This window comes from Carassius auratus, chromosome 46 (genome assembly GCF_003368295.1).
Source record: "Carassius auratus strain Wakin chromosome 46, ASM336829v1, whole genome shotgun sequence".
NCBI classification, from domain to species: domain Eukaryota; kingdom Metazoa; phylum Chordata; class Actinopteri; order Cypriniformes; family Cyprinidae; genus Carassius; species Carassius auratus.
In genome coordinates, this window is record NC_039288.1 from 15,518,419 (window position 1) to 15,662,597 (window position 144,179).

The following is a 144,179-nucleotide window of genomic DNA, read 5'->3' on the forward strand; positions in this document are numbered from 1 at the left end:
TTAGAACGAATTCTGAATGGTCTTGCTGCACTAAAGCATTGGCTGAAAGGAATAAATTGCCATTTTAAATTATATTAAAATAGAAAAAAACATATTTTAGACTGTAATAATTATTCACAATATTGCTGTTTTATTGTATATTTCATCAAATAAATGCAGCACAAAATATTTAAGTTTTTTAGTTTTTTTATGATTCCAAACTAGTATATTACAAATAAAAAAATTATTATCATGTATTACTAACTTTATTTTCACAGCGGTCTTCTGTGACCTTAAAAAAAGTATTTAATTACAAAAACCCTAATCTATCTAACTGCAATGATAGTAAATGAAGAAACTTGAGTTCATTTATAGACAGTTCCTGGATCACCTCCACTTTGAGCTGAACCTGCAAACCTTTGCAGTGTTGCCTGCTAGTCTTCTTTAACTTTAGGTTTCCCTGCTCTTTGTAGACAGCTGGAGGGAGACACGCAATAGTTCTGTCAGTGCGTTCTGACCAGCCTTTGACAGAAGCTCACATTGTCTCTCTCTGGAAGCACTGAGTTTTTCCGAGTCGTCCTGCCTTGAACATCAGTTCTGCTGAAGTCTTTTGTGTTGACTCAGGCATTTTTTGCTATCAGCCTCAGCAGGAGAATCTGCAGACGCACTCACATTATCCTGTGTATGTTTGAGACTTCCTGGATGCTATCCTTGAGAATCTGTTCTCTTAGAAATATTGATCGTTCAGTTGTTGTTGAGGGAAACTTTCTGACCACTGTCACACTTTTTGATTCTGACTCTGCAGTCCTTTGCTGATTCTCCTCTGAAATCTTCTCACAGGCCGGGCTATAAATACGACATTTTATTTTTGTCTGCACCACTGCAATGCATTTCAGTAAAGATTTTAGCAATGTCCTGTTTTTCAATTTATGCTCAGGCTTATATCACTTTGGGAATTTAAATGCATATCTTGAGGAATTTTTTAAACAATTTAGATGTTACTCATATGAATAAAATTGTAATATTCACTCGAAAAAGTTCCCAAATGTGACAATAATAAGGAATAAAAATGAAAATGTTCAGAAAATGTACCCTCAGGCCATCCAAAATGCAGATGAGTTTGTTTCTTCATCAGAACAGATTTGGAGACATTTACATCATTATATCACTTGCTCAATAATTGATCCTCTGCAGTGAATGGGTGAGAATTAAACAGCTGATAAAATCACAATAATCCGAACAACATCAGTGAAGCAAAAGGCTGTGGGCTTCTATTAAAAAATAAATAAATAAAAAAACAATCATCAAGATTTTGCTTTGTAGCTAAAACACTAGTTGTCTTTCCATAATATTTATTTCTCCATTTTAAAAAATGTGTCATCTGAAAAAGGAGAGAAATATGCACAGATCAAACACCATTTACAAGCAACAATGGTCTAAAACTGTTCTAAACAAATATGTTGGTGGAATTTGGTGTGAGAGAATAACAGGGGAAGGAGCACATTAATATGAATCAATGATTCATATTTTGGCTATGGTTTAAAGTTAAAATTCCTTGATGGATTTGTTTCTTACAAACATGCAGGTTTTTACTTCACAAGACATTAATTAATGGACTGGAGTGGTGTGGAATACTTGTGGAGTATTGTGATGTCTTTATCAACTGTTTGAACTCTCATTCTGATGGCACCAATTCACTGTATGTGATTCATTGTTGAGTAAGTAATGTAATACAAAATTTCTCCAAATACATTCTGAAAAATGTCTCGGGTTACTCGTGTTAGCCCTGTTTTCTGAATAGGGAACGAGATGCTGTGTAGCTATGATGCAGTGGGAACACCCCTTGAGTGTGCCGATTGTCTGAAGCACATATGGAATCACACCAGTTCATTGGCTGATGGCGCGGGGGACACTCCATCATCACTGTGTCATCCACTCTAATACTGGTGAACGCACCATCCACTCCCTGGCAGAATTAGCTTAAATGCCTAGTGGTGAATACAGACCTTGTACCTCATATGCATTACCCAGTGAGAAATCTAATCTCAAAAGGAGGAGGACAGACGGAATGAAGCTTAACCATCTGGGAGCAAATTGACATGGACAAGACTTTGGAGACATAACTGGGTCTTTGCCATAGGAATACCTTAACAAGGTCGGGAGCAAACTCCATGCATGGCTCGCTAACAGAGAGAGCCTGCAAATTTCAAATAACAAACAGAAGCCAACACCAACAGGAGTGATGCCTTAAGGGTCAGAATCCATTAAGGAGCTAACTCCAAAGGCTCAACTCAAATAAACTCCAATAAGAGACCAAACCATGTCTACCTAGGGGGACTTCATCCACATCCCTGCGAGCAGCCATAGCTGCAACATAAAATGTCAAGGTGGTAGCAGCCACTCCAGCCATAAACTTCTGCTACAGAAACTCCATTACTGAACCAGTCGGACAGCTGATTAGGTCCACTGCATGAGCAGAACACCACTAACACCACGAACAGACCCCACAAGCCGGTCTGTATTCGAAGATCACGCCCCAACTAGTTAGGGAGGTGTCCATTGTAATCATTTGGTGATGACAAACAGCGCCCATCTTGACCCTCTGCTGAAGAAAGAGATGGTCCCGCCATGTCAAGAGAATGCAAGAGCAACTACGTGACACTTTGTAGGGAGAGGGGTGGCCATGAGAGATGAGAGTGTGAAGCAGCCCCGGGAGTAGCACAGGAGAGGCCTCTGCCATATGTCCCAGGAGTCTGTGACATGTGCTCACCAAAACATGATGGCCTTGACTGAAATGGGACAAACAAGTTTTGATACCAGAAATCCAGCAGTCGCTGGGGACAAGGCAGAGTTAGAAGACTCGCAAGCCCTCCAAAGCATGAACTGCTTAAGTCAGTGATCCTCAAATCTGGCTCGCGAGATCCACTTTCCTGCGAAGTTTAGCTCTAACCCTAATCAAACACGCATGAGTTTGCTAATCAGTGTCTTCAAGATCATTAGAAAATCACAGGTAGGTGTGTTTAATTAGAGTCGGAGCTAAACTCTGCAGGAAACTGGATCTCTCGAGTCAGATTTGAGGATCACTGGCTTAAGGGAAGCCAACTGAGTCTTGGCGGCACAGAATTTGTCCACCACCAAGCCAACTGCCTCGCCGAATAATCCCTAATGCAAGATGGAGGCTTGAAGGAGAACCTTTTCAAATTTTTTATCCTTTTCAAATTTTCAAGGGGGATTTAGCCAACGGTGGTGCTCGGCAGCCACCAACCCTGCCACTGTATGCCCAACTGCCCGTGTATTGTGGTTAGTTAAAACCAGGTCCGTAGCCTTACGGAGCTCTTTGACCGCTTCTGGAGTCAGCCGACACCCCCCCACACACACCCTCCCCCCCTCCAGCGACCATGTAGGACTTTCCAATGAGAGCAGAAGTGGTCCTTCATGGCTTAGTTGGGAGGAGAGGGTGGGATTTCCATGATGGGGCCAAAGACGACGGCCTCTACTGAAGGAAGGAAATCTGAGGCGTGGATGACGCAATCACCAGTATTAGAGTAGATGACATATTGACATCGGTGATTCCATGCAGGTTTTAGACAGTCGGCACACCCAAGGGGTGTTCCCACTGGATCATAGCTACACAGCATTGAGTGAACCTATGAAAGAGAACTACATTTTGAGTGGCCTAAGGATGAATAAAGTTTTAGCAAGTTTTAATTTTTGGTTGAACTGTTCCTTTAATTCTATTGTGTATGTATCAGTGAGTAAATGGGTGTAGTGTATGATGTGTGTATATGTGTGTGTGTTTATTTTATTTTATTATTTATTTGTTTGCACAAATAAATTGTGCAAATACTTTTATATGTCTTTAATGTATGCATTTAATCTACTTACTTGTTTTCTTCTCTGGTTCTTATTTCCCTTTCCTCTGGCAGGTTCTGTTAAATAACACTGCTGTACATTAGTGATGACACGCCTGGTGTGATTGGTCAATGGGAGAATGAGTACCTGGATAAACACCCAGCAGACACTAAACCTGCACTGCAACTAACCTCCTCCTGATTGAATCTGGTGTTGTAGTTATTGTTGTAAGTGTTTTCCCTTTTGTTTGTAATGGCATGGTGCCATAAATTGGAAATACTCATAATTCTCATTTGTTTTTCTTTAAAACCTTTATTAAGATTGTTGTAAATAGAGGTAAAAAGTGGCCATAGGGAGTCCAATTTGGAGGTTGGGTGCATTTTTATTTTTAGCAACTTAAATTACTCCTTCCTAAATTAATCCTGTTTTTGGCCAAGGAAGGTGTAATTTCCATTTGTGTGTGTTTTTTTCTATTAATTGGGTAAGTTATTTTCTCTCCATAACAGTTAGATGACTTTTCTCCCCATGCTAAAATTGTTGTTGTTTTCTGCTATTTTCATTTATTTCATTGGTTTGTTTGGCTTTGCAAAACCTCACTGTGTACTTGAAGTGCTGGGATGGAAAAAGGAGCTCCAACTGCAACAGTTTTAATACTCCTCTCCAACTGTAAGCTGGAAAGAGAAAAGCTGGTTTCTGTTGAGATGTCACATTGAATTTGATAAAGGCCAGTGAAAAACTTTCCACAGACATGCATTGCTGCTCAAACAGTAAGCTGACAGGAAATGAAGACTAGTTGGACATATTAAGTAAGAACTCTTGACTGATTCACATGCACATACTCATACATATTTATGGGATTATATAATACAAGTAATCAGGACAAATATCACTGATTTATTGAAATATGACAAATCCTGAATCCCTTAATTAAACCATGACAAGGTTGCATCTTTTTTGCAAACAACCACTCCTCTCTAAGGTTAAACCTAATAAATATTTGACTTACTTAAGCTAATTCACTCTTTCCCCAGAGGAATATTAAATTTTTATCTGTGCATCTCAAAAAAATTACAGGTTAGCATTTGTAGGAGAAAATGCTTATGTGTTAGGAACAGAGTTTAAAAGTCAATTTACTGACTTCCTAAAATTACTTGTAATATGTCATAAGGGCCAGCAAAATGCAAAGCTGTGAGAGTTGGCAAAATTAGGAAATTTGGTGGGTCAATGCAGAAGTAATAAGACATGTTTCATGGAGAACAGTAACCATAGCAACAAACATCCAAAGATGATTCTCAGAGCTGAAAATCTAAGTACTCTTAATATATATCATCAGATGATAGCCCTCTATCTCGAATCTGACCTATGCTGACTACACGCATGCCTGAAGTAAATAAATATGTCAATTTATTTTATTTTTTTTCATTTATTCTTACTAATTTAGCCAGGTTTGATATTGAGATGAAACATCATGTGCAGATGAAAGTTGCACATATTCAGAAGTATATTCTTGCTTTACTATTTACACACAAAAGGAATTTTTCTTGGCGACAGGAGATTCCAGTGCAGAAGAAAGTAGAGACATAGTACAAACATACATGATGACAGGACATACATAGGAATTGCACAGTCTCCAGAGATGAAATATAACACTAATAGAAGAAAAACTGAAAATTTTAATAATGTTATATATAATACAGAAGTAGAAATATAGATAATGAATGTACAGATATTTTATTTACAAGTGCAAAGTTTATGTAGTTTATAAATGTACAGTTTACAGATGCTATGTATAAATGTGTCAGTTATAATGGATAGTTTATGATTATGGAAGTTTTAATTGTTCAGGTTGAATATGGCCTGTGAAAAAAAAAAAAAAAAAAAACTGCTTCTGCCTGACTGTTCTGGTGTTCAGTGCTTTGTAGCGCCAAACAGAGGACAACAGTCGAAAGAAAGAGTGGGCTAAGTCTGTGGTGTCCAAAGTGATTTTCTTAGCCCTTTTGCTCACTGTAAAGGTGTAAAATCTTAGAGGTTGGGCAGGGGTGAGACAATCATTTTCTCAGTAGTCCACAGACACAGACAGCCAACTCTTTAACCTCCTGTCTATAAGCATGCTCATCTCCATTGTGTATGAGGCAGATGATGGTAATGTCATCTGCAAATTTCAGGAGCTTGACAGAGGGGTCTTTTGTAGTGCATTCATTCGTATACAGGGAGAAGATCAGTGGGGAAAGCACACATCCCTGAGGGGCGCCAGTGCTGATCGTGAGAGCCCTGGATGTGTTTACCCAGCCTAAGCTTTCTTAGTCTTCTGTTTTATGAAGACCCAGTTCATTTCTTGTACACAGACCTTATGCGCTAGTTGAATGGTAGGAAAAAGAAAGAGGAAAGGGTTTTCAGGGGGGTAGGTGTATGTGAGGTTTGACAGTGGGCTTTTCAAACCGGCAGTTAAACACATTCAAATTGTCGGCCAGTTGTTGGTTATCCACAGACTGCATATATATATATATATATATATATATATATATATATATATATATATATATATATATATATATATATTCATGGGCTTATTTTGAAGGGATAATTCTCCCAGAAATCAGTGTTTTGTCTCTGTTGTGTGTCCGTAAAAAGAAAGTCAGTGAAGTCCAAATGTTTCTTATGTTACACAGAATAAAGAAAGTCTGGGGTCGAACAACATGAGAGTAAACACAGTAGCCTAAATGATGACAGAATTTTCAGTTTTGTTTGAACTATGTCCTTAATGTACAGTCAGGATCATTATCACAAATTAATAATTACTTCTCAAACTTGCTCAAAACTCAAAGAGTGACTGAAAACTCATTTGTCCACCCACTCACTCCATTAACACACACGCAGAAATGTCCTGTTGCAAAAAAAAAAAAAAAACTCTTTTCCCTTTCTCTGTTATTGCTTGTAACATGTTTTTTAGTATTTACTACCCTTAGCCTCGTTTCCAAATCCTTTGTAGTGTGTCTGTCAAGTACACTTAAGTTTAAAATAAATAATGAAGAGAACTGGGAAAATCCAAGGAAAGAGCATTATAGTCAAGTCCGAGATGAAATAGACATTAGTGCTTATGCTTTGAAATGCAGCTCCTCTGCCACAGCCAGATAAGACATCACTATCAAAGATGTTTTGTCACACAAATGGGAATGAAGATATTCGGAAAGCTTGCTGAATTGTGCCAACAGGAACTGTGCTGCATCTAAAGAGTGTATAATAAGTGTCTGAACGAGAGTGTGGATAGTACTACAGTGGTTATTAAACAGCAATCACCAACAGCACCAGCTGCAACCCAATAATTGAGCAGAGTTGAGAAGACGTTCACATTCAAGCCTATTTAAGATGTTTGAATGGATAGATGCAGATGCAGTTTACTCCTACAGCGGTCAAACTGTGGAGCTGAGTACATAGACTTGGCAACAGGTGGTTATAGTGTGTTCAAAAGAGATTTAGCAGTCCATAGCATAACTAGTGGTGCTGCATGCTGCAGTTGTTCCCCACAAACAACTGCAGGGCTCTTTGTGTCAGAAAGCAGATAATGTGTTTCTGATACCACCAGACTGTTCTTGTGGGAGCTGGGTTTGATCCAAGGCAGAGAATAGCCAGGCTGTATAGAAATTGAGAGGTGGGGATTCAGATCCTCTGTAGTTCATGCAGTGCACATTTTAATTGAATTATTCAAACCCACAGGAAGTTGAAATGGAATTTGAATTGGGATAACAGAAAAAATAATTTACTGAATTGAACACCCTGGTCCACAAACCCTAATTTATCAAACCTGATGAAATGAAACTGAATATACAGGTGGCGATTCAAACATCTATATATCTGTCTGTGCATCCATCCATCCATCTACAGTATCTATCTAGTGATGCATATATATGCCTATTTTTTTCTAAGTTTTCAAACAAGGCTGGTAAGCCAGTATTCAAGGTTAAAATTACAGCAATATGAATGTCTGCATTTCAATTTTAATTCAACACTTACATTCTAATTTAAATTGCATTTCTGCAACATGTTTGCTACATGTACATGCTGTAGAATAGAATAGAATAGAATAGAATAGAATAGAATAGAATGCTTATAATGCCACATGACAGTGAGTCTTTGTGTATTTCACAAGATGTCGCCAAAGAATATCGCCACAACATGACAGTCCCTCTGGAAAAAGCCTTGCTCAAGGGCACATTGGTAACCAAACCAGATCAAACCAGCAACCTTCCATTCACCATTTCTGAACACAACACCATAGCACAAGCATTTTTATTTTTTTATTCTATTTTCTTCTGTTAACCATTTAAAGAAAAGGTCAGTTTGTTGGCAAAGCCTGAATGGTGGCAAAGCCTGAATGGGATTTCAGTATGCAGTTTCCTACAGGCACAGTCAACAAGACACACAAGTCACATTTGAAAGACATTTGCTTCACAAGTCCCACTCCCACCTGAGCTCGTTTATAACACAGTATTGATTTGGATATAAATAAACCCTCTCTGGAAGGCATTTACGTAAGCTGACATTTGTGAGGATCAGTGACAATAGATCACAGGTCATGCACAGAGGACATCAAAGCTAATGTAGTCATAGTCACATTCAGTCTTCATGTTTGTCACCTATTCATAATTGAGGGCAGCAAAGGCACATCCGTTCCCTTAAAGCATCTATTTAAAACTTCATAAAGATTTTGCAAATGGCTCCTTAAGAAACTCATTTAGGACTTAATTGAGGGCACAACCGAAATTCAATGCATGGTTCTAATTCAGAGACATTTTTCAAAGCTCAGGCGCGGAGGAAGACTGACGGCGGCTTTATCTGTGCCGTTTAAGTCGCGTGACTGTAGCAGGCATTCCTGTCAAGTCATAAAGGCAGTGCTTAGAATGGTGAGGAATGTGAAAGCTTCCTATAACATTCATTAAGTATTAAGACAAACTATGCAGAATCAATGAGGGCAATTTAAACAGAATGACAGCTGTGAGCCACTGGGAATCCACCTGCACAGTATGTTCTGCCGTACTGTAGATTCCTGTGGGCCCGGACTTCATATACCAGAGGTCACCTGTCCATATCCAAACTTTGGATTGGTTCCAAATGGACTGCAATAATTTCTCACGATTTAATGGAATTATATTTTTAAAAAAATTCTCTCATTTTTTTTCTAAGTCAGAGAGAGAAATAGTTTTTATAATTTACTAGCTGTACTTAGTGTAAATCATTTTAAGTTTTCACCCTAAATGAGATCCTTATTGTTTTTTTGTCAGATGAATACTTATCAATCACCATTTTTAACTAAAAAAATGTATTGAATTACAGCTGATCTTTTGAATATAAATATTAATCAGGAACTTAATCAAAAACTCAAATAAAAAAAACTCAAAGAAAATATTTTTAAATTAGAAATATAAAAATGATAAAAGCTGTAAGTTTTACTAAATCTTTAAATAAAATGAAATAAAAAAGTAAATTGATTCAACAAAAAATTAAAATGAAAACAAGTTGAAAATATTAATAAATAATATAATAGTATATAATTATAACACTAAAATAACACAGTTCTGATTACTAAAGAGCATATCAATTTTAAAAAGATATTTCTCCCTGATGTAGCTTCAGAGTGTTTAGTGGCCTGCAGTGTAGCTACTTAAAAGAGCAGTTTAATCACTTTAAATTACGAATAGCTTGTAGCTTATAAATCTACAAGTTCCCCAGGTCTTTTAATGCCATGAAACAGAAGAAATGTATCAGGGGTTGATTCTTCTGCACTGTCTATACCCCTGGCATATACGGTGGATTTACATACAAATGAATTGGCCTTTTTTTATCACTTTCTGATCTTTTGTGTGACTTTTATTTCCATTTCCGTTTCCAAGCCGAAGCATTTGTCACAGGTCACAGGGGTCTCAGCGCTGTCTGCCCAGAGGCTCCATGTGTCCTTAACTCATTGGCTCATGGTAAAACCCCTGCCCTGTGGCTCAAAGAAACATGGCATGAGACAAGCCCAGACTGCACTGTCTTTTCAAGCCTTCCTGTAATTAAATCTGTCCTGCTAATCACAGCTGACTGTCACCATGACAACACACGGATGAGCCAACTATGGTCAACATGAGTTTAACTGGGGGTCACACTTGTAGAGTTTTGGATTCGGGCAATAAACGTAAGTTGCATTACGTCTGTGAGCTCGGGACATCGGAGGGCAGTGGTAGCTGATTTTACTCACTCGCTGTCTATGAAACCATGCATTAAAACTCATGGTCTCTGTTTTTGTATTGTAGCTAAAACAGCCAAACAGTGGGTGGATGGGGCCCTCGCTTTCAATTGTTTCACTGGGTGACAGAAGTGCAGAGGGTAATTTGAAGCACTCTTTCCCAGGTACAGCATGCAATCAGATGTAGAGATCTGTCACTCATTTCTACATGGAAAGTGCAGTGACTGGTGAAGCTCTCCACACCCACTTCAGAGAACATGACCTTCAACGAGAAAAATTCCATTAAAAAGAACCAGGATGTTTAATTGAATTTTTTTATTTTTTTCATTATAATATCACTCTGATGAAAGTCTCTTAAAAATTAATGCATTATTAAAAACTACTACAGCATTTTGAAGATCCTTCAATTTCATGCCATTTTAATTTAGCTTCCTTGAAGGAATAATTCACCCCTAAAATTTAATTTTCTGAAAATATACTCACCCTCAAGCCATCTAAGATGTACATGAGTTTGTTTCTAAATCAGAAGAGGTCTGGAGAAATATAGCATTACAACACTTGCTCAGAATCCTCTGCACTGAATGGGTCAAAACTGTCCAAGGGAAGAAACTAACTTTGGATGGCCTGGACTAACTTTGGATGGCCTGGATGAAAATATTTTCAGAAAATTGTCATTTTTTCAAGTATTAAAAATAAAAATAAAATAAATAATAATAATGATGATACTTCCAAATCTCAGTTAAATCACAGGAGTTGAAACTGCATTGTTCTTTTATTGTACTGTTTTTATTGATTTACAGTGAAGCTTACCTAGTAAGCAGAGCTGAGGGGAAGCAGTGTGCAGTTGCATTGCAGAAAGCAATCCAGACTTGTTTACATTAAACGTAAACTCCTGAATTTCATCTTAAATACTGGTAATAAGGGACAATTAACAGATTACAGAGGTCTGATAGGGCAGGCTGGTTAAAGCAATGCAGTAAACATGAATGCACTCAAAGGAGAGAGAATTAAGTAGTCTCATGCTGTAGTTCTAAAAAAAAGGAATTGTGAGAAAAAAATAGTTTCTCTGTCTTTGAAAGCCAATGAATAATCCTCATCTCCCTATACTGGGAATGGAATGATTTGCATTAGGCTACTATATGTTAGGTCGAGAATAAGATATCAGAGGGGGATTTCAGATAAGTCTGAGAACTGGTGCTAAGTGAATAGTTTGTGAAGGAACAAAAGGAATGAGGAAACAGCAAGCAGGTTCATTCAGGGATTTCAAAGCTCAGTCAACCCAATGGAGGCCTGCAGATTTGAGCATGGCTGATTTCCCACCTAAAAATAAAATCTTTGTCAAGCTGTGAGACTATGAACACCAAGAAAGGCTCCGATCGTTGAGATATTTCTCAAGAAAATTAAAGTCCATCACAGAAATAAAATATATATCAACTGCAAATTACTGTAGAATATTCTACTGGGGTGCCAACGATGTAACAAAACATCCAAACATTTGAGACTGCAGTGGGCCAAATAACAGTTTAAAAAAAAACAGTTCTTATATATTAAGTATTAAATCTATTAAGCATGAAATATATTATATATCTGTAACATAACGTGTAATTCTGCTTGAGGACATGTGGAAAACAGTGATGTGCAAGTGGGACACAAACATGATACATGGTGCTTAATATTTATGCACAGGGACGTGACTCACATATATATTTCAGGAGTTGCAGGCCTGTTTCTGTTTATTTCTCTCTCTTCCCCTGCATTTTGCAGCACTTGTCATTTCACATGGAGAAGAGAAATGTGAAAGTTAATCCACACTATGTGCTGTCATTAATACGTAGGGAAGAGTTGAATTTGCAAAAAAGTGTCAATTTGCACCAGGTCCTGCTTCACAGAGATATAATAGCCTCAAAAGCCACTGGAAACAGAAGCAATGTATAGAATGGGTAAGGCACTTCTTTGATCAACAAAACAAAACAAATATCCATTCTGCTCAGTCATGACTCATGAGGATGATACGGGCTGTTTAATCTCATGATATCCCTCTCTGACTTTCCCAGCAGACCTTTACATTTTCTATGTTTATAAGCTTATTACCTTAACTTATGTGTTTATACGTTGACTTCAGTCCAGAAAGCCATTCATGCTCTATTCACTGAGCAGTATGAACAACGGTAGCTCTGTGATCTTCTGCACTACCTCAGGGCCACACGCTGCCCTCACAGAGCTTCTGTTCAACAGCCGTCTGCCTGGAATGTGCCTTCTCAGAGGACCAGAGCCCTGCAACATCTGTAGCAGCTTCAGCACTGGAGAACTTGTGTGTCAGAGCATTTAAAACCACTTCTCTGGGGTGCGTAAGGAAAAATAGCTCCAGTGAATCCTGCAGCAAAATATTCCTTTGCCAATAAAATCAAAGACAGTCATTTCCAGGTCATCATCTTGGCTACTATGTTGGTTTCAGCAGCACAGACGTCAATGATAGAAATAGGTATGTATGATCATAACAAAAGGATCTGTTGGCAAGTTAAAGGTGGAAACTGTTTGCCTAAGCTAAATTTTCCCTCAGCTACACTGTAAAAAAAAAATAATTATATATATATATATATATATATATATATATATATATATATATATATATATATATATATATATATATATATATATATATATATATATACATTTTTTTAAATTGAAAATATTTGTAAATATCTGTTTATATATAATATTTGTATTTGAAATATTTGAAATATGAAAAAATGTATCATCCTAATATTAATACTTGTTACAATATTACAATTAAATACAAGATTAAATATAAATTAATAAGATTGTATATACCCATACTATAGCAAACCATGTTCACTTTAATGATACATTTTAAAATAGATTTTTAAATAAACAAAATGTTACATTTTAAAACCCATAATCATATTGATATTTAACAGATTATTTATATAGTTGATATAGATGACACACATATAACAGAGCATAAAATAGACAGGCGTGATGGGACCACAGCCCGCATTTATGATCAGAAAGTCCCACTGGGATCTATTTCTTGGTCTTGAATTATGTTCATAAAGACTATGTGTGGTTAATGCACACACAAGACATGAGTGACTGAGTGAAGAGGAAGCACAAGGAGTCAAGGACGTTTGCCGTCATTGATTATTTCTAATCTACAGGGGCTGATGCCCTACATGTGACCTTAGAACAAAGGCCGAATCAAAAACACAGCAATGGTTTAAAGAGTAGATTTATGCTGAAACTGCTGTTAAACCACAAAACATCCTGCTGAGAAGTTATTTTCAGAGAAGTATGTCATACTTGTCAAACTTCATCAAAAGCATGTCATATATGATATACAGTACAAGTGCATAATGCACATTGTCAGCTGACATTTCAAAAAGAAAACTTTCGATATGTACAATTGTAGCCCCATGCTAAACCTGCAAAACCAGATCCTGTGCAAAATACGCCAAACAATTTTGAAACTACCGGTTTCAAAACATCTTATCTTTTTGAATGCTAAACTCCAGCATCTTTCCCACAATCTTTTATCAAATATAAGAATCAATTAACTTTAAGGGTGAATATAAATGTTACATATTTGTTTCATAATATGGTTCATGACTAAATAGAATATTGAGACCACAAACAAAAATGTATAAAGGTTGCATATTATGAGGAAGTCAGTCACTGTAACACAAACAATACAGTTCCTCTTCTGATATAACAAGGAGAACCTGCTGGAGACTGGGAGAGATGAGGACACTAAAAGCTTCAACGGTGGCTCCTCTTAATTTAGATGATCTGACAACTTTTCATAAAAAGGCAGGTAGAGAGAAACATTTTGGAAGAAATAGCAATTACTGTTAAGTTTTGTGCCTGTTGTCAAATTTCACTTACTGAACCACTATTTTGTTGTGTTTGCAAGTGCCACACAGACAAAGCAGAAATGGTGATGGGGAGTTGTGGGAAATGTTTTGCTGATATAAGCAGTACAGCAGTGTTTTGAGCATTTTTCCCTTGAGAGAGATAACAGAAAGTGAAATGAACAGCCACTTTAGGCACAACACAAACCTGACCATGTGACTTTTCACACTTTTGCAGCTGTCACTGTTGAGAGAACAGAGTATGAAAACTTCAGAGAAGCTTAATATAGTGAATGTATAATGAGAGATTTTGGAACGTGGACGTCTAGGAACATTTTAAGTAACAATTTAACTTATTTGGCTGTTTTTAGGAAAACTATCCTGATGAAAAATTAAATTACATATTTATACATCATTATAGCTATAGGCTAGCTGGATGAAGTAGAGTGTTCAAGCATGCTAACAAAATCAAATTCCATCACTTTGGTGAAACTACTTTCAATATTTACTGCCTCTAAGGTCTTGTTTTGCTGCAGTCAGGCTTATTCTTTCAGATTCAATACTTCCTTCCGTTCATAAATATAAGATGGCACATCTCAGTGGATCCCATCTTCTTCTCAAAATTCTAAATATTTTCAGAATTGTTATATATGGAGAAGAAGTTTACCATGAGTGCACATTTTCAGTAAATTCCTGTCTATAAGTTGTCATACTTTCTCTGTATTTTTATAGTAATAGATTTTCTTTCAAATTAAAAAGGACAACTGTGTATGGTACTGTACTATGACTTCACCAAAATGTGTTAAACACTAATCACTATAACGGTGACAAGTGAAATCAACTGTTCACACTATTACCCCACAATATTTAATATTTTTTTGTTTGTTTGTTTTTTTAATTTCCAGTCCAAACTTTAATTTTTTTTCAAAAGTTACAAACCATGTGTTTATCTCCAATTAACTGTATGAAATATGTACTTATCAAATGCAAATCAAATCTACACACTGGAAGCATGCATGAATAAATAGCTTTTGAAAAGAAATTAGCGAGCTCCTATACTTGTGCTTTATTTTACAAAAGTTCAGTCTCACCCACAAGCATGCAGATCACAAATTAAATGCAACATGCTGATTATTCCTCCTCCTTTATTCATATCTCACTGGGAGCATACTGTTAGGGAAGTGAGTTCAAAATGGCCCCATATAATCTATTCCTCTAAAAAATATTTCTGAGAAGCCTTTTCTGCAGCATTCAGCATGACTCAGTTATTTCACCACAGTCCACTTATACCATCAAAGTTGATCCTCTCAAAGCACGGATGGAAAGAAAAGGTCTGCCTGTAAAGAGCTCATGAGAGCATGCAAACACTTGTGTAGCTCTGCATCGACACCAAAAAGTACTTTCTGTACCACTTTCGGTTGTTGCTAATTCCCAAGCTTAATAAAAAAGTAACATAGTGTTTTCACTCCATTGAAACTGCTCACAGAGTAATTTGCTAATTCAATGGCTGTCCTTTCACAGTACAATATGTAATTGCTGCTGACCCCTTCATCATCGATCTGTGTGAATGTTGATGAAAAATGTCTTGACTACCCTTTGTAAATCTTACGATTTAAGATTATTATAGTTTCCCCAGCCATATGCAATAAAAAAGAAGAATGGTAGCTTGTACTCAGCACTGAAATTGGTGCCTACAACTTTAATGACTCATCCAAATATTGTCAAAACAAAATGACTTCTACTTTGTAGACTCTCAGTAAATCTTTGAGAAATAGTCTTTTGTGCACCAACAGAGCCATTTATTTTCATTACCTTAATCACCAAATCAATACGGTGCCAAATGGCCCTCATTCATCTCAGCTGAAAATAATATATGGTAGTACATGCAAATACAAAAGCATTTCAAAATGCACAACCAGATTAACTGCACATAATGGCAAACTATTTGAAATAGATTTACGAGGAAGGCTAATTAAATATTTTTTTGTTGACAGAACTGAGGAGAGGCATCAGTCTTTTCAAAAAAAAATGTTTTTAATTAATCACAGTACCAAGTTATAATTTGCATTTTTAAAAAGTAGGTAGGCTGCTTAAAGGGGGGGGGGGGTGAAATGCTATTTCATGCATACTGAGTTTTTTACACTGTTAAAGAGTTGGATTCCCATGCTAAACATGGTTTCAGTAAAAAAAAATGTCTGTAGTAACAGAAAGGAAGGTCTCGGGACTTGTTTTAGATTACATATTTTAGTATAGAATGAATATTTAAATAATTAATAACTGCATAATCAATGTTACTTGTGTTCTCAGTCATAAAAAAAAACATACAAGCACAGCTTGTGCAAATGAGAGGAAATATGGGTCAATCATTCAGGATTCATTAGTTCATTGGTGGAATTATTTTTTGTTGATAAATCATTGTGATTGCTCCTCTCTTTTGATTCTGTAGTTTAAATGATCATGAAACATATGTGCAACTTATCTTGGGGTGACAGCAAACCTGTCTATTAAATATGTTCGAAATAAAGAAATATACAAAACATATGTGAAAAATGTAATATGTCAAGGTCATGCTTGACAAAAACTTCTATTTTGACTCCAGGTCATTTTATACATACAGCCATTGTTATATTCCCTTTACAAATATTGCTACATGGGAGCTGTTGCAGTCCTGGAGCTTCAGACTTCTGCAAAAGCAAAGCATACGCTCTCCTCAGAAGTGCATCATAGCCCATCTGCAGGCATGAGGGAACATCTTTATTCAGTGTGTGCTCTGTCTGTAGCCATAGCTGCAGGGCAAAAAACAACAACAAATGGCTTCATCAGAACATTCCACAAAATGAGGTCATTAATACATAAAATGAGACAGTGAAAGGTAGATGGAAGAAAAAGTAATGTATTTAACTTAATTCCAATAAACCCCTGTGATTCAGTCCCTAACCAAATTATGTAAGCTCCATACGTTACCAAGTTATTTCCTCCGTCACTCACCAAAACAGGATTACTAAACAATTCCCACTGGCAGGTTACCGACTTGTCCAAGGTTCTCCAAGTCTGTTGTCTACTAGTCTAGTTGTACAGACACTCAGAGGTCTTCTTTGGATCATTCCCAAATCATGCTGGAGAACATGATTATCAGGTTTTACACAACTTGTCATTAAAGCAAAAATACGAATAGATATTGTGAAATTCTTGCTCTTTTATGCTGCTAATATACTTTGTAAAACATGTTCGTATTAAATGATAAAACGGGGAAAAACAGAAGCAAAATAAAGCATTTCGACTAGTGGTTTCAGACTTTTTGGAGCCCACTGCATGTTACAAACCCAAACATTTCCATCTATATTAAAGAAAAGCAAGCCTTATATGGTGAGCAATATGAAGGGTAAACAGACTGTGGCACCTATGTGACGGCTTTCTGAAAAATATCACTAAATTGGCCTCCCTCATCCAAATTACAACAAAATTTCCTTCCAATTGCTCGTAATCTGGTGGTCAGGCTTCAGTGGCTCTGGTAATTGGGTACATGAGATTTAGGGCAGAGAGAGGCTAAGCAATTCAGAGCCCCAATTCATCTGCTTCTATTCACATTGGTCCAACTGATCTGTACCAGAAAACCACAGCAGTTAAACACCAACTATCTTGGATTGAATCAAGATTAGGCAAAACTAAAAAACCTATAGGTTTGAAAATGTATTAAAAAAACATGCAATTTCTCACCTCAGTTAAAATACTAAACGGCAGAAAGAACAGTCAAAGGATGGGTTCACATGCAATGCATTATTGAATCGCACTATGTCTGAATAGTTTTGTGTGTGTGTGTGTGAATATGCACTACATGCACACATTTTACTGTTGCATTGAGTCTCTTGGCTTTTTCAACATACTGTGCATTAACGCAGCATTTTACATCCAAATTGCATACGTTGAGTAGGTACTTCTTATGGAAAAGTAATTTTTTAGCAGCCATTAAAAAACTATATGTCTCAGCTTTGTCCGAAATTTCCCCCTATATCCATAAATAGGGCACTATTTGAGGGAACAGTCATTTGTACTGGTGTCCAAAACCATAATGGACATTATCAAGTCCACTCATTCAATCCCATAATTTACTGAAACTGATGTAGATTCGACAGCTAGAGAATACCCATAATGCACTGTGAGGGTCATGTTGAATGAATTCCTGTGTCTTACCAGATGGCGCCTGCAGCTGAATTGTCCATCTTTTCCATTCCTTAGCAATAAGAGTTGCGTTTTAAATGCAACGACACTAGCCACACACACCTTCTGAGTTAACTGATGTACAGCTGCTCCATCTTACACCTGTCGGCATATTTCACACACCCACACTTCTTCCTGTCATTTTTCAAAAGAATTGCCTTCTCTCTGAGATTATAGTTCACTGTGGAAGTCAAATGAAAAATGTGGAGCAGTAGGTGGCAAGAAGTTCACAACTGACAATTTGGGATGGTAGATTTTTGAGCAGGGAGGGTGGTTACAGATCTGTTTTAGCCATCACAATTTCAGCCATTTCCCTTTGTCTTCTATCAAAGGACCCTGATGCTATAACCAGTGATTATGCATATCGCACAAAAACACAGCTGAAAGGTATTGAGCGATGGGCTGTTGTTCCTTTATCACTGTCCCTGTAGGGCCTCCCAGAGAGCTGTGAGTCATTTTGATTTGATAATAACAGCCATCGATTCTTTACGGAGTGGGTGTCTTTATTGTGAGTCACACATTTGTGCTTTTGAATGCTTGTGTTTTATCTTTCTTTAAAAAGGATGGCCTTTTCCTGTCACCATTCAAGTTAGCTGTGCTTAGAAATGATCAGGATTGAAAGGCACAGAAAGCAACTTTCTGAAACAGAAGCATCCTGTATAATGCTAATTTATTCCCCTCACTTAATCCGTCATGCAAATGTATCTAATCCAAACTAACCAAGTCCAATTTGGATTTATGTAATGGCAATATTTGTGTTGTTATTCCTTGGAAATGTAAAATAATGTGAACTCCAGGGAGATTTGAATTGGATAGCAGGGTTTCTCTCTCTCTCTCTTCCTCAGTACCTATTTGCTAACACACCGTAAGTCTCTCTTGGGGAAACGAAAGGTAAAACTCTTGGGACCTTGTGTTTGTGATGTTGCCACACAGTATCCATGTGGGTATTTTCTTGGAAGAGATGTGTTTGTGTAAGTGTATTAGCCAAAGGCAGTTTACGTAACTGAAGGAACTTATAGCTGACCACAAAATAAACTGTCCGAACAAACACCTCATCCATCATCTTGAAGGCATTTTCACATACAGTACGAAATCTAGGAATAAAACATTAAATAAACATCTCAACTGAATAAAATAAAAAATAAAATAAACCAAAAATGCCATAATGCCTTAAAATAATTGTTTGAATGGTTAAGATTGATGAAACATCTGCGAGTTGTGTGTTTTGGGAAAAGGAATAAGATTATATTATTTGATTATTTTTATTTATTGTCACACTTTTAAGTGTTCCTGTAGCTCAAATGTTAGCAACACCAATATCATAAGTTTTATTCCAATGAAATACATGAAATAACATCCTATACCCTACGTCCTGTAGGCCATGGGTAATTAATAATAGTTATTATATATTACTTTTATGATTAATAAGTAATGGGATACCAAAGTATATATTCTTAAAAAAAAAAAGTGCTTGCAAAAGAAAATCTATTGCATAGAGATTACAAAGCACTTTCTTGTGTTTTAAACTTCCATTTCAGATTTGAGAGTAGTATTTAACCATTTTACCAGTGGAGAAATTATGAACCTTTATTTAACCGAGATATGTCTATAACCTCATGTTCTGCGTGAACGTTGCCATGGGGAGCAAGAAAAGTCCGGTGACCAGGGAGCCTGCACCCCTGGAGAGATTTGCAGGTGAGATCTTTTCTCCTTTGAGCCAGTCACGAGTCATTCCCAACAAATGTAGACCATTCCTCCTCTGCCTTATACTCTACAGGCACAGTTGGGAAAGAGACATCTGAGTTACTGCAGGCAACTCACTGCCGTAACTCCAGCTGACAGAAGACGAAGAGAGACAGTATGCATCTCATAAGAAAGGGAGAACATGGTTGGATTTATCAGGCACAATGCAGCATTGTAATCGAGATACTACAGCACTAATGTAAACTTCCTTCACATCCACTGTGCGTTTACGTAGCTGAATGCACTTTCAGACACCCTGCGATGCAGATGCTCTCTCATGCACTCTTGTCTCCTTTCTGTCGCTATAGACCCCATCTGTACACAGCTGGGTGTTCAATAGTGTTACAAACACATCCAGCCTTTGACACAGTCACACAAGTCTTGCACCAAACCAGCCTCTTCACCATCTCTGCTCCGGTTTTGTCCTCTAACATTCACAGCCGCTTGCATGTGACTCTGTCAGACCTGGGCGGTGTGTGCAATCCCTTTGTCATGACTTCCATTAGTACACAGTTGCCATGACAACTGGCTCTTATGAAAGCTCTCCACGGTTTCCAAGGATGGATGTTCTATTGGCTCTTTTGAGATTTAAACGAAGCTTTTTGGCAGTGGCACAGACTGACTCACGCGTCAGTGTTGCCCTAGATTAGTTTGAGCAGCAGAACACTTTGTGATTCACACCTGTTGGCTGTTTCAGATGGTCTGTTTTGGCATTATAAGGTCAGGAGAGTTTTAATGCGGAGTGACAAGTACAAAATAAACTAGAACAGGAGTTAAGGCGTTTGTGGCATAATGCGATTACCATACTAAATACTTTTGACTACTTTTATCCTTTGTTTTCTTTAAAAAATCTAATGCACTCATAGCTTTAGTTTTATTAGGTTGTCTAACAAAAGCATTTTTTCCCAATAAAAAGTAATGCATATATTTTTACACAATGCTGTACTATTGAAACATTTACTGACGCCATTAACTTTCATTGTTAATGGAGCCAATATGTCAAGTTCCTCAAAGACAAAGTAACCCAGATTTTTGCTTTTTGAGGTTCAACCTGATATTAATTTTGTGGTAATCAACAATATGGCACAGGTGAGGTTAATTGACTTAAAGGTGAAGTTCACCCAAAACTATAAATTCTGTTATCATTTATTATCCATGATTTTTTTCCAAATATGTATAACTGATTATCTTCCGCAGAACACAAAAGAATACATTTTTCGTATTACGTGTTTCCTTGCTATTTTGTCCATACAATGGAAGTCAATGGTAACCAAAACAGTTTGGTTATAATCAACATATCTTATTGTATTGTACTACAACAGTTGCACAGATAAATATGGTTATTTGGATGTCCATGAAACACTTACTGTGATAGTAATTGTGCCGGAACCCAATCCTTCCAGCATGAAAACCTCTTCCATTCTTTTTTAATAGGTTTAGCTCAAATAAGCAATTAAAATGTTCACAGCGGAGAGCTGACGGTTAATAGGCACTTCACTGCTTGCTCCTTCATTTGTGAAAGTTTATTTCTATTCAGCACTCTTTATTGATGTCTGTTGTTGCTATTGTTTTTTTTTATAACTTTAATCTTTTATCTGTTCTTATGGTTCTTTCATTATTCTGTGATGATGACCAAACACTTAAACTCCCATAGTGAACTTATAAACTTATTACCTTAAAACAATCTCATTTACAAACAGCCTCGAGGATGAAGTGACATTCTCAACAAAAGTGGACAGAAGAGGGGCAAACTGTCAAACCAGGATAAACACATACCCCAATAAATAAACCATCTAATTTCAGGTGAAGCATATTCTGAAAGGTGATTCGTGGACTTGCGGTGTATGATGTTGTTGCTTTAGGAGTTTAGAGGGATATAAATTACCTTTTAAGATGCGCTGCAGGCGACCCTCTCAATGACGATGTTTGATGTTGTATGGATGAAGAGGTGCATGAGTGGAGGCAGGTTCATGTGGAAAGTGGACTTTAAAAAGGGTGAACATTGCTTTGCTCTGCTGAGCACAGCTGCGGCACATCGAGCACAGTCTGCTTGAAGGAGAGCGAGAGGAAAGGGGTGATTTTTCAGCAAATTTGAGGACAAATCTCTTAACGCAGCCCCAGGGCTTTTGTGGGGTTATTCAAAGGTTATGAATAAACAGTCTCCTCTTATTTCAGCTCATTAATTGTGACTAGAAGTCAGGGTTGCTATTATTCAGTTGGGCCAGCTGTCCACAAAGCAGATTATATTGCTGTGATTTTTGCTTGTACATGAGAAGCATGTTCCAGGATGATAAATGTGGAGTGATTTGTGTCAGTTTGAATGTGCAAGTGAATAAAGCTAAACAATCACATTCAGTACTCAACACATTAGAGTCCATCACCTCAATCACTCTGCCATCTCGTCTCCATCTACTGGCTGGCTGTTTTTAGGGCTTCACCCACACCTGTCATTTGAAGACCAAGGCATGTTGTGTTAACTGATTCTGTTTCATAAATAGTAAATGATACTCATGATATGGAGATGGTGAAGATGATCTCATTACAGATGATGCACCAGCTGAGTAACAACAAACTAATTATACTCCCCCAACACACACACACACACACACACACACACCCAATGGCACAACTAGACCGTTTTCTCAGATTTAGGCTTTCAGTATCAGAGGTTGAAAGAGATTTTAATCAAAAAGGCCAACAGTATCAAGAAAGATCAAGAACTTGCATCGAAAAGTCTTTCGCTTAAATCCTGTCCACATGTTCTTATGCTTAATTTCTGGGAAACGTTTTGTGGCGCTTGTGCATCGTTTAAGCACAGAGAACCTTACTTTTGTTTGTCTCTGAGTCCATCTGGTGGTGAGAATAGAGAAATACTTTTATGTAAGCCAAGAAAAAAGTAATAACCATTATAGAATTATTCAACCGTTGTGTGTGTGTGTGTGTGTGTGTGTGTGTGTGTGTGTGTGTGTGTGTGTGTGTATGTGTGTGTGTGTGTGTGTGTGTGTGTGTGTGTGTGTGTGTGTGTGTGTGTGTGTGTGTGTGTGTGTGTGTGTGTGTGTGTGTGTGTCTGCGTGTGTGTGTGTGTGTGTGTGACACACACTCACCATGACCCCCACACCCCGCCCAACTGTAATAATGGTAGTAGATATTTTATTTACAGTGAGAATGGCAAACGAGAAGGAAGTGAGAGGAGAGGAGAGAGGGAGAAGGAAAGAGAGAGTAAGTGAAAGGAGGAAGGATGAGAGAGGAGACAAGCAGAGGAGACAGAAAGTCGGAGAACGGGTGAGGAGAAAGGAATGCAGAGGAAATGAGAGGAGACAGAAAGAGAGAAAAGAGAGGAGGAGCAAGGACCAGAGAGGAAAGGATACAAAGATAAAACAGGGAGGGAAAGTAAGGCAAACAACTACAATCTGTGGAAAGAGAAGAGGATGAAGGGGCCTTTGATGAATATAGGAAGGGAGTGAAGAAAGGAATTACAGTGAGTGTGAACCTCTTATCATGAGCATGGGGTGTGCCGCGATCCACACTGCAAAGACTCATCAGTGGAAAGGTGACTGGCAGTGAACATGCATCAGGGCGGAAGCCCTACCTTACAGAGGAGGTGGAAAGGGTTTGTAAAAAAAAAAAAAAGGTAATCCAGCAAGCAACCAGCCAAGCAAGCCAGCAAGTACCCAGGCAGCAAGCAACCAAAAGGGTAAAAAAGCAGGGCAAGAGAAACAAATCACCTTGCAAATATTTTATGTTACATATGTATATGTTTGTTTAATGCAGTTTAAATGTTATGTGGCTGTATCAGCAGTTGCGTTTTAAAATTAAAATTGATGATAAATTACTATTTTCCTTTGCAGTTTGACCGGCCCATTGTACCTGAAACAGCTGGCCCATTTTACCTGAAAAAGCTCATGCAAAAAAAGTTGGCACAACTGAAGTTTCAAGAACTGTAGTGCCTAAATAATTATATTTTATTACCTAATTTCAACACAAAATTATAAAAAACAGTAAATATTAATCATAAATACACATGGAATAGCCATATATGGTATTGTATTATTGTCCCAATCGATTTACCAAAAAGTGGCCCAATTTAGCTGATATCACCCTACAGTAAAAACAGTAATATGAAATATTATTACAATCTGAAATAACGGTTTGCTGTTTGAATTTACATTAAAAATCTAATTTATTCATGTGATGCAATGCTGAATTTTCAACATTAGTTTTCGCTGTCACATGATCCTTCAGAAATTATGGTAATATGCTGATTTGACGCTAAATTAATAGGCCTACTGTTGCTCGGTTATTATTAATAATGGTTGTTATTAGCCTTTTATTATTGTTGTTGTTAAAACAGTTTTCCTCCTTTGAAAATGTGAGTTCGTGCAGAACTGTGTCTGTTTTGGTTTGTGAACCCGCCCACTGCCAGTTTACCCAATTGTATTTCGGCACCCTAGGTTGCCAGTTGGCGGAAATTACAGCGTATTTTCTTTGATTAACTTTTAGTTAATTGTCAAGTGAGCTCTTCCTGTTGGTGTCGTCAATCTGGCAACCTGCATGTGAAGTCTGAGGAGAAGGGGGCCGGGTGAAAAAAAACCCTTTCCAATATTTTGAATTTGGACCACAATACCTAGTTCAACCACTCGGTGTCAATCTAAACAGCACATTTAAACAAAATTGACCTGAATTATTTGAAGAGTAAGTTAATCAACAAAAGGGGGGGGGGGGTGAAATGCTATTTCATGCATACTGAGTTTTTTACACTGTTTAAGAGTTGGATTCCCATGCTAAACATGGACAAAGTTTCAAAAATTAAGTTGTACGTTTGAAGGAGTATTTTTGTTCCCAAAATACTCCTTCCGGTTTGTCACAAGTTTCGGAAAGTTTTTTTCGGGTATGGCTCTGTGTGACGTTAGATGGAGCGGAATTTCCTTATATGGGTCCTGAGGCACTTCTGCCGGAAGAGCGCGCGCTCTCATATAGCAGAGCACTGAGAGACTGAGCACAGGCATTCATTCACTGATCAGAGCGAGAGCGACGGGAAAAGTCACAAAAGAAGTGTGTTTTTGGTTGCCAGGGCAAGACAACCCTGCACAGATTACCAAAAAAAAAACAGAATTAAGGGACCAGTGGATGGAGTTTATTTTTACAGAGCATCAATGGAGTTGTGCAAGTGTTTTTGTTTGTTCCCTGCATTTCGAAGATGCTTGTTTTACAAACAAGGCCCAGTTTGACGACGGATTTGCGTATCGTTTATTTCTTAAGGATGATGCAATCCCAACGAAAAAGGGTCACGATCGTGTGTTGGAACCGCAGGCGGTGAGTAAAACTGCTTCAAATATCTCTGCCTCCTTGTTAGTGCGTCCCCTCCCATGCCGGAGACCTGGGTTCGAGCCCTGCTCGGAGCGAGTAGTTGCTGCTGCTGCTCTCGTTCAGTTTCAGCCTCGGGATCTGATTCTGGATCATAAATAAATGGCTGAATCTGACTGTAAGCCATGGTTTGTTTTGGATGATGGTTTTTTTCCCTCACGGTAATGTCACAGCTTCCAGACACGCTCAACGCAAAAGCCTACTGGCGCTCGTGATTCTTTAGCTCCGCCCACACGTCACGCCTCCAGGCGCTCGTGTTTTTCCGGGGAAAAATCGGTACAGACTATCTTTCTCTTATGAATATAATAAAACTAAAGACTTTTTAGAGTTATGAAGGATGCAGTACTACTCTATAGGTACTCAAGATTAACAGGATATTGAGTGAAAATGAGCATTTCACCCCCCCCCCCCCCCATCCCCTTTAAACCAACCCTGTGATGGAGAGAAGCAAACTGGTAACTACATTTAGGTTAAAAAAAAATGTTCAAAGTGATTTGTGTATGTTGAAGACTTGCTTCTTGTGTCTGAACAATTACAGACAAATAAAAAAAAAATAAAAAAATAAAAAATAAAAAAAATATCACACTATATAATATGAGGCTATACTATGATGTTAACTCTAAACTGCTAGATGATAAAAGTTTGTTAAAATGGTAGAGTGAATTAATTTGATCTGAAAATCCTGGGATTATTATATAGTCCTTATTATTATATATTTTTATTTTACCATAATTCTACATTAAATGTAATACATTTTAGACCAAACATTTATTTTGTCCCTTGTTTTGAACTTGATCTTGTTCTGAACATTTTAAATAGTCCTTGTTTATGAAAATTGGCCATTTAACTTGTTAGGAAATTGTTTTTCCCTGCAACATTTATAATGGGGTGTTATTAGCCCTGTTCTGTCAGGTTAATTTCAGTTTTTTTTTTTATTCTTCAGTTTGAAATTTATTTTGTTCTAAAGTTTGTTAAATAAAAATTGAAAAATTACTTCTAGGTTGTGAACTGTATCTTTAAATAAAACTTTTAAAGGAGTCACCCATCCATTCTTTTATCAAAACCTCTTTGTTTTATTAGGGTTGCAGGTAGCTGGAGCTTATCCCAGTGTCTTGAGCCACAGGTGGGAGAACTCTCTGGATGGTTGGTCAGTCCATCATATGGCTCACACATAATAATCAATGGCACAGTTTAACTGCATGTGGCTCAACTTACCCCACCCTGGGAGCAAGTTGAGTGTTTTTTTTTTTTTTTTTTTTTTTTTTTGGAAAGCCATATTTTGAAAGCCGTTTATTTTAGAATCAAAATTATTATTCACACTTTCTGAATATGTACATATTTAAGTTGGACCCATTACTGTCACGTGCTTGCTTTAAACACACCATAAGTGTGGCCCAACTAATGCTGGAAATATTATAATTTTGAAGTACAGAAGAATGCTGACATTTAGTGATTAGTTTTCTCTATTCCTTCTGAAGGTCAAAGGTGTGTCTCTTGGCCTAGAGAGGGACAGCTGCGTGGTTCTTATAGATCTCTGGTCACTTCCTCCCCATAAGGATCAGTTCAGATACAGCTGCTCTGAGGCGCCATGTGTCTGGTGTTGGATGACTCATTGAGTATTGGACACAGCAGCTGAACCGGGTCACACACCACCCTGTGGTCTCAAGCAGTTGGTTCATGGTAAATCTTATGTTTGCCCACATGCAGAGAGTCATGCAAGTCAAAAAATAGGTTGAATTAGGTTGAATCCTGTTCCGCTTCCTGAATCTTTCACATAATTGGGTCTCATTTCTGTAACTGAATAAAATCCGGTAGACTCCTCTGCCATGCAAGGTCAGCAAGTGTACACTCAAATCTGCCCCTCCCTTAATTCCAAGATCATGAATATTTCATGTTGTGGTAAGAAAAAAGAAAGACAAAGGGGGGTGTGGCCAATCAAATAACCCAGGGGACAGGCGGTGTGGAGCCCCCTCCTCATCAGCACAGACACACAGATAAGGCAGAACCTGCTGCTCCATCCACCCACACAGACAGACTGATACTTTCTCGTTCAGCTCTCGTGTCCATACACTGCATCGCGGTAAGACTTTCTACACTCCAATATTCTGGATGCTTTTAGAGGTGGCGTTGTATTCTTTCTACTTATTTTCAGAGAGATAGTTTGACATGTCTAGAGATTTGAAGAGAGAAGCAGAGAAATTACTCTGAGAAGCAGGGCACAGAACAAAGACAGAGGCAAGACATTCCCAGTTCCCATAAAGGCAGGATGGCCTACGGTCATCTGACTTGGCAGATTGGAAATTATTTTAAGGAACACATTCCTAAATGTGAGCGCCAGCTAGGCAATTTTTCATAGATAGATTGAATTATTATAGTGTTACACAATTTAAAAAAAAAAAAAAAAAATGGGTGAGACATTGACCCTCACTAAACTCCACTGAAGATGTTTGTTCATTTTTTATCTGTATAAGCTTGAGGAACAAATATGAATTTATTTGCATAAGTAAAATCATACATGTGACCCAGGACCACAAAACCAGTCTGAAGTGTCACATTTTCAAAATTGAGATTTATACATCATCTGAAAGCTGAAAAAAATTACTATTTGTAAATCTGGAATCTGAGGGTGCAAGAAATTTGCCTTTAAAGTTGTCCAAATGAAGTCCTTAGCAATGCATATTATTAATTAAAAATGAAGTTTTGATATATTTACGGTAGGAAATGTACAAAATATCTTCATGGAACATGATCTGTACTTTATGTGACAAGAATTCTTGGCATAAAAGAAAAATCTGTAATTTTGACCCATACAATGTTTTATTGCCTATTGCTAAAAATATACCCCAGCGACTTAAGACTGGTTTTGTGGTTCAGGGTCACATATATTAAACATGTATTTTGTTTGGTCTATAGTGTAGAAACATGTCTGACAAGCCCAACATGACAGAAATCACATCCTTTGACAAAACCAAGCTCAGGAAGACAGAGACCCAAGAAAAAAATCCCTTGCCAACCAAAGAAAGTGAGTATCTGAAACAGTGGCTGAAGATCTCATGGTGATTATGTAATGATCAGTATTTTGTTTTGTTTTTAATATATTGGTAATTTCTCACTTAAAAATGTGTTTAAAATGTAATTCAGGAAATAAATTGCATATGAAATGAAATAAATATTTCAGGGTTTGTGATTTTCTAGATTCATCAGTACCTTCCCATAATTTGATTTGGAAAGTAATATGTTTAAAAAATCCTCTGAAATATAGGCCTACGTAATGTGTTGTTTTATTTTTTTTACAGTGTTTTTTAATGATATGCAACAAGTTATTTCAAGTTATATACATATATATTTTTTATCTTGTTATTTTTTCTATTGCTCTGCAGAATTAAATCAATTAACCTTTTTTCCACTTGAAACACTTCTCAAAGCCTGTCTTCTTGTGATTTTTTTTTTTTTTCTTTCTGCAGCTATTGAACAGGAGAGGCAGGGAGAGTCCACGCCTTGAACACAGTCACACACCAGAAGGGGATGACTGAGATCAACAAGAGAAGGACTTTGGGGGGAATTGAACCAGTAACTGATGTGTTATTTGTTTCATAGTTTTGTTTGTTAGAGAACTAAATAAAAATAAAAGTAAGAAATTTCTACGAATGCATTTTATCCAGTGGTGCCATACGATCATTTAAATGCATTAACGGTATGACGACTGGCAGCATAGTCCTAACCATTTAAGTACTAACAAGATCTAAACAAGTCCTAACACAAGTCCAAACAATCCTAACATTAAGTCGGTGGGCTCGAATCCCATCCTCCTTGGAATCTAGTGTTATGGTTATAATTTACGCAACAAACATTAAAAACACGATGAGAGGTAAGTCACATGCGTTCAGTAGAATTCACTGGTCATTTCTAACGTACTTTCTTAAGTTTGCATCGAGTTGTAGGCTATTTGCAGTGGATGTTCACACAAAAGACATCAGCAACGACGTCTAAGACGTAGGCTATACTTGGTAAACATATAATATAAACACAAATTATTGGTAAGAACGCGTCTACAAAATAAATGAATAGGCCTACTATTTTTACTTTTTTTTAGTAAAATATAGCATTCTGAACTCCTGACACTTCATTTTAGCAAAGCATTTTTAAAAGATTTTACCGCTAGATGGCACTATAGAGCTTCCGTTCGTTGCCATAGACTCTTTTTTTAAACTTTATTTTATTTTATTATTAGACTTCAATAAACACAAAGTACAGTTAGAACTACAATAATACACATGAAAATAAAAAAAACACAAACATAATATAAAGAAACCATACATCCTAACTTTACTTTATTGTGATGCTTCCACATACACAGTAAGCTATACAGAAGCACGAAATGTCGTTTCTTATGGACCAAGGTGCAAAGACACTTAAAAAAAAAAATATGTATATATATATATATATATATATATATATATATATATATATATATATATACACATACATACATACATACATACACACACGTTCATGACAACAGGGATCAGACATAAGAGCACATTAAATAAAATTAGCAATAAACATGACGAGCACAATAAATATAACAAGGCAGAAGTATTAAATGAAGTAGAAATGTGAAATTGTAGCCATGTAAGAAATGTTAGAGTGTAAGATTAAAGTGCTTGTGCACAACTGAGGTGGCTCACAGCAGATATTATGTTAGAATATGTGCATTTGCAAAGAGTGTCTTTAGTGCACATTGGGGGAGTTGAGTGCAGATGAATGAAAACTGACCATTGTGCAGTTGTGCAAGAGTGTCCAGTGCACATGAAAGTGCAAGAGTGTCCAGTGCACATGAAAGTGCAAGAGTGTCCAGTGCACATGAAAGTGCAAGAGTGTCCAGTGCACATGAAAGTGCAAGAGTGTCTAGTGCACATGAAAGTGCAGATGTATGCAAAATGTCCATTGGAGTGTTTTTTTTTTTTTTTTTTTTTTTTTTTTGTAACTGTAGCTTGTCAGTATAACTATAAAACTATGATGCATTTAATATTAAATATTAAAATAATAATTATGCAAGTTTTAATGCCAGGTATGTTATCTTTGTTTTAAGTTTTTAAGTTTAGAATAGGCCTACATGCATTCCCGTAGCACGTGTAGCATATAATCCTACATTATAAATCCATCCATACTTCAAAACGCTTGTCCTCTGTAGGATCGTGATTATATTCATATTAATTATTATAATATAATATAGCTCTATATAATCTCTCCACATGGACAGCTTGCAGGACATCTGGGTCTGTTTATTGGTAATGTTGTTATGCTAGAGTCTAAATGCTGAGTAAAACTGAGGTGGGGGTTCAATTTAAAGTGTTCTTTTGACACACCGATGTATAACAATAGGCTACATGACTGAAGCATGAGTACATTACAGTTTGTTTTAATACCCAAGGCTTTACATTAATAAAAAATAAAGTCACATTTGGAGAGATACATTCAGTTTGTAAACATAAAAAAGGAACATTCAAAACAACACAGTCAGGAATTAACAATCAAACTCAGTATGAGAAAAATGAAGCTGGCACCAGCTGGTGTAAACATTACGTTATGCCGGTTAGACCAAGAAACAACTTCAGGACTGAGTCTGAAGGTTGATGATGAGAAGAATGTGATAAGAGGGTGTTTGTGTACCAAAGAGGCTATTATTACAGTAATGACTAGTGAGTTCATATCACGGTTTCGGCCAAACTGCATTATCAATAACAATAATCTGATTGTGAATCAAAAAAATTTCAAGGGAGATTATAAATATAAATTAATAGACATGACATATTGTCATAATGTTCTGTTGTTTTTCCCGGACATAAATATTTCAACATAACTGCTTGATTGCTTATTAATATTTTTAACCAAAATCATATGATGTGACCAACAAAGACACATGTTAGAGAAACAATCAGCAGACGCTCATGACTGTGTGTCAGGGAAAAGAAGTCTTTCAAAATACCAGATAATTTGAGTCTGGTTAGTGTAGGTCATAAACATTTGTGATTTGTTGGTATCAGCACATTTCTGCGGTCTTGGTACATTTTTATATTAGAATTTTAAATTACTGAAAATATTTTTTTTTTTGTCATGTCATTAATCCGTTTAGAGAAAACAATCATCTAAGTATCATTCTCAGTCACGTTTGTAATGGCACACAGTTAGAATAAGAAACTGTTATCAGAAGGCCTGGCCAGTACTAGTCATCGTTCAGGGACAGAATGGATGTGCAATGTGCATTGCCCTGGCAGCACTTTATTATTTCTCATTATAAGTAAAGTATCTCTCTCTCTTATCATGAGAATGCTTCTTTCTGGATTTAGGGGGCACTTCTTGGTAAGATCTTGGTAAGGTTTGGATATACTGCTTTTATCCAAAACTAGGTTAAATGCAAAATGCTATCCTAACCTCAAACAAACAGACTCCTGATATTACAGTGACGTGAAGGTGTCCAGTAAACTGATCTTGTTCCAGTGAGTTTTAATAAAAGCCTTTCTTCCATGACTACAGTGGTCTGGTTCTCAGGAGCTGCTGTTTTGTACTTTCCACTATGTGATCTCAGACAGGACACACTCTATTGTTGCTGCTTCACTGATCTGATGAGAACACTATGGTAAAGAAGTAATATTTACAATATTCATCCTATGCAGATGGAAAGCATATTTAAAATTAAAGGAATAATCATAAGTTCAATCCAAGTGAAACTCAGACAACAACACTTAAATCTTTGTGGCCTTATCTAAAATTATACTAAAATGGGTTACATAGGCACTTACAACAGAAGTGAATGGAGCCAATTTGTTGCAACAGAACAGCTATAAGTCATAAACAATATGCCTGCTATTTCAAACAGAATGAATGTGAATGAAAGTGGTTTTATAAAATAAGATCAACATTTCTCTCACATTCTGTAAACCTTTGGCTCATTCACTTCAATTCAATCTAATTGTAATCCCATTTTTCTCTCTTTTTCAGTCTTTAAAAAAAATTATGATGATTTGTATTGAATTGAAATAATCGGAATACATTCACTCTACATAAATGTAGAAACAAATGTTAGTCAGAAATTGCTATAGTAAATTTCAAAATTAGAGCAAATAAACTTAACATTAAACAATTTTGAATTAAGAAAAACTAGTAGCAATAACATTAGTTTTATTTAGAAATTAAGCTTTTACAGTGTACACAATTACAGTTATTTTACATTACATTAAGTCATTTAGCAGATGCATTTATAAAAGCTTTTTTTTTTTTTTTAAATAGGAAACAGGCAGATAGTAAATAAATAGAAGTAAAAGTAAAAGTAAAGTTTTAAAAGTAAAAGAAGAGACGAGTCAAATATATACGGTTTTGTTTCAGTTTTATTCCAAAATGTCATATTACATCCAGAGAATGAATAGCAAACAGTACAAAAATCATCATCCCAACTGTTTATTTCTGGCATATATGACTTAAATGCCCTTCATAGGGTCATAGTTCCTTTACAAAAATAAAATAGCTTCATTTGAACCATCCTCAGATGTAGATTGCAAATGTAGATTACAGTTACCTTCAGAATGGTTGTAAATAAAGAGTAAGGAAGGCACTGAATCAAACAGCAGCAGCAGCTGCATTTTCACCATAACATCCACCAAACTCAAAACACTCCTCCCCACAACAGAAACACTTGACCTGAGCATTTCATCATTTAGATAAAGTAAAAAATAAAGCATGGAGGCAATAACGAAGGAATCCACAGCTGGTGTGATCATCCCTCAGAACATGAGCACTGGTAGAACAGTACTAGTCAGTCCATTTTTCACACGAGCTGGAGACATCCATCACATATCCATCACAAACTGGTCGTCATCAACTGTGGAGAAAAAGAATGAGACAGAAGGGTTAGAGGGTTCAAAGTTGTGTCACTGTGAACTCTTCCTAGAAAAAAAATAACTGAAAGCGACACTCCTTTCACATGAAGCACGGTACACCCTGAGGATATTCCCCGATAGGGAAATCAGACTTGCCAAACTCTGAGCAGGTCAGATGCATTTTTGTTTGCTTTTCTCATGAACTGACTTCAGTCACACCAAAATGTGACCATGAGCTTAGAATAAAGGGGGGAAAAAAGAAAATGGACGTGGCAGCCTAGGACAAATTTTCAGTTAACCTTTTTTTTTTTTTTTTTAAATCAGTATAACTTCGAGTTTTTATCTCTCTCTTTCTCTCTCTCTCTCTCTCTCTCTAAAACATTTTTATATAATTTAAATACTTAAAATAACCTAATAATTTATTAAATATTAAAATAAAATGTACACATGCATTTGTGGTGTAAGGAAAATGTTACGTTTTTCAAAACCAAATGAAACCAGCATGAATACAAAGAGTACATTTCTAAAAGCAGATATTTATTTTTTTTATTTATTTTTTATAATGACCACTTATTTGTCATCGACATACCATACATAAACTACAACATGAGACTTTCTCGGTCACATACTGTATTCCAGCAGACGACCGCAATGTGTAAAAAATAATGTGCAATAATAATAAAAAATAAAAGATGGAAATGATGAGGAGTGACTTACCAGTGAGCTCTTTGTTGCCATTCTCCTGCTCTGCTGGTTGCAGTGAGGGTCTGGTGACCCCTGGTATGTCGGGGAGGCAGCAGGGTGGGGTGTGAGCGAGGGGTGAGTTTCGACATTCCAAAAGAAACTTTCGATCATAGATGATCCGTGTTCCTGCAGGGAAAATATCAATATTAGTTTAAGAGGTTCAGCCTATTTAAAAAAAAAAAAAAAAAGTTGGCATAAGTCTATAGCATTTTTTGCTTCAAGTAACTTTTTTCCTGTTGAGCTCTGCTCTAAGAATTCAGAAAAACATGTTGTGTCTCCCAAGTGAAAGTCTTTAATGTAGTTTAGCTCATATTAGAGTAATGGAAACAGCTGAATGAAGAGCCGACTAGGGTGCTTTCTAAATGCATGCAGGCAAAAACACTCAAAAACAAGGTGCCCCAGTATAGATGTCCTGTAGTAACCCAAGTGGCAAGAAAATTAAGCAACATCATCCATTACTGCACAAGGACCAAGTGTGATTGGACTGACTGAGGTCTGACTTAAGAAACAAGTTCTTATATATGACAACATTTTTAATTCAATATGATGTGCTGCATCTCATTTGGTCATTAAAACGAATACATATGGGAGATATTAGTCAAAGCATGATGGGGTTTTATGGATAAATGTGCTGTAACTAAAGGTCGATTGATATAACAGCCACTGGCTTGGTTTCAAAAACTGAAGCAAGTCACATTTATTAATGTGAGCTTTAATAACCACGTGATCAATGTTGACAGTTGTGGCGTAATGCAGTTTGCAGATAGGCGTTTATTACATTTTATTACTTTATTTTGTTTATATTAACGAGTTTAAATTGTAACTTTTTTCAATGTTATATCATGCCTTTATTTAGTTTACCATTTTAAATTAGCTTTATGAAGTTACGTATTTTCTGTTATCTTTGTCCCAGACCCAGTTTGTTTACACACACATATATATATATAAATATAATAACGACACAGTATGATAAACAACTTCGATATTTATTAAACATATAGGTGTACTTGTGTTTAACAGTGCGAAAAAAGTGAAAACTAAAATATTATTTGCGATGCGTTCTGAATTAGTCTTAGCATACATACTGTGAGATGTTGTAGAAATGACACTAGAGTTCATGGCTTTCAGAATGAACATTAATTACAGAATTCTGTGATGCACGTGCGTTTGCTTTCAACCTTTGTTAGCAGACAAATTAAACTACCTATAGTCTAAAGGGTGCTTTAAAATTAATTTCGTGCAGGTCCATTGGGCTAAATGTGAGCATGATTAAAACAAACACACATTCCTTTAAATCCAAATGCAGCTGACGACAGTAAATCACGGAATTGCTTAAAAGGCAACGAGCCGCTTGTAAACATCGCATTGCCTCTGGCGTTATGACCGCGCAATGCAAACTATCAATTACTTACGTCATACAAAAACAAAGTGCGCTCGGGTTCCAACCATGTGGGAAAAACTCGCGCACAAAAACAATTAACTTCACTAGTTCTAAAGTACATCCTGCGGTTAAGAATAAGCACACCGGGTTACCTCCAGGAGTTGTTGAAAACACGGTTCCTCCAGGAGTTTGACTGTAGCTGTCGAGGAGTGGAGACCGGTAGCAGCGGCTTGGAATCGGGCAGGTCGACGAGGCTTCACAGCTGGTTGACATGGTGAACCTGAATCTAAGCTCGAGACTTGAATGAACACGCTAAGATCTTGGCCGATATGTCGTAGAATTGTGTGTCTGTGCGCTGCACAAGTAGTGAATCTCGAGGGAGGAGATTTCTGACGTGCTGCAAACGTGGAAATCTGGCCAATCAGAGGGATGATTCCACTACCGACGCCAGTAACCCCTCACTGCAGAACGCAAGATCAAGGGGGCGTGGTTGGATACACCTCTAAGAGGTGGAGATCGGTGGGTTTAGGGGTGGAGATGGGTGGGTTTAGGCATCATGGGGTAGAGACCGTAGAGACGGGTAGGTTTAGATTTAGATATACGTAAGGTGGGAGGATTCAACCACGCCCCCGTCGCACAACGCTGAGGCCCTCTGCAAGGACCAAGTGTTTACAGCCATTTCATGGAACGTAAACTCTTCGAACAGCAAGAGATTTTCGGAGAAGTTCAGTTGGGTACATGATGTGAACTCTGCCATAAGATATGACAACACCTTACTAAAAGCCCAATCTCAGGATGACCTGTCCTCTCTATATATGCCTCCCATATTTGCAGTAAAATGTGTAATTTCATGCAAGACAATATTAGTGTTGTTCTATATCCCAACAGTCCTTTATGTTATTTTTTTTGTCATACAAGTTGTGCTTCCCATATTCTAAGACATCACTAATTCCTGGTAGGTCACCAGATTTTCAGAAAACAGTCATTTCAAAAAATGTGAAAAGTTATGCCACAGATATTTGTCTTAATATTAAGCACTAGTTCATGTGCTTAAAAGTGACGTGACATTCAGCCAAGTATGGTGACCCATACTCAGAATTTGTGCTCTGCATTTAACCCATCCAAAGTGCACACACACAGAGCAGTGAACACACACACACTGTGAACACACACCCGGAGCAGTGGGCAGCCATTTATGCTGCGGTGCCCGGGGAGCAGTTGGGGGTTCAGTGCCTTGCTCAAGGGCACATAAGTCGTGGTATTGAAGGTGGAGAGAGAACTGCACATGCACTCCCCCCACCCACAATTCCTGCCGGTCCGGGACTCAAACTCACAACCTTTCGATTGGGAGTCCGACTATCTAACCATTAGGCCACGACTTCCCCAAAAATGAACTTTACCTTATAGTTACCCACAAAATGGTCATACTTTTAACAGAACATGGATTGTGAGCTGTCACCTATGTAAAAAAATAAACTGATCAAAATAACACACACCAGATACATTTCCAACTTTTTATTGAATATTAAGGTAAATATTTCACATTAATACAGGCTACATAAAGTAGAGCCACTATACGACATGAAATTTACTCTCATTTTTAACCCTTTTTCAGTATGTAAACAATTATACAGGTATTTACCACTCTAAAAGGTCTGATTTCGTTCTTTAAGCAATCATCTAGGTCTTGGCCAAGTATAAATAGCGCACTGTCCTACTGAGCCCTGCCGACCAAGATCACTTTTATGTTGGGCTTAAATGTCAAAATGGCTATACTACTCAGAATGTATCCTGTTGAACAGGCAATTGATTTGTTCATAGACAGTGGTAAACGCATTAAATCCACACTGGATTCTTTCTTTTTAGTTAGGCACATCAAGGGTGTCCATCTCAAATTTCTGAACTTGTTTAACATTTTTTTGGGGACACATCTAGGTTAATACCACGTCTCAGTAATTAGGTAATTATCTTGTTCTTTTTAACGTGTTTCTTGTTACTGCTCCTAGGCCTCTCGATCAATGTTTAGTTGACATGATTCAGATGCACATTTCCCACATGTGGGGCCCAAGTGCCTGGCCATACCTGCAACAAAGATTCAAAGAGTTAGATGGCAAAAAGGGCTGTAACTTTCAGTCACACTTTCAGGCGGGGTCCACAAAGAGCAATTACCTGCTGTGGGTCTGAATTCTCAGCAGTGTTGGGAACAACCTTTAGGATGGGATTCCAGGCAGGGTCAGATGTGTGAAGACCATTGTATACAGGGCCTCCAGGACCCTCCGCCATCTGTGGGTGAGGAGGGATCATCGTGCCACCGTACATTGACATTGGCAACCCCTACACATTTGGAATAAACCCACAAATTGAAATAATAAAACAACCAAAAAGATATATATATAATTATTTTTTTTTTTTTAGAGTTACTGTACAATACATACCTTTGAAAAATCCATGAAGTTGGTGGGAAGAGCTTGGTGGTAAGTGTTAGAGGGAGCCACAATCCCAGTATCATCTCGTTCCATAGCCTGGTGCTGAGAGAAGGCCGACGGTTCCTGCATCTGGTGGTGCATCACTGGCCCTCCCATCAGGGGCTGAGACCAGCCTGACATCGTCTCTGTGTAAAACAGAGACCGATATTTATTACCTTTTAAACCCAGCACTTCACATTTAGTGCAATTAGTTACATAAAAACAATTATCACTACATAAGCAAATATGTTTAGTAACATGTAGAACAATTTGTTAATGTTGACTACATCTCAGTCACAGACGCACCGGTGGCACTGCCCACTCCAAAAGACCAGATGCCACCCTGTCCAACTGGTGGGGTGTAGCTGGTGGGCAACATGGTGTGGTTGACTGAGCCAGTTTGCCGAATGCGGGCCAGGCGCTCTGTTCCAATTGGAGGGGGCACTTTGCGGTCCTGATGGTTGGAGTTACTAGGTTTTGTCTGGATCAAAGCGGGAGTCACCGTAGATGTGCAAAGAGGTGAGGATGCCCCGGAAGACACGGAAGGTGCTGGAGACTCACCTAAAATCAATGAGAAATGAAGGGACCATCAGAAAGAGCAAATGAGCAATAAAAAATAATGCTGTCCGTGGTACATCTGCATCAGAAATACTTATTCACGTACAAGAGGTGGAGGCACTCCAGGGATGGGGAGAGAAGTGCTGGCGGCTGAAGGAGGGTGTGCCCATAGGAGCAGGACCTGGTAGGTACACAGGGCTGGCAGATATGCTAGTGGTAAAGTTGGGGAGCGCAGTGGACACAGACATAGAGTTGTCCATGGGGTGCATACCTGTGATACAGGGTGAACATTAAAAAATTTACCTTCAGCACAAAACAAAGAAGCAAGGACATCAGCAATAGTACTGGTTATTTAAAGCAGGGGTGTCCAATCCTTGTCTTGAAGGGCCACGTTCCTACACAGTTTAGCTCCAACCCTAATTAAACGCACCTGAACCAGCTAATCAAGGTCTTCAGCCCTAGAAATTTTCAGACAGGTGTGTTGAAGCAGGATGATGCATGAAGGTGGCCCACCAGGAGCAAGACATGACACACTTAAGGTCAAGACTGCACTCACCAATGGGACTGGAGACAATTCGCTGAGAGGAACAGCGATACCCGGGAGCTTTTGAGCCATCGGGAGGAGGTATTACACTTTCAATCTGCCCCATTCCACTTATGTAGGCGTTAGGTGGGCCGCTGTAGGACTGCTCCGGAGGGGTACATGCAGGTAGATGGCAGGCACCCCAAACCTGGTTGTTGCCCACCTGGTTGCTGTCAAAGATGCTGCTGAAGTGATTGAAGATAGCCGCAGGGCCAAAGTTAGGGGGCAATTGCGCTTTTCCACTGTGCAGGTGCATTTGAGAGCCATTTATCATGCCCATAGTGGAGGACATTGGATGAGAGGGAGGGGGCATGCCTGCCGGAGCCAGGCTGGGCTGAGGTGGAGGCTGTTGCTGTTTGAGGAGTTCCTGTGAGGCTCCCGGAGGCACAAACACAGACTGCTGCTCTGGAGTCATGGTGTAGTAGGGTGCCGGAGGCTGCATGCGTGGGGGCACACCGGGTACATTTGGGGTGGAGTAATGAGGTAAGGCGCTGCTGGTATTAGTGACTGTGCTGCTGCAGGTTGGAGGTGGCAGGCGTGTGATGGGGTGAGTTGAGCCTGGCTGTGATGAGGAAGAGGAACTGGGTTCTGTGCTGGAGGGAAAGTGTGACGGAAGTGGCTGCCGGCTCTCGGGCTGTGCAGGCAGCATCGAGGGGCCAGAGGGAGACGAGGTGAAGTGCAAGGAAGCAGAGGGGCTGGGCCCATCAGATGGAGCTACTGCAGCAGGTGTTGCGAGCTCTGTGACGGGCTTCTCTTTAACAGGGGTGCTAAGGCTGGCTGGCTCTGGTTTGTGGGCAGGGGGATGCTGTGGAGGTGGAGCACTGGGTGCAGATGGAGGTGGAGGGGTCGTAGGGGTTGTGGGAGCACAGCTAATGGGAGAGGGAGCAACTTGCGCCGAGGGAGCACTGCTGCCGGTAGAAGCAACAGTAACTCCAGCCCCAGACTTAGGATCTGTCGAGAAGAGCTGCTTCCTGACAGAGGAAGGCGTGGGGTTGTTGGCGGGTACGGTACTGGTGGGAGAAGTGGTGGAGGCAGTGGGAGTCGAGGTGCTGGACATGAAAGCAGTGGGATGCTCAGTGTGGCCCGGAGCAGAGCTGGCGGGACGTGGAACAGAATTACCGCTGTGTTTGGGTGAGCTGTTAGCACTACCAGGGCTCACAGGACGAACAGGGAAAGGACCCCAAGTGTTGGGAGAGGATGAGAAAGTGCCACCAAACTGTGCCATGGGTAATCGAGGGTGGCGGATCTGGTTCATAGTCTGGGCTGCTAGAAGGGCCAGCTGAGGATGAGCATATGCAAGTGGTGGCAAAGAAACGAAGGGGGGCCTGACGCCCGGTGCCATACTCTTGCCCAATTTGCCAGCCTGCTGAGCTGTGAAGTTGGTGGTGGACTGGAAAGACACACTGGAGGAGGGCACTACAGATGGCAGGCCTTTTGAACTGGCCGCAGTAGTGCTTGTGGCCCCAGTGGAGGTTGTGTAGGTGGCGCTGATTCTGGTGTTGGCACCAGGCAGCCGGATGTGGTTACGAGGGATCAGGTCCTCTAGCTCTTTGGCTGGGTCCTGGATCAGCGCGTTGATTAGCTGCACAGCATGCCGTGTTGACTCAGTGCCACCTCTGCAAACCAAGAGATGAAACATATGTAAGAAATTCCAGCAAAGATAGTCAGTCAGTTGCTAGTGTCCTAATAATTATCTGAATGATTTTTACCTGATTGTAATCATTCTCTCTCCATTTTTGTCCTTCTGTTTGTCCACGTCGATGTGGGCACCTGTAACGTCTTGGATGGCCGTAATGTTGCAGCCACCTCTACCCATAATCCGAGACACCACAGAGGCAGGGACAGAGAGCTTCTTGGATCTAAGGGAGAAATGTCAAAACCTAGATTTTTGCCCAAGTGAAACATTGCAACACATTATGCCATTGTCTGCAAGCACCTTTCAATTCTATTGCACGTTTTTAGATTTTTAGTACATCTAGAGAGCTTATCCTTAAGTTTCTAAGATATTCGGATCCTTAGACATGGCTTATGTCCTTGCTTCACTGTAAATGTTTTTTATTCTGTCATTTTTAGATTGCAACATTAACAAAAGTGCCCCTCACCTCCGAACCACCTCTTTCCACCCCTCTTCTCTCTTCTGGCCCCTCTTTGGACTAGTGAAATTCATCTTACTGTTGGGCGAGGTGACTGGCAGTGAAATGGTCTTGAACGAAGGGGGCAGGGAACTGGGGGGCAAGTCACTGTTGATCTCATGAGATCTGTTAATGTGAAAAGAAACATCTTCCTAAAATTCCTTTTGTTGCAAAAATGGAAATGCAGTATCTTGTCAAACCACAAGAAATACTTCTCTTTGCAATTTGCAGTTACTACCTCTAGTGAAATGTAGCATTTTACTACCAAAGTTCAAGAAAACTACTAGGTTAAGATCTGTCAAATGCTGAGATAATGATGTGACATTTGAAGCTATTTGAATTGCACAATGCACTAGCAGCAAGCAGGAGTACATCAACACTTACTTATGGTGTGGTTTGGAGATGGACACCATGACCTTCTCCTCACGAGAGCCCAGCAGTGATGGCCCCTGTCTCTTCTCACTTACGACATGCAGCTGGTTAGAGCATGGAAGGACCAAAGGTGCAGAAGAGGACAACGATGAAGACAGATCAGGGAGCTCCTGACTCTTACTGCCACTGCTGCTCTCACTGTTGCAGTCGGTGCTATCTAGATTTGAGTCACTCGTGCCTCCCGGTGCCCCACCCCCTCGAGGTTCTCCATGGATCTTATTTTTGTCAGCTTTCTGCTGCGCCAACGCCACCTGTGGGTCCTGAAGAATTATTGGTTCGGTAGGTGAATCCTTTGTCTTGTTCTTTTTGCGATTGGTGCTTGGTGTGGTGGCCACACTGGCTCGCTTTTTGCCGAACGTGTTCGTGAAGGTTGTGGAGGTGGCGGAGATGCCGATAGTTGTGGTGGTGGTAGCACTTGGGGGCTCAATGGGAACCTCCACTTCTGAAAGGGGAAAAACAACAACAAAAGGTTAACGATGCATCAAAATCCAGAACAGAAATGGTTTACAAAAACTTTACATTTGTTCACTTGAACTGAAGCCGCTAAAACTATCTGTTATCAACATTACAGAGTGCCAGAATGCCATTTGTTGTTTAAATTGTGACAAAGTCGGACTTTTCTTAGTTAATTTTGTTCCATATCAAAAGTAACAAATCACAAAGCTAACTACAATTATACGATAGGAAATAAGGGTCAGTGAAGTTTTTTTTTTTTTTAGAAAAAAGCAAACTGAAGCTGAAGGTAGGAATTGTCTGTGAAATCTGGGTATAAACAGACAAGGTGTTCCTCACCTTCTGCAGAGTCATCTTTTTGATCCTGCATCTCACAGAAAACCTCTTTCACTTTAGCCTCCTCTTCCTCCAGCTTCCTCTTCTGCTCTTCCTTCTTTTTCTTGCGCTTCTCCTTTCTCTTCTCTCGCTTTGCAGCCAGAGCCTGCTTTTTGCTTTCTTCACGAGACTACGACATAATTTGAGAAGAACTTAGTTCACCATGATACATCATGCTGCATAATGTTGTGACTAATATAAAAATCCTCAGTTAGTTAGCTCAATAATTAGACTAACTGGTCATCTGAAGAAACTAACCTTCTCCAGATCAAGTTCCTTAAGTAGAATGCTGGCGTTCTTGTTCGCCTCAGCCGCCTGCTGATCTTTGGCTTTGACAATGGTCTCCATGCACTGATGACATTTCTTCAGCAGTTCCTGCAGAGATACAATGTAAATGTGAATTCAAGACTTCTGTCAAATCATGCAAATAGTCCTCTATGGGTATATAGGGTTGTGTTTTTTGTCTTTTATACCTTGTCTGCAATAGTTGCAATGTATCTCATGCACTCAATGTCAGATGGGAACTGGTTGACTTCCTTCACCAGGTACTGCACCACTTTTACGTGACCCTAAAAAGGATATATTTCAGGCTGGCATGCTTGACAAAAGATTATCATCCATTATTTTTCTAAAAAAGGGTAGCATTGACAATTACTCATAAGCCAAGATGTTCATCAGTCCTATGGACAGCATGACAAACTGCTCACCTTGCGAAATGCTGCCATGAGGGGGGTTATTTTGCGGTTGTCTGCTGCATCCACATCGGCTCCAGCCTGCACCAACAGCTGCACCACATCAAAGTGGCCACCGTTAGCAGCAAGCCACAAAGGGGTGTTCCCCTTCTTATTTCGCACGTCAATGTGAGCCCCTCTACATTAACAGACCAGAAACAGGAGCATGAGATGCTACATTTTGGATAGAGGACTGAGTGGTACTGTACACTACCAGTGTTACAAAGACATACCTGCTAATGAGAAGCTCACAGAACTTGTAGTGACCCTTGTCTGCAGCAATAGTAAGGGCAGTGTCACGAGAGGAGGGAACTGGAGGGGCATTGACATCCGCCCCTTTATCCAACAGCACACGGCCCACTTCAGCATAACCACCAGACGCAGCCTCCATGAGAGGGGTAAGGCCAGTCTAGGAGAAGTCCCATTAAAATTTAAATTCATATTAAGGTTATAAACCAACATTCTGCAAAAACTTAACGTGCTAGGTTTTCATTTTTTAATTTTGCTTTTGCAATTTTATGGCAAAAGAACAAGAGAAGAGCATTTACAATTTTTAAATGCATTTTTACACACATTACACAAGGACCACACTGCCCAAGTAACAACACGTGGACAGGTGAGCACAGACCTTAGCGCGGTGTTCCACGTTTGCCTTCCGGTCCAGAAGCAAGCTGACAACTTCTGCTCGGCCTTGGAAGCAGGCCAAGGTCAGCGCTGTGTTACGATTGGTCTCGATCTGTGCATTGATGTCCGAGCCCATGTCTAACAACAGCTTCACCGCAGGCACGTGGCCGTTCATGGCTGCCAACATGAGCGGAGAAATGCCCAGCTTACTGCCAGTCCTGAAAGAGAAGGAAGTGTATACTGTTAAAACAAACAGTGTCTTGACATAAGTCTTAAGACAACTGATCAAATCAATGGGAACAGATGTACTGACCTAGAGTTGATCTCAGCTCCAGCATTCAGAAGGATCTTGATGATGTTGACGTAGCCCCCAGACGCCGCCAGGCTGAGCGGGGTGTAGTCAGAAACGTTACGGTGCTCCTTATTAGCCCCACGGAGCAACAACAGCTCCACCACCTGCAAAGATGGAGATAAAGCAATGTACTTCCAAGTCTTTGGTGCATTTTGGATGGTTTAAGAGGCAGAGTTAAAAATGTTAGGGGTACCTCTTGTCTACCACCCGAGCAGGCGAGGGACAGAGGGGTGTCTTTGGTCCTCTCAGACTGAGCTTCAATGTCCCCTCCCTTGTCCAGTAGGATCTCCACCACACCCACATGGCCCGCAGTGGCAGCTAGGATTAAGGGAGTGAACCCTGTGGACAGACACATAGAGCGACACTCAACATCTCTGTAAATGTAGTATACCGATACAACTTCACGGAACAAATTATGGAGTCTCTTACCCTTCTTGTCTCTGTGCTCGATTTTAGCCCCACGTGCAATGAGCACTGAGACGAGCTCTTCATGGCCACCAGCACAGGCCAGAGTCAGTGCCGTGTCATGATTGCTCTCAGTCTGAAGGGAAAATAGATAATTCGCTTGAAAACAAATATGAACAAATCTATGATGTCTGCAAATTTTCCACAGCAGTCATTTTGCTTCATGTGTGTTAAATGCAGAGAATATGGTCTTACATGCGCGTCAATGTCCACTGAGGGGTACAGAGGGAGCATGGAGGATGGGGAGACTGTGTTGATGGGCGTCTGTGCGGAGGGCTGAGGGGAGGGCGAAGTTGTAGTGTTTACCACAGGTACTCTGTTGTTCACAGCTGCAAAGACAAGAGTCAGACCAGTGTTATTTTAGTATAATTTACTATTTTAGTACTTCTACATATTTTGAATCGCTTTTATTTTTATATTTAGTTTTCATTTAGTCATTTTATGTGCAAAAGAGATTTTAGCTAATTTGAAGACCGCCTGAATTGGCTCAATCAGAAGTTTCCTTTCACCTGTACTGCAGAATTTTCCATAAAAAAAAAGAAGTTAAGTGCTCATCTCTAATCATTCTAATCATCAGTTACAAATCTTTATTTGCTATTGCTAGTCGTTGCTAGACAATTGGGGGAGGGATATTCATATTCTAGAGAATTTTGAGTAGGAAAATTTGGTTTGATTGGCCATATTTGTACACATATACCCCCATTTGTGCAGAGAGAAAGACTACAAATTTTACACGTGTAGATATACACAACTTTTGGGAGCAAACTAGCTCAATTTCTTATTATTAGTTGACATCCTGAAAGGAAACAAAGACAGCCACAGTGAGCTCACCCGCCATGATGTCATCAAGCGTATCTGTGAGCGTCTGTGCGGGCGTGGCGACCATGAGTCCGTCGGGTGCCTGTGCGAGAAGCCCTGGCCCCAACCCCGTCAGCTGCTGACCCAGCAGCACCCTCTGCAGGTCCGGACTGCTGCTTCCTGGGTAGTCTGCGTTACTGAAGTCTGTGGACTGCTGCGGGGTGAGAGGCTGGATGGGAACGAAGCTGGTCTGAAGAGGAGGACTCTGGAGGACCAGGTTCTGAGGCGGAGGTGGTGGTGGTAGTTGTGTTGCCTCTCTGTACAGAATGGTGTCCACCTGTGGCAGCTTGGCACAGTCGATATTGTCTTCATCATCCTCCTCCTCATCATCTTCGTCATCCTCGTACTCCTCATTGGTAGGGGTGGGCCTGTGGTCCTCCTCTCTGCGATTAACCTCGCACTCATTGTCAGAGCCCAGCTGTGTGGCCCGCAGGGGCAGGGGGGTGCCGGGCATCTCCACCCCTGCCGCCTGGCCCAGCTCCTCCTTGAGCCCCTTGGTCTCCATGTATTCTTTGGTGAACTGCTGCTGCGTCTTCAGCTGCAACTGCCGCTCCACCTTCTGCAGCTCCTTCAAGATCTTCTTCTTCTTCTGCACCTGCTCCTCCCGACTCTTCTTTAACTCCTCAATTTTGTCTTTGGTGAGTGGCTCACCCTGGATGAGCTCGAGCGAATGCATCTGGGCCTTCTCAATGGCACTGATGCGCTGGCCCAGCTCGTTGAGCTTGCCCTCCGTCTCCTCGACGATGCATTCCAGAGGCTGGTATGGGTGGAAGGGCGGCAGCAGATCGGCGTCTAGGCCACCTGAGACAACGGAGTTGTTTTGAAGAGAACTCAGCCTCTGCTTGGACGCACCTAAGAGAAAAACCAAACAAATGCTCAAACCCAAGAACCCCACAATTCATGCACGGGTGCAACTCATCAACAGTGTCTAGTCATTCTAATCAACTGAATGTGTTTCTCTGCTGCCCAAGGCATTTCAATACTCAAAGGTATTACAAGATGGTTTAAAGTGGGAAAGCAAATACATTTAAAATTACATTTTCAAGTGCAGCTGGATTATAATTGTACTTCTAATTATATTTTAGGATGTAGCTTATTCTTGCAAGCATTATAGATAGTTTGCTTCTAGTGCAGAACCTTGTTTATCTTAATTTGATGATGTACACTCACCTTTATTAGGATTATTAGGAACATCATACTAATACTGTGTTTGACCCCCTTTCTACTTTCAGAACTGCCTTAATTCTATTCTTTAGAAATGTTGGCCCATATTGATAGGATAGCATCTTGCAGTTGATGGAGATTTGTGGGATGCACATCCAGGGTACAAAGCTCCTGTTCCACCACATCCCAAAGATGCTCTATTGCGTTGAGATCTGGTGACTGTGGGGGCCATTTTAGTACAGTGACCTCATTGTCATGTTCAAGAAACCAATTTGAAATGATTTGAGCTTTGTGACATGGTGCATTATCCTGCTGGAAGTAGCAATCAGAGAATGGGGACATGGTGGTCATAAAGGGATGGACATGGTCAGAAACAATGCTCAGGTAGGCGGTGGCATTTAAACAATGCCCAATTGGCACTTAGGGGCCTACGTGTGCCAAGAAAACATACCCCACACCATTACACCACCAGCCTGCACAGTGGTAACAAGGCATGATGGATCCATGTTCTCATTCTGTTTACGCCAAATTCTGACTCTACCATCTGAATGTCTCAACAGAAATCGAGACTCATCAGACCAGGCAACATTTTTCCAGTCTTCAACTGACCAATTTTGGTGAGCTCGTACAAATTGTAGCCTCTTTTTCCTATTTGTAGTGGAGATGAGTGGTAGCCGATGGGGTCTTCTGCTGTTGTAGCCCATCCACCTCAAGGTTGTGCGTGTTGTGGCTTCACAAATGCTTTGCTGAATACCTCGTTTTTAGTGAGTGGTAATCACAGTCAAAGTTGCTCTTCTATCAGCTCGAATCAGTCGGCCCATTCTCCTCTGACCTCAACAAGGCATTTTCGCCCACAGGACAGCCGCATACTGGATGTTTTTCCCTTTTCACACCATTCTTTGTAAAGCCTAGAAATGGTTGTGCGTGAAAATCCTAGTAACTGTGCAGATTGTGAAATACTCAGACCGGCCCGTCTGGCACCAATCAACCTAAACACGCTCAAAATTGCTTCAATCACCTTTCTTTCCCATTCTGACATTCAGTTTGGAGTACAGGAGATTGTCTTGACCAGGACCACACCCCTAAATGCATTGAAGCATCTGCCATGTTATCGGTTGATTAGATAATTGCATTAATGAGAAATTAAACAGATGTTCCTAATAATCCTTTAGGTGAGTGTATATTGAGCAGTGGTTGATGTTAAATACCTTTATAAGATAAATATCTGAAGAAAAATGCACTGTTGGTCAGCGCCACCTAGAGTGCAGGCGTGAATTAGGCAATAACAATTGTTTGGCATTTGGTGCGAAAGCACCGGTCTTCTGCGATTCGGATCGCACTCAGTGTGGAAAGGCCTTAAGTGAACTCTTCATTTGTGAACTGATAGCAGAGAATTGATGATCCAACATCAGTTCATAAATGCCCTGTTCACACTGTCAGTCCAAATCTGATCAGTTTATCAAAGCGGTCAGACTAAAACAGACTTCCATAATTGAATAAAATATTAAACCACATATGAATATAGCTTGAAACAGATTTCTAAACATTTTTTTTGCCATTCAACCTTGCTAAATATGATTGGATTTCCATGGGATACGTACACAAATCATATTTGGACTGACAATCTAAACAAGGATATAGTTATCTTAAGCAACACATCTAGCGGATTTGAATACCTTTACTAGACAAACAAACCTTTGCTTGTAACGGGAGGGGGCGTGGGGATGGTGGAGGGCACTCTGTCTGGTTCCTGGGGGGGCACCACCATAGCCAGGGCTTGGAACGGAACTCGAGGGGCCTGTATGTCAAACAAAATTAACAACCTATTAACTAAAAGTGCAAACTATTATATTAAACATTCATGTTGCATACATTTTCAGGGTATATGCAGGAATCTTGAAGTTAATTTTAATACCTTTTCAAGACTTTTTCCAAGACCTTCTCAATATTTTTTAATATCTCACCGCCACTTGAAGCTGTGACCATTTACATCAGTGATACTTTTAACTTAACAGTTTTAGTTTGTGATAAAGACTATAGACCACTCTGATACAAAAAAATCAAATAGGCTCACTGGGATAATAAATCAAAGCAAAGTTTATTCAAAAAAACAAAACTTTGCTCCGCCCTCAACAACAATCATGCTGACAATCATGCTGACATGTGCCTCAGTTCTTCTGATTTTGTTCCCAGCAGCTTCTCAGTTTGAACCAATTCATTCCGTTTTTCTTTACTACGTCTTCTGAGGATGTTGGACTTCGTGATCAGTTGTGCCATTAATGCACTGGGAACGCCAGAGCGTACTTTGAGGTTTTGAACTTCCGCCCGCCTGCCTGCTCCGGTGCTCTCAGACGCAATTTACGAACGTCTGTTTATTGGTGCGTTCAAGTCATCTCGTTTAGATCGTATTTCTGAGTTGAATGCACATGAATGCCACCACAATATCGTAAATACCAGTGGGGAGCTCTGGATTTTCTTTAAGCCCCGATTTGTACGAGTTGGGGGCGTTTCAGTGATTAACATGGCGGAATATAGCTGTGATATTGTCAGGCTTTTCTATTTACAGCGCAGTAAGTTAATCGACGACGCATAATACGATGACATTATAATATAGCAATGCAACTTGTAACAAAGTTGGCAGCGGCTTCATAAATTAATTTAAAACATTAAAAAACGAAGTATGCCTAATGCACATTTCTTTGTTCTTAATTTTCTAGAACAAGAGTTTAAGAACATTGCTGTATTTTTGTGTTTTTAATTAAGAGAAAGTACTCTTAATTAAGCACGACTTCCCACCTGGTGCGTACGAACTTCCCAGGAGGACTTGAACACACCATATGTACCTGTTCGTTTTTTTTTATAAAAATGACTAAATTCACACACTTTTACGATGTTTTTGGGACTCAAACTGTTGGACAGCTATTTCAGGAAAAATACTTTCAAAATTGAAGACTTTATAAAGCCGTGATAAGACTTAATACTTTTTAAGGGTCTTAATTTTCCCAAAATTTATTTATCACCTTTTAATACTTTTCAAGACCCCACGGATACCCTGATTTTGATCTTTCAAACCATTTGGTAAAAGAGGGTAATTTGTAGTGACTTTTAGATTGTGTACGTATCCGCTCACCTGAGAAGTGTCATGAGAGGGGGGTGTGAGCTGGGACAGGTCAGGGGCAGGGACTGACAGAATGTTGTTTGGGTAGTCTAGCAAGTAGGACACCACATTAGTGTGACCACCTTTAGCAGCTTCAATCAGCATCGTGGACCCATCCTGTGAGCAGAAGAGAAACTCTTATTAACAGAGGACCGACCAGAGCCTGTATGACCACATAACACCCATTAGCATCTGTAGAGTGTAATTCTCAGGGAGGCTGAAATACTCACCTTCAGTCTGTGGGTGGGGTCAGCACCATGGGCCAACAGCAGCTCTACCACAGCCAGGTGGCCTCCGGCACAAGCCAGAGAAACCACTGTGTGATCGTTGTTGGCCGTTGCTCTATTCACATTAGCACCTGCACACACAAATGAGAAAATGTATTTCAAAAATCAATGCAAAATAACAACAAAAATGGGGAAAATCTCCTTTAAGGTTGTCCAAATGAAGTTCTTAGCAATGGATATTACTAATAAAAAATTAAGGTTTTATATATTTATGGTAGGAAATTTAAAAAAATATCCTCAGAGCATGATCTTTACTCAATATCCTAATGATTTCTGGCATAAAAGAAAAATCGGTAATTTTGACTCATACAATGTTTTTAGGCTATTGCTACAAATGTACCCCAGCAACTTAAGACCGGTTTTGTGGTCCAGGGTCACATATACTACATTTTAAAACCTTGGGGTCAGTAAGTACTTAACACTTTTATTCAACAAGCACACATTAAATTGATCAAGAAAGATTCTACGAAAGATTTAGATTTTCAAATAAATGCTGTTCTTTTGAATTTATAAAATGGATCAATCTTTCCACAAAAATATTAAGCAGCACAACTATTTTCAACACAGACAAGACATTTTGAGTACCACTGTGCTGATAGCAAAGACCCAATTAACAGGTGACAAAGTTATTGTTGACAATTTTCATTAACATTTATTGTCAGTTTCATTGTTTGTTGCAGCTGAAGTTTTGAACATGGCAACTTGCCTTTGCTGATAAGAAACTGCACAGTGCACAGGTGTCCTGCTCTGGCCGCTTTCATCAGTGGAGTCCTGCCCCCTTCTGATTCATGTTCCTGACCAACAAAGACACCAGTAAGCTCCAAAAAGGCTTTAATTGCATTAAACACAAAATAAATAAAAATGAAATAAAAGTAAATTGGGATATCCACAAACCAGGTCAGCCCCTGTTTGCAGCAGCACATCGGCCACATCTGTGTGTCCGTTCTCACAGGCGTATGTCAGAGCAGTGTCACCAGTGGCAGTTGTGGCATGGACATTAGCCCCTGAACAGACACAGAGTAGTGTGTGAACACCGTGTCATAGAAAGGAGTGGTTTCAAAAATAACATCTGACAAGTCTTCACCTGCAGCCAACAAGTATTTGACCAGCTCCAGATGCCCCTCTTGTGCAGCTTCCATGAGCGGGGTCGAGCAACCCAACTCAATGTCCGCCCCAGCTTTGATGAGGAAATCAGCCACCTCTAGGAAGCCTCCGCAACACGCCAGAGTCAACGCCGTCTCCTGCGTCTCCTCTGTCTGAGCGTTAATATTTGCACCTAAACCAGCAAAAAAATAAAAAAACAATCATATGAACAATAAATTAACAAAGAAAACTCTGCAGAAATACAAAGCTTGCGGTGATAAAACTTAGACAGGGCTCCAAACTGCGACTAAATGGGAACATTTTGCAACCATTTTTTCTGCCGGTGCGACTAATTTTTCTGAGCGGTCGCAATGGCGTGAACACCGCGTTGCCCAATTCATAAGCTCTGCCATTTATGTTGCATTTGTGAAACATCAAATGGCAAATGAAACTAAACTTAAAAATACATCATGCCACAATTACAACCAGAAGGCAGCAACAGAGGAGCACTTACTGGATTATTAGACTTTCATTTCTACTTTTCTACTACATCATAAGTGGGAATGGATAACCTCTTCGTTTTGGCACAAAACAGCAAAATTGGAAATTATTTTGGTAAGATTTCTCAAAACAAATTGCATCATGGCTTTCGCGGCTGCTCGATTGCATTTGGCTGTATGATACAATTTGAACTACCTCTGGAAGTGGCTAAAATTGGCTTAAATATTTTTTATACCCCATCCACGTGTATTAAACATTGGCTGCTTGTAATCGGATCAGTAAAAATGCACCTTAACCCCAGCTTTAAACAGGCTCTATGGGTGAAGTCTATAAAAAAAATTGAGGTGACCCCAGTACCTTGTGCCAAAAGCAGTGCTACCATCTCTTCATGGCCCTCACGAGCTGCCTCCATCAGTGGAGTGTAGCCCTCATCGTTCACCTCCTCCAGGTTGGCCCCTCTCTCGATCAGAAGCGCTGCAAGCTCCACATGGCCCCCACAGGCAGCCAGCGTCAGAGGCGACTCAAATGAGTCAGCAGGCATGTTTACCTGCGCACCGCTATCCAATAGCAGTCGTGCCACCTCCACATGCCCATCCTACACAAAACAACCATGAGAAAAAAAATCTAAAACAACCTGCACACACATCAGAAGAAGAACCTACAGACGTGTGTACATAGAAGACAGTGTTACCATGCAGGCCTCCATGAGTGCAGTGTGCATCTCATCGGTCTTGTGCTCCTGGTCAGCTCCTGCTTCTAAGAGAAACCGGACCATGTCCAAGTGCCCTAAAGATCAGACAGGATAGAGTTAATATCACCCCAAAATGTACCAAACTGATTGATTTTATAATATACAGTTTGGCATATAGTTTCTACGACCACGTTTAGATGCACATCATAGTCAAATTAAGGTCTATATTTTGGTTAGGTCTGTGTTAGTCTCAGCCTCAGATATAATGTCCACAGATCGCTGGCTGAATGTCTAATGAATATGGCACACAAAATTGGAAACACTTCAGGAGTTTCGAACTCGGATTGGTTAAAATATACAGGATTTCTGGGAGACATTTGTTTGTCGCGTTCTTTAACATTCCTCCTGGAAACAAAGATGCTGTGATGCCAAAACCCCTCATGGAAGAAGAAAGCTATCATATGTTTACTGTGACAATAAGCACTTATCAGGATCAACTGATTTTCAAAAGTTTGTGAAATATTTAAAGTTAAAATTAAAACTTATATATGCAATTGAACTAAGGTATTTCTGAATTATGTTTGAAATCTCATGTTATTTTATTTAAATTAGTTTATGATATCTTGATATTTTATATAGAAATAATCTATTCAAAATAAATTACATTTACTTCCTTTTAATTTTGTAGGATACTCTTAATAATAGTTTTATTGAATAAATTTGTTTCCTGGTATCCGGTATTATCGTGTGTAAAAATGAACTTCCACCTCCACATAAGAGGTGGAAAAATGCAGATAACTATACATTATATAAGGCTATTTTTATTCGTTACAACACTGATATATGAAATGTTGTAGTCAAGAAAGCTTCATTCATAATGCTCCTTTAAACTGTCCAAGTGCTGCAGCTTTGTTCCAACAATATCATGTTATTAACTAGAGCCCGACTGATATATCGTTTTGCCGATATATTATCGGCCGATATGAGCCCGCGCCGATATATCGTTATCTGTGAATTTGCTGCCGATATAAACTGTTTTTTTTTTTTTTTTACATAACACATACTACAGATAAAATGCTTGAAATGGTGTAATTATTTGGTTTGTCCAGCAGAGCGTGCTCCATTGTTTGCTATTGGTGATCTGGATGAAACAATATAAAACTTAAGTCTATGGAAAACCACTGAATCTTTGAACGGCCATATCTCCATAACAGCGTGGCGAATTCGCACCCAATTCGCGAGATTCCTTCAGCTCTAGGAACCCTCTCGAACGCATATCAAGTGTACATCTAGAGGCTCTCTTTCAAATGCGTCGATGTTCCCCAGGGTTTGGGTGTTACGGTAGTTAATTTTGCAGCCCGGCACCGACCGATCCAGCGATCCCGGGGGGCTACCGATGCACAGAGGGTGGCAGATGAGGGGGCTCCTTGAGCTGAAGGGATCGCCTGAATTTGGTGGAGATCCATCTGTGCATTCGCAATATAGTGACACCAGTCAACACTTTCCCTTCAGTACGGAGGTTTCTTGTTTAGGCAGCAATCAACCATCTTATTCGACTGTAAGTGCCCTGAAAATTGGACATCACATGAAATTCCTCCATGATTGTGAATTTATTTTGTATTTATTTACTGTGGTAGATGAGAGCGGGGCACAAAGAAACACTTTTTGACTTTCTCAGTGTGTGTAAATCCACATACATGTATATATATGCAACTTCAGTTTCTGCCAGGAGGATGCATTTTAAGAGCGGGAATGATAGATGTTTCTTCTGTAACGGCTGTAAAGCAGCGCTGAGCTCACAAACGCTACTTTATCAGGCATTACATGCAATATCAAATTAAAATGACACAGAAAATTTTCTAAATACAGTCGGTTACCTTCTGAAATACAGTGATATAAAAACACCCGCACATATGCAGTGATCTGATGAAGTCAAAACCTTTTGGAATTAAACAATACCATATTCTGATTATTTTGTCTATGATACAATGGGACGCACCTTTATAGCATGCAAGTGTGAGTGCGCTCTCCTTAAACTCATTGGAGTGTGTGTTGATTCCAGCACCGTACTCCAGAAGCACACGAGCGACCTCCACGTGGCCTGCACTGGCAGCCTCCATCAGCGGAGTGTGACCATTCTCGTTGTGATCTTCAATGTTAGCACCCTCCTTCAACAACACCTTTACTACATCCAGGAAGCCTCCTGCACACGCATATGTCAAGGCTGTGTTACCTGCAAGAAAGGGAAAGACAATGGATTAGCAAGTTGTGTTTGCAAGCACAAGGTTTGGCTTGCACTAGGGTGAAAATGTACTTTACTCTTTTTGGTCCATTTAAGTCCACTTTCATTGCATATTGTTGTATGTATGCATGTATATATATATATATATATATATAAATAAAAGCTGTCATACCCGTTGATGACTGTGCGTTAACATCGGCTCCATGCACTAGGAGCAGTTTGACGATGTCGACGTAACCACCGCTTGCAGCAGCCATAAGTGGCGTGATGTCTCCTTTGATCCCTCTGTCCTCCACGTTAGCATGCATGGCCAGCAAGACCTACATCCAGTCAAATCATATCAACAGATGTTTTTTCCTAAACAACCACAGCGCATGCTTATACTAAAACACAAAATTAAAGGTAAAGCATGTAATTTCTTCACCACTAGCTGCATCATAAGCAACTGCAATCAAAAATGGGGGAATTGGTAAGGAATAAGGATACTTCAGATACTGATAAAGCTTCAGGAAAAGATCCTTAAATTTTAACAAACAAGTATTTATATTTTTTATACACTGCAAATACATGTATTAGTATACATAAATATATTAAAAATATATAGAAAAAAACCTTACATTTGAGGTATCAATGTATCAATATTAAGGATACTAGCCTTAATAAACTAGTCAAGGATTTTTATGGATAGCATTTTTAACAATATACAGTTTCAAAGCAACTTTACAAAATAATGTTAATATAATTATATATTATATTATAATACAATTATATTTTTTATTTTTAATAGTATTAATGCTTGTAAATATTTGAATATTTCGCTATAGTCACATTTAGCAGATTAGAGCTAGGTGATAATAGCATATTTTGCAAAGGTACAAGCAATTTATTTTTTTTATTTATACATGTGTGAGTTGTTTTGCTCTTCAGCTTTAGGATTGGAAGTGTGTTTGAGTTGTACAGTACCTGTGCGAGCTCATAGTATCCAGCTGAGCAGGCCAGACACAGCAGGCTCTCACCCTCCTCTGTGTGTTCGTTGACGCTGCGCCCCTCATCTAGCAGCTTCCGCACTGCATTCACATCGCCGTCCGAGCAGGCCTCAGCCAGACTGCGGCTAAAAATAACCAGACTACTACAATTACTGCGACTGTGCAGGCGAAGCTAAGCTAACTACACTAACTGAAGGCTCATGCTGGAGCAATACGACTACCACAGCTGCTCGCTTTAAATTACAAAGGTTCCAAAACATCAAATGTGCTTTAAACATTCAGACAAACTGTTATCATTAAAACACATTAAACAGTGCTTAGCGTTTAGCCTTAATTAAGTAATTCTTGCTAGTTAAACATGAATGTTGCATCATAATGTGTGGACAGAGGAGGAGAAATCGTGTATGTGAGAAAAGATGCCTACTTGTCGGCCTGGCTGGCGTTGAGCGTGTTTTCGGCCCTCATGCGTGTGAGGGCGGCAGCAGCCTCATCCAGCGCGCAACTCACCGACGACGTCAAGCGGCGTAACACCTCTGGATCTGCAAAGGCTTTGCCATCGGCAGTGGAGAGTTTACCAATGCCTGTAGCATCCAGCCCCACACCAGCACCACACACCATTCAGCAAGAACAAACGCATCCATGGTTAGTACAGGCCCAACACACTCACACACAGGAATTACAAAGGCTAGTTAGCTATTTCACACCATGCAGTTTTAGTAATGTTATAACTTTAAATTTCAAAGCTCCTACAGAGTTTCAGAATGGCATAACACTATAAATGCTCAAAGATATGATGCTGATGGTAACCAATGAAAAAAAAAAAAAAAAAACATCTGGTTATCAAATGACTCGATTGCTACTAGAGGTTGACCGATATTGTATTTTTTTGTCATTATTCCATCAAGGTGGGTGATAGTTTTTCAAACATATATACACCGAATGTTATTCCTTAGTCTTTCTATAGCCCTGTATGCTACTGATGGCTTAGAGCCAACAGGAGTCCAAAATACATGAAATCCCAGGAGCAAACAAAACAATCCTAAAAATAACAACAACATGATACAGATGTGCACACATCATGATTTTCTAACTATAAGTAGCCTGGATTTTTAAATTTCCAATGAAATTAGACTTGGGGGGCTTAAGTAGGCTCACATGTGCCTGTAAGAGCAGGAAAGATTGCATTAAAGTGTCTCTATGTGTAAGAGAGCTGTGAGAAAACAAGAGACTAGTCCGTTTATATAAACTAGGGCAGGGTAATGGCAACTTCCTTATTTGGAGTCAGTAATTTATTTTTTTATTAATTTTTCTTTTAAAATACATAGCTAATTGAATAAATATCAGAAGACATTTATCACTCAGAATTTTAGGGAGTAAATGTGTGTCTAAATCTTACTCTGGGTGACTAAATGTCTATTGTATGTCTGTTACTTGCCAGTATGTGTGTGAGAGGCTAACGATATGTTTAGCATAGATATATTTTCACTTGCTGAACACTAAGCACTTTAAAGTTTCACTTTACATCAAGCGTTCTGTGCTTTTTTTCAATTCATCTCAATGCATACACAGTATACCTGTATTTGACGTACTGTAAACTCTAGTGAAGGCACATGACACTTCTGCGAGTGCTGTTTCTCACACATGCAAAGAGAGAGCGAGAGTCTTAAATACCATGCTGAACTGACGTACCACATTTTTCTACAGAGTGCCTGGTGTTTCAGCTGGATAAAAATTAGGGATGCACGATAATATCGGCACAACATCGGTATCGGCCGATAAAAGCTTAAAATGACCATCATCGGTATCGGCCGATATGAATATTTCTGCCGATGAGCCAAACCGATATTCTCCAAGTTAAATAATTGACCTGTTTTTCAGATGTGAATGTCTGTCTACATTTGTAAAATAATACATTTATGGTAGAATCAGTACAGAAGAGATACATGGATTTATCTTCAGTAAAATTAAAGTTTAAATATATCAGGCGAAAAATGTGTGTATATATCGATATCGGTATCTGCCAAAATTATTTTGAAAATATCGGCATATCGAATATCGGCCAAAATCCAATATCGTGCATCCCTAATAAAAATGCTTTGGTGGACAGACGGCCTTAATGCAAAATCGAATAATGTAATCTCATTGGCTGATGTTAATCTATTACCATCCCTGTTTTGATTTCAGCAAATCAGTTTGAGGGAACACAGACAACGTGATTAATATTCATAAATCCAGCTGCCCTTCAATCCTTCGTTTGTTGTGCATTATTATTGTAGTAGTAAAATTTGTAGTATTATCTTTTAATAATAATTTTTTTCTTCCAGAAACCCTGATTGGCCAACAATATCTTAAGTATAACAACCAGTACTGAGTTCAGTTAAAATGACATATGCATTCATACATGGTAACCATTTTTTTTAGTTCTAATCACTAAAGTTCTATCATAATGAAAATTATTAAATGGTGCTTACAGGGTATCTGCAGGATTTTTAAAATCAAATTTAAGACTTAAGACCTTTTTAGACCTTTCTTGAAGCGAATTCATTCTATGCCAGCAAATTCATGCTGGCATAGAATGAATTTGCATTTGGCACAGAAATATAACTGTTTAAAAGGTAAAAGCAAAATAGAAAGCAGCACAGCTCTATCTAGTGTTTAATGAAATCATATCCTTTCAAAGTTTAATCGTCACACTAAGCCATATCTTAATTCTTGTCTCACTGTCCCCAAATTCAAGACCTCCTGAAATCATAATTAAGAATTTCTTGTAGGGGTGCAATTAAATCGCACGCAACTGTCATGCGCATCTCATTAGTAAAGCCAGTCCCACAATTAGTAGTAAACCACAATCACCTGATTTCAGATAGAGTAACATTCACTACACAGAGGCCTAGTTTACTGACAAGCTAGGCAATATCGAATGCGATTCATCTGCGATTATGAACGTGATATGCCAGTCAGTGAACTATGGCTCTGTTTAATGAATGCTGCTCAGTCTGAAAGCAAGTGATGAAGATTTACTACTAATCATGGGACCGGCTTTACTGTCGAGATGGAGTGCACAGATTAATTGCACAGCCCTACGTTCTTGTACAATTTGAAAATTTTTCAAACTAAAAAATTTACTAGCCAATGCAATTATACCGCCAAGGTGTGAACCACAGGGTTGCTTGTAATAAAGGTTTAAATGCAAAAGACGGCAGTAGAGCTGACTTTCTGTCAATGGTAAACTTTAATTTAGAATTTTTGTGATAACGTAAGTAAACTAGTTTAAATGTTTTTCTTTAACTTGATATATAAATCCAGAAGCAAATACAATAGTAAAAAGCATTTAATAATTGATGAAAGATCAGACTTGGGCTGTGTAACCTATTGTGCAACAATTTCATGATTGTAAAAACAAAAATACAGTGCATGAATCAAACATTTAGGCGAGATAAATATTTTTAAGGAACGTAAAAAAATGCCCCCCTCCACCCTTCAAATGAAAAAAATAAAAATAAAAATATAGAGAACCGGCTTTACTGACGAGATGCGCATAATGATCGGCCGATCGTGATCGGAGCACCCCATCAGCCTCTAATCTCTAATCTCCCTCAGACATGGGCCGTTTGTGTCTTTAAAATTATGTGCCATGCACCATTCCCAAACCTCAAATTTGATTAGCAGGTTGTGTTTTCATTTCCACCTCGGATTTTCATGAAAACTGCAGTCCCTCAATCTTAAAGCAAATGACCTCTAGGCAACTGTACAGTGGCAATATTCAGATTTCAAGTGATAATTAAATACCTGCTAACCTCAACCAGGAAGAGCAGCATTTGCTTTCCTATGAAAGCCTGGGATGACGCAAAACAGATAATGCTCATGATAGCAGGTAAACCACGTGCCATGGAGGTGTTCAATCACAATAGTGTGGTGCAGGTGGAATGAAAACACGTCAAAGCTATGTAAACAGTAGGTAAATTATGAACAGCATAATGAACGCGTATCAAGTGCAAGAAAAACAATACAACAGCATACAGACACAAACGACCAAACAAAGACATTCACAAGCTCTGCATAGATGGAGAAAGCAATAGAGATGCTCATAGACACAGATGAAGACACACATACAGACTGTACACAAGTGTACTAAAGGCCAGTGCTGAGTCATGAGTGAAGCTGCTGCTGCTGTATGGAAATCCATTGTTGCCACTAATCTCCCCTTTGGTTCCTCTGTGAGATAACCATCCGCTCATGGGGCAGGGCTGGCCTAACATGCTGGGCCTCACCCAAACCAACTCATCCCGAGCAAGCACACTCAACAGCATGGTAGGTTAACAGAACATGGCAAAACTTGGTGCCAAGTACCATCAACCAGCAGTTTCCCAGTTTATAAAACAAATTATGAAATGCTCTGCACACTGTTACACTGACCCTTAGACCTCCCAAGACCATTTATGCAGCATTAACACGCAAGCACTCATATGCTACGAAAGCTCACTCTGGGCCATAAGGACTAGAAATGCTACTAGAAAAGCATGTAAAAATAAACCAGTATTAAGGATTTGCAGGGAAATATTAAACACTAACTCTCCATATACAGATATTTCTGTGTGTGAACTCAAACTGCCTCTGTTATGCTAATCAGTAGTAGATCTATATATACTGTAATCGTAAACTCTTTAGCCGAGAGACCCAGATACAGCACTTTGTTTCTGTTCATAATAAATGTCATGTGTAAGAGAAACAGATTAACAATTCACTCCATAGTAGGGATGTCAAATTTCGATTATTTCCATGATCGATCGTCGTTTAAATTAACGATCAATTAATCGATTAATCGTTAACCATAATACTGCAAGTCTATTGCAGGCACACAGTCAGCTGTATGACAGGATGTGCAAAAGCCACACACACACACAAAACGCTTTCTCACTTGAATTAAAGAGGTTTTAGTCTGAATAAAATGCTAGTAGCAGGATTATAAAATGAATAGATGCGATTATGATCATTTGATAAAATGAAGAGAGCGCGCCATACTTTTGAGGTCATTTTACTTTGTTGACAGTTTCCAATCCCGCACAGAGAACGCTGAACGCGCATCTTTAAATGGTTTTGTGGTGCTCGTTGTTGTATTTTAAAGCACAATTGCAATGTTTTCAACTGACATTATTGTATAAAATTATCCGAAATGTGGAGCGCGTGTGACTGCGCTGCACATTACGTGAACTACATCGGCGCTGCTGCACCAAAACACAGTTGCTCACATTAATTTGATCCTGCTGGATTCTGTCCTAGAAAATGTCAGATTTTTAAAAATCCGGCATACAGCGCATTAGATCGTGACAGTGCATGCGTGCAGACGAGGATGAGGATGAGCGAGCGTGGCTTTGGCTAGATTTATTTGGAGGTTATTGCTCATGTCTCATTCGGCACAAATCGAAATATTCCATATTCGCAATGTATTTGAATGTTAAACTATTATTTATAATGTAAACTAGGCTTGTACTTAACACGCATTCGCATATAGACGGAAAAGATGATCCTCTTCATATGAGCAAAAACGTCCTTGGCATAACAGCAGAGTGGACCGGTATACTACGGTCTATTTAAACTGACCAGTGTAACCTTTTAATGTTTAGTTGACATTTTATTTTGATAACGAACAGACTGCGATGTAAGTTTGAATCGCTAGAATATACGTGTGCAGCAGGCTCCGGGGCGATCGAAACAGCTGAGACATTAAAAAAAATATATATATTTTCCGCAAAAGTGTTTACTTTCATTTGTGCACACTCACAATAAAAACAGAAGATTGATGCTCTTGTAAAATAAAGCAAACAAACAGAATGCGTTGTCATCCTTTTTTTTTTTTTTTGTGAATTTATGGAGCGCCCACACTTCTGTTTTAAATCCGTTAATCTTAATTAGCCTATTTAAGTCGGATATATTTCGCATAGCCTATTTAAAAAAAAAAAATAATTGTTATTTTTATGTTGGGCCTATTACTTAGTAGGCTATAAATTTTCCTTAAAGCATCCCATTTTGTCCCAGGGCTTAGAACCTGTGCCATAGTCAGGTCCATGCAGAAACTTGTGAACGATGCTCGGCGTCACCGTTTAGTGACATCAGTGAATGCTCCAGGAATGTGTCGGTCACAGCGCCTATTAAACGCTGTTTTGAATCCAGCAATTATTTATTTAGAAATGATAAGATCTGATTATGACAAGTGTGATATAAAAGCTTTGTTTATTAGAGGAATAATAGGTTAACTGGAAAATGTTAGATCGTGACCATGCTTTTGGACCCCATAGTCTTCATTTACGCGGCTTTGTTCTGGTTTGCCGGTTGGTCACGAATTTCCACAAATTCAGTATATTTAGGCATCGTTTCTTTTCCTAAATCTTCATAGTCTAACCCTCTAATTTCCCAGGTTTATTTTATTATCTTTCGCTTTTAGTAACTGTTTTCGCATCTCTTACTGTGGTAAACATGGGAAGGGAAATTAAAGATTTCATGAATTAAGAATTCGTTCGATTTATTAATTTGTTCCCTTATTTCACTTAAATCATGGGTTATTTAGGGAACAAAATTAATGAAACATGGACAATTGCCACATTAATAATTCGTAGGAATGAATTAACAAGTTGTAGGAATGAATAGACTACCTGTCCTGTCACTGTGTCCCGCAGCCCTGCAAAGCGCACGATATAAAACAGTTATGTGATGAAATGATTAGTAACTTCATTTCTATTGCATTTAATGTTGAAGAACTTTTATGTTGTTTCTATTTTAATGTACTTTAAAGTTTAAATCACATTAAAAGCTTAATTTGTACATTGTGAATGAATGATAATGCTTTTATATATCGTCACCGTCACTCACAGCCGCTCGCACGTGTTGAGTGCGCATGAGCCGCACGCAGCCCAACATTGAATCGGTTAACCGACCATCGATAGCCTTAATCGATTGCATCTCTTATCGACAATTAATCGATCATCGATTAATCGTTGACATCCCTACTCCATAGTTTTGAAAAATAACTGCAAAATGAAATGCTTGAGGTATTTTATCCATATAAACACAAAACAAAATTGTTTAAAGTGCCCCTATTATGTTATTTCCAATATTGCCTTTCATGCAGTATGTAATGTAGCTGCATGTGAATATAAACGATTTGCTAAGTTGTAAAGCCGAAAGTGCACAATAACTAAAAGTTACATCCTCCCAAAATAAAGAATTGACAGTACAGCCAAAACGAGTCGGTAGTACTTTGAATACCACTTCAGTGACGGCTACATGTCATGGGTAACACGTTTGAATAATTCCTACTTCTGTTCTACATTTGCTGGCCACTATCATCTTGACCCGCCCTCAAACACGTCATTTTACTGATGACTGCTTCTCTAATCTCAGGGAGTTCAACGTGGGATTCACTAAAGACTTGCTCTTGAAAATAAATGGCTCAGTACCTTATTAATTTGGACCAGCTGGCACATTTTAAAATTAATATTTGAAAATCGTATATAAGTAAAAGTTATTTTAAATGTGATCATTTCACAATGTTTCTGTTTCTTAAATAAATACATGCAGCCGTGATCATTATTTTTTTTTTAAACACAGAATTCTGACCAACCCAAACATTTGTACAATAGTGTATAAAACATTACAATACTAAATAATAAGGTTCTATACGCACTCATTAATTAAATTTGTCTCCTGATTATTTTTATTGATTCTCATCTGTTAGTTGGTGCAGCCCTAATGATTGATGAATATTTACCCTTCTGTGGGGATTTTGTGGCAACAAATTCCAACAAAAAGCTATTCGTAGGATCTCTGTAACAGTTTGTTCTAAAGTCTAAAACCAAAAGCGTGACTCATGCTCAGCACTGCGGAGACAGTGAGTAAATGCAAACAGAAGTTGTGCACACATGCATGCAAAGACACAGGATAAATTATTAGGCTTAATGCGATCACATCAGGGTCAGTTGGAAGTTGTACCTGCTGCTTCTAGTAATGCCTCGAGCCGGGCCTGTGTTTCGGGGTCTACTGTTCTGAGGTCGGCTCCGTCTGCTGCGCTGGATAGGAGCAGCTCTGAAGCCGTCTTTAGTACGGGGTTATCCAGATCCTCCTGGTCTAGTATAAACGATTCCACCTGCATTGAAAGAGACACTGTCAGCAACTGTGCTTTTGTTTTTTGTCAAACAAGGAAGTGGTCTTGCACACTTTTCCATATATTAAACTGAACATAAATGCAACTTCAATTAGTCAGAAAACAGAATCTGGGTAATACTTGTGTCTATTAGACTATGGCCCGAGTCTGACTTGTGAAAATGAATATGGTTTGCTCCAGGAAACACGGCGATGCCACAGTGTGATCATACCATACATCACAAGTGCTGAAATTATATAAGAGCCTCACAATGATCCTGCAATGACCAGAAGATACAAAGTACAGTCATATCCTTACTGAAACGAAGCAACTCTTTTTGGTGAAACTTTTCAAAACTTCCAATTGAATGAACATCACATGCATTTAAATCTGATTAATTGGTATAATCAACATCTGTTGTGAAAAGACTCCAAATGAAGGCTCAAAGTAAACAACAAAGCACTAAATAGATATGACAAAGTCAACGTATTCTATATCATTGGTGCAATATATACGGTAGGCTAAAGATGTTTCAAGGTTCTCAATCTGTCTAAGTTAGACATGTCGTTGTACTACATTTGTGGCATTATTAATTGGTGGTTTATGTAAACAAGTGCCACAAAAACGTCTTGAGCTGCATTTTGTATGATCGACGGGTCAAGTTAAAAGTAGTTCAGCTTTGAATCGCATGTCTCAAGAACCCCAATGTTGCATTTTAACCTTCTGCACTGTCCAGCTGTCTTTGAAAGGAAGAATGTGTCCTGTGTAAACAGCTCTGCTTTCTGTACATGTGGTTTAATGAGGCTCGTCACTGGTAGTAAAAGCTGAGGCTGGACTGTCTGCAGTGCTCACAAAAAAACATGCTGAAGCATACTTCAGTTTTGACATGAAGGCTTAAGGCCGGGGACACACCAAGCCGACGGTCGAGAGAGAGAGAGAGACAGAGAGAGAGAGAGAGACAGAGAGAGAGCGCGCGCGCGAGAGAGAGACTGAGACGGAGAGAGAGCGAGCCGTCTTCAAACAACACGAGCGCTGTCTTGCTCTCTCTCCCTCGTGCATATTAATCAATTGACAGGATGGTGTCGATGTTTAAATCATTTCAAATGAGAATGTAAGCGTGCTCACCCCATTTTTGTTTGTAAGAAAAAATATTGCAATATATATAGCAGAAAAATAAAATATCATTATGTCATTTTTTCCCAATAACCTAGTGAGAGCTCTGATTGGATGTTCAGTTTAGCGAACGAGTCTTTGCCCTAGAAATTAAAGCAAGATTGCAGTTTTTTTTGTTAGGGGTGTAAGAAAATATCTATACACGTATCGCAATATTTTGTTTGGCAATATTGTATCGATTCTCATAACCAGAACGGAGATATAAAAAAAATATATAAAAATGTATCGCAACATATCGTATCACAACCCCTATATCGTGATACGTTTTGTATTGCCAGATTCTTGGCAATACACAGCCCTAGTTTTTGGAGAGGTGGAGTTTAAGTGGACTAAATGATTGGAGAAGATCTTCACCAGAAGATTAAGACCTTGTACATTGATGTACCTTGATATGTTTGCATTTGCATTTAAATAAAAAACATTTTTTTCCCATAAAAAAAAAACAAACAAACAAAAACAATTTAGATTAAATAACCAACATAAGCAGTTACAAAAAAATCTAAACCAAGTGATCACTTACTGCTTTTTATTAAATGAGCATATTATTGGCCTATATGTAACTGAAGTAGAAATATATATATGTATGTATATATACATACACACACACACAAACATATATTATCAGATAAATGTTGGGCTTTCTATTCATCAAAGAATCCTGAAAAAAATATATTGACGTGTTTTAAATTATGATAGTGATAAAATATAAAGAAGTTTCTTTAAAAAAACAAACATTACTGTTCAAAAACATTTGGACTGGTAGTGCATATTAAAAATGTTTAATAATTCATTCAAATTTATTAAACACATTTAAATAGACTACAGCAATAATATTTTGTCACAAATTATTTTGTTTAGTTCAGTGATCTCTATTTGAGACTAGAAACAATTGTGATTCTCAATTTATACAGAATTGTGCAGCTGTATATTACATTTAATTACATATTAATATTATCCACTTCAATAGTAGAGCTGCTTTGTCATAGTGTCTCTCTCAGTAAATGGGACATTTTACTGACACTAGTAAAATCCATAAATTGAATGTTTCAAAAAAGGTTTGACTTTTTCCTGTGGGGAAGCATCCCAGCCAGAAAACTACAACAGTTTACAAAACTGTTTTTTTAAGAGTAAAATTTTATTGTTGAAATGTCTGTTACATGAGCCAGTAGAACAATAACAACAGCAGCACATAGTGTATTCCCTTAAAGAAAAGATAATCAGCACAAATGAGGGTGCTAGTTGCTAAATTCATGTCAGCCATTAGGCCCACCCCATGGCAAATGCACCTGGGAGAAAGTGCTGTGTGCTATTTAGGCCCTGAGCCTTTAAGGAATTACAGTAAGCATTAAGATGAGCTGATCAGCGGGTTTCCCCCTCATCTCTCTGTGCCCTTGACCTCCACACACCTTCCTTCACACACAAGGCAGGGCATCCCACACTGTAGGCTACTGGGAGGAACTGGGCTGCTTGTTAGCATAGGCAAGAGCACAGTAGCCACGTTTCCACTGTCGGGCCAAAAGCGGGCGGGCATACTAGTGCATGCCAGGGCCATTCGCGTTTCCACGGTCACTTCCGGGCTTGATCATGCCTCATCGGTGCTTCCTCGGGGCAAATGGCCCGTTTTTTTTGGCCGGATGAAAACCTTGGACCAAAGCGGGCCAGCGGGGGCTAGAGGAGCGGTTATGAACAAAGGCGGCGTTTCCTTACGTCTGGAGAGCGTCAGTGCCATGGATCATTTCAGAAAGCTAACATCTATAACACCAGCATTAAAAACTAATTTTCAGTCAGCAGCGAGTGTTTGAAATAACTTGATCCAATGTGGATTATAATCACCATACAAGGCAGAAATATTTATAAGTGTTGTAAAAAACTGTGCATGCTATGAATTAACGTTACCATAGTAAACATGGTAAATGTGACCGCTTGAACGTGACCGCAGACATCAGCCTCTTATTCTCGATCACAATTATGTATTTAGTAACATTTTATCTGTCCTAAGTCTCGTCTCGAGAGTTTAGCTCTGCGTAGCATATTAACAGTATGAAGTGACGGGAACACTTTTTGTAAGTGAAAACAATTAAAAAAAAAAAATTCAACTTCGATGTGTATTTAGCTTTGATTTGGAATAAAACAGCACATCCTTGTGGCACGGAGAATGCAGAAGAGCATACAAAGCACGGTGATATGGAGTGACACAGAGGCCAAAGGAACTATTGAATAAAGTTATTTGTTTTCTTCACTTGCAAAAAGTGTTTCCGTCATTTCATATAACCTGGATTGCACGTCTGGTGGCAGATGGAGTACTCTGACGATGACTTTTCATACCTTTTATGGTCCTTGACACTGTTATTTAATTTACTTGGCAGTCTATGGGATAGTCTCAAGCCTCCAGGTTTTCATCCAAAATATCTTAAATTGTGTTCCGAAGATGAACTGAGCTTTTACGGGTTTGGAACAACATGGGGGTAAGTGGTTAATGGCAAAATTGTCATTTTAAGGTGGAATATCCCTTTAAGCCATTAGAATATTTTCTGAAAGTACAGGTATACTGAAAAGACAAAAGGATTCCCAAACTTAGGGTGCTTTCACACTAGCACTTTTGGTGTGCACCAGGCTTGTTTGACGCCAGAGTTCAGTATGTTTCGATAATGGGAACACTGTCTTCTGAACTTGGGGGGTGAACTGTACACTTAAAAGGGGTGGTCTGGGGTATGGTTGGAAATTGATTGGCCAAACGTGTTAGAAAACACCCTCACCCGCCATGATTTAAAATGCTATGTAACATACTGTAAACATCGTGTCAACTTATATCGCAAGTAACAGTGATAAATGTACGGCCGCTGAAGTGCAGGAACTTATAGCAAATGTAGCACTGCCAGTTGTCATTGGAGATTCTTAAGTCTTCCTATCCATTCTTTCGATTGCTTTATGTATACGTCTACATTCTATGTCCATTACTGTGAAACCCGCGAGACACAAAAACACAGCTCCGATCACAGCATCCTCTATCCTCCTGTTGTTAACATTGTTCTTCTTAGTTAACGTTGTTGAACATCATGCACAAATGACATCGTTGTCGACCGGCGTACATCATGTCCTAATTAACTAGCTGTGAATGCAACCCTTTAAATGATACTAGGAAATAGTTCACGCAAAATATTTAGTACTTTACATTTAGTTCTGGAACTGTAATGTAATGGAATGTGAATAAAGTCCAGTGGGGGGAGAAAAAAAAAAAAAAATCTAACTCTGGTTCAGACCAGGCAATCGAACCAAGTGTGAAAACACCCTTAAAATCAATAACTGTTCCACTTGTGATTACTAGATTAATACACATTAATGTCTCCATGTTCTGCTTTTGAAGAAATATTGCAGTATTGTAATACAGCACACATTCTATCAGTTACAGTTCTGGCTCCTCAGTCTCAATATACTGCACAATGCAATAGGGCTGTCACTTTTAGTTTCGAAAATCGATTGCACAATCGATCGGACCAACCAAAAAAAGTTTCGAAAATGAAAATAGGGAATCAATTTTAACCAAATATGTATACCATTAATTTCTAAAAGAATTAAACAATTAAAAAATATAGATGTAACAAAACTCACAAACAAGCAGAAAAAGAAAATAAAGAATTCTAGACCCTTTAATAAAGAAACTAACCCTTTAATGGTTCAAAAGAACTAGAGATGTTCCGATACCCTTTTTCTCTTCCCGATACCGATTCCGATACCTGGGCTCAGGGTATCGGCCGATACCGAGTACTGATCCGATACCTGGGTGTATATCTGTATATACAGCTGTATATACTACTAGCCCTGTGTAAATTGCTAGAATTTTTTTATGGTGTGCTTCAGACAGATCCCTCAATAAAACATGAACAAATACATGGTGAACTACTGTATTTATTACAGTATTTTTATTATCTAACATGAATTTGACAGTATTATTTATTTTCTTATGCAAAAAAGAACTTCAAATGCAGCCAAAAATCTAACACCGCAAACTAAAAAAGGTATTTAAGTTTTACAATATAACTGTATAAAAAAATTGCAACAAATAAGTCTAGGAATATAAAAAAAGATCTATTAATCAGATAATCTCTAACAAGTAAAAAACAAGTAAAAAACAAGCAACCATCTAGGCATAATTATTATTATTATAGAGATGTATTATTATTACTGTAGGCTACAACAGTAGCTTTATATATTGTCAATTTACTCATGTAAACCAAACATTTATTTTAATGGGCTGCCATGAAGATCTTTGAGTGTCTGTGTTTATGATATGACAGTATTCTCAAATGAAACGGTAAATTCTCATGAAGTGACGGTTTATGCGTTCGTGTCCTCATGACACACAGCAGAGACTACAAAACAGCGAGCTCTCGCGCATCTGTGCCAGTCACCCACAGAGATGTAGATTTTGCGGGAGTAATATTTAAATAGTATTTTGCAGTTTAATATTCACAGACACTAGTATATATTCGGCTACTGTCTGGAGCCCTGCGTTTTGACTTACACGGAAGCGAATGAACGCAGTTGCCGGTACTGAATATACTCGAGAGTCTGTAACTACCGGTACTACAGAGACATACTGCTAACCACTGATCTATAATATAGTAGCGGCTTCACTGTCTTTTGGCAGTTTAGAATGTGATGAGTGATCCAGTCATATATAGATAAGGGCTGCTAACGCGTTTTCATTTCTTCTTCGCTGCTCTAAACAGGGGTTGCTTGTGGCAACACAGCACAACTTCCTGTGTTTTCAATGCATTTTGAGCAGCGAAGAAGAACCGTGCAGCAGTTAGGCAAAGCTTGCGGTCATAACTAGGTCTTTTTTAAGAAAATGGTATCGGATCGGTATATGGGTTCATGTACTCGCCGATGCCGATGCCAGAATTTGTTGTGGTATCGGAGATATTTCCGATACTAGTATCGGAATCGGAACAACTCTAAAAAGAACAGCATTTTGCAATATAAATCCATTATAAAACAATATAAAAGCCTTTACTGTCATATTTACTGTTATATAAATTTAAAAAAATACCAACCATCACACTATTTGTTTTATGTGCTGAAATGACTACTGTATGAAAATTGTATTTGTCTTCATTGAGATCTGTGCAGAGCTCATATCATGCTACATCAAGGGTGTTTAGCGTCCACCCTTAAACACACCCGAGACAGCTAATCAAGGTCTTTAGACCCACTAGAAACTTCTAGGCAAGTGTGTTGGAGCTGGGTGGAGCAAACATCTGCAGGATGTTGACCCCCCAGGAGAAGGATTGGACACTCCTGTAAAGGCCCGTTCACACCAAGCACGATAACTATAAAGATACAGTTCTAAAAATCGTTCTCAATATTAAAGAATAGCGGAGGCCACACCACAACTATAACGATAAAGGCACAGAGAAACTATATCGTTGGAATCACTTTCAGAAAGATTTTTTTTTCTGATGAACGATAAAAACATTGCCAACCAATCAGAATCAATCATGCTGTAATGAGCGCGGGAATTTAAAGCAGCAGACGCGCGTCCGCTTAGAATACACAGATGCTGGTGTGGACGCTAATATCGTTATCTTTATAGTTATCTATAGTTATCGTTCTTGGTGTGAACGGGCCTTAATACATGAACTTAGGCCATCCCTTATATAAGGGTAGATAAAGTTCATTGCACTAATACTAATTATTTAAATACTTATATAATGAGGGAGATTTACAATAAATAACCATATTATAAATTTTTTCTACATCTTGGTACAAACTGTTGAAGTTCTAAACTTCAAACACACACCCACACAGCAGGAGGTTCTTGCACACAGGGGAACTGAACTGAATGTTTCTCGTTCATTAATTAGATAAAAAAAAATGACCGTAAATGTTTAATATTTTCTTAAAGTATTGAAATTTTAATTATGTTCTTTTGAACTTTGTATTAAAATAACTGCGAAGAAAGTGCACATAATAGTTTCTTAATATTAAGCAGCACAATTATTTTCAACATTGATTAGAAACATTTATTAAAAACCGACCCAGCATATCTGAATGATTTCTGAAAGATCATGTGACACTGGAGAAAATTCAGCTTTGGTGTCACTGGAAATTACATTTCCATTTAAATTACATTTAAGTTATTAAAATAGAAAACGTACATACAAAGCCACAAAATTACTTTTTTGCAATTCTGGTGCCTGACTTGAAGACTTTTTTCAAAAACAAAAAACCACACCTTTTGCCAAAACCTTTGAAAGGTAGTGTACGTTTTTGGTATGTCATCCCCAAAATACATGCATTTACATAAGACTTAAAGCAAGAAACCGATTAATGTTGAGATTAATGTTATATACATTTACTTCATATACAAAGCCAATAGAAAACAAAATGTGCAGTAATCATCATGACAAAAGCTCTGATGCCTATTCTGCATACTTTAGAATAATATTCCAGCCACATTGGCGGAAGAATGAATGCATTTCTGAAGCATTTGTGGAAAAGAACGAAAAAAAAACTGTTCTTAATTTCAAGCCTTATTCGGTATCCATCTATACAATTTATAAGACCATGGTTCTTGCCAAAACCTAGGAAGCCGCCACAAGAAACCCAGCAAAGCACATGATTCTGGTAGTTATAATTATGTCAAGGGATTACTCTTTCTGCATACTGAAGTCTCAAGTTCGAGAAACTGGGAGGGGTCAACAAAAAAATCAGAAGAGATAAAAACTAAGGGCTGCCAAAGGAAGCTGACCCAAAAAGCAGGGTGAGAAAGGCGCGAGGACGGGTGTGGTCAAGCTGAGAACATCTGCAGTAAGAGTAATTAAAAGCATACAGGAGCATTTGAATGTGCAGGGCTCTGGCGTGGCTGGAACTGTTGTGCTCTGGTCTCAGACTCTGTCTCAGGGAGGGAGTGTGTGAGTGAGTGAGAGTGAGCTAGAGAGAAAGAGACGAGAGACTACATCCAAACAAGTGACTTTCATTACCTCATCTCTGTGAGCACTACACTTCCAGCAAGAGACAAGATGTGAGGGAGAAGGGACAATTTCTTTATTACATACAACATGTCTGGAGGCTGCAGACAGGTTTAGGGTTGGTAACCCTAAACTTTCATGAAAACAATAGGGTGAATTGGTGAAATCAACAACACTGGCTAAAATCCCTATGTCCTTAAAAAGCCAAGTGCTTTTATGGAACATTTCCAGATGGAAAAACAAAAATAATAGCGCTCTATACAGTTCAACATACAGTGTTTACAGTCCAAAACAGCAACTCGCCAACAACAGATCTGCGATTACACAGCTCATGTAGTGCACAACATATTTGCTTGTGATTTTAGGTGACATGTAGGGGTGAGAAAGCTAAAGGATAACTTTAAGTATGGACATGTTATTCAGAAAAACATACGTTTTCTCAGAAAAAAGGTGTGTAACAAATTTGGATCCGTGCAGCTCTTAAAGTGACAGCAGGTTGTTTTATTTTACATTTGATTATTAATTTCTGTAGGCTGTACCAAACTACATGAACCTTTTAATATAAACTGCAATAAATACAAAACTAGAGCCAAACTAAAACGTAAATGAGACATTAATAATAAATAACTAAATCATACTGCTTGAGACTTGAGGGGAAAAAAAACACAGTTGGTTTCATTTGTATCTTTTTATTCTATTGTATTTGTTTATTTTCAATTATTTTGAGGACTTTTTGTTTGAAATTCTGCTGGTCTGACATGAGTTCCAGAATTTGAGTTGAATTACTGAAATAAATGAACTTTTCCTTGACATTCTAATTTATTGAGAAGCACCTGTATATAGGACATATAGAGGCTTCCAAGAAGCCAACAAATCTTTTTGAAAGAATCACATTCACAAGGAGTGCTTAAAGAGTGCAACTACTGAAAAATGTCCCAGGTTTTCTTCAGAACCATGCATATAGATTTCAATAGAGGACTATACTAGAAGAACGAGTCAGGATGTCACAATTTTAAGTAACACACAAATAAGCTACAAGACTGAAACCTGGCTATTCAAATTTATGACTACAAAAAAAAAACTGCAGAATTCCATGTAGGACTAAAACAAGCAAAAAGAATGTCAAGAATTTAAATGTGACTAAAAATGCATTCAGCTGCTCTGTAATCTCATGGTCCAGCATTCAGGTCAGATTAAGTATCATAATTCAGCTATAGTCTTGTTTGAATGACTAAACTTGTTTTTCCAGGGCTCGCAAAATTACTAGCCTGATGTCCTGGGGCTAGAGCTGGAAAATAATTCAATATAAATATGTATCGCAGTATTTTTTAAATAATGGTGACATGATTTATAAAACACATTTTCGATATTTCAGTACATTACCAGTGTTTCCCCATACATTTATTTATTTGTGACGTTTGACTTCGTTGAATGTATGAGCACTGTACATTCCAAAATCATAATACGGCAAAGGTGTTTTATATTAATGTATCTCTGAAGGGTCTCCACTCGTACCTGATAAAGAAGCATTTGTGAGTGGAGCTGCTTTGATTACAGCCATTACTAGAGAAGCCGCTAGTTCTACCACACTCACAGAGCCTTCTGCTGGCAGACAAGCAGTTTGCATTTTCAATCATAAGCCTGTCTCCAAAAACATGTATTTGTGATTGCACTTTTTTTGTGCAGCAACACAGAGCACTTTTAATACACTTTATACTGGCTAAAGCACATCTGTTTCAATCTATAAGAATAATCAGCCTACACTATCAGTCAAATGTTTTTGAACAGTAAAGTTTTGTTTTTTGTTGTCTCTTCTGCTCACCAAGCCTGAATTTATTTGATCCAAAGTACAGTAAAAACAGTAAAATTTTGAAATGTTTACTATAACACAATTGCTGTCTATTTGAACATATTTGAAAATGTAATTTATTCCTGTGATCAAAGCTGAATTTTCAGCATCATTACTAGTAGTGTTGTCACCAAATTTTGTTATACCAAAATTATTGTTTTGATACCGATACAAAGTCAAGAATTGCGATTTCGATACTTTTTCGATAACTTTCCTGAAAGGGAAAAATACACTTTCAAATTGTATTGCTGTGCTTTGTTTTAAATCCAGGACAACATTCTTATCATATAACACACTAATAAATGAACATATGAATGGCATACATGTTAAACATTTGAACAAAATATGAAATATCAAAATGTTAAAAACAAAAATTAGAGCAATGACAATGTAAAAAAAGAATAAATTTAGAAGGATTATCTCAGTAATCATAAGAAACAAAAGAGTAATAAATTTATCTTGATTCTGAACTTTGAATAAAAATATGAACAGCGATTATATTAAACAATGTTCTGAACTCAGAAGAATAAATATTGAAATATAAATAATATAAGTAATGGCATTCAAGGTAAAAAAAAAAAAAAAAAGGCAAATAAAATTTATCAGCAATATCACAGATATTGTCAGTTGTGCAACCTTTCCTTTCAGAGGAGAAAACTCAGCCAGTGAGCTTTATTGAGCGTCATCTTTTTCTACCAGTCGTTGACCGGTGGCCAAAGTATTACTTGTGCTCGCACATACAGTCTAGTGATGCACGGGTTTTTTGTCCAGCCCGAGGGTCCCGCTTTTATTAAATTATTTAGCCCGCCCTGCAAATAAAGTAACATTTCTTTACCCGCCCCACGCATCGGGGACATAACAGAAGATACGTTGCTACTTAGACCTTCGCCAAGCATGTAAATCTCGATCAGCAATCAGCAGATACAAAGTGCAGTTATAGGTACTGTGCACATATGCTTGTTTTAATATTAAGCAAACAGAACATAACTCCACGTTTAATCCCCAATTAATGTAAATATATTATAATATGAACTGTCTGACCAAACAATTAAAATGTTAATTATGCAAGAAAACCTCGTGCTTTGTTCAACCTGACAACTTAAGACTATTTAGTTAATGTGAATATGCACACATTTTAGTAAAGCCAAATCAGTTTTTGCCACATGTTTATTAGACAACCTGTGCATCACTAATGCAGCGATCTCGCTGTAGTGTTTGTCACATGACAGCTGCAGCTTCTCTGCTGCGTGCGTGAAGAGAAAAAAAACCGACGTCCATAGGGAGGCTCTGGAAGCATGCATTGCACACACCAACATGAAATACGTATCTTACAAATCTGGAACGCGGTCATTCTTTGAAGTATCAATTCTAATAATAATTTAGGAATTGTGACGTTTTTAATTTCCGAGAGTCGCGATACTTTTGAAGTACCGGTGCACCGTGCAACAGTAATTACTAGAGTTGTTCCGATTCCGATACTAGTATCGAAAATATCACCAATACCACAACAAATTCTGGCATAGGCAAGTACATGAACCCATATACCGATCCGATACCATTTTCTTAAACAAGACCTAGTTATGACCGCTAGCTTTGCCTAACTGCTGCATGGTTCTAAAGAAGAAATGAAAACGCGTTAGCAGTATGTCCGCTGTTTAAATATTACTCCTGCAAATTCTACATCTCTGTGGGTGACGGGCACAGATGCATGGGAGCTCGCTGTTTTGTAGTCTCTGCCGTGTCACTATATGAGGACACGAAAGCATAAACCGTCACTTCATGAGAATTAACGGTTTCATTTGAGAAAAACTGTCATTCATAAACACAGACACTTAAAGATCATCTTGGCATGATCTTCGTAGCCTACAGTAGATTTAGATATGTCTCTATGTCGTAATAATAATATGTCTCTATTAATAATAATGTCAAATTCATGTCAGATTATAAAAATACTGTAATAAATACAGTAGTTCACCATGTATTTGTTTATGTTTTATTAAGGGATCTGTCTGAAGCACACCATAAAATAATTTAGCAATTTAGCAATCATTACTCCAGTCTTCACTGTTACATGAAACAGAAATCATTCTAATATACCAATTTTCTGATTATAAATAATTAAAACAGTTGAGTAAATTTTTTTTTCAGGATTCCTTGATGAATGGAAAAATCCAAAGATCAGCATTTATCTGAAATAAAGAGCTTTGGTAACGTGATACACTATTCCATTCAAAAGCTGTCACTATGAATCTTTTTTTTTTAAGATTATAGAAATGAATACTGTTATTTAGCAAAAAACTGTTATTTAGCATGGATGCTTTAAATTGATCAAAGGTGACAAGTAGGGCTGCACGTTCTCAAGTTTTTCATTAACCGTTAACCGAGGCCCTTAGCGGTTAATACTCGGTTAACCATAGAGTGCCATAGTAACCATAACCATAGTAATTTCCGGACATTGGCCGAAAAAAAAAATAAAATGAATGTCCGACAAAATTTAATCTCTCCGGTCAAATTGTCCTATTAAAACTGCCTAATAATGCCGCCCATTAACACAATCTGAATTTGAGAATAAGCCTAAAATGTATAAGGCAAAAGGTAACAAGCAGACTCTGCGGTCGCCTCGCTAAGGCTATGACTATGACTATGTTTGACACGTACAATATTTGAAAAGCGATAATTATTTATTTATTTATTTAAATTACATTTATATCTGAATTTATGTCAACCTATAGACTTTCAAATATCAAAATGTCATGAATTAATATGTATTTTTGTACAAAATGACATATAAACATATTTTCCTATTATACTTTGCCTGGAAACGCTTCCAACAAGGCGTCGGTTCTATTTCTAGCATGCACGCGTCGAGCCGCGCCTGAGCCGCGCGTCTCACGCAGGCAGTCGGCAAGCTCTAACCTGTTAACATGGGAACCGAATTAAAAACAGACACGCTACGCAGCTGAGATGCTTTCGCCACGCATCCAGTGTGTCCTGACCGGCCTAATGATGCCCGGGTGTTGGCTGTTGAGATTACAACAACGAGGTTGTACTTGAAGTATATCTAAGCACTGTTTTGCAATACTTGCATTTTGCCCCGTCACTCGTATTAGCCCGCTTCATATTAGAAAAATGACTTCTTCTTGTGGACATTACAAATGTCTGGGAGCGCTCTGGCGGTCTCTGGTGGTGCAAAAATGTATTACAACTAAATTCAATGCACGCCATTGACGTCACTTAACCGAGCAAAATGTTTCACTCGGTTACACAATTTTTAACGGTTAATCGGTTAACCGGTTAACCATGGACACCCCTAGTGACAAGTCATTTATAATGTTACAAAAGATTTCTATTTCAGATAAATGTTCTTCTGAAATGTCTATTCATCAAAGAAACCTGAAAAAAAAAATTCTACTTGTTTTCAACAATTGTTTTTTGAGCAGCAAAACAATATTAGAATGATTTCTGAAGGATCATGTGACTGAAGTTAAAGATATTAATATTAATTAGGTGAGTCCGAGAAGATTATTTGACAGTGATTTCACATGAAGGCTAAATACAAATAAAAGGTGAACATTATTTTGTGCCATTTTCTTTTCCTAAAATATTATATGGTTTTATATTTACTATTATAGGTGTCGGACTTGGCAAGTTCATTTTTCATTAGTTTGGATGAACAGACATCTGTTGTTTGCATTTTTGGAAGTTTTACGAGGCTTTTTAAAATAGTGTTCATATCTATATCTGAATAATATTGTATCAACCTAAATTAAGAAATATATTGTGATCGTGAATTTTGGCCATATCGTCCAGCCCTACACGGGGCTATTTCGTTTTCCAGTTGGGCTACCAAAATGCATCACCTCCCTGCCCGATGGGCTACCTTAAATAGTGAAATAACATTTTAAAATTATACAATCCTTTTTGGATAATTCAAATGCAGTGGTTGCCTCTGATTTTAAATGGAGAACAGGCAAAGATGTTGCATATATGAAAAGATTTATTTTAGTTGTATAGTTTAATTTGGGATTTGTTTTAAAATTTCAAGTTAGTTTTAACATTTTCATTTCACAAATGAATATGAAGATTTTGGCTGAGAAATAATTAGGACACATTTTCATATTACATATTTCATTTTGTAAAAAAATTAATATAAACTAAGAAATTCGTATTGTGTAATATGTATTGTGAATTGTATCGCATCGTAAGTTTAGTGAAATGTTACATTACTATACAATACTAGTTTTTGCCAATCATGCCGATTTTTCCACAGTACAGGTCAGCAGATCTTTTTTTTTTTTTTTTTTATTCGGGCTAGTTTAAATTAATTTTAAGCAACCAAAACCTGAAGAATGTCTGCCCGAAAGGCTACCAGGGCTTTTGATATATTGCAAACCGTTTTCACAAATTATTACATTTCGTAAAATATTTAATATAATTTCAGTTCATAGGGCAGACTCATGACACGTGGTGATCTAACAGGAAGTAGAAGCAGAATGCTGGAATTCATGGGAATGCGGGTCCTACCTGAGTATGTCATCAGCTCTGTCTACCTCCACAGACTTTAATACCCTCCCCCTAAATTCCAAACAAATACCAACAACACTGGGGGTGGGGGGCACCCATTACAAGTTATAAAAAGGCAACAGACACACCCCTGTATTCCACCCGGGTGGGATGGGGGGGGGGGGGGTGACATGCAACTCTGAAATGCAACAGTGTATATAGCTCCTTTCACACTGCACATAGATCCCAGAAAATTGCCACAGTGCATTCTGTGTGAATGCAAACACGTCACGGTATTGATTCTGGGATTGATCCTGGGTTGGGGACCTAGTAACATTACCGGGTTCAGTCCTAGAACGAGAACTGTGTGAACAAAAGCAAGAACCAATTCCATAAAGGGTGTGTTGTAGTGATAACGCACGCTATTGTGAGACTGTTTTACTGGGTGTTTTGAAGGCAAATCAACATTTGCGACAAAATAATGTGCAAACTGTAATAAGCAGAGATCAGCTAGTAGAAAAAAAACCTCCAGAACACTTCTGTATAAATCTAAACAATATGAGCAAAACTTCATATCTTGGTATTTTTTGGCTGATTTGCAGTATACAGATGGCTATATCTCTGTATTTTCTATTTGGATTAACCGAAAAAGGTTAATGTAAGCATGTAGTAGGGGTGGGCGATATATACCGGTATGAAAGTGACTACCAGTATTATGCTGTTCCATGATATGGATGTTGCGTTATATATTATTATTATTTAGTGGATGGCATTATACATTCCTGAATTCAAATTTTTCATTTATATAGCTTCGTTCAATTTGGTACGCTTTGCGAATTTTAACACAGATGACGATATTATCCTGTGTACAACGCAGTGCTACACATGCATCAGTAATCAAACACACAGAGCATTGTAACACATCAAACTAAGAGCGCAAATCACCTACTCCAGTGGTTCCCAAACTGAGGGATCGTGTACAGTCAGCAAATTATTTTGCAAAAGAAACCTCTGCAGGGTGATAGTGACTACACTGCATAACTGACCCACATATGCAGCCACTTGCCTGATTAGTAAATAATTGAACGCGAAATATTAATTTGACATTTTAATTGACCTCAACATGACTTGCAGTACCTGCTTGAGTGCGCCTTTATCAGTTGTGTTTGTATCAAAAACAGACGACTAGACTGAAAAATCAGAGTTATATTGGGTTAAATAACTCTGACACAAAGGACTATTTAAAATATTGAAAAAATAGTTTGTTCAAAGATATCAAGCAGCACAACTGTTTCCAACATTGATAATCACAAATGTTTCTTAAGCAGCATTTTAGAATGATTTCTGAAGGATCATGTGACACTGAAGACTGGAGTAATGATGCTGAAAATTCAGCTTTGATCAAACTTAAATATTTTAACTTACAATATTTAATTTAATTCATAAAGGCCTGCCTCATGTTACATGGTTTGTACTTTTCAGATCTACATCCAATACCTCACTTTTTTTCTAGTTATAGAAGGTTAAAATATTTCGCCTGTAAAATATATATATATATATATTTTTTATTTTTTTTAGGGGTGACCCCAAATAGTCGATGATTCGATTCGAGCAGCCCGATTCGACTACCAATCTCACAGTCGAATATTTGTGGGCTGTTATGATTATGCCATTCTGTCTATATGGGGAAGCTGAAATGTCTAATTTCAGATAGTGGTTTCCTATAATAATTTTAATATGCAGCCTATTATGATAAAGCCGTGAATAAGAATCTGAAAAGAAAGAAGCTTCAAATAAATATTTTAAAGTGCGTGAAGAAATCCAACCACCCCTACAGATTTGCGTTTCACTTTCCATAATCCTTGACCGACAGAGCAGCATCTTGGCGGCAGGGATTTAAAACTTTAACAAGACTCAAACTGACACAGGCAGAGACTGGATTTTTTCGAACAGGTAGGGTACAAGGGATTTCAAAACGTTACCATTAACAGATGTGTGAACAGGACAAAAATCCCGCTAAATATGTTCTGGCAATCATATCATTTTTATGGTGTTTACATAGGTCCGCTGCTTTACAGTTAGCTTTTCTATACAGTATATAGTAAATATGTGCTAGATGGACATCTTTGACCATTGCGCGTCACAGCTTTTTGCAGCGCTTGTCCATTCATCAGGGCTGCGACTCTGCAATTGGATACTATATTATGTGCGTCTCGTGTTTATAAGAGCAATACATTCTGACTGGCTAGTAATGTTAGTTTGGTTGAGAGTGAAAGCTGCTCCTCTCATACCATTGGTAGGCGAACTCCTGGACTCGAAAGTGATTTTCAACAAGATTTATTTTATAAATAAAAAGCAATATGAATAAAAAGCACAGACTAATTGAGTAAAAAGGATATTTTGATTACCCCATTAGACTTTACAGTTAGTGCTATCATACAAATACACTAACTTGTAGGTTTAAAAATCTACATGTGTCACATTTATTGGCCAACTACAAATATTGCAGCAAAATTTAGATTTTAGTCAATTATTGCAATCCTATTTTATTGAGCTCTGTCTGTTTGGCGCACATGTACATGGCGATGTTCGTTCTAAACGAAGTCTGTGGAGTTTAGTGAAGAATCGCAAAGCAAAAGCTAATGCACTTTTGACAGAAAAACAAATTTTCCATGGGTTTTTTAACGTACAGATGGAAAATTTACCTGTGAAAAGTTATCCATTAAGTAAAACAGCATGTGTCGGTCAGCCTCACATGCAGCCTTTCTGTCAGAGCGAGCATAAGCCATTTTGAACAAACTAAACTCTATTAAAGAAAAGACACTTTCAGTGCTGTTTCAAAGACCTCGAAACGATCCCAACCGAGGAATAATGGTCTTGTCTAACGAATTGATTGGTCATATTCTGGAAAAATGTATGTACTTTTTAACCACAAATACTTCTCTTGCGATCTCATGCATTACGTAGCCACGCTGGAAAGGTCATGTGTGATGAACGCAGAAGATCTGATTTTTACAAGTTTTGCAAAGCGAAAAGTGTCAAACACCTTTACAAAAAAAGGTAAAACCGTGATGTCAGATGATTTTAAGTGAGAAATTGAAATGGAGGTTTCACTCTAAGCTACCTTTATGAACCGGAGTACACAGATGAAGAGCTAACCGAGTGTGACGTTTACAACATGATTGCATAATGCGTCAAGTCGCTCATGCACAGAGCAAGTGTAGGATGAGCATTTGTGGTTAAAAAGAATATACATTTTTAGAAAATTACTAATTGTTTCACTAGATAAGACCCTTATTCGTTGTTTGGGATAGTGTAGAGTCATCTGAAGCTGCAATTTGGAAGTTCAAACATTTGAGCACCATAGAAGTCCATTATATGGAAAAAATCCTGGAGTGTTTTACTCATAAAAATGTATTTCTTTGTAATTTAAGAAAGCATGACATAAACATCTTGGATGACATGGGGGGTGAGTAAATTATTGGGAAATAAGTGACCTAATCCTTTAAACATAAGATCAAAATATCTTTTTTTTTTTTAAGATTAAAAAAACAAGCTTATGCATAGATAAAGTGTTCATAATGCGTTTAAAAAGGGGAAGTCAATTCGTTTTTTGCATGCCACAGAGCAACCTAAAAAAAAAAAGCTAGTATTTGGTTTTGCTAGGAAATCGAAACGGTCATTAAGAATAATTTTAATCCCACCTAAAATATTGTAAATAACAACCTTTTTTATATGCAAAAAGAACTAGATTGTGATGTTATCATGAAATAAAATTACTCATATGGTGATTGCTTTTGGTCATATCACCCACCCATGTATGCATGTATGTATTAATTTTTCAGCATGCAACAATCAATGGGAAAACGCCTGTCATGTGACAACAAAAGTTAATCTTGTTTGACCATCACCAAATATTGGATAAAATGGAAGTAAACCCTTGATTCTGCAAATTGCTGAAGTTTAAAAAAAATATAATAATAAAATTAAAAAAAAGGTTCTAAGTGGGATTAAGAATTAAACATCTACAGGACCCAACAGGTGCATCTGCATGTATGACAAACCCGCATGACAAGTCTCCCCGGATCCCAGCCCCACACTTCATAATCATAATGGCAAATAAATGTTCCACTGACACAGAGGAAGAAAAATCTAAACTTTAAAGCTTGTCGTTTTAACATTTGCGTCACATGAAATTTCAGAAGCTGTAGTGGAGATGCATTTACTGAAGCACGAGTAATAGATTAATGTGAACGTTGTAACATTTTGCACCAACACACAAATCTGACACAGATGTCAGATCCCAAGTTTACCAACACAGTGCAAAGGCCTGACAGGGTACCGTCACGCAGATAAGCTTTGCTCAAAAGCTAATAATTAGTTACGAACCCAGATCCACTTAGCTTCTCGGCTAACTTACAATTCTAACTTAGATCCTTCAAAAGGACTGTCACTGAGACGCGACAAGTGTTACACTTTTAAAGGTGTAAACTGAAGTGCCAAATAACTAAACGCGTTGAAATGATTTCGTGATGGCTAACTAGCAGAGGACAGCGTTGCCCCCTGATGTTCTCTTTAGGCCCAAATCGCAGCCTTCGTCTCTGAGCCCGTGCTAAGCTAAGCTAACTCGCCAGAATTTGAGCTATTTAGAAACGCAAACTGGCAACGTGGGTCAGGAGAAACTTACTTATGGCTGCAAACGGCGCTCCGAACAAGAGTGTTGTTGTGTAAATGTTGCCAAGAATGGGACGTGATAAATCGGCCTCTTTTAGATAAGGTGTTAAATTGCACGGTTTTGGTGGGTTGGGAATGAAGCCTATTAAAGCTAGCGTTAGAGTTAGCATGTCAGCTAGCGCGCACACACACTTTGCTGCTGGCGGACTCGCTCTCACCTCAGACACCTCATCCTCGTCGCTGCCGGATCCGGGGCCTGACGACAGCACCGCGGCCGCTGTGAGCTTGAAATCAAGTCTGTCTGTTGTGGGCCCGCCAGCCTCGCCGAACAAGCGGACTTTCTTGCCACCGACGCCGATCCCGAGGCCCCCGAGTCCGGCTCCTGGTGTAGCTCCAACCCCCATCCCTAACGCAGGGGAACGCGGAGTCACCGAGTCAATCTCGTCCTCGAAGCCGTCCGTCAGCATTGCCGTCCCGGCTACTGCATCCTGCATACTTTACGAAATGATACGTCTGTTTGTGAAGGTAATGTTGTCTCTTCACTTCCTCTGGGGTTATGCTGTTATAAAATAATTACGTTTTACTTCAGAAAAATCCTAAAACTCTCCTGAAGCGAGAAGAGAATCTCTTTCCCCCAAGCCATTAACTTTCTAACAACCTACCCTCACTTCGGTCCATTTGTGTATTGCCCCGCCCCTTTTCAAAATATGCAACGGCCATTGGGCATGAGAGTTAAGTAATGGAACCCGATTGGCTGCAACACACGCTACTCGAGCGAAAACACGCGAAGTCAAGGTTGGTTTACAAGAGGGCTTTAAGATTTGACGTCAGGAAACATCGTTCAGTAAAGACGATTGGACGCGGGCACGCTCGTCACTAACACCCGCCCACTCGATACGCCTATTTTGACGTTTTCGAGAAAGTAGAGGTTAATTTGTTTTCAGAATCATATTTAGGAGGTTTTGTGAATTTTCGAGGTGTCGTGTTTACTGTAATGCAATGGAAGATGCATCATAATAGTCGGTCGCCACCTGTCGAATTATTTTAGGAATATAATATCCAATGTTGACAGTTAAAAGTCTGTCATCTCTGCATCTGATATTAGGCAACTCTTATTATTTATCATGTTAGAACAACTGTGTCAATAACAGTTTAGAGGAGGGCGCGACCGACCTGGGTGAAGCAATACCCGGATTTCTGTGAACGATTGAGTTATGGGGCTTGTAGTTTATTTTGATGAGTATCTGATATTGTGTAAACATTATAACATATACCGTTAAGAGTAATAATATATTGTATCTAGTGGCAATATTGTACTTTTTTCTGGAAATTAGTTTATTTTGCATAGGGATACTTTTGTCATATTCATCTGCATAAATATATTTACCTTTTTATTTTGGTATAGAAGCTGAGTGAGTTACTTTCATATAAAATGTATGACTTTATGCTATTGTGATTGGGAGTCTATTGAAATCATGAAATGTTAAATTATTTTAAATAACAGTTTTCGTTTCTTTTTACATGTTAATGTTTTTTTGTTAGGTGATATTTTTACAAGTTGCATGCTTAGTTCACTTTCTTATCATATTATTGCTTATTTTCACGGCAAATATTGGTTTTATATGTGAATTTATAATGTCATTAGTTTGAAATTTTGTTCAGACTCTTCACTTGTAACTAAAATATGAATATATACATACTACCTTAGATTGGTATATACCAAGATTATGGTATTAATGTAAATTCATGCATTTCACCTACAGTGGCATTCTTATTTTTTCACTGTTTCTAAATGTCATGCAGACATATCATTACAGCTCATTTAACATGTACAAACATTGTAAAAAAAAATAATATTAATATTTAAGGTTAAAATGGGGTGGGGTCTGAACATAGAAAAAATTAACCTGAAAACTGGTCTTAAATGGGTTGACCATAAAAGCTGAATATTATGAAAGGGAAAGTGACGTGTGGTCAAGTATGGTGTCCCATACTCAGAATATGTACTCTGCATTTAACCCATCCAAGTGCACACACAGCAGTGAGTGATAAACAAACACACACACACACACCATGCACACCCCAGAGCAGTAGGCAGCCATTTTTGCTGCATCGCCCAGTTGAGGTATTGAAGGTTGAAAATAGCACTGGTTATTCACTCCCCCTGTCCCAAGTACCAAGATTGTGACCTTTGGGTTATAAGTCCGTTTTGCTGACCATGCCACAGCTGCCTGAATTCTACTTCGTTTTACGAAAGCTTAAGCATAGAAAGAGCCATCAGGTTCTCACTAGTGAGTGAGTGAGTCAGAGTTCTGACAGCTTGTATTACAGGAGCAAGAGTTTGGGCAACTAATCATAAGGCAAAGTGGAGAGAATTGGCTTAAGCTTAAGAAATTAATGGTTATGAAACCATTTTATTTTTCACTCTATTCAGGCTGTACATCTTTCAGTACATATTCTTCCCACACATTTGACCAATTAATATACAGGTACATGACATTTCCAGTTGCTTGTAATTACAAGGCAAAGATTCTATTTTAAAACATAATTTTAGAGGCTGCACTCAAAAAGAGTCATTTCTATCAGACAAAATCTTTAAGATGAGAGAATAACAAGAGGTATTTTTAGATTTAAAAATGTGATTCATTTACATGTCTTTTTAGCAAACGTTGACATTCCCAGCTTTACTTTGGCTGCGAGAACCCTCTAACATTAACTGTCAAATTTTCACTCACAGAATAATCTCCAGACATTCAGTACATAAATATTTATCTCATGTATGTTACTGTATATGTTATTTGTTCATCACATAAAAGTTAAAAAAAATATGTTTTATTACACAAAGAAATACATATGTACAACAAGGTAAATATAAAATCAGCTTAAAAAATAAAACCACAAATTCACCCACAGGCATAAATCCCCATAGTACTACTGATAAAGCACCAGTTTACATGATTGACAAAAATTCATGTATATTTGTAGGCTACAGGGTGCTCATAAACTCCTTCACCTGAAAGCAAACAAAAAAAGTAACTTATTTAAGATGTAAAATCATGTCCAAACATGGCAGTTCTAAAACACTATTATTAGAGGCAGTATTCCTAATTATCCCATCTGTCCACAGACCCATAGAGTATACATACTGTACCTTATCAAGAATATCTTCTTGCTTAATTCTGTCATTTTTAAAATCCTCATTAACATCCAAGACCAGTATTGGAAGGTCTTTAAGATAGTTAAAATCCAACCTGTATAAGACGAGATACCCATTTAGATACTCAAACAATGAAAAACAGCTCAAATACAAGTTTCAGCACATAATAAGGGGATCACTAACTTTGTGGTTCGGTTGTACAGCCAACACTCATGCTTATAATGAAGCTTCTCCAGGTAGTCCAAGGGAATCCCTTGTTCCTCCTCTCGTCCTCTAGACTGAAGACGCTGCATACACCTCTGCAGATCATGCGTTTAATCAATACATCATAAAATTCTCACATTTACATCACTTTTTTGTTATTACAGGTGATTCGTGCACCATGTAAGGAGCTGTGTGGTACCTCGGGATCAGCACGAAGATAGATAATGGCATCAAGCTCAATCTGGGACTCAAACTGAGTGAGGAGCCATGAATGCCAGTCTTGATAGATGGCCCACTCAGTCTCATTCAGATCTCCAGACTCAAAGAGGTTAGAGGCAAACACATATCTGTAGAATTAAAAACGTAAGACTTTTTCTCCCTCTTTTTTTCAGTTTAACACTATTTTTAAACTCTTTTCCAAATTCCACACAATCTGTTAAATGTATGTACCGATCGCTGTAGACCGAGCGCTCGAAGAACTGGACTGGTTGCTCTGCCTGCTGAAGTTTGGCAGAAGGAGGCTGAAGCTGTGCACGGACGCGACTCAGGCAGGCGTAGGTCTGGAAAGTGTAAGACCAGCGACTGGGCTTGTCATATAACATCTGCAGCAGGTTGCCTCCACTCTTCTGGGATGTGCTGAGCTCCTATATGGATAGAAGGGTATAGGTTATTTAAAAAAATACAAAATAAAAATTCACTCACGTTAATATTTAAGACTGAGATTAAAGACACTTCCTTGATAAAATATCTTGTATACAGACATACTGTACCTCATACTCGTTCTCTGTGGTTTGTACATTGCACCACTTCCCAATGGGCTCTGGTATGACCTCCCACTCCTCAGACGCCCGCTCCAACAACCGCACAAAAGTAGACTTCCCAGCCGCTGTTGCATAAATACACGTTTTAAAATACAATACATAAACACAGCCAATCCGAATTTGCTTTGCGCATCTTTGCCAAAGATAAAATGAACAGTGCTCTCTTCCACCCTCAATAGCAAGGCACCAAACCCCGAACTGCTCCCTGGGTGCCACAGCAATAAGGATGTGTGTTCACTACTGTGTGTGCACTTGGATGGGTTAAATGCATACACTGGTTAAATGCAGAGCAAAAATTCAGAGTAATTTACTTTATGTCTGTCTGTTTATATCTGGTATTAATTGCCAGAAGCATGCTTACACCGAATGTTGTGGCAGTTCTTATTAAATGTAGCAGATGTTTATTTTTATTATTACTATTTTTGTTATTATTTTAAATTATATTACGTTTGTCATAAAACTTTTTGTCATTTACTTGTCAATCGTTCCATAATTTTTTATAAATGTTTCAGGACGTTTAAAAATACTTTTTACAATTCTATTACTAAACATGTGGCAAGAAGCCTAACTATTTAAACACAATTCAGTCTATTAAGGAGAATAAACGATGGCTGTCAAGGCTCGCTCTACAAAATAGATTTAGCATTTGGCGCCAACCACACTAACGTTACTGTATTGAACAACACAAGAATGCTCTCAGATTCATAAATTAAGGTGTTAACACTTACGTAATGTACTAATTGCGTTTTATTTTATGTAACGTATATTATTTTGTTGATTAAACCTAAATTCATTAAACTTACCAATGTTTCCCTCTATTGAGATCTTCAATGCCCTTTTTTCGAAACTGAGGTCAACGTCCGGGCTTGAACAAAATCTCTTCGGAGGAGTAGCCATTATTGTTTAAAATAAATTAACAAGCAACTGTATTATAGATATTTTTAAGTCTCCAAGACCAGCTTAATGCTTCCGCGCGCGCCTAAACAATTTGAGCTTCTTGAAATTCGCGGCAAGTCTTCACATGGTCAGCGACGCGGGGGAGGGGCTCTGAGAAATTCACCGTGTGATTGGCCACGTCCACAAAAGCCTCTGTTTCATTGGTTGGCGTTTACAGCGTGTTAAGTTTTATAGGTTTGCCTGTTTTCAGTGTTTTGAGCCGTTTCCTGTACTTTAAATTGTAAACATGACGCATGACAACGTTCATAAACCTTTCAGACCTTTAAATTATGCAAATCTCCCCAGATTGAAATGGTAAGTGATCGAAGATGTGGACGGAAAGATCAAAATTGCAGATAGACGATAACACAGTAAATGTACTGTAGTTATCATTTTTATAATGTGCTGCCTGTTATATAAATCAATGTGGCCAGTATGTTAGTCTGGCTGACCAGCAGATGGCAGCAGGTGACTACGGAATCACGAATGTCAAGAAAATCTGTTTTCCGCACATTTTGTCAACTTCATCTAAGCTGGGGAACAATAGTCCGTCAAAGACGAGGAAGAAGGGAAGAAATGAGAGAAGGACGAAAAAGAGAAGGGCAAGAAGAGAAAGAAAAAAATGAAGAAAAGAAAGAGTGAAATTTGACGTTCAAAGACCTTAGTTCAAATTCCTTAGCATGCGCGCAATTATATATTTTCCGGTTTCTTCTTGCGTTAAATTCGCGCATTTATATTACACTGGTGCTCACTGCTCACCAAGACCTGGGTACGAATCCAGCTAAAGACAACTTTTTGTAATATTGTTAATTGCTTTAAATAAATGAAGTTTCAATGTTAATTAAATGTATATATGTGGTTTGTTTTATTTATTTTTTTTTCATGAAAATTTAAATACACCAATGGAAATGGGTATTGTTATTATTATTTAGTAGTTGTTGTATTCATTTTTATACTGATTAAGCATGTTATTATGTGTAGTTGTATTCAGAATCAGAATCAGAAAGGATCTGAATCAGAAAGAGCTTTATTGCCAAGTATGCTTACGCACACAAGGAATTTGTTTTGGTGACATAAGCTTCCAGTACACAGAGACAACAACACACAGAGAGAGAGAAAAAAAAGAGATTTACAAATTGACAAATAAATAAGTGTATAAACAATTGTGCTATAAATGATAAATTCATATTTATTTTTAGAATGTTGTTATTTGTAAATTAAATCTGATTTGTTTAAGTTTACATTCATTCAAGACAGCTTCAAATCTGTCATTTCTAATTATGCTTTCATGCTAAAAGTTTATGCTGAACGTTTCAGTTAGTCTTGAAATGTAATGTTAACACTTTTTTTTCTCTGTTTTAGGTGTTCTTGGAGCTCTAATTAATCTTACAGGATTGTGTGCAAGAATCTTAAAGGGGGGGTGAAATGCTCGTTTTCACTCAATATCATGTTAATCTTGAGTACCTATAGAGTAGTACTGCATCCTTCATAACTCCAAAAAGTATTTAGTTTTATTATATTCATAAGAGAAAGATAGTCTGTACCGATTTTTCCCGGAAAAACACGAGCGCCTGGAGGCGTGACGTGTGGGCGGAGCTAAAGAATCACGAGCGCCAGTTGCGTTGACAGCGTTTGGAAGCTGTGACAGCTGTGAAGGCTGAAACTGAACGAGAGCAGCAGCAGCAAGGACTCGCTTCGTGCGGGACTCGAACCCGGGTCTCCGATGGGAGGCGGACGCACTAACAAGGAGGCAGATGTATTTTAAGCAGTTTTACTCACCGCCTGTGGTTCCAACACACAATCGTGACCCTTTTTCGTTGGGATTGCATCATCCTTAAGAAATAAACTATACGCAAATCCGTCGTCAAACTGGGGAACAAACACAAACACTTGCACAACTCCGTTGATGCTCTGTAAAAATAAACTCCATCCACTGGTCCCTTAATGCTGTTTTTTCTTTGGTAATCTGTGCAGGGTTGTCTTGCCCTGGCAACCAAAAACACACTCCTTTTGTGACATTTCGCAACGCTCTCGCTCTGATCAGTGAAGTCTGTTGTGCTCTCAGTGCTCTGCTCTACGGGAGCGTGTGCTCTTCCGGCAAACGTGCCCTCAGGACCCATATAAGCAAATTCCGCTCCATCTAACGTCACACAGAGCCATACTCGAAAAAAACTTTCCCAATCTTGTGACAAACTGGAAGGAGTATTTTTGGAACAGAAATACTCCTTCAATCGTACAGCTTAATTTTTGAAACTTTGTCCATGTTTAGCATGGGAATCCAACTCTTTAACAGTGTAAAAAAGTATGCATGAAATAGCATTTCACCCCCCCTTTAAGCATGAAATAATTGACCGACATAGTCTTTGTCTAACTTAGATTCCCTTTCATAGGTCACTTCGATGCTGCGGTGACGTCACCACGTATGGGGAACACCTTCGGTGTGACGAATGTCTGAAGCCCTATACCATCCCGCCAATCCTATTGGCCAAATGGCGCATGGCACCACCCTACGCATGCGCACGCATGATATACCTGGGTGCCGCGCGCCATTTCGCTCAGATTTCATTCCTTCAGGAATAGCGAATCATCTGTGCCCTATCATCTCGCGTTCTCCAGCGATCTCTTCGAGCAGTGTTAACTCCTCTTCGCGGACGCGATGAGTTTTCGTAAATGTAAGGAGCCATGTACCAGGTACATCACGGCGGGTGACACTCATGACAGGTGCGTAGTGTGTCTTGGTTTGCATCACGCACAGGCGGCGCTTAGCTGCCTTTCTTCCTGTCCCCATTGTGATGGCCTGCGGCTCAGAATACTGCGCTCTAGGGTGGAAGTATTCTCCGATGTCGCTCTCGAGTCTAACCCCCGTCATGTCACCTCTGCGACTGCCGAGGCACCACACGAGGCGAGGGCCTGGGGTGACACGTGCGACATGGATTTTGTGGACAGCGCAGCGCTGGAATATTCTCCACATCGCTCGCTCTCCCCTACCCTGCTGCAGAATAAAAGTTATACTGAGCCTGTCGTCTTCTCTAATGAGGATTTACACCCCACACCGGAGGCATGCGCCGCCATCTCCTTCGGTTGTAGACGCTATGATGACGACGTTTTGTCCACCGCGGCCTCGGGGTCTGAGGACTTCGCGACCGACACTAGCCCTCTCCCTCCTAGCGGACAGGAGAGGCGTGTTTCCCCCTCCTACAGTGAGCTGTTGGACGTGGTTTCTCGTGCGGTGGGTAAATTGGGGCTAGACTGGGAGGTTGACAAGGCCGAGGCCCAACCCTCTTCTAAGCTGGACGACCGTTTTTTAACTAGTCGGACACCTACACAGCCCCGGAGGCCTTTACCTTTTTTCCCGGACCTCCACCAGGAGGTTTCGAGGTCCTGGAAACAGCCATTTTCGGCACGGATTACTAATGCTGCGGCCGCGGATTTCGCCACCGTTTCTGATATGGCGAACCATGGCTACACAATAATGCCCCTGGTGGAAGAGACTCTCGCCGAACACCTTGCGCCTAATTCGGCCGCGGCATGGAAGTCTCGCCCCCTTCTTCCTTCGAAGGCGTGTCGAGTCACGTCTAGCCTGGTGGGTAAATCCTACATGGCTGCTGGTCAAGCGGCTGCTTCACTCCACTCTATGGCGGTCCTTCAGGCCTACCAAGCGGAGCTATTGAAGGAACTTGACGAAGGTGAGGGCATCACGCCGGAGGCAGTAAAAGAACTGCGTAGAGCAACGGATTTTGCGCTACGTGCTACCAAACATACCGCTTGTGCAGTGGGCCGTTCTATGGCCGGTTTGATTTCGGTTGAGCGCCACCTCTGGCTTAATCTCACCGATATTAAGGAAAAGGACAAATCTTTCCTCATGGATGCCCCTGTCTCCAGGGATGGGTTGTTCGGTGAGGCTGTCACGTCGGTAGTGGAAAAGTTTGGGGCAGCGAAACAGCAATCAGCCGCTTTCCGCCAGTTGATTCCCCGCAGACCCAGGGAGGTTGAATGCCTGCAAGCGCCCGCCTCTCGAGAGGAGTCCTCACCTATGGCGCATCCTCCTAAGGATTGGGGCCGTTTATGACGGCTCGCGCAGCCACCGCTTTTTCGCTAGCGGCAGAGCCCGATGTTCAATCTGTTGGCCTAATTCCTGCCGTGAACACCACAGGTTTTTCGTGCCCGGACGTTTTAACGCGTATGACAGCTTTGCAGGAAGCGGAAGTTTTGAGACCGCACAATTTGTCACGGATACACCATTCAGTTTCGAAAAGGCCCGCCTCCTTTCCGCGGAATTCTTTCCACGACGGTGAAGTCTACGGAAATGGCGTTGCTGCGACAGGAAATGTCAACTCTGCTGAGCAAAGGGGCTATAGAAGAAGTAAACCCCTCTCAGATGGAGGCAGGTTTTTACAGCCGTTATTTTGTGGTACCGAAAAAAGACGGCTGATTACGGCCCATTCTGGATTTACGCCGTCTGAATCTTGCACTCAGGCCAAACAAATTCAAGATGTTGACGGTAAAGTCTATTCTGTATCAGATCCGACCAAACGATTGGTTTATTACGATCGATCTGAAGGATGCGTATTTCCATATTCAGATCGTCAAGAGACACAGGAAGTTCCTCAGATTCTCAGCCTGGGCTTACACACAAATTTCCAGAAAAGTGTTTTAATCCCCTCTCAACGGATAACCTTTCTGGGAATAGATTTGGATTCTCGCGCGATGACAGCGAAGCTTTCTCTCCCGCGCGCTCAGTCGATTGCGTCATGCGTGCGGCACTTCAAAGCGGGCCGCACGGTGAAAGTGAGATTGTGCCTGCGACTCTTAGGTCTAATGGCAGCAGCATCCCCCGTGATTCGTCTGGGATTGCTTCACATGCGCCCCTTTCAGTGGTGGACGAAAAGGCGGAATATTTCACCCCGTTGTCTTCCGCATCGAACGATTTCGGTGACACGGCGGTGATGTCGCTAAAACTATGGATGTCGACCGAATTTCTCCTGACAGGAGTTCGGCTGGGAATTTATGCTTTCCGAGAGACTGTCACGACGGACGCGTCTTTGACTGGTTGGGGAGCTGTTTGTCAAGGGCGCCCAGCCCACGGAGTGTGGACAGCGGCTCAGCGCGGCTGGCACATAAACAGACTGGAATTACTGGCAGTTTTTCGGCCGTCATGTGCTGCTCAGATCGGACAACACAGCGGTTGTGTCATACCTGAACCATCAAGGAGGATTACACTCTCGCCCCCTGTGCAGGCTGGCGAGGCATGTTCTTCTTTGGTCTCAGGACAAATTTCTGTCGGTCCGGGCCGTTCATGTCCCCGGACGATTGAATTTCGGAGCGGACTTGCTATCCAGACAGGCTCTGGAACAGGGAGAATGGAGATTACACCCCCAGACGGTGAATCTTTTATGGCGGATATTCGGCAAAGCGAAAGTGGATTTATTCGCGTCGAACATGACTACGCATTGCCCGCTATGGTTCTCCCTATGCCCCCCATCGCCCCTGGGCGTGGATGCATTAGCTCACAGCTGGCCCAGGACCAGTCTGTATGCTTTTCCTCCGATTCGTTTGATCCCAGCGGTATTATGCAGAATACGGCGGGACAGAGTGGAACAGCTGCTGCTGGTGGCTCCGCGATGGCACACACAGCCGTGGTTTGCGGATCTGATCAGTCTGCTAGCGGGCTCTCCATGGGAGATTCCCCTCAGACAGGATTTATTATCACAAGCACAGGGACTGATTAGGCACCAGAGGCCAGATCTGTGGAAACTGTGGGCGTGGCCACTGAGCGGAGTGCGTTAGTATGTCCCGGTCTTTCTGTTGAAACCACTGAGGCTATATTGAATTCTAGAGCAGCTTCTACGAGACGCTTATATGCTTTCAATTGGAGACTGTTTACAGCCTGGTGTGGCAATCGTAATGTGGATCCAGTTTACTGCCCAGTGGCTTCAGTGCTGGAGTTCCTCCAGGACCGTTTTTCGGATGGCGTAACACCAGCCACTTTAAAGGTTTACGTGGCAGCCATTTCAGCTTACCACGAATACATAGGCGGTGCCTCAGTGGGGCGTCATCCACTAGTTTCTCGTTTCATACAGGGTGCGCGACGGCTGAGGCCTTTCCGCCCTGTGCGAGTTCCTTCATGAGATTTATCCATTGTGTTGCTAGGTTTATCAGGGCATCCGTTTGAGCCCTTGGAGACTGTACCGGATAAATTCCTGACACTGAAGACACTTATTCTCATGGCTTTATCCTCCCTCAAGAGAGTTGGGGATTTACAGGCTCTTTCTGTTTCACCCTCATGCATGGAATTTGCACCGGGCTCTGTGAAGGTGCTGCTGCGGCCCAGGCCTAACTATGTTCCTAAGGTCGCATCTAACCCCTTTCGCTTTCAGCAAGTGGTCCTGGAAGCTTTTTCCCCTGCTGAGGCTGGGTGAGGAGATCTAAGTCTTTGCCCTGTGAGAGCTTTAAAGACTTATGTGGATCGTACAGCCCCTTGGCGTGAATCTGACCAGCTGTTTGTCTGTTTTGGACATAAAAGTAAGGGCCATGCGGTTACAAAACAGCGCATGTCCCATTGGCTGGTGGAGGCAATTTCTTTAGCCTATGAGGCGCGCGGACTCGCTTCCCCCTTAGGAGTTAAAGCTCATTCCACTCGAGCTGTGGCTTCTTCTCAAGCTTTTCTCAGTGGATCTTCTATGGATGATATCTGTGCTGCAGCAGGATGGTCCTCACCGAGCACTTTTATCAAGTCCTACAGTCTAGATGTGAGGATGGCTCCTGGCTCCCGGGTTCTCTCCGCTTGAGCAGATGCTTCCTCGGATCTCAGCTATCAGGTACGTCAGGCGTTTTGGTATAGCGTTCCCATACGTGGTGACGTCACCGCAGCATCGAAGTGACCTATGAAAGGGAACATCTCGGTTATGTATGTAACCATGGTTCCCTGAATAGGGAACGAGATGCTGCGGTCCTGGCCATGCCGTACCTTGATAATGTTCTTCATCTTCAGTCATGAAATCTGAGCGAAATGGCGCGCGGCACCCAGGAATATCATGCGTGCGCATGCGTAGGGTGGTGCCATGCGCCATTTGGCCAATAGGATTGGCGGGATGGTATAGGGCTTCAGACATTCGTCACACCGAAGGTGTTCCCCATACGTGGTGACGTCACCGCAGCATCTCGTTCCCTATTCAGGGAACCATGGGCCTTGGGCAGCTGTTGACAGCTTTCACAACAAATCAAGGTTGGTCCATATCCGATATAGACTTGCATTGCATAGTTTAAGTACTGAAAATGCATCACAAAACATTTACAATTGGTTGTGTAATGCAATCAAATTGTGCTTGATAGGTTCTTGATTGGTGTTGATTGATCATTTCTTTCATTTTATAACAGACTACAGAGCCGACTGATGTCTCTGGTGTTCAGAGGACTTTCGATCGTCTTTGGCCACAAACCTACACATTTCTATAAAGTATTCTTTGTAAGTAACCTCTTTTCTTCTCTCAGAATATCTAAAAGAACATAAAAATATAATCATTTCACTATTAATTGATAGTTCCTGTGTTTTATAAAACCTCTGAGAAAGCCTAAAACCATTAAATTATTACAATAAATTACAATAAATTATTATTAATAATAATTAGGGACCTGACCATGTTTTGCTTAAGTGTTTCTTTCTTTAATTGCTAATGCAACCTTTTCACACCACAGACTGAACCAAATGAAGCATTGCTTGCTTGGTAACTGTTCAACAAAGTATTGATAGTTGTGTAAATGTTGTCATACTGACAGTTGTCTGAAGTTTTGGTTGGTTCCATTGCATATCTTTTTATCAAAGTTATCCGACATTATCAAGATTAATTTGTTCTGAGTTATTGTCATATTTTATTACCAGTTTCTAAACTACAGCAAATAAACTGTGATAATGTGAGAAATGTTGAAGGTGTCTGAATACATTTTGGTTTGATTGTGTATTTTATTTTACAGTGAAGACTGCAGTGCTATTTTAAATTAACAAAAACAAACTTTAAAAAATTTAAACATTATGTAAATAGCACAAATAAATAAATAGAATGAACATACAGTTCAAATTAAACCATTTTAAACAGGGCACACTGTACAACCCGCACCAGGGTCCCTCTAACCCCAGCTAAAACATGGAGCAATGCACAGTGTGTACTGTAAGAAACAGAACAAGGCATGTGGTTTAAAAGATGGCAAGTAAAATAAAAAGCACATCTGTATGCAATACAGTTTCATTATTGTTCATTATTATCCAGTAATTACTATAAATAATTTGTGCGTCCAAATCATGTTTTGTGCCAGTAACTGAAAAAGTTAGTAGCACAAGTGCCACCAGTGGAAAAAGTTAGTTTAGTTCCCTGTAAGCTTGCGTTAACATCTCATCACTCACAAAAGGTGGCACGTTAGAGAGTTACTTTTTTGTCAAGTAAAGAAAGTGGGACGACCGAAACTAATTCTACTCCTACTACAATCTCCTTTTCTACCAAACCATTCGCTTTATTCACACTATCCAGAAAAATCACAATCGTATTATTCATCCTGGACGCGGATAAAACACCTGAGTGTCCAACCACTTCTCCAACAGCCAAGCAGCAGTCCTCGACACTCACCACGGATGCCACCTTAATTGACGTGACATTCAGCCAAGTATGATGACCAATACCCAGATTTTGTGCTCTGCATTTAACCCATCCAAAGTGCACACACACACAGCAGTGAACACACACACACCCAGAGCAGTGGGCAGCCATTTATTACAGACAGTTGGGGTTCGGTGCCTTGCTCAACCTCTCTAACCACTAGACCACGACTTCCCCAAAAAAGGCGTGGAATGTGTGGCATCTTATGAGTGAGCACAACCCACTGGGCCAATATGCTTCCTAAAAAACGGATAGCACCCGAACCTAGGTGTAACAACAGCAAGAAAAGGGAAACACACAGACACACACAAAGAGAGAAAACAAACAAAAACAACAAACAAAACCAGCGTAGAGAACAAAGAGAGAAAGGTTCACTCACACCACTCTGCACCACCTCACACCACTCCATCCACTCGCGCTCAACACCTGCACCGGAAGTGTGTGTGTGTGAGAGAGAGAGAGAGAGTGAACGATAGTTATTTGGGTTTAGAGGCCTGGGGCCGGATTCATTTTCTTAAGATAAATTCCACAAAGTTTGTAAGAATGTTCTTAAGTGCAATTCTTGAAAAATTCTTAAGAACATATACATTTTTTATTTAACATATACATTTTTTCCTCATAAGAAAATAACAGCCTGTCTCAAGCTGCAGCGATATGTTTCATTCATTTTTGTGCCGTGTTTTTGCGCTCCCATCTGAGTGAACGCTTCCCGTATTTGAGTCTGCGCTTCTACAGCAAATGCATTTATTATGTTTTTTGTGACATTTCAGGCTTGGGTCATGCTGCAGTGATGCAGCTGCAATATAATTCAATGTTAGGATGGGAAGGACTGAGAAAGCAGCGGTTACTTCTGGAGTGTGCATGTGGAAAGACATCAACAGGAAAGAAGTCAGACCAGCTCCATTGAGGGAAATCAGCTTCCACAAACCAAAGAGGCTAGACAGGCAGCTTCCAGCAGCTTTAACATCTGCTAGGAAAAATAGTATCACAGCCAGAGGCATGTACTAGTTGACACAGCCTAGATAAGCTTGCCATAGTGTTTTGACACCATAATGTTGCATGAGAAAGGTGTTACTTGGTGATGCAGAGGTGAAAATGCCTACTGACACAGTTTAATTATTATCAAATTTGTTATGTTAGTTTGGATAGGTCTGCGTTTGTCTTCAGGTTACTTATTTTAGAAATGACATTTGTTTGTTGTATATTGTACACCTATGTGTTAAAGCTCTGATGTGAACATTATGCAGCGCAGTAACTGTGTCTTTTTATTGCTCTATTATCAGTATTGAGAGATGATGACATCCAGGAACTGCAGGTTGTGGACTTCTGTGCTGAGTGCTGACAAGCCTGGAAAATAGTGACACAGACACTGCATCATCTGACACTGATTCAGAGGAGCATCCTGACTTACCTGAGCCTTTGACTGCTTTATTTGATGTAACACTCAGGGAACCTCATCAATCTGAGAAACTGGAATTTGTGACATGGCAACAGTCAAAGTCAAAGGATTGGTACACCTATAGCGCTGATCGAATCACAAGCACTAAATTACACCATTATCATGACTTGACCATGACTGACAAGATCAGCAAAACATACCTAAATGATATAAGGCAGTATAAAAGAACAGTTAAATGTCCCATCTGTGCTCCAGACCTACATTTATCCTTTTCCTTACATTTTATGTTGTTGTTATTGATTGCTATGTGTCGATGCACTTATGTTTAAAGTTTGATTTTGTAATGCTGTAATGCATACATTTCTCAAATGGTTATTTTGCAATTAAACTATTACATTACAAATGAAATTGAAAAGCACTGTGAATTGTTGAGATAGTCTGGGGGGAAAGTACATTATACACACCAGTTGCAGCCAATGTTGGGAGGTTAATTATAATGCATTAAGTTTCAGGTAAATACGTTTTAAAATGTAAATCACTTTAAAGCTAATACATGGTAACGTGTTACGCATTTGGAAACAACACTGTTTGCCATTTGATGCAAATGCTTCATTCTGAAATGTGTTTATGGCATTTTGAATGCAGTGTTGCATTTTGTGTGTGCAGTTTTGAGAATTGTGTGTAGAGTTTTGAAAAAAGAAGACTTAGTTTTGAAAACGTGTGTAAGCAATTGGTAAAAACTGTAAATCCACAGCCACAAAGTAGCCCGATGGGCTCGGTGCACCATAGATACATATCTATGTCGGTGTACCAGATGGCGCTGGTGAGCTTCAGTGACGCGAGTATGTGCATCCTTACTTCCGGTCTTGCGAAGTACTCATTTAAATGAAAATGTACATATATAACTTGCCTAGATAGAAATACAGTGGCATGCGGAGGTTTGGGAACCCCTTGAAGAATCTGTAAAAAATGTGAATCATTTTCAAAAAATAAGAGAGATCATACAAATGAAAGTTATTTTTATTTAGTACTGTCCTGAGTAAGATATTTTACATAAAAGATGTTTGGGAACCCTTGGTTTTCAATACTGTTTGTGGTTACCTGGATGATCCACGACTGTCTTTCTGTTTTGTGATGCTTGTGCATGAGTCCCTTGTTTGTTCTGAACAGTTAAAGTGAGAACTGATCTTTAATGTGAGGCAGATTCTTCAGTTTTCCAGCATCTTTGCATATTTGAACACTTTCCAGCAGTGATCATTTTTTTTTACACTGAGGACAATTGAGGGACTCAAACACAACTATTGAAAAAGGTTCAAATGTTCACTGATGCAGGACCTTAAAGATTTTTCTGCAAACAGTTCTCAGTTTAACTGTCCATAATATATATTTAAAAAAAAAAAGCGGATAGTGGTATATTAAAGACAAGATAAAACTTCTTTCTTACATTATTGCATATATGTGGAAATTCATTAGGATGCCATGTGGATCGAGAATGGTTCATTCTTTTTTATTGAATCACTCAAATATTGTTTATATTATTAAATAAAATAATTACACAAAAAAATGGAAATGTTTACATACATTAATACATTTAACAGATTTCTTGTTCATCAGATTGTAAATAGATTTTAGATTTTAGCTTGCAACTTTTTTTTCACTTATGACATGTAATTCCATAAGGAATACTATTTGATTAATTTATTACTTTTGCTGGGAAACTTTAGTATTCATAAATGCAAGTACTGCAAAAATAAACCACTGTTTCTTATTTTGAAATGAGAATGGTTCATTTTTTCTTCTGTAGATGAGGCTCATGTTGGTCAATGGGGGTCTCTTCATTCAAACACAAACCACTCAAATCTGCAACACTGTACATCTTCGGAGAGTTGATTTTGTTCTGTCTGCTATTTATAAGACTATTTATAAGATTATAAGGTTTGCGACTCTCAAACGATTGTTTCAAGACGCTCAGACATTTTTTGCATGTTTTATTAACTTAATTTGATAACATAATAACTAACTGTACAATTTAACAATGTAATTATGGTAGGTTGGCATTAATTAAAAGATCTGTGCTTGCATTAGGCTGCCTACCTGTGTGGTTTTATTAATATCTGTTTTGTGAAAGATGTTGCATAAATAATTATCTAAAAGCAGCGCAGGCATATTTTTACAATGACTTTTGCATTAATTATCAGATAAAACAAATCTTTGAATTTGTCATGTAGTTGTATCCTTTTACAGGCCGCATAAGAAAAATGTGATACAAAAATGCTTAATAAATAAATTATTTGTACATTTACATAATTGGTAAGCGATAAAGACCATGTTCAACTTCCATTTCATGAACTGTAGGTATTTAATTTATTCACGGATCCAAACTATGTAAGTTTCAAATGTATTAACATTTATTAACAACGGTATAGATGTTATTTCATATGTAAATGTTTTATAAAAATAAGTTTAAATTTAAACAAATAAATTTAAGCTGTTGATAGCTGCTTTTTTTATTCTCATTCATTGTATTTTTTAAAAAAGGGATGCATGCTAAATTGTGTTTTCATTGTCCCACTTTACACTGGTGGTCACTGCTCCACTTCTACTGGACAATAATTGTTGATGTTCTCTCTATTGTCTGAAAAGAATATCTGAATGTTATATTTTGCACATAGTGACTATTTTGCCATTATGTACCACAGGATCCTAGAATACCAAAGTGACATCAGTGTGATCACATCAAAACAGCTTGAGGAAGTCTATTTTTTTCTAATTCATGTTAACTGTACATTATTCAAGCTCGAGATTTTGCTGTGATCGATTTTTTAGGCTTGGAGGTGGTGGTCCGGCGGTGACAGTCTGTGACGCTTTTACTCCGTGTCTCTACAGCCCAACTTGTGCAATAAACAATGCCTAACGCTAACAGGACCACTGCAAAAACACATAGTATTACCAGCAGTGCCAGAATCAGCCATCTTTTGTCATCTGGAGGCTGATTTGTATCTTCTGGTATTTGTGATGTTGGTGGAGTGGGCAGAACAGAATCCGAAACATCTGGGAGTCTTTTGTTTCCTAAAGACCTTAAATCCACTTTATCACCAGTTGATATTTTCTCCTTAGGTGCATCCTCTTGATGTGAATAAGCTGAAGTTGTAGTATACATCAAAAAGTTTGATGAAGGTGAGTTTGAAGTTTGGGTGGTCACCTCTCTTTCCTCTGTCTTCTCTGTTGACCAGCTCAGGTAAGTTGGATGCCATTTTACTGTTGGGGAATCTGTTTGTGATTTATTCTCATTCACTGGCCGACATAAGTATTTGTCCTCTTGCAACATATAACCCTCCTTACAAAGACACTCAAATCCACCATTGTAATTTCTGCACACCTGCTCGCAAATTTCTTTTTTACACTCATCGATATCTTCACATTTCTCTGGATCTTCTTTGTGTGGAGAGAATCCGTCAGGACAATGGCACGTGTAGGAACCAGGCAAGTTCTCACAAATATGAACGCATTTTTCTTCCATGCATTCATCTACATCCACACATTCTCCGAACTCAGACAGAAGGAAGCCCTTGTGGCATCTACACTCGAATGTACCAGGTGCATTGACGCATTGCTGCTGGCATGGTTTTTGCAAGCACTCATCCACATCCACACATTCTCCGAACTCAGACAGGAGGAAGCCCTTGTTGCATCTACACTCGAATGTACCAGGTGCATTGACGCATTGCTGCTGGCATGGTTTTTGCAAGCACTCATCCACATCCACACATTCTCCGAACTCAGACAGAAGGAAGCCCTTGTGGCATCTACACTCGAATGTACCAGGTGCATTGACGCATTGCTGCTGGCATGGTTTTTGCAAGCATTCATCCACATCCACACATTCTCCGAACTCAGACAGAAGGAAGCCCTTGTGGCATCTACACTCGAATGTACCTGGTGCATTGACGCATTGCTGTGGGCATGGTTTTAGCAAGCACTCATCCACATCCACACATTCTCCGAACTCAGACAGAAGGAAGCCCTTGTTGCATCTACACTCGAATGTACCAGGTGCATTGATGCATTGCTGCTGGCATGGTTTTTGCAAGCACTCATCCACATCCACACATTCTCCGAACTCAGACAGAAGGAAGCCCTTGTGGCATCTACACTCGAATGTACCTGGTGCATTGACGCATTGCTGTGGGCATGGTTTTAGCAAGCACTCATCCACATCCACACATTCTCCGAACTCAGACAGAAGGAAGCCCTTGTGGCATCTACACTCGAATGTACCAGGTGCATTGACGCATTGCTGTGGGCATGGTTTTAGCAAGCACTCATCCACATCCACACATTCTCCGAACTCAGACAGAAGGAAGCCCTTGTTGCATCTACACTCGAATGTACCAGGTGCATTAACGCATTGCTGTGGGCATGGTTTTAGCAAGCACTCATCCACATCCACACATTCTCCGAACTCAGACAGAAGGAAGCCCTTGTGGCATCTACACTCGAATGTACCTGGTGCATTGACGCATTGCTGTGGGCATGGTTTTAGCAAGCACTCATCTATATCAAGACAACTCTGATTATCACCAGACAGGAGGTACCCCTCTGGGCACTTGCAGCGATGTCCCTGAGGAGTAGACTCGCACTCAAACTCGCAGTTGGCGCTGTAGCAGGGATCCAAGAGCTTGCAGGTCTTTCCATCTTCTTCCAGAACATAATTCTCATAGCACTTACAGTAGTAATGGGTATCTGAGTTCACACAGAAGTGCTCACAGCCACCATTGTCCTGTTTGCACCAGTCCATTGGAGTGTCAGTGCAGAGCGGTGCATCCTTTGACCATCCAACACTTCCATCCTCTCTCATCATACACATCACTGACTGGTCTTCCTTGTCACCATCGGGACAAGGAAGAGTTGCCACAGAACCAATAGGGATGTGAGTAAGAACAGTACTTGTCAGCTCAAATGGGGTGGTGTAGACTGCAGGACCCCCTCCTTCTTTCTGAAGAGCTGGGCACATCCCATGGTAGGTGTAGCGGCACAGGAAACCTTCCACGGCCACTACGCAAGATCGATGGACCCATTTGAAGTTGTTATTGTTGCCCCTTTTTTTAGGCGTGTTGTAGGTAATGAACACACAACGATGAGCAGCACATTCACTGGCTAAGTCATCATGTTGCCAGTTCGTATACTGTGTTACTTGATCCCCAGTGATCCAGGTGAAGCCTCTCAAAGGGCTCTTGACTGAGCACTTCCTAGGCTGTCGCTGAAGGCCAATCCACAACCTGATTTTGGGCCGGGAGCGACTTCTGATCACTGGCAATAAGAAGTCATGGATCATGGAAGCTTCTTCTGGTCCTTTAATGGTAGCCAGGTTCCCCCCTTTATCCTTGCAGCTCCTCCAGGACTCCAGGAAGTTCTTGTGCTGGAGATGAATAGAATAGCATCCCTCAGCATTGCACATGCTTTTCTGCTCCTGCAAGCTTTGTCCAATGACTTCCTTATACCAATAAAAATACAGAAGTCCGAAGAAAAGAAAGGGATATGTAGCACAGCATTTTCCAACAGTCCTGTTTCCCATCTTTGCTTTTTTGTTTTCTAAAGCTGAGGAATACCTCGTTATGTTATCTTACTTTTCTGCAGTTTATTCTGACCTAATTAAATGTTTAAATTTACCTAAGAGCTCTTTCAAACCTCTGGTCTCTCTGATCAAAGACATGACTTTTGTCTGCCTTCTGTCTGCAGGCGTGAGACAGAGAAGGAGGGTACAGATGTTTGTTATTGTAAGAGGGGCGGGTAATGAGTACTGGGGGGAGATTCTGTCTGTGGTTTTCCCTTGTGCCTTATGGTTTACATTGTTTAAGGAAATAGTTAAGCAACCAATAAGTCCTCCCTCAGCCCCAGTTCTTTTCTCACAACAATCACTATAACTCCATCCATCCAACCTGAACACGTCATGTTGGGTCATCCTGGACCTGTTCAGATTTCAAAATGTTCCATACTTGTATGGCTCATTTTTGAACAGTTGCTTAGATGGTTACATTTGACTTTAACTTCATTAAACCATTTGTATATGAAAATCATTTGAAATTATGCAATGGTTTAAAAATATTTAACTTAATTTTCTATAGCCTACTCTGTCTTATCACTGTATTAATAGATAATCTTAAATTCCTTTTCACAACAGAAAGCATCTAAACATTAGAGAATATACAAGTTCCATTATAGGTCATCTAAGAAAGTTATTTATGTGGAGAAAGTTATTTATGAGGAAATGGTTTGATAGCAAACGTTAAAAATAAAGAAAACCTTGAATAATATGACTTTTATTTAGTGACCAGTGTAATGATGTGAAAATTGAATTTTAGTGCAAGAATACAAAATAAAAAATAAAATAAAAAACACTATGCATCATTTTTTTTGTCTTGTCTTTATCAATAATAATTTTCACATAAACATTTTCTTGCAATCTTGACTTGCATGCCACTTATTCTATAACCATGCAATATAATTATTGGTTACAAATGTTTTTTTTTTTTAACCATAGACCAAGTGAATACAACTTTTAAGGTTGGGATCTCAAGAACATTAAGGCATAATCATGAAAAACATGCCAAAAAAAAAAAACTAATGTTCTCCAATTTCAACTCAAATAAAAACTAAAATAAACTTTAGATATCCAGTTGTCAATATGTTTTTTTTTTTTTTAAGTCACTTAATATCCACAATGAATATCAGGTTGTTATGTCTAATCTTCATCAGCACAGAAGTCAGCAGATCAACAGTCTCACTTAACCCGCTGTCCATTGCTTCATACATGTCATCTCAGTTTCAGTTCCTCTACTCATTTTGGAATAACCCTGCTCACTCTTTGTCTCCACAAACTCTCTTACATTCATTTCTCTAAACCAAATAAAAAACTTTTCTAAAACCTTTCTCGTGAGGATTATCTCGTTATTGTGAGAAAAACACTGTGTACTCAAGATGTTGAATTACTGTCTGTATGGTTACACCCTGAATACCTGCCATGCAAGTTTCCTCAAATATTCGTTAATGTTGTCTATATTCATCCCAGGGCAAATGCTGATAAAGCTTCAGAAAGTATTCTACAAGTAACCCAAAGATTGCAACGTATTTCTCCCGGTGCACTAATGGTAATTATGGATAATTTTAACCATTGTTTGCTGGATAAGACCCAGACTTTTACCAGTATGTCACATGTCCAACAAGACATAACATGACTCTAGATTTATGTTATGGTTCCATAAAGGGTGCATATCAATCTCTCCCTCTTCCCTGTCCTGTTCTGACATAGATGAACCTACTGATGTTGTTGTGATGGGTATTGAAGAGAGAGGACTCAAATGCGAGGGCAAAATGACAGTCTTTAATCAAACAAAGGAAAGCCACAGGAAAATCCAACTAAGGAGTACAAAGATGAGAACCAAGGAAGACCCGAAGGCTGGATTAAACTAACACAGGAGACCTCTGTGGCTGGAACGACCAGAAGGCTGGCGAGGTGGAGGCTTGACCGGGCTCAGGGGAGAACCGGGGATCGGAGCTCGCAGAGCGGCGCGGTCGCGGCGTAGAACAGCAGGTAAGGTTCTGTGGGGTGCAATGGGTGAGCACAGAGATGTACAGGTAATGATAGCAGAAAACTAACTTCACCCCGGCTAGACAGGACAGGACAGGACAGGACAAGACAAGACCAATTGCTAACGTGGACGCCAAAGGCAACAGCTTCATTCGGAAGTAACAATCTGACAAAGAGACACGGGAACGAGAGGGTAGAAGTAGCCCAAATAACGAGGCAGGATGAGAACCAGGTGGAGGGGAAATTATCTTAATGAGAAGTGAAGACAGCTGTGACACAGAAGCGACGAGCGAGGGAGACAGGAGGGGATAAACCAGCAGGGGGAGACAGAGAGAGAAAAAGAGAGATATAGAGACAGGATCATGACAAGACCATGACAGTACCCTCTCCTCAAAGAGCGCCTCCAGGCGCTCCAGCGGGGAAATGCTGGCGAGACCGGAGGAAATCATCAATGAGCGAGGGGTCCAGGATATCCTTAGGGGAGACCCAACTCCTCTCCTCAGGACCATACCCCTCCCAATCGACTAAAAATTGGTGTCCACGACCCCGACGCCGCCTATCTATGATCCTGCGGACGGTGTAGACCGGGGAGTCTTCGATACGAACGGCAGAGAAGGACGTGGGAGGGGGGGAGCGAGAGGCCGGTTTAATGCAGGAGACGTGAAACACCGGGTGAACACGACGAAGATTCTGCGGCAACCAGAGTTTGACGGCGACAGGGTTAACGATCTTGATAATGCGGAACGGCCCGATGAAGCGGGGAGCCAGTTTACGGGAGTCAGACTGGAGGGGTAAATTAGATGTAGAAAGCCAAACTTTCTGACCCGCGACATAGCGAGGACTCTTGACACTCGATCTATTAGCAGCCACGCACATGCGTCTCTTAGAACGACAAAGTTCGGATCTCACTCTCTTCCAGGTTCGCTTACAGCGACTGATAAAGGTCTGAACGGACGGGCAGTGAGAATCGGTCTCTTGGGATGAAAATAAGGGCGGTTGATAGCCGAGGCAACACTGAAAGGGAGAGATACCAGAGGCCGAGGAAGGGAGGGAATTATGAGCATACTCAGCCCAGGAAAGCTGTTCGGCCCAAGACGAGGGATTGCAAAAGGCTAGATTGCGGAGCATGCGGACAACAATCTGATTGGCTCGCTCTGCCTGGCCATTAGTCTGTGGGTGAAAACCCGAGGAAAGGCTAGCAGTGGCACCTATGAGACGGCAAAATTCTTTCCAGAACTGCGAGGCGAATTGCGGACCCCTATCGGACACGACGTCGGTGGGTAACCCGTGATACTTAAACACATTATCAATCATAATCTGGGCCGTCTCCTTAGCAGAGGGCAGTTTGGTAAGAGGAATGAAGTGCGCCGATTTTGAGAAGCGGTCGACTACCGTCAGGATGACAGTCTTACCGGCTGAGGGCGGAAGACCGGTGATAAAGTCGAGAGCTATATGGGACCACGGGCGAGAGGGAACAGGTAGCGGTCGGAGGAGACCAGCAGGCGGAGAGTTGCCTGCCTTGGTCTGGGCACAAACAGAGCAGGCAGCGATAAAACGGCACGCATCACGTTCTAAAGAGGGCCACCAGAAACGCTGGCGGATAAATGCGATAGTACCTCGAGCACCGGGATGAACCGCTAGTTTAGAGGAATGGGCCCATTGAAGAACTGCTAATCGTGTGGGAACTGGGACAAAGAGGCTGCCCCTAGGGCAGTTACGGGGAGTAGCGACGTGAGAGAGAGCGCGCTTAACCTGTCTCTCGATTCCCCAGATCGTAGCCCCCACCACCCGACCGGGGGGAATAATCTCCTCTCAGGGGGTGCGGCCGATCGAGGGATCGAAAAGTCGAGACAACGCGTCAGGTTTACCGTTCTTAGAGCCGGGGCGGTATGAAATGACAAAATCAAAACGCGTAAAGAAAAGGGCCCAGCGAGCCTGACGCGAGTTCAATCTCTTGGCGGAGCGAATGTATTCTAAATTGCGATGATCTGTCAAAACAATAAAAGGAACAGTGGAACCCTCTAACCACTGCCGCCACTCACCCAATGCCAGGCGGATGGCGAGGAGCTCACGATTCCCGACATCATAATTACGTTCAGCGGGGGAGAGGCGGTGGGAGAAGTACGCGCAAGGGTGTATCTTATTATCCGACGCTGAGCGCTGGGAAAGAACGGCTCCCACCCCTACCTCGGAGGCGTCGACCTCAACGATAAACTGTCTTGAGCTATCTGGAGTGCAGAGGATGGGTGCGGACGTAAAAAGTGTCTTGAGCCGGTCAAACGCCTCCTGCGCAGAACCGGACCAACCGAAACGAGACTTAACCGAAGTGAGGGCGGTGAGTGGCGCGGCCACCTGACTGAAGTTGCGTATAAAGCGGCGATAAAAATTAGCAAAACCGAGAAAGCGCTGTAGCGAGACACGAGACTCAGGGACGGGCCAATTGAGCACGGCCTGGACCTTGGAAGGGTCCATACTGATCCCCTCTGCTGAGATAACGGAGCCTAAAAACGTTATAGACGAAGCATGAAAGGAGCACTTCTCGGCCTTAACAAAGAGTCGATTCTCAAGCAAACGTTGGAGAACGCGGCAAACGTGCTGCACGTGAATCTGGAGAGAGGGCGAAAAAATCTAAATATCATCGAGATAGACAAAGACGAATAAATTGAGCATATCCCGAAGGACGTCATTAATCAGAGCTTGAAAGACAGCGGGGGCGTTAACCAATCCGAAGGGAAGGACCCTATACTCGAAGTGGCCGAGGGGCGTGTTAAAGGCGGTCTTCCACTCATCCCCCTCCCGAATGCGTACGAGATGGTAAGCGTTACGTAGGTCGAGCTTGGTAAAGACCTTTGCCCCCTGCAGGATATCAAAGGCTGAGGACATCAGTGGCAGGGGGTAACGATTCTTAACTGTGATGTCGTTCAGCCCCCGATAATCTATGCATGGGCGTAAAGAACCGTCTTTCTTTTTAACAAAAAAGAAGCCGGCGCCGGCAGGCGACGAGGACGGAACGATTGTGCCGGCGCTGAGAGACTCAGATAAATAATTCTCTAAAGCCTCCCGTTCGGGAGCAGAAAGAGAATAGAGCCTACCCCGAGGGGGCGTCGTCCCCGGGCGGAGATCAATAGCGCAGTCATACGGACGGTGGGGTGGAAGAGACATGGCTCGAGAACGGCTGAAAACCCCTCGCAAATCGTGATACTCCTCCGGTACCCCAGTCAGATCTCCCGTCTCCTCCTGCAACACAGAAACAGAAGACACGGGGGGAATAGCCGAGGCTAAACACTTAACATGACACGACAACTTCCAAGACAAAACAGACCCCTTAGCCCAGTCAATGTGTGGATTGTGAAGCTCTAACCAAGGGTGCCCCAGTACTAAAGGGGTAAAAGGAGACTGAAAAATAAAAAAGGAAACTGTCTCTTTATGGTTGCCAGAAACGGTTAGAGTTAATGGGATAGTCTGTTTCTGTACCCTAGGTAGGGCGCTGCCGTCAAGGGCAAATAAAGAGGTGGAGTCTCTTAGCGGTGTGAGCGGAATACCTTGTTGGAGCGCCCACTTCTCATCCACAAAGTTTCCCTCGGCCCCAGAGTCGATCAAGGCCGCACAGGAGGCTGACGACCCCGACCACTGGAGATGCGCTGGAAGTGTCGTGCAGGAAGTGGAAGGGATGGTCTTCGTGGTAGTGCTCGCCAGTAACCCTCCTCCTACTGGCGAGCGTTGGCTTTTACAGGACACGAAAACACAAAGTGAGAGGCACTAGCACAGTACATGCAGAGGCGGTTAGAGATCCTCCTCTGACGCTCCTTAGGTGAAATACGCAGACCACCCAGCTGCATGGGTTCCGGTTCTGAGTGGGAGGGGTTGACTCGAGGCGGCGAGAGGAGACTCTCCTCTAGGCGATGAGCACGACGGCGCTGATTAAACCGTCTCTCCACCCGGATGGCCAGGTCGATAAGGTCGTCGAGCCGGGCGGGGATCTCACGGACGAGGACCTCGTCCCGCACCTCTGGAGACAAGCCTTCCAGGAAGCGAGCAGTCAGTGCGGGTTGGTTCCACCCACAGGTGGTAGCGAGGGTCCGGAACTCAACGGAGAAATCCGGCACGGATCGTCTTCCCTGCCGGAGTGTGGAAAGCCGACGGGAAGCCTCCTCTCCGTAGGCGGATCGGTCGAAGACCCGGAACATCTCCTCCTTGAAGCGCTCAAAGCTTGAGATGCACTCTGCCCCAGTCTCCCAGTTGGCCGTTCCCCATTCGCGAGCCCGCCCGTGGAGGAGTGAAAGAACGAAAGCCACCTTGGCCCTCTCCTTAGCATATGTGACGGGCTGAAGCGAGAACACCACCTCGCACTGAGTAAGGAAAGCGCGGCACTGGGTTGGCTCACCCGAATAGGCCGGAGGATTGTTTATCCGAGGCTCCGTCTGACCAGGAGGACAATACGAGGCGGAAGGCTGGAGGCGGAGGTTGTGGACCTGGCTGGACAGCTCGGACATCTGGGCGGCCAAAGAACCGACGGCGTGTCGGGTAGCGGAGATGTCCTCCTCATGCTTCCCGAGGAGGACGCCCTGGTGCTCAACGGCGGTCTGGAACGGGCTGCCACTCGCTGAGTCCATCATAAGGTCAGATTGTTCTGTGATGGGTATTGAAGAGAGAGGACTCAAATGCGAGGGCAAAATGACAGTCTTTAATCAAACAAAGGAAAGCCACAGGAAAATCCAACTAAGGAGTACAAAGATGAGAACCAAGGAAGACCCGAAGGCTGGATTAAACTAACACAGGAGACCTCTGTGGCTGGAACGACCAGAAGGCTGGCGAGGTGGAGGCTTGACCGGGCTCAGGGGAGAACCGGGGATCGGAGCTCGCAGAGCGGCGCGGTCGCGGCGTAGAACAGCAGGTAAGTTTCTGTGGGGTGCAATGGGTGAGCACAGAGATGTACAGGTAATGATAGCAGAAAACTAACTTCACCCCGGCTAGACAGGACAGGACAGGACAAGACCAATTGCTAACGTGGACGCCAAAGGCAACAGCTTCATTCGGAAGTAACAATCTGACAAAGAGACACGGGAACGAGAGGGTAGAAGTAGCCCAAATAACGAGGCAGGATGAGAACCAGGTGGAGGGGAAATTATCTTAATGAGAAGTGAAGACAGCTGTGACACAGAAGCGACGAGCGAGGGAGACAGGAGGGGATAAACCAGCAGGGGGAGACAGAGAGAGAAAAAGAGAGATATAGAGACAGGATCATGACAAGACCATGACAGTTGTTAGCAGTTATGTGCCCCTACTGTTTTGATAACATTATTCCTGAAAGGCCTGTAAAGGTGTACCCAAATAACAAACCATGAATAACTAAACCACTCAAAGCTTAAAGAAAGACAGTATGCGTTTCAGAAAGGAAATATTTCTGAGTTAAATCAGTTAAAAAAAAGAAGAAGTCAAATTGGAGATTAATAAAGCAAAGTCGCATTATAAAGAGAAGATAGAACTGGAGTTAAGAAACAGTAATTTGGGCTCAGTCTGGGATGGCAAGAAAACCATAGTTGGGACAAAGCCTAGAAGAGATTCTAATATAGCATTGGAAGGGTATAGAGATGATTTTCAGCTTGCACAAGCATTCAATTAATTCTTTGTAAGGTTTGATACTCATAAGTTTGACAATATTTTCTGTGAGCCAAAAAAAAATTTTTTAATTGGTAATAGACCTATCCCGTTTGAAGAACAGGATGTTATTAATATGTTTAAACATTTAAAAGCTAGGAAAAACTCGGGCCCTCATAAAATTGAAAGTCAGCTGCTTATCTCTTGTGCAGAGCAACTGGGATCTATTTTTTATTATATTTTTTTATAATTATATTTTTTATTATTATAATTGTCCCTTACTCAGCAGAAGGGGCCAAGATTATGGAAATCCTCTATACAGTCATCCCGGTGGCTAAAAAGAATCATCCAGTAGAACTAAATGATTTTAATGAAGAGTTTTGAGAGATTGTTGAAAAAGGAGCTCCTTACAATGGTAGAGGATTCTCTCTAGAGGACTGTTCTGTTTGCTTATAGGACCAGGCGTGAGGTAGAGGAAGCTACGGCCACCTTGCTGAATTTGGTACCTAAGTATTTAGAGGGAACTAAGAATCATTCAGCTAGAATTTTATTCATTGATTTTTCATCTGCTTTTAATACGAGTCAACCTCACATTTTAGTAGATAAACTTTTGAGCTTTGGTTTTTGATTTTTGTGTTATTGGTTGGATCCTGGACTTTCCAACTGATTGAATTCGGAGAATTCTGTACTGTCTCCATCCACAGTGTCCCTTTAGGGCCGTGTGCCTTCTCCACTTCTGTATTTTTATATACATTGACGATTGCAGGAATAGGCATGAGAATAGATTCATGGTAAAATATGCAGATGATTCAGCTATTGTCATCCTCTATGCAGATGAAAATGGCCATGGCCTTGTGGTAAATGATTTTGTTCGGTGGTTTGATAATGCATTCCTGCAAATAAATGTGTTAACGACTAAAGACATGCATATTGATTTTAGGCGTAATCAAAGTGATATTAAGAGAACAACTTTTAAATATTAGGAAGTTGAGGTTGTGGAATCATATAAGTATTTGGGATGTGTGATAACAAGCTGAATATTAATGCAAATGTGGAGAAGATTTGTAAAAGGGGCCAGCAGCGCCTGTACTGTCTACAGAGACTATCCAAATTTAACCTTTATAGATCCTTGATGACTCTGTTTTACAAATCTTATACTGAGTCTGTTTTAACATTTGCTGTGTTATGCTGGTATGGCAGTCTAAGGCAAAGACTGCATTGGTGAAAATATTTAACACTAGTAGTAAGATTTTAGGAGTTCAGAAGAGTCATCCTACCGACCTATTAGTTAGAAAAGCCCAATCTATCTTAACGGTTACTTCCCATCCTCTCTATTCTGAGTTTCAGTTTTTACCCTCAGGATCTCGGCTCAGATTTCCTTTTGTTAGGAGTAGAAGGTACAAACATTAATTTATTACTACTTCTATCTTTTTGCTAAATTTTGGCTGGTGGGGAGTAGGGGAAGCAGATGTTTTTTGTTCTTGTGTTGTCCTGTGTATTTAATTATTTATTTTCAATTTTTTTATGTAATTTTTTATGTATTGTAAATTGTCTTTGTGTGTGCTGGTCTTGCTGTAAAAGAGAGAAAGAAAGAAAGAAATAAAAGTGATCTCAAAAATCTCACTTACCTATTCCAATTTGTCCTTTTGTGGACTTTCTAACTCAAACATACTTGACCAAAGCAAAATTCTCAAATACCCTATTACAAATATTACATTAATAAAACAGAATGACCTCTGACATAAAAGACAAAAAACAAGGACCACAGAAAATTTCATCAAAAACATAAATGAATTATTTTTTTATGTGATTATTTTTTTTTTATCATGTCTATACTGTTGTAGTATTGAGAACATTAATAACTTGTTCAATTACTTTATCACTACTCTTTCTGCATTTATGTTTCAGACAACTGTTTTGCTTCCTCTATTCTCTCTCACTTTATTTTTATTTTTATTTTACATGTCCATAACATAATCATTATATCTCTTTGGCCGGATAACTGTTCTATCACTTCTAGTGTGGCGTGCTGGATACTCATCCACCCTTTCCGGCACAATCACAGATGTTTGGTCTGCTTGTCTGGGTGACTGATTGGGTACTTCCTCCACTTGTATCTTCCTCAAGTGGCACCTGTTTCTCCTGAATTCCTTTCCAGCTGGTGTCTGCACCGTGTATAACCAAGGCTCTTCTCTCTTATGCTCCACCACAGCAGGCTTCCATCCATGTCTGGTCTGCATGGGTACAGTAGTTCAAGGAGCTAGCTCAGGTAGTGTCTTGGCATTATGGTTGTATTGATGCCTCATTCTTGACTGAAAATCCACCAGCCTCTTGTGTACAAATTGTGGGGTCGACTGTTGGAGCATAGCACTAGAACATGGAATTGTGCTCTGTAGGACTCTTCCCATTAACATTTGTGCAGGGGATTCATTCAGGCCTGTCACTGGAGTGTTTCTCAGCAACAGCAGCACAAGATGTGGGTCTTTGCCATTTTGTAGTGCTTTCTTTAGTGCATGTTTAACAGTCTTTATTGCCCTTTCCGCAAGTCCATTTGATTGAGGGTATCCTGGGTTGGAATGTGTGAGCTTGAATTCCCATGATGCTGCAAATGACTTCTTTTCGTAACTTGCAAATGGAACATGGTCACTCACTATTTCTTTCTGGATACCATGTCTGGCAAAGACAGATTTCATTTTCAGTATTACTGTGTGGGCTGACTTGTCTGACAGGTTGAGGACCTCAGGATATTTTGAAAATAGTCCACCAGCAAGAGATAAGACTGGCCTCTCAACTCAAAAATGTCCACTCCAACCTTCATCCATGGTAGCTCTGGAACATCGTGTGTGATGAGCTTCTCTTTCTGCTGTTGTGGCTGAAGTTGTTGGCATGGCACACATTTCTCCACTATCATCTCGATGTCCTGTGCAATACCAATCCAAGAGAGATTTTCTTGCTTTGGCTTTTGTTCTCTGGACACCTGGATGAGCAATATTCAGCTTCTCTATGATTACTTTTTTGAATGTGTGAGGTATAACTATCTGGTCACCTACCATCACAATGTCATTCTGTATGCTGATCTTGTGGCGCAGAGTCCAGTAACTGTGTAAATTGATGTTTACACTCCGTCGTTTCTGTGGCCAGCCCGACTTTACCTTTTCACACAGATCCTGCAGGACTTGGTGTAGTGCTGTAGTGCCCTCTTTCAATTGCTGTTGGACTCATCATAGAGATCTCCAGCCTCATCAACCTCTTTGCTTGCAGTTGCACATGATAGAGTATCATACATGTACTTGCCTGGTGTGTATGCTATGTTCAGATCATATTTCTGCAGTTGTAGTAGCATTCGTTGCAATCTTGCAGGGGCTTTGCACAGTTGTTTCTGCATGATGTGTTCTCTAGGGGTTTATGATCTGATTGTACCATCACTGGCTTGCTGTTTATGTACTGATGAAACTTCCTTGCTGCAAAGAATATGGCGAGCTACTCTTTCTCAATTTGAGCATATCTTTGCTCAGTGTCAGAGAGTGCCCGCCTGCGCTAAGTACTTGGTCATACCCAGTAGACATTAAAGACCTTGTTTATCCTGGCATAACAGAGCTGAGACAGAAAAAGCAAAGACTGTTTTGGCCCGATTTTGAATGATATGCTGAGAGATAAACTGGTGTTTAACGTAACGATCCCTTCTATTAAAGCTGCAGTCAGTAACATTTGACGCTCTAGCGGTTAATAAACAGAACTGCTTGCGTCTTGCGGAAGAACATCGTAGCCGGAACTACTTCTCTCTGTTTATGTCTATGAAGAATCACAAAGGTACTGGGTTACTCCGCCGCGGTATCCCCGAAGCAATCTAAAATTGTCCGAATATAAACACTTATTATAGGTGCACCCTAGTGGTTCAGGACAGGCTAAAAACACGGTTTGGAAAATGGATTCATGGAGTACTCGCTTATTATATACATTTTTCTACATTTTGAACACAGACAAAGTTACGGACCGCAGCTCTGATTGGTTGTTTCTTAACGGGAGCGGATGAATTTCTGCAAATGGCAACAGGACCACTGGGAGGAGCCAGAGGAGCTTGATTTTTTCACAGATTATCTGTCTCATATTCTACTGTCAGGACATGATGACAGGTTTAACAAATATGTAAAAAAATATATTTTTACAAAAGTTACCTACTGCAGCTTTAAAGAAAGATTACTCCGAGAAAATGATTTGTCGCTGCACAGAGTTTGTGAAATGTGCAGATCAACAGAGTTAACCAAAATGCAGATACAGGCCAAAAAGTGCAAAAGTTGTTCAGGACTCTCAAGTGAACGGTATAGAAAAGGCAACAGAACGGAAGAAAATAAGTATAAGATGAAAAAAAAAAATGCAACAAGAAAACAACTATGTGAAACTGCAGCAGATGCGGAAAGAGCCATGAGCCTCGCAAATGCCCAGTCTTCGGTGCAGTATGCCACAAGTGTGGTAAGGGTAATCACTTTGCCACGGTATGTCATGCATTCACTTGCAATGATAACAGAACAAAGACTGTGCACAGAATAAATGGTGAAATAGAATCCATGTTCATAGGCACATTAACACACAGTCAAGGGCAAGAGATAGACTATCACTATCTCTAAGATGTGCTCACAGCATTCCGAGACTACTGTAGTAAAAAAAACTTTGTATTTGAAAACCATCAGTTATGGTCACATCTGTGGTTGGTTACATTGCTAAACACTACAAAACCACATTGTAAATAGAAACTTTTGACATTCTCTAGAGCGCAAACACAAATACGGACTGGAACATTTACCAAATTTGTTTTGTAAATATCATATAACATAGGATATATATAACTTAGGGTGCTTTTCACTGTGTGAGCAAATGGACATGTGGAGTGAGAGCATGAGAAAAGTGTCAAATGCCTGAGATATGGCAGCCCTGCTTTTTCAACAGCTGTCACACTTGTTGTTATTGGCTTGCTAATATCTTTTAGCTAATTTTTTTTTTGTAGCTTTCCCTTTGTATAGCTTAGATGTACTTGAATGGCATCAAATACAAATTCAAAAAGTGACTTTTGTGTATTAAACATTTTTAATACACAATTATTCATGCACATCTCTGTTCCACCTTTGTACTTAAGTTTATACAAACTAGTGCATTTTATCATTTATCAAGTAACTGTTGCTGGTGCATATACTAGAGCAAGTGAAGCTGTGAATCAGAGCATAGTGGGGCATACAGCCTGTTATGAATTTATAAGCATGTTTTGTTTAAAAAATAAAATCTCACAATGTTCCGTTTTAATCAGGGAAGCTCTTATTTACACAGTCTACAATTTGTTACAATGAGAACATTTTACGAGCCTGCAGGGAAAAAAGATGACATTTAGTGAGTGAATTCTGACTTGAACTTGAATGCAATGTCCAATCACAGGTGTTCAGGAAATTAACAGATATATCTGTGATTTGCTAAATTGGCTACTTTTTAATGAGTGAGACAAAAGGTTTCACGAAACAGCCTCTATTCGATGGTGAGTTTCACTCTGTCAGTGAATTGCACCGACTCACTGAATACAGGCTTGGTTTGTCAGTCATTTTAAACTGTCAAGATGAGCAGAAATATTCTTAGAAAAAAAATAGGTAACATTTCTATGAAGCCTGTATATACTGTACATTATAAAGGTATTCTTAAGGCATTATAATGAATAAATAATGCATTATAAAAAAAATATTCCTCATAAAGATTTATCAACTCATGAATATTCATAAAAACAATTATAATACATCATAATACTTACGTGAGATAAAGATTATGATTATTTATAACACACAATGAACACCATAATAAATCTACTTCATTTACAGTGTAATGGACTGTACCATATCTTGACATTGTTTATCTGCAGAGTATCTTACTACAGCTTGTGAGTAGTTAGATGTTGAGTGTTATTTGAGTGTTTCTGTGAAGCTAATGTTAATTAATTGATGTGAGCTTAATACTCTGTTTTATATGGTTACATTTTATTTTGATGGTCCCCTTAATCAATCAGCTATAAGCAACTTTGCAACTACATGCCAACTAACTCTCATTAGAGTATCAGTATGCTCAAGAATGGTAGAATCTAGTATGTTAGAATAAGTTAACATACTTGCAAACTTGATACTTATATTCCGTTTATCTGTTGGTTGACCACCAAAATAAAATGTTAGCATATATTTACAGTAGCATACATACTAATAATTTAATGACCACTAGTTGATATGTAGTTTTAGAGTTACTTACCAACAGCTGTCTAAAGGGTACCATCAAAATAATCAAACTGATATTACAATAAAAATAGTTCAAAGCAAATGTGTCATACACATTCATCTGATCAGATATCTGATCTTATGGCTGTTTGAGAGACAATGTATTATTATTATTATTATTATTAATACTACTACTTATAAGTGGTCATTATTACTACAAGTAAAGTAGCATCAGAAAAACGGCAAGATATGTTTTAGAGAATACCCGGGATGATGAGGAGTAACAGAAAGATGGTTTTATTTAAAGGTCCCCTTCTTCGTGATCCCATGTTTTCAACTTTAGTTAGTGTGTAATGTTGTTGTTAGAGTATAAATAATATCTGTAAAATTCTAAAGCTCAAAGTTCAATGCCAAGCGAGATATTTTATTTAACAGAATTCGCCTACAAAAAACGACCCGTATGGACTACATCCCTCTAGTTCCTGCAGTAATGACATCACTAAAACAGTTTTTTGACTAACCTCCGCCCATATCAATACACAAAAAGCGGGGCGTGGTCTTGTTGCGCTCCGACGGAGAAGTAGGAAGAGCTGCGTTTGTGTTTGCCATGTCATTGAAACGCTGTTATTTTCATCTCGGATCCCAATCATCTTTGTTTGGGCTTCCCAGGGACGCTGTACTTGGAGATTAATGGTTACAATTTATGTTTAACTCAGTTCCCGAAAATAATAATCCACATGTAAATCTATGTGCAGCACATTTTGCTGAGGACAGCTTGCTGAGGACAACTTCCTCAATCTCAATCAGTTTAATGCCGGATTCGCACAAAAATTATTCTTGAAAGATGGAGCAGTTCCCTCTTTGTCTAGAGAAGGCGTTGTTTATGGACCACAACCGGTAAGTGTATTTTATTATTTGAGTTGGTGCGTTTAACAGTTTCTGCAACTTACTACACAAAGGGCAATGCTGTTTAGCTTTGTTAGCTAGATGTTAGGGCTGTGCAAAAAAACGAATGCGATTTTCATGCGCATCTCGTTAGTAAAAATGCTCCTGTGATTATAAGTACATCTCCAGCACATGCTCCTGCCCACTTGCTTCTCAAAATTAACCCAATCGCGTTACCAGTAGGTCAGCCTGCTCTAAGCTGGTGTCGAATCACAACACAGGAACGGCTGGCCCAATCAGAACTCGTTACGTATTTCATGAACATGAACACATGTTATATTGCACACTGTAAACACAATCAAAGCTTAAAAAAAGCGCGTAAAACGGGACCTTTAAGGCACAAGCAGAGGAGCGGTTAGTGTTGGGTAGAGTAATGAATGGGATAGCTGGGTGAAGACATCAGAGGAGGGAGGTGTACCACACACATGCACGATGGAGACTTTGATCTTCGGAGGATCGCTGGAGAGAGGTAAGTAGAGGAAGAGTTAGTCCTTAGAGTTAGCATACAGGTAAGACCTACTGAGTGCGTGTGTGTGGTATTTATGATACAGATGTGATTGGATGATGATGAGGGTCAGGTGGAAGTGCTCAGTACTCCGGTGAGGGCGTGCATTGTGAATGAGTGGAGGTGCAACCTGGCGTGTTTGTAACAGTACCCCCCTCCCCACGGCCTGCTCCTGAGGGCCGAGGACCCCGATGGCGTGGTGGACGTCCTCTTCCCCTGGGATCTGGTTGGTCAGGATGATTGGAGTGGAAGGTGTTAAGTAAGTTAGGATCCAGGATGTCGTTGCGTGGGAGCCATGAATGTTCTTCTGGACCATATCCTTCCCAGTCCACTAGATATTCAAGTTGTCCACCACGCCGCCGGGAGTCCAGGATGTCTCTAACTTCATAGGCCGCACCGTCTTCTAGGAGGAGTGGAGGGGGGGCTTCGGTTTCGCCAGGTTCTGTGGAAGCAGAGACAGAGGGATGGTGAGGTTTTAGGAGAGACACATGGAAAGTGGGGTGAATCCGGTACTCAGGGGGTAACTGGAGTTTATAAGTGACCGGATTGATCTGCTGAAGGATGGTATATGGGCCAATGAATCTGGGACTTAGCTTGCGGCAGGGCAGGTGCAGGCGGATGTCCCGGGTGGACAGCCAGACCTTCTGACTGGGTTGGTAAGTTGGGGCCTCAGATCGGCGAAGGTCGGCTGTCGTTCTGCGTCTGCGTAAGGCCCGCTGGAGTTGGTGGTGTGCCGCGTCCCAGACCCTCTTGCTCTCCCGGAATCAGTAGACGATGGCAGGGACATCCGGGGTTCACCTGACCAGGGGAATAGAGGAGGTTGGTAGCCGAGTACGCACTGGAATGGAGTGAGTCTGGTGGTTAGTTGTCAAAGGGAGTTTGTGCGTATTCTGCCCACCCAAGGAACTGGTTCCAGGAGTTCTGGTGGCCGTGACAGAAGGTACGGAGGAAGCGTCCAATCTCCTGGACCCTTCTCTCCGTCTGCCCATTCGACAGGCTGATGGCCACACCTAGGAGTGAGTGGAAAGCCTTCCATACCCGGGAGATGAACTGAGGACCTCTGTCCGAGACGATATCTTCTGAGATGCCGAAGTACCTGAAGATGTGGTTAAATAATAACTCAGCCATTTCCATGGCTGTGGGCAGACCTTTCAGGGGGAGAAAACAACATGATTTAGAAAATCTATCCACTATGACAAGAATGCAGGTATTATTATCTGAAGGAGGAAGATCAGTAATGAAATCCACCCCTAGGTGTGACCACGGGCGATTGGGAACGGGCAGAGAATGGAGCTTGCCTGATGGAAGATGGCAAGGGCTCTTGGATATTGCGCAGTTTGTACATCCGTTCACGTACCTCCTAACATCCGAGGCCATGTTGGGCCACCAGAAGCGTTCTTTAAGCAACGAGAGGGTTTCATTGACCCCCGGGTGACCACTGCCAAGAGATGTATGAGCGCAGTGAATGAGTGGAGTGCGCTGTGTCCTGGGAATATACTGATGTCCTGGTGGGCAACCCGGCGAGGTTTGTAGCAGGATCGGTTGGAGGAAGGGTCTCGGCAGACGAGGTAATGGGGCAGATGATGACCTTTTCAGGGAGAATGGTTTCGGGTTCTTCTAGATTCTCTTCGCGGGCATGACACCGGGACAGGGCATCAGCCTTTACGTTCTTTACCCCTGGGCGATAGGAGATGGTAAAGTGGAAGCGGGTGAAGAATAATGCCCAGCGGGGTTGTCTTGGGTTTAACCTCTTGGCAACTCGAAGATACTCCAGGTTTTTGTGATCTGTGAGAACCAGAAAGGGGTGTTTGGCTCCCTCCAGCCAATGCCTCCATTCTTCCAAGGCCAACTTGATGGCCAACAGCAACCAGTTGCCGATGTCATAGTTGACCTCCGCCGGGTTGAGCTTCCAGGAAAAGAAGGCGCATGGGTGGAGGCAGCTGGGATTCCCCTGCTGCTGAGATAGGACTGCTCCTACTCCGGTAGTTGAGGCGTCGACTTCCACGATGAAGGGTCGGTCGGTGTCAGGATGGACCAGGAGTGGAGTAGTCGTAAAGGCCTCTTTGAGAGTGTGGAAGGCCTCTGTGGTGGCAGGAGTCCAAGAGAGAGATTTGGGTTTGTTACAGATGAGACTGGTGAGAGGACTGGTGATGGTACTGAATTTTTGAATTAACTGTTTATAGAAATTGGCAAAGCCAAGGAATCGTTGTAGTTCTTTGATTTTTGGTAGGAGTGGGCCAATCTCTGACAGCATTAACCTTCCCCTCGTCCATCCGGATGCCACTGCTGCTGATGTTGTACCCAAGGAACTGCACTGAGTGCTGATGGAAAGAGCATTTCTTGGCCTTGAGGTATAGCTGAAAGGCCTTTAGGCGTTGCAGGACCTCCGCAACGTGGCGTCTATGTTCTGCTAGGCTCCGGGAGTATATGAGGATATCATCAATGTAGACGAGGACGAACTTTTGGAGGAACTCCCGGAGCACCTCGTGAATAAAATCCTGAAAGACGGAGGGGGCGTTAACAAGTCAATACGGCATCACACAATATTCATAGTGGCCAGTAGGGGTTATGAAGGCAGTTTTCCACTCATCCCCCTCTCGTATCCGGATGAGGTTATAGGCGCTGCAGAGGTCCAACTTGGTGAAGACAGTGGCACCACGGAGATGTTCCAAGGCAGCCGGGACGAGAGGAAGTGGATATCTGAATTTGATGGTTATGTTGTTGAGAGCCCGATAATCAATACATGGTCTCAAGCCTCCGTCCTTCTTTTCCACAAAGAAGAAGCTCAAACCAGCAGGGGAGGTAGATGGACGAATGTAACCCTGGGCCAGCTCCTTGATGTATTCCTCCATGGCCTTCTCCTCCGGAATGGATAGGGGGTAGATCCTTCCTTTAGGCACTGGTTTACCCCGAAAGCAGATCGATGGCACAGTCCCACGGCCGGTGTGGAGGCAGCTTGGAAGCCCGTTTGGGGCAGAAGACGTCACTGAAGGGGGCGTAGCAGGCAGGGATGGAGATGGATTGGTTTTCCACTGATCTCTCTATTGAGGTAGAATAAACTGGAAGAGGTTCAGGGGAAAGTTTGGCTGGGACTGGACAACCTGAGATGCAGCTCTTGAAACAGGCGTCGCCCCACTTCAGGACTTCAACCATTTTCCAGGATATGACAGAATTGTGCAGCTCCAACCACGGGCATCTTAGAATGACGTCAGCGGTGGATTCCTCCAGAACCAGCAGATGTATCTCCTCGTGGTGGAGTAGTCCGGTTTGGAGAGAAATGGGACCCTCACTATGACATACACATCTCCTACTCAACAGCCTGCCGGTAATAGTGTGGACTTGGTAGGCTGACGGCGAGAGATGTCAGCAGCAGTAAGTGTCACAACAGTGGTGAGTGGTTTCATTTGGTATTTTGAAAGGAGAATGGCACTCACCATGGGACGAGGAGGACGGATGGGCAATACAGTGATGGCATGCCACTGGGGTTGCACAGTAGAGGCAAAGATTCTGGGCCAGCCGTCTTTGTCTTTCAGCCATTGAGAGTCGATATGAGTCCACTAGCATGGGTTCGTTGGCTGGTTCTGGGGAGCTGACGGCCTCTGGTCAGCAGAGTGGCGTGGAGGAATACGCCTGGCCCTGGTGCTCTTCTAAGCACGACTTCATATGGGTGGCGAAGCGGATGGAAAGCTGGATGAATCGTTCAAGCCCGATGGTGTCCTCGTATGCATCAAGATGCAACCGCACTCGAGGTTCCAATCCCTGACGGTAGGTAGTCAGTAAAGCCTGTTCGTTCCATCCACTGGAGGCTTAAGACTGAAGGCTAAACTGAAGGGCATATTCATTGACAGACATTTCTCCCTGTTTGAGATTATACAGCTTCTCACCAATTGATGAGTCCCAAGCTGGTCTGCCAAAAACTTCTCGGAAATGGTTGACGAAGCTGGAATAAGACTGGATAACTGGGTTATTTTGAGTCCATATAGAATCTGCCCAGAGTAGTGCTTTACCTTGCAGTTGAGAAATTATAAATGCTACCTTGGATCTCTCGGTGGGATTTAAGTGCTGTTGCATCTACAGGACCAGCGAGCATTGAAGGAGGTATCCACTTGACACTCCTCCGCCGAACCAGAGTAGGTCACCGGCCTGGCCATGGAACTGGCGTGAACGGAAGGTGAGGAAGTGCTGGCATCGTTGAAGGAAGTGCTCGCTGGTGTTGGGGATGCAGGTTGAGCAGTGAGTGTCCTACGGAGTGCATCGACCAGATCTTGAAAGGGGTCCGTGAGGCTCATGCTTGTGCCAACCGGTGTTGGGTATGGTCTTCTGTTACAGAATTCCCGGGAGGCTGAGGAGTAACAGAAAGATGGTTTTATTTAAGGCACAAGCAGAGGAGCGGGTAGTGTTTGGTAGAGTGATGAATGGGTCCGTGATAGCTGGGTGAAGACGTCAGAGGAGGGAAGTGTACCACACACACGCACGATGAGACTTTGATCTTCGGAGGATTGCTGGAGAGAGGTAAGTAGAGGAAGAGTTAGTCCTTAGAGTTAGTATACAGGTAAGACCTTGTCGCGAACGAGACCGGACGCTGACTGAGTGCGTGTGTGTGGTATTTATGGTGCAGATGTGATTGGGTGATGATGAGGGTCAGGTGGAAGTGCTCAGTACTCCGGTGAGGGCGTGCGTTGTGAATGAGTGGAGGTGGAACATGGTGTGTTGGTAACAATATGAGCCTTATAATACATTACATTATAACTATGAGAAATATAATCCATTGTAAAAGTGGATGCAACATGTTCATTGTGTTATAAACCATCATACTCTTAAAAGCTATAACCACAAATAAGTAAATATTATAATATATTAAAACTGTTCTTCTGAATATCCATGAGATGTTACAACATATTAGATGGTTTTTCTGTAATGCATTATACATTCATTATAATGCCTTAAGAATACCCTTATAATGTATTATAAATATGGGCTTCATAGAAAGTGTTACCAAAAAATATATTTATATGATACAAATACTTTCAGAATACAATTATTAACAATAATGCTGTCATAAATATTTTTTTTTTCATACATAGACTTATGTTTACAATTAATGATGCCAAGCAAAAATATCTAAAAGTGTGAAACCTGGCACCCCTTTATGTCAAAACTAGATTAGTTGTAGGCTAACATCTGTGAAGCTGATGCAGCAAGCCCCTGTATTGTAATGGTTTTGTCTAAAAACGTTACCACTCGGTCAACACACTAATTAAAAGCTCACATAAACAGGAAAATATGGCTACAGTGACACTTGGGTGGTGTGGGTTGTGCTCTTTTTGAAGTGCTACATATACACTTTTCCATTATTAGTTCAAAATGAATCATCATGGTTACTTCTTTGATATAACATAAATAACACACACATATGCAACCTACTGTGGAGAATAAACTAATAAATCTTATTATTTCACTACTTTATCAATGATAAGCTACTCATTTTTTCCCTACTGCATCAGATTTTTGAGAGCAAACTACCTCCCAGCCTCTTTTTTCAGTTTTATTCTGTAGACTAAAACCAAAAACTAGCCATTTGTCCTGGCCTCCTCTATTACTTTTTTGGTTTTTCAGTTGTAGTTTGTGACTTTAGGAAGCTTTGATCTATAAAACCATCTCACTCTGGTCCTCATGCCAGGTATGAAAGTCTCTGATGAGTTCTCCTAGTTTCTTTATTACCTCAGCTTCTCTTCTAACTGATGTGCATAGCACGTGCTAGCTGATCTAGATAGCATCTGCTCATTCTCTCTGTAGATATCCTTACTTAGATTGAGGAACCTTCAAATTCCTCAGAGCTTTTCTTCCCTGCTGAGGAAGAGGTCTTTGTTGTGGAGACTTCAGCAGTAAAGCTTCATGAAAACAATCAAATAGCAGACGTCGCTGTGAATATCACAACCTTTCTATTGTCTATAGGCAGACCAAAAATATTTTCTAAAAGTCAAGATATAAAGAAAAATGTATGTGTCTGAGTATCTCATCGGTCACCTCGAGATAAGAGTGCTGGGCAAGCTTAGTGTCTGGTTACATTGCTAACAGAAGTATCACTTGTTGAAATCATATGTTACTTCTTCTACTACGAGAAGTTAAGCAGAATTCTCATCTGGTTGAAAATTTTTTGATTCACTGCCATCAAACACTATATAGTCTAAAGTTGCAGCTTTTAACTAATCCATTGATATTTTTTCCCCTCACACTTATTATGCAATAACATATCTGTCTACAAATACTTGGACCATGCAGGGAGAGCAGTAAAGGACATCAGGTGAGGTCTAAGGGTTAATGAGAACAATCTGATAAACCCCTGAAGCCATGTTGTATAGATCAGCAATTCCCTGATTCTTTACATCAGGCAGATGCTTTTATCCAAAGTGAAATTGCATTCCCATATTATTAGTTCATGCATTCCCTGGGAATCGAACCCATGACCTTGGTGTTGTCAGTGTCACACTTTACCGGTTAAGCTGCAGAAACAATTTTTTTATGCTACGGACCACACAGAGAGGTATAATAAATCTCAAGACTCAATCTCAAAAATAAATGTTTAAAAAAAACATTTTTATTATATTTTCCTTATCATATTATTTCATTGGATAATCCTGCTTACTAGCCTACATTAACATTTAACATTTAACATTTCAATAATTAGTATGAGAATCTTTAAAAATGAGGACATGAACTGAAACATGAATGCAAATGCAAAAAAAAAAAAAAAAAACTTTTCCCTACAGTTTGATTGACAGCTTTTTTAAAGCCTGAACCAGTTTACAGCCCGACATTATTCAAATGTGCGCACGCACACAGCTCTTTTGCCTTTTGTCAATAATGAGTCATTTATACATGTTTTAACATAATTTATTCATAACTAACGTAGACTAGACCACTTGGAAGTTGGAATAAAGAAATAAAAATAAGTCTTCTGTGACATAGTAACATCTCAGCACTCTAAATAGACATAGGCTCATTTAGCCTATAAATAGACCAACACACCAATAAAAACAAGTATTTTTTTAACAAATTAAATTAAGATACATTTTAAATTAAGATGGGAATTTGGCAATAACGAAATTAAGATAAAGGCTCCACCGGATTTGCTTCGCCACTAGCAGCTGAAATTTAATAAAAGAATAATGCCAACATTTGCGTGAATAATATGTCCACATTATGCATTTAAGACTCAATGAATATTAAGTTATCATTTAAAAACCTTTACTCACAGAGATTAGGCTAAGCCTACATATTTTTGCGGAGGAAAATGATTGAATCCACTGTAGATGTCTTCAGCGCGTTCCTACACTCACTGATGATGCGTCATTATTCTCATTATAAACATGATCAAAACTTTTCCACACCTCAGACTTTGCTTTAGTTGTTGGTGCTACCAAAACACACAGGGCCTCAGAGCAGGAGACAGCAGCATGCTCACTGGACATCCTGAAACTATTAGTCAAGAATATGTGGCAAACTTATTCAGCAGAATGCATTTTTCATCTCAAGAAAAGGCAACTCAATTACTATTAAAGTTTTTTCCCAAGGGCTCAGACCAACATTTTAACATTGTGTGGAGAGGATGGTTTGAAGACAAAGCCACATTTTAGAAAACATTTAATACGTTCCAGTTACCCATGTTTCAAAACATGAAGAAAATTATCAGGGTAAAGTAGCAACATTTTTCTTGCAAATCAATTATGTTAAAATATACGGTCTGCATAACAGGAAGTGCTGGCCATCCAGTGATTACATAAAAAACTCCCCTGATTATCTTTGATGAGGAAAAGTGTTTCCCATTTCAATTACAAGAAATTACCTTGTTTGTTTACTTGCACACAACGAGAATAAGAAGGAACTATGTGAAATAAAAGTGGTGCTTTAATTATACAGCAAACTTTATTGTGATCCAAAAAATCTACTTTAAGTCAATGCACAACTGTCAGTGCAAAGTATATTTTGACTTTCCAAAAGGGATGATCAGATCCCTTAATGGACATTCCAGGTCTATCAATGTCTTTCTAACTCTTCACCTTGATAATAAACATAATGGACTGTTAGACGAAGCCCAACTGATACCTGCTTATGATAAAGAAGAGAGCTTTGAGGCAAACAAAGAGTTTGAGCAGCTAAACTGCTACAAAATACACCAATAAAGGGAAAAACAGTCTGGAATGGGTGAAAGAGTCTCATTATTTCCATGATCTCTGGCTGTCTAGACCTCATCCAGACTCCAATATTCTTACAGTCTAATCATTAAAACAATATGTTCTTCCAATGCAGATCTCTTAATATGCTTAACACGACTGCACTTCTTATGCTGCATCTGAGCTTCAGTTCAGTTCAGATCAGTCAGTCTTTTTTTCTTCCTCTTGTGTTAGTGGATACTGATAGCTGCTCATGATTATTAGAAAAACAGAACATCTTCAATATAAGCACAAAATAAACCAATATTTGGTTTCAGAAAACACCAACTAACTATGTTTCACCAGCGCTGATGGTTATGTTATTGACACAGCCAGTGGAAATCCATATATAGCCATGAGGCCAGTGAAACACATATGTGAATATATAACAGGAGAATGGTGAACACATTAACTATCCTGGGAATGCTTCAAAGTTTCAGAACACAATGGTTGCCCTCGGAATAGCATTTGACCTCTAACTGCAAAAAGTCAGCAAGGTGCTCCTGAGGATGACAGTTAATGCATCATGGAAAATCTTTGAGTCAGAAGATCTAGATTTATGCTTTTTTATAAAGCATAAGCAAACTCTCTTGGCTACTGAATTTCTTCATTCCTTTACACCCAAGGGTCAATAATGAAGCAGAGGGCATCTATTTGTTAGTTTGGAGAATGGTAATACACAGATCTGCTATTCAGAACACTCCAAACACAGAGGAGAAAAAGAGCTTGTGTTTTTCATTCTCATTGTTGCTCTGCTGACATGTCCTTAAAGATTCAGACACAATATCTGTGTTTGTTTTTTGTGGAAATCCTTTTGTTGAAAGTCAAATGGTGTGTTGCTTTGATTGCCAATTAAACTCACAGCTACTGCCCAACACAAGATATGAATAATACCTTCAAAGACCAACTTTCCACAGACTGTGTATTTGGCAGGAGCGGCTGTGTGGAAGATTTCTGTGGAAGAAATGTGCATGAGTTAATTTATCATTGGAGTTCACCATCAAACAAGAGGAGATGCAGTCAGACATAACTGCCTGTTATTAGCTGGAAGATAAACATTGTTAATTACTTCCCATATGTAGAGACTCTAAGATTATTTTGAAAGGAAGGCAGATGAATGTTCACTGGAAAGCAATGTACTGGGAGTTCCAGCTCTTTGTATCTGTTTGTTTAGTTATATGTTAACTGGCCCTTATCACCATAAGTGAACTAAATAGAAACAGAAACAGCAAACTAAATAAAGTGTACTCACGACAACATAGATTTTTTTATCCATTATATTGGGCTGCATCCACATGATCAAAAATACAGTAAAACAGCAATATAGTGAAATGTTTTTACAATTAAAATAATTAGATTTTAATATTAAATGTTACAAATATTTTTTGCTAACTGAAAAGGCTGAGATAAAATGATACCTTGGTAATTAACTGATTTTAAGAAGGCTGAAATAAAAACAAATCTATAAAATAGAAGAAAAAAATCTAATTCTAAATATTAATGCTGTAACAGTATAAAAATAACTATTACCAGTGTTGAAAACAGTCATGATGCTTAATATTTTTAAATATATAATAATGCTTTTTTTTCCAGATTCTTTGATAAATAGACAGTTAAAAAGAACAGCATTGTAATCTGTTTTAACATAATTGTATCATTTGTCATTTATTGCATCTTTGCTGAATAAAAGTATTAGTTTCATAGCGTTTCAGAACAATTCTGTTCAATAAAAAAGCCTACATTTAATGCTACCCAAAAATCCTTCATTTTCAAATACAAGGCAGAGAATGCTACTCATCTGATATTAGCACTGAATGTCAGAATAGCATCTCATCTGCTATACACATCAGCATCTGGTTTTAAATTTAACAACATAACAGTTGACAACTTTAACTGAATGAAAGAGAAATATGGGCATAATTAAAAAATAAAACATTTGACTGAGCCACACACCAGTTTGAAAACGCTTTCTCCAAAAAAGGTAAGGAAATGAAACATGTGATGAATGTGTGGGATATATTGAGTCTTTTGCATGAAAAAACATGCTTCATTTACTCTTTCATCCTCCTTTCCTGGTTAGGTTTTTTTTAAGACTTTGAGGTACATTTAAATCCAGCCAACATGAAGCGCGTGTCTTGTGCAGGCAGAGACAGGTGTAAACAGTAGACTGCAGTCTGCAGATGAGGGTCATGCCATAAAAAGCAGGATCTGTGAATGGGGAAGAGGAGGATGAGGAAGAGCTGAACATCCAGCAGGTAGGAGAGCAGGATCACAGGCCTCTATGGGTGCTGTGGTTATAAGACGAGTGGTACAACACAGGTCCCACCAGATGCCCTGGGTCATATTAAAATCTTAAGTGGGACGCAAGCTAGACAACGCTGTCTTTATAAATTGAATTAATACTCACCTATCCTTATCAATATAAAGGCAGTGTAGGCTCCAAGGGAACTGGAATGTTGAATGATAACATGTAATGAAGTCTTAGTTGAGACAACATCAAATTGTCACGGTTGGGTTTGGGAAAACACAAAGAGAGGGTAGATCCAAATGCAGGTAAGGGTTTTTATTTAAACAGAGGGGTAACTACAAAAATAAACAGTCATGAGAGACAAACGTAACCAAAAGAGGGAACCGGATGAAACGGGGAACTCGGAAGAATGAGAAGGTAGAGGAAGTCTCGGGGGAACGAGAGCATGAGACACATAGGGTAAGGACTCCATGATGACAACAGAGAAAGACAGCTCTATATAGGGAAACTAATGACAGAGTATTGTCAACACCTGTGCGATTCTAATTGGAGTGCAATTACTGTGAAGACACAACCAGACTAGCGGAATTAAAGTGCCTATGGTGAAGTGCCTAAGGGGAAGTGAGCTCACTAGGGAACACCCAGGAAAACAAAGACTGGCAGCGTGACATTACCCCCTCCCTACGGAGCAGCTACCAGATGCTCCACCTAAACCCAGGAAAACCCCAACAGAAAAAGAGGCAGGAGGGAGGTGGAACGGCGGCGGACCAGGGGGAGGGACGGAGGGACAGAAAACAGGGACAGGAGCAACCAGGGGAAATGGAAAGGTGCAACACAAAACAAGGAGTCCAGGAGGGAGGCGGACAGGTGGAGGCTCAGGGGGAGGGAAGGAGGGCCAGACTAAACTAAAAGGAACAGACCGAAACAGAACTCAAAAAAAACACAAAACATAAGTCCATGAAGGGCATGTTGAGGCGTCCACCAGGACGGAGCAGATGACCACCACAGCCGTGTGGTCAAGGCCAGAGCCCTCCAGGGCGGAGCGGAAGACCACCACGTCTTTGTGGTCGAGGCCGGAGTCCACCAGGGCGGAGCAGAAGACCACCACGTCCTCATGGTCACCGCCGGAGTCCCCCAGAGCGGAGCGGACGACCACCACGTCCTCGTGGTCACCGCCGGAGTCCCCCAGAGCGGAGCGGACGACCACCACGTCCTCGTGGTCACCGCCCGAGTCCCCCAGGGTGGAGCGGACGACCACCACATCCTCGTGGTCACCGCCAGAGTCCCCCAGGGCGGAGTAGAAGACCACCACGGCCTTGTGGTCACCGCCTCGGGAACTGTATCGGGCACCGCCTCTGGAACAGCCTCGGGCACCGTATCGGGCACCGCCTCGGGAACAGCCTCGGGCACCGCCTCGGGAACCGCATCGGGCACCGCCTCGGGAACCGCATCGGGCACCGCCTCGGGAACCGCATCGGGCACCGCCTCGGGAACAGCCTCGGGAACAGCATCGGGTACCTCCTCGGGAATAGCCTCGGGAACTGCATCGAGCACCGCCTCGAGAACTGCATCGAGCACCGCCTCGGGAACAGCATCGGGCACCGCCTCGGGAACAGCATCGGGCACCGCCTCGGGAACAGCATCGGGCACCGCCTCGGGAACAGCATCGGGCACCGCCTCGGGAACCGCCTCGGGCACCGCCTCGGGCACCGCATCGGGCACCGCATCGGGCACCGCATCGGGCACCGCATCGGGCACCGCATCGGGCACCGCCTCGGGAACTGCATCGGGCACCGCCTCGGGAACTGCATCGGGCACCGCCTCGGGAATAGCCTCGGGAACTGCATCGAGCACCGCCTCGGGAACAGCATCGGGCACCGCCTTGGGAACTGCATCGGGCACAGCATCGAGCACCGCCTCGGGAACAGCATCGGGCACCGCCTCGGGAACAGCATCGGGCACCGCCTCGGGAACAGCATCGGGCACCGCCTCGGGAACTGCATCGGGCACCGCCTCGGGAACTGCATCGGGCACCGCCTCGGGAACTGCCTCGGCCTCCGGAGCAGCAGCGGGCACCGCATCGGGAACGACCTCGGCCACCGCCCCGGCCTCCGGAACAGCAACGGGAACCGCATCGGGAACGGCTTCGGCCACCGCCTCGGCCTCCGGAACAGCAGCGGGCACCGCCTCGGCCTCCAGAACAGCAACGGGAACCGCATCGGGAACGGCCTCGGCCACCGCCTCGGCCTCCGGAACAGCAGCGGGTACCGCCTCGGCCTCCAGAACCGCAGCGGGCACCACATCGGAAACAGCATCGGGCACCGCCTCGGGAACTGCATCGGGCACCGCCTCGGAGACTGCATCGGGCACCGCATCGGGCACCGCCTCGGCCTCCGGAACATTAGCGGGCACCGCATCGGCCACCGCCTCGGCCTCCGGAACAGCAGCGGGCACCGCATCGGGAACAGCCTCGGCCACCGCCTCCGGAACAGCAGCGGGCACCGCATCGGGAATGGCCTCATGGACGGCAGCCGCCCGCTCGGGAACGTTCTCCGGGTCCTGAGGAACAGTAGCTGCCTGTCTCCTCCTCCGCCCTCTACGATGGAGAGTCGGTGGCGTTGAGTCGGCCATCTTGTGCTGTGGTGCTGGGCTGGCGGCCATCTTGGGCTGTGGGGCTGGGCTGGTGGCCATCTTGGGTTGTGGGGCTGGGCTGGCGGCCATCCTGTGCTGTGGGGTTGGGGTGGCGGCCATCTTGTGCTGTGGGGCTGAGCTGGCAGCCTTGTCTGGAAACTCTGGTGTGGTTGTTGCATCCCACTGAGCACGATGGTGCAGGTAATTGGTAAACCCCCAAAAGTCCAGGATCTCTAACCCCTTCATCTCCCATTGAGGTAAAGGATCATCCAGGCAATTATTAAACCAATCCTTTAGTGCTGCATCATTGTAACCTAACCCGACTGCCAAAGTCCAAAACAATTGCGCCAGGCCACCCACCTCCCTTCCCTCTTGATGAAGGGTGGTTAAGTTCCGGAATCTCCCCCTCCGTTCCTCCATGGTGGCTGGGGAACCGATTCGAAATCTCACACCGCTGGATCTAGGCATGATGGAGTCCTTCTGTCACGGTTGGGTTTGGGAAAACACAAAGAGAGGGTAGATCCAAATGCAGGTAAGGGTTTTTATTTAAACAGAGGGGTAACTACAAAAATAAACAGTCATGAGAGACAAACGTAACCAAAAGAGGGAACCGGATGAAACGGGGAACTCGGAAGAATGAGAAGGTAGAGGAAGTCTCGGGGGAACGAGAGCATGAGACACATAGGGTAAGGACTCCATGATGACAACAGAGAAAGACAGCTCTATATAGGGAAACTAATGACAGAGTATTGTCAACACCTGTGCGATTCTAATTGGAGTGCAATTACTGTGAAGACACAACCAGACTAGCGGAATTAAAGTGCCTATGGTGAAGTGCCTAAGGGGAAGTGAGCTCACTAGGGAACACCCAGGAAAACAAAGACTGGCAGCGTGACACAAATGTATGACCTTTAAATGCATTTACCTTCACAAATTAGGATCTCATTTAAAGTGTCTTATCCAAAGTGCAGCTGTTCAGTATTTTAGCTGTGCCAAACAGAAAGCAGACCATAAAGTCATCAAAATAAGAGCTTTTAACATCTCTGAACAATAACGCTTGAAAAATGCACACGTACTGGCATATTCACTGCTCATTATCAGAGCTCGACAGCGCCATCTGCTGAAAAGACCAATTATAATCTTGCTTCATCAACCAAAGAAGAGCGGACTGAAGATGGCACCAAAACTGTGAATGGAACCTGGTTCCTCAGCCATCATCAATCCTTCACACACTTACTCGAAAATCAAGAATCTGCTCAGTCATGAAGATCACAGTATTACATTGCAATGAAAGGTGAATGAACAAACATTTCAATTTATTATAATTTGTATTCGTGTTACAAGTTTTTATATAAAGAAATCAGGAAATAGTTCATGCTCCAAAGAAACATACTGCTGTGTTAAAAGAAGACGGTTTTCTTTCTTTTTTCTTTTGTTAAAAGATATTTAGTTTAATTAAGCTTCTTGCCGTTCATGACATAGCCTCCACCTGAGCATTGTAATTTTAGCATTGTCACATTTTTATATCCATTTTGTCTTCTGTTGGCAAACTTTTGTTTAAACAATAAATAAATATATTAATAATTACTAATTAATAATAATAATAGTTGGATATGATTTTTATTGAACTTCTTAAATGCACTTCTTATTATTCTTCCGAGACTAAAATTTTCTACTGCTACTCCTACTAGAGCTTTAACTCTACAGACTCCAAAATCAGCCAAGATCTTCAAACTGATCTGAAGTTATATTAGTTGCTATTTCCCATAGACTTAAATTGAAAAGTCTCTGCTCATTTGAACATTCCGTCAAACTCCAACTGTCAACAATTCAAATCTAAACACACTGAAGCCCATTAGACTCAGTCAGACTTTCTATGTACTATTACGAACCCATTCAAACTCATCCATCCATCCATCTATCGATCTATCATCTGACTGTTTCTATATATATCTATCGCCGTGTTTCCACTGCAGGAACTTTAGCCAGGGACTAGGGACTTTGGTCTGGTACTCGGTGTGTTTCCACCGCAGGAACCAGGAACTAAAAGTTCTGGGGGAAAAAATGCCCCTCAGAAAGTCCTGCTGGCAAGGTAATACTTTTTCAAAGTTCTGGAACTTTCAGGGGCGGGACTTGGGCGCTAAAAATCCTGATTGGTTGAGTTCATGCAGCATTGGTTGGGTTCAACCACCATTTATTCAGATCATTTTCAAAATATTACTGTTATTGTGTCATGAAAAGTAATTTTAAAAAGTATTTCAGGCAAGAATGTAGTGGTTTAAAACTCAAATCTGTGGTTTGTTTATAAAGACAGCGCCTATTTAAAAATGTGTTTTGGCGATCTCGGAGATGTGAGCGCCACACGATCAGCAGGAGCTCAGTGATCACGTATCCGCTGATAGCAGCCTCACTTCAGCTAGACCTTTTGATATGTGCCCCTGGCTTTGAGGTCTCTTTATTGGTTAATCAATTTACAATCGGTGTTCAATTTATCAATATGTTAAAACGAAAATAGGCAAATTCATATATGGTTTCATTGTAATTGCTGTATATATACACATACCTGAACTAAGTACACTTCTGCAGCTGTTATGTTTAAATGAAACCAAAGAAGGCAGTGGTATTTGATATCCTATTTAGTTTAATTGTAAATATACAGAGGGGAAAATTGCAGCAGCCATGGTCAGCTGACTGTAGTTATCAAGTACACTAATGTTAGTGGATTTACATCGTTACAGACATCACACTCCAGAGTTGAATGTATAAAGTCTGAACTATCGAGGATGCACATCCAAAAATCATCCGTACTTCTTATTGAGAAACGCATGCAGACTATGTCACCAGACGATTTGCCTAATCTTCCCGGTACTTTACACCGTGGTGGAAACGCAGAAAGCAACTGGTCTGGGAGGAAAAACATTCCTGGGAAACTGCCTCCGAGACAGTTACACCGCTTTGTGCACCACCGACATCAGCAGTGTTTCCTGCATGCTGCGTATCAGCCCGTGTAGCTCCAGGATCAGGCGTGAGGAACTGGGTGAAGCCGACCAGGCCTCTGCTGCCTCCAGGACTGGTAGGCCGGTCAGAGCCCAGGAACTCAGTCAACAACGGTTCTTTCTTTGAGGACTTTACTTTCCCATTTAGCAAATAATAGGTGTGGTCTGTATAAAGATAACAAATACAAAAAGGTGAACAATACAGATTTTAAACCCAACAAATTAACATTACTAGCAATTACTGAATAAGTAAAGTGCTACAGCTCAATGGATTGGCATATTAGCATCTGAATAGGTAATTTTAACACATAATCTTCATTAACACACTTATACTTGCAATTTACAGCAGACAGATTAACTAAAGACAATATATCTCAATGTAGAACATGACAACAGTAGAAATAAAGCAATTGTAAAATATCACGGCATACATAACGTAGATATACATACGTGCATGTAAACAAACGCTGGTTATGCACGCACAACCAATCGAAAACAATCATCATATCTGCAAATGCCGGCAAGACCACAACTCAATCTCAATACCAAACACAACTCACAAAGAACAACACACTTCCAGGATGCACGCACACACACCATGCCTCTATTGGATCGGCTAATGTCTCCCCTCTCCAACCTGCTGCGCAATTGTAAAATGGCGACAAGACCTAAAAGGGCAACACATCCCAAAGGGGCAACACGTCTTAAAAGGGTCATGCATGAAAGCCATTTGTACACTATTAAGCAGGTCTTTTCCACAGCCGACAACCGAGCCACCCCCACAAAGTCCCGGGGGCGTAATCCTCGATGCTCCAATCTCCCTAGCGGACATCAAGTAACTTCCCTGCTGGACCCATGTTACTGGCTGTGTTCTGTCACGGGGTGGTATCAACTGCCAAAGAAAGACCAGGGTCTGTGTCCAAATGCAAGGAAAAATGACTTTTTAATAAAACTGAAACAAAAAGCAAACAGATAACAAGGACAAGCACAGACTCAGAAGCAGCCAAAATGCAAAACACAACTAATATATACATACAACAAAGCCAGACAGAGATCCATGAGATGAGAATATATAGTCTGTGATGATGGGCAACAGCTGAGTGAGTGAGTGAGTGAGTGTGATTGAGTGACTAGAGCTGTGTCTGAAACCGCTCCCTATCCACTATAGTGCACTATATGGGGTGTCAGCCATTTTGTAGTGCTGTCCGAATTCCGAGTGAACAACTTCATTCCCTACATTTGTCCACTACTTTTTACCCACAATTCATTCTGATTTCGAGTGTACAACCGATGTACACTCGCTGAAGCACTAACCAGGTTGACTATTTCCCCCAATCCAATGCGGAGTAGCGTCGAGCTGGAAGCGAGAGCGGGAGCGAGCGAGTTTGAATGAGAGATGAAGTTTACATCTTTATTATTTCGTTTTGACGTTTTTCCAACATTATTTATATTAAAATATGTTATGTAGGCAATAACCCAGTTTAATATTTGACTAATTTACTGAGGTGGCATCGTCGTTAACCTACAAAAATTATGATAATTTAGTGGATAATTAAAAAATTTTCGTTAATAAAAGGTAGTCTATTCTGATGTAAAATTAACGGTCGCCTGAGGACGCTCTACAACCATCTTAGATCTGAGTTCAAAACCCTGCGTGAGCGAGTGTCAAGATACTAAAAATAATAAATACATAATTCTGAACGTGTTTATGTGTGTTTATTTTTGTTCTCAGTACGTTATTTTAATAGCATTAAATGATTATGAACATAAAAGCATTACAAAAAAAATAATAATTATATACCATCGATGAAACCACAAAGCTGACGCGGAGGTATGTATAACTGCAATATAAAGTAATTTTGAGTATTATTGCTATTAGTATTATTTTCTAAAATTAGGTACATGTAATATAAAAGTACATATGCCAATGTTTTTGCAACAGCTCCAAGTCTCATGCGCAGTGTAGGCTATGTCACTGTCCGAATCCGTTCACTTATTTTTTTGTTCACTTTGTTCACATATAGTAAACTCAACTGCCATACACTATATAGGGATTAGTGAATGAGTGAGCGATTTCAGACACAGCTTAGGTGTGCGAAGTGTAGGTAAACGAGTCCGGGAGCAGGGGAGAAACACAAGTGGAGCAACTAAACAATAATGAGGTCACAAGTTGGGCGGGGTCAGAAAAAGACAGGAGAGAGAGGACATGGCACCAAACAAACACAACAGTGACAGAAAGACAGAAGGCTGTGACACATGCTAGTTACATGCTAGCTTCAATCTTTCTGGCTAGGCTTTTTCAAGCTAACTTAAAGTATGCCCAAAAACTTTACTATGTAGTTATTATTATTGTTAAATTAAAGTAAATATTCAGACTACTAGATTTACTCGTTTGTAGAGAGGTTGACAGCTGTTATGGTTGAGCAAACGGAGTCTGAGCAAAAATATGAACTATAATAAGATGCACACAAACAATGTTTGTGTAAAGTAATAAAGGACGTAATAGAAGAAAAAAAACATCAAACGTAGCTAATAAATGTAAGACTTCTATATTACCAGACCATCTACCGCCAAAACACGCCCATGAAATGATATATAACAGGCGTCTAAACCGGTCAATATCACCATCCTGTGGAAAATAAATAAAATTAAAAATTCAATTTTCAATATTAAGTCTCACTCCCTCCAATTAATTTTTACAAGCATGAATGTTCTTTGTGCAGTGTTTTCGGCCATGTGTTTGGAAACCCCACCACCACGTTTGTTTATTTGCGGACTTTTATTTTGATACTTTTATTTTGGGCGATTTCGCGCGCAACCATGTTGCAGTTGTGTAGCCGCGTTTGAGTTGTCCCTCGCACTCTTTCATTATGGCTGCGGACAGTACGATGTCTAATGGTCAGGAAACGGCCTCTCTGAACGGTGAACCCGTGCTCAAGCGCTCCAGAGACAGCGTGGACTCTCTGCGGATCCCGCGGGAGCCCCAGAATAAAGTGACCGTCGTGTTGGGAGCTCAGTGGGGCGATGAGGGGAAGGGCAAAGTGGTCGACCTCTTGGCAATGGACGCCGACATTGTGTGCAGATGCCAGGTGGGTGTCCAACCGCTCGTCTCGCTTAATTTCTGTTAAGGAGAGTCTGCTCAATCGTTAACGTTATGTCTGTATTGTCTGAGGCTTGCTGTTATTAGCCTGCGGTAACACAAAAGAGGAAGGAATCCCTTACAGAAGCTGCAACACTAACATCACAATGAACAAAGTTTATTTTATTCTTTGCCATCGTCACTTGTTGCCAGGACAAATGATGTAACGTTTCCTGCGGCTAGATTTTTATATTATCGCGATACTTACGTTCATGCTTAACAGCTGTGTATCATCAGGGAGGAAATAACGCGGGACACACAGTGGTGGTGGACTCGGTGGAGTATGACTTTCACTTGCTGCCTAGCGGCGTTCTCAACAAAAAGGCCGTTTCTTTTATTGGTATGTTTTTGTTGGACCTTTCCCCCATTTTATTTTTATTTACCGATTTTCATCTCGTAGTATGTATGTAAGTTATAATGTTTTCTTAACCTCAGTTCATTGTTTGGAATCAGATACTGAACTATTGACTTGTTTGCTGAGATCTTTTGTTTTGGTCTGTCCCGCAGGAAATGGTGTTGTGATACACTTGCCAGGACTTTTTGAGGAGGCTGAAAAGAACTCACAGAAAGGCAATGGTAAATTGGTAAACATGTTTAAGGAGTAAACTACAAAATATTGATTATTTGTAATATCAATTGAATAATCTATTTATTTTTAATGTGGGCCATATCAAGTCATATCTCAATATTTTCGCACATTTTGATTATATTCCATGTTTATCTCAATGCATTTGTTTCTCAAAAAAATGTTACATTGTTTTTGCCTTTCATGAAAAAGACATGGTCTATTGTTAAGAAGTACAGACAAATTGTTTACTGCCAAAATCTACACAATTAAAAATATAGCTTGGTGACATTTGCTGATTTTTCATTTTTATTTTTACTAAATGAGCATGTAATGAATGAATGAATTATTTACTTAAATGTACCACTGTACTGTTTTTTTTGTTTTCCTATTAATGAGTTCTTTTGCTTTGTTTAATTTAGGACTTCAAGGATGGGAGGAACGACTGAAGATATCTGACCGGGCACATATTGGTATGGTTCTGTTTAACTTCATCAGGTCTTGAGTAAGGTCTGAAGATATTGACTATTTGCCGCATGGTGTCTGTCAACTAAAAATAGCAAGTAACTAATATCTATGCCATTGGAATTGGCGCTCTTCTGTTTTCTGTGTAGTTTTCAATTTCCATCAAGCTGTTGATGGGATACAGGAGCAGCTGAGACAGCAGCAGGCTGGGAAGAAGTGAGGTTTCTTTTTTTTTCTTTTTTTTTTATAAAAGCTTAACGTGTAGATAATTTTCTTCAATATCAATATTAGGGCTGGGTATCAATGCAGATGTTCCAGATCGATTAAATATCGATTCACAAGCTCTCAAATCGATTTTCATAAACATAAACATGAACATAAGTTTCCAAGTAGGTAATTAATAAAAAGAAATTAAGAGCCCCAAACCTGTATATTAAACACTTGGGTACATTAAAACAGAACCCATCTCCAATTTTCAAATGCATACAATTATCTTAAATACAATACAATTTTGATTCAAAATGAAAAATGTATGCTGAAAAAAGTCAGAACAGAACATTCCTTGATCACAGGATCCAGTTATTTCATTTTTAAGATAAAACAATCATACAAAAAAAAATCGATTCGTGGCCTTTGAGAATTGATGTTGAATCGACCACGTTTTAAAAAATGATTAATCTAAAAATCCAATTTTTTTTTTTTTTTTTTTTACCCAGCCCTAATCAATATTGAGTTCACCCTTCTTTTGTTTTTCAGTTTGGGCACCACTAAGAAGGGCATTGGACCCGCATATTCCTCCAAAGCAGCACGTAATGGACTGAGAGTGTGTGATCTAGTCTCAGACTTTTCAGTCTTTGAGGAAAAGTGAGTGTATTAATATATTTCTTTTAATTTTTTTCAGGAAACTGTATATGAAAATAGGCATATCTGACTTTTTTTTTCTCTATGACATTTAGAACTGCATGTTTATGTAATCCTAATTGTTAACTGTTTATAATTTTATGTATATATATATATAATTTTATTCTTATTGTAGGCTACAAATCAATGCCTCAGTGATCAGATTGACCCTAGTGGCAGAGAGTTAAATACATGTAAATATCTCTCTACAGGTTTCGGGTTCTGGCTGGTCATTTTCAGACCACATATCCTAACCTTAATATTGATATTGATACTGAGCTTGAGCAACTGAAGGTGATTAGTGTCTTGGCATCTTTCAATTTGATCTGCGAAGCCAGTTCATGAATGAGTAGCTAAGTAATATTTTCTCCATTTCACCCACAGGCTTATGCTGAGAGGTTACGTCCTCTAGTAACTGATGGGGTTTATTTCATGCACCAAGCTCTCAACGGGCCAAGTAAGAAGATTCTGGTGGAGGGAGCCAACGCTGCATTACTGGATATCGATTTCGGTATTAACAGCAATCCTGCATAAAATGGGAGATCCACTGGTGTGCTTAAGAGATTGAGGACAGTGGAAAGTGTATCTTCCAGTGTAAATGATGCAAATGTTTCCATCTCTTTCAGGGACCTACCCCTTTGTGACCTCATCAAACTGTACTGTCGGAGGCGTTTGCACAGGTCTTGGGGTCCCGCCATCTCATGTGGGCCGTGTGTATGGAGTGGTGAAGGCCTACACCACCAGGGTGGGAGTGGGGGCATTCCCTACTGAGCTAGATAATGTGAGTGTGTTGTAAAGAGTGAGTCAGAAGGTAAAACTCTGTGACATTCCCTCACATAAATCATATTTGAAAATGTTTATTGTTCTTTGTGATGGTTTCTAGGACACTGGTGATCTGCTTCAGAGCAGAGGAAGGGAATTTGGTGTAACAACCGGCAGGCGGCGGCGCTGTGGATGGCTGGACCTGGTTTTGGTTCGCTATGCCCACATGGTTAATGGTTTTTCAGCGTGAGTTGTTAAGTGTTTTACCACTCAAAAACTTAGTATTTTACGCTCAATACAGCTGCATTCATTTAATCAAAAATTTTACCAGTAGAGCAGTAATATTGTAAAATATTACAATTCAAAACAATGATTTGTGATTCAAATATATTTGAACGTGATTTTATCCATGTGATGGCAAATCATACTAATATGCTGATGTGTGGTGCTCAATAACATTTCTTATGTTGAAAACGGTTGTCTATTAGTTTCGTTTTTGGTAGCTATGGCACAGGTTGAACTTTTAATAAGTTTGATTTAGTTAATTTATCTATACTTTTCCTTCTGTTTCTCTCAGCATTGCACTGACCAAGTTGGACATTCTTGACACATTGCCAGAAATAAAGATTGGCATAGCCTACACAGCTGATGGAAAGCCTCTTCCCAGTTTTCCTGGTAAGTTGATTATTTGTTGTTACACATTTTCATATATCTCATACATTACAATGATATTCACTTATAAACAGTTATATTGTAACATGTACAATATAGGCATTGAACCATATAATTGTGTATTTCAGCAAACATGGATGTCCTTACAAAGGTTCAAGTGACTTATGAGACGTTCCCTGGCTGGTGTTGTAGCACTGAGGGAGTCCGCAGTTTTGATGAGCTGCCTTCACAGGCACAAGCTTACATTAGCTTTATCGAGAAGTTCCTGGAGGTTCCAGGTAAATACACATACTGTGTAGATAGCTTGCATATGTAAAAATGTAACCTGCTGATATGCTTAGAAATGTCAAAATGTTCATGAGATTTTTTTTTTTTACTCTCTTCAGTGAAGTGGGTGGGAGTTGGCAAGTCAAGAGAAAGCATGATAAAGCTGTTCTGACGAGGAAATCAGGAAAGGCTAAACTTCATTTGATGGTCTGCCGGGACATCCATAATCATGACCATTTGAGGACCAGAACTTTCTTTTATGCATCAGCACTGAGATTGACTAACTGTCCCACTCAAAGGAACACCAGCATTGTGTTTAGAGGTCTGGTTTGAGCACCAGAATCACTTTCCTGCATTTGTAAATTCTTGACTCATGCCTATTTGTTTCAAAGGACATCAGAACATACCTCTGTCAATCACTAGTAGTTGTCTGAAGTCTGATTAATTAGACTTTCCACTGTATAGAGTGTAAATTGACCATTTTCATTGCTAATAGGTGGATAGAAGCAAACAGATTTTTAAGGTTGTCATGTACCGTTTATTATTATTATCTTTTTAATGTATTCCAGTGTGAGGGGGCAAGCGTTAAATCTTTTTAATTAAGTGTTTGTTTATACTCAGTTTGACATGGTTTGAAATACCAAAAGGGACCTTCAGTCTTTGTGATATTGGGGAAAACATTTTTTAATTGTCAATGATTATTGCATTCAGGCGCTGACCTTGAGAGAGAGATATATACATTGCATTCCACCTAGTGCATGAACTCCTCTGCTGCTGTTATTTTTGAAGAATAAATTGCAAAACTAATTATGGTTTTAAGTGAATGTGTAAATGCACTTTTACTTGACTATATATGACCTTGAACCACAAGCCCAGTAATAAGTGTATAGTGAGATCTATTAATAAGCTTTCCATAGGTGTATGTTTTCTTTGGATAAGGCAATATTTGGTACAACTATTTGAAAATCTGGAATTTGAGGTTCGAAAAAAAAATACAAATATCGAGAAAAAAGCTTTTAAAGCTGTCCAAATAAAGTCATTAGCAATGCATATTACTAATCAAAAGATTTTATGTGTTTACGTTAAGACATGTTCAAAATGTCTTCATGGGGCATGATTTTAACTTGATATCCTAATGATTTTTGGCATAAAAAAGGATAATTTTGACCCATACAATGTATTTTTAGCTACTGTGATAAATATATTCGTGCAACATAAGACTTTGTTTTAATGATTAATATTAACAGCGTTAAATATTGTATTTGACAAATATATGTCACCTTTAAAGCAACGCATCCTGTTTTTTTTTTAAGACTTAAAATTTTTTATTTTTTCAGAATTATCTATGTATTTTGCAATCTCAGTCATCATGAGCACATGGTGAGTAACAGTTTAATCGGGAAATAGGATTCAAGTGAACCGTGTAATCGGAATGATCAGCAGTCTAACGTTTGTCTCGCGAGGCAGAAGTTCAAGTATAATGCTACTTTTTCTGTGTGTGCTGTATCTCGTCCTGTACCACCAGGCATCTGGGATGAACGTTCAGGTATAATTAATCTTTTTTTTGCCATTATGTAAAAGTTTATTATAGGAACCTATATATTAATTTCAGTTTGTGCTATTTCATTGTGACTAACTGATCATGATTATTTGCTAAATGTTTTCTCCGTTATCCTAGTTTTTCCATCTTGTACGCTTATTGTTGAGTGGCATTAAAACTATTATTAAATGCCGTGATTTTTTAAATGCATGATAGGCAATGTAGTGATGTAACTTCTTTTCTGTAGTACGTGTTTTGGTGAATGACGTAGCATGATGCAGTACGTGCCTATAGGCTCATCATGTCTGTTGAGATGTAGCTTACACACAACTATTTTAGTTTGTAGCACAAGTTTTCGGTCTGCCTCTCTGTTTTTATAGCAATACACCCTATTAAGAGAAAAACACAAAATCTTTACGAGCAAATTATGGCAAACCTCACATTTCAATAATTCTGAAACTGAATGCAGTAACACTAAAAACATTTGGAATTAATTAATCACCAATAAATAAACCTCGAAATTTACCAAACTGTTGAATCTTTAACCCACAGCATCGTCAAAAGCGAAATATCGGCCAAAAGTCTGTTCCAGGTAGGCTATACACACTCTCTCTTTCTTTCTCTCTCTCTCTCTTTCTCTCTCTCTCACTTTCTGTCTCGCTCACTTTCTTTCTCATTGGTCTGTTTGTAAGTAGGCTACTATCAAGTTGTATAGACATAATTATGTACATATGTTTTTTTTTTTTTAGCATGGATGTTATACGCACGCAGCCTTTGCGAGCCCCGTGAAACGCTTGTTAAAGTTGAGGATGAATTCCCCGAGGTGATGAACATGCGTATTTTCCCCTCGTGTGTGCCCCTGAAGCGCTGTGGAGGCTGCTGCTCCGATGAAGCAACGCTGTGTGTGAATGTGAGCTCGTACACCACTGTGATGCAGGTATGGACATGTTACTGGTTTAGTTCATGTCATTTATGGTTTACTTCTCTTCTCTTTCTATTTATTTATTTTTAATTTTTTTTAATTATTATTTTTTCCCACTACAAC

General features: G+C 40.2%; 7 protein-coding genes and 1 long non-coding RNA gene across 12 annotated transcripts in view; 4 read left to right on the top strand and 4 right to left on the bottom strand.

Moving 5' to 3' along the window:
* The first annotated feature begins 26,981 nt into the window (after positions 1 to 26,981).
* LOC113063754 (thymosin beta-like) lies at positions 26,982 to 28,905 on the top strand. Of its 2 annotated transcripts, none has more exons than XM_026234075.1 (3): positions 26,982 to 27,328; positions 28,162 to 28,270; positions 28,713 to 28,905. In XM_026234075.1, exons 2-3 carry the CDS (start codon positions 28,171 to 28,173, stop codon positions 28,748 to 28,750), a joined length of 138 nt encoding a protein of 45 aa, XP_026089860.1. In that variant the 5' UTR covers positions 26,982 to 27,328; positions 28,162 to 28,170; the 3' UTR covers positions 28,751 to 28,905. The 2 variants fall into 2 exon arrangements, with proteins under 2 accessions (XP_026089860.1, XP_026089861.1); XM_026234076.1 differs by lacking the exon at positions 26,982 to 27,328 and adding an exon at positions 27,347 to 27,575.
* A 3,713-nt stretch (positions 28,906 to 32,618) lies between these two features.
* On the bottom strand, positions 32,619 to 35,686 carry LOC113064337 (eukaryotic translation initiation factor 4E-binding protein 3-like). Its single transcript, XM_026235077.1, has 3 exons — positions 35,403 to 35,686; positions 33,843 to 33,995; positions 32,619 to 33,127 (listed from the first exon to the last, which is right to left on the bottom strand). Exons 1-3 carry the CDS (start codon positions 35,521 to 35,523, stop codon positions 33,096 to 33,098), a joined length of 306 nt encoding a protein of 101 aa, XP_026090862.1. The 5' UTR covers positions 35,524 to 35,686; the 3' UTR covers positions 32,619 to 33,095.
* Positions 35,687 to 36,750: 1,064 nt separating this feature from the next.
* Positions 36,751 to 83,359, bottom strand: LOC113064338 (ankyrin repeat and KH domain-containing protein 1-like). Of its 4 annotated transcripts, none has more exons than XM_026235081.1 (34): positions 82,915 to 83,359; positions 63,376 to 63,529; positions 55,814 to 55,937; positions 55,367 to 55,529; positions 54,576 to 54,723; positions 54,161 to 54,394; positions 52,162 to 52,256; positions 51,828 to 52,065; positions 50,971 to 51,162; positions 50,781 to 50,890; positions 50,593 to 50,680; positions 49,830 to 49,957; positions 49,573 to 49,716; positions 48,138 to 48,240; positions 45,252 to 46,130; positions 44,616 to 44,749; positions 44,385 to 44,496; positions 44,149 to 44,294; positions 43,917 to 44,059; positions 43,608 to 43,821; positions 43,213 to 43,388; positions 42,956 to 43,118; positions 42,722 to 42,817; positions 42,507 to 42,623; positions 42,213 to 42,378; positions 41,373 to 41,862; positions 40,959 to 41,114; positions 40,566 to 40,715; positions 38,830 to 40,472; positions 38,380 to 38,544; positions 38,022 to 38,276; positions 37,686 to 37,861; positions 37,420 to 37,584; positions 36,751 to 37,332 (listed from the first exon to the last, which is right to left on the bottom strand). In XM_026235081.1, exons 1-34 carry the CDS (start codon positions 83,188 to 83,190, stop codon positions 37,273 to 37,275), a joined length of 7,803 nt encoding a protein of 2,600 aa, XP_026090866.1. In that variant the 5' UTR covers positions 83,191 to 83,359; the 3' UTR covers positions 36,751 to 37,272. The 4 variants fall into 4 exon arrangements, with proteins under 4 accessions (XP_026090866.1, XP_026090863.1, XP_026090867.1 ...); XM_026235078.1 differs by having other exon boundaries at positions 55,814 to 55,970; XM_026235082.1 differs by having other exon boundaries at positions 55,367 to 55,514; positions 82,915 to 83,358.
* A 2,147-nt stretch (positions 83,360 to 85,506) lies between these two features.
* On the bottom strand, positions 85,507 to 87,902 carry LOC113064339 (deoxycytidine kinase-like). Its single transcript, XM_026235083.1, has 7 exons — positions 87,682 to 87,902; positions 86,828 to 86,943; positions 86,508 to 86,701; positions 86,257 to 86,404; positions 86,037 to 86,152; positions 85,848 to 85,947; positions 85,507 to 85,709 (listed from the first exon to the last, which is right to left on the bottom strand). The coding sequence occupies exons 1-7, from the start codon at positions 87,773 to 87,775 to the stop codon at positions 85,683 to 85,685; spliced, it is 795 nt and encodes a 264-aa protein (XP_026090868.1). The 5' UTR covers positions 87,776 to 87,902; the 3' UTR covers positions 85,507 to 85,682.
* A 7,017-nt stretch (positions 87,903 to 94,919) lies between these two features.
* On the top strand, positions 94,920 to 98,851 carry LOC113063755 (uncharacterized). The gene is made up of 3 exons (XR_003278733.1): positions 94,920 to 95,039; positions 95,192 to 95,279; positions 97,746 to 98,851. It is a non-coding gene; the product is annotated as an uncharacterized LOC113063755 (long non-coding RNA).
* A 128-nt stretch (positions 98,852 to 98,979) lies between these two features.
* Positions 98,980 to 103,601, bottom strand: LOC113064341 (complement component C1q receptor-like). Its single transcript, XM_026235096.1, has one exon. The coding sequence runs from the start codon at positions 103,434 to 103,436 to the stop codon at positions 100,653 to 100,655; it is 2,784 nt and encodes a 927-aa protein (XP_026090881.1). The 5' UTR covers positions 103,437 to 103,601; the 3' UTR covers positions 98,980 to 100,652.
* Positions 103,602 to 137,620: 34,019 nt separating this feature from the next.
* On the top strand, positions 137,621 to 142,413 carry LOC113064346 (adenylosuccinate synthetase isozyme 2-like). Its single transcript, XM_026235105.1, has 13 exons — positions 137,621 to 137,913; positions 138,201 to 138,303; positions 138,471 to 138,539; positions 138,951 to 139,001; positions 139,143 to 139,209; positions 139,750 to 139,857; positions 140,106 to 140,187; positions 140,278 to 140,404; positions 140,520 to 140,674; positions 140,777 to 140,901; positions 141,233 to 141,330; positions 141,456 to 141,605; positions 141,714 to 142,413. Exons 1-13 carry the CDS (start codon positions 137,695 to 137,697, stop codon positions 141,764 to 141,766), a joined length of 1,407 nt encoding a protein of 468 aa, XP_026090890.1. The 5' UTR covers positions 137,621 to 137,694; the 3' UTR covers positions 141,767 to 142,413.
* A 518-nt stretch (positions 142,414 to 142,931) lies between these two features.
* Positions 142,932 to 144,179, top strand: part of LOC113064358 (snake venom vascular endothelial growth factor toxin ICPP-like) — a 1,612-nt gene continuing 364 nt past the window's right edge. The window contains exons 1-3 of the mRNA XM_026235122.1: positions 142,932 to 143,140; positions 143,687 to 143,726; positions 143,884 to 144,071. Of these exons, the coding sequence (XP_026090907.1) occupies positions 143,027 to 143,140; positions 143,687 to 143,726; positions 143,884 to 144,071 (342 nt within the window). The 5' untranslated portion in view covers positions 142,932 to 143,026. The remainder of the gene's footprint in view (positions 143,141 to 143,686; positions 143,727 to 143,883; positions 144,072 to 144,179) is intronic.

Bases quoted from the DNA above. Each gene is read 5' to 3' on its own strand.
- LOC113063754 (XM_026234075.1), top strand. From the start codon at position 28,171: ATGTCTGACAAGCCCAACATGACAGAAATCACATCCTTTGACAAAACC. The intron at 28,271-28,712 runs GTGAGTATCTGA...TTCTTTCTGCAG, and splicing joins TCCCTTGCCAACCAAAGAAA to CTATTGAACAGGAGAGGCAG.
- LOC113064341 (XM_026235096.1), bottom strand. From the start codon at position 103,436: ATGGGAAACAGGACTGTTGGAAAATGCTGTGCTACATATCCCTTTCTT.
- LOC113064339 (XM_026235083.1), bottom strand. From the start codon at position 87,775: ATGGCTACTCCTCCGAAGAGATTTTGTTCAAGCCCGGACGTTGACCTC. The intron at 86,702-86,827 runs GTACAGTATGTC...CTATCCATATAG, and splicing joins CCACAGAGAACGAGTATGAG to GAGCTCAGCACATCCCAGAA. The intron at 86,153-86,256 runs GTACCACACAGC...CATGATCTGCAG, and splicing joins ATCTTCGTGCTGATCCCGAG to AGGTGTATGCAGCGTCTTCA.
- LOC113064337 (XM_026235077.1), bottom strand. From the start codon at position 35,523: ATGTCAACCAGCTGTGAAGCCTCGTCGACCTGCCCGATTCCAAGCCGC. The intron at 33,996-35,402 runs GTAACCCGGTGT...TTTTCCCTGCAG, and splicing joins GTTTTCAACAACTCCTGGAG to GAACACGGATCATCTATGAT. The intron at 33,128-33,842 runs GTAAGTCACTCC...TTTTCTCCACAG, and splicing joins TGGCAACAAAGAGCTCACTG to TTGATGACGACCAGTTTGTG.
- LOC113064346 (XM_026235105.1), top strand. From the start codon at position 137,695: ATGGCTGCGGACAGTACGATGTCTAATGGTCAGGAAACGGCCTCTCTG. The intron at 139,210-139,749 runs GTGAGGTTTCTT...TTTGTTTTTCAG, and splicing joins CAGCAGCAGGCTGGGAAGAA to TTTGGGCACCACTAAGAAGG. The intron at 140,405-140,519 runs GTATTAACAGCA...CATCTCTTTCAG, and splicing joins ATTACTGGATATCGATTTCG to GGACCTACCCCTTTGTGACC.
- LOC113064338 (XM_026235078.1), bottom strand. From the start codon at position 83,190: ATGCAGGATGCAGTAGCCGGGACGGCAATGCTGACGGACGGCTTCGAG. The intron at 55,971-63,375 runs GTACAACTTCCA...TGGATGCTACAG, and splicing joins GGCATTACTAGAAGCAGCAG to GCATTGGTAAACTCTCCACT. The intron at 41,863-42,212 runs GTGAGGAACACC...TTCCCCTTTCAG, and splicing joins AAAAGATGACTCTGCAGAAG to AAGTGGAGGTTCCCATTGAG.